The following is a 144179-nucleotide window of genomic DNA, read 5'->3' on the forward strand; positions in this document are numbered from 1 at the left end:
TTCTCGTTTTGGGGGACCCCAAGTCAGGTGCTCCTTTATCTTCTGCAAGGTCTTTTAGGTTCCTAAATGCCCGCCAATCAACGAGTTGTGAAAATAATGGAAAACCGGATATATTAGGGTGCTTGGTAGACAGATTTTAACCTCTTTGGTACGTCCCACCTTTTTACACAAAATACCCTTCCTGGCAATATATTCATCCAAATGCTCACCCGCCGAAAGCCGTTTCTTAACCAGCCCACAAGTGTGGTCCTGATCCTGATGGTCGGCAATGTAACTAAACAAATGAGGAATATCACTTAACACGACGCAATTGAGATTGCGTTCCGCAGCTCCTTGGGCGCCCACACTAGATGATTGTTCAGTAAACATATGGTTGACGTCCGCGAGCGCATTCTCAGTGTCTCTAAAGTTGCTTCCCCTCCAACTGAATCGCCGAAATGCGTACTGCCCATATGGCGATACGGCCAGTTCTACGCGGCCTGGCTACCACCCAGCTCAATGCTTGATTGTCGGTTTCTAGCTGAAATACTCTGTGCTCGAGATAAAGGCGACACTTCTCCAGCGCGAACAAGACGGCCGATGCCTCACATTCGTATACGGAATATTTAAGTTCGGCACTGGTTAACCGACGAAACGCGTACGCTAATGGCTACCTTTGACCCTCGGACTGCTGTAGGAGGACGGCCGAAATTCCCGCATTAGGTGTGTCGGTTTTTACAATAAGTTTTTTTGTTAAAGTCAGGCACTCCGAGAACGGGAGGATTGACTATAGCTGCCTTAATGTGCTCAAACGCGGCCTCTTGGGAAGGCCCCCATTCAAAACGCACCCCTTTTCGACGCAATTCATTTAAAGGAGCCGCCAACTGAGCAAAATTAGGTACAAAACGTCTAAAATAATTCGCCATGCCTATGAGCCTGGCAATCCCGCGTTCATCAGCGGGCGGCGGGAAAGCTCTCAATGGCTTAGTCCGCTCCTGGTCAATGCGAATGCTCTCGCCTGATATTAAGTGACCTAAGAAGGATACCTGCTGCCTGGCTAATGTCACCTTACTGGGTTTAACAGTCAAACTGGCACCTTGTAACCTAGCAAAGACTTGCTGTATATGTTCCAAATGCTCCTGAAATGAATGGCTATACATCACCAAGTCGTCCAAGTAATTATAAACACAGACTAATTTCAAGTCTCCAGGAATATTATCCAGCAAACGAGTGAGAACAGCTGCACCAGTAGCCAAACCAAAGGGATCCCTGTTAAACTCAAACAGATTCCAACCAGTACAAAATGCTATAACATGTTTACATTCATTGGCTAAGGAAATGAGATAATAGGCTCGATTCAGATCGAGCACAGTGAACCAATTACCCCGGCAAACCAAATAAAAGCGATATGAAGATCAGATAGATTCGAGGACAACCATGGTGTTCAGGCGCCGGTAGTCAACAACAAGCCGAAAATCTCACCCCTGATCATAAGGAACAAGGAATATGGGGGAAGCATAAGCAGATGTAGAAGGCCTAATAACACCTTGCTCGAGCATTTTACAGATCTTTCCTCTTAGTATCTTCATCTTAGGTGATGAGAAACGATATGGAGACTTCCTGACGGGAATATGGTCAGATAGACGAATATGGTATTCAAGAACATTAGTAACCCCCAGTCTGTCATAGAGAAGCTCGGGGAACCTCTGCAACAAATCCACTAGTTCAGAGACCTGCGGTGAAGACAGATGAGTAAGATCAAACTCATTAACCTTAGCATCAATAGACAGCATGCCAGCATTTTGATGCACATTACGCTTGGCACAATCACAGAACCCAAACTTCTGAGCAGAAGCGAACTTAAAGAAGAAGGTGTACCCAGAATAATCTAAGACAAAGCCAGTTTTACTGATAAAATCACATCCCAAAATCAAATCGACCGGCAATTTCTTAACCAAGGCCAAAGACAAGGGCCAGGAGAAATACCCAACCGAGATACTCCCTCGGACCCAACCATGCAGAGACAACACCTGCCCATTGGCAACCCGACATCTCTGCACCGAAGAAGGGACCGACTTAAGTCTCGTAAGATGACCAAATTCAAGAAACCTTTCCAAGCTTAACGACCAAAAGGAGCTACCAGAATCCAAAAGGGCACATATAGGTTGGCCGTATACGCGAGAGCAAATATACGGCAGGGCAGGTGATGATCAAGCAACAACACGGGCACACCAATGTTTAAAGGCTCTATCCTGAGGTTGCTGCCCAGCCCAGCGTCATTTATTGTCCGTGGGTGCGCGCGGTTGAACGCAAGAACGAACTAAATGACCTGTCTGACCGCATCTGAATCAATGCCACGGTTCCCTTTTACAAATCTCAGCCGATGTAGATAATCTGGAATTGTCCTTGAAAATGCCCGCGGGTTGAACCTTAACTTCACAGCATGGATCGTCCGCGAGCGGTAACGCAGATGTCGCTACAACGGCGGCACGAAGTTCTTCCCAGGTGGAGGGACGACCACTAAAAACAGTGTGCGACTTACCTGCCTCTCGCATTCCCCTCAGGACAATAGAAACTAACTCCCGTTCTGGCAAGTCGACTAACAAGGCCAAGCAGTCCGTCTTGACTCTGTCCACATATTGATGTAACTCCTCCTTATCTTGCTGCATCCTCCAAATATAGCGACACTCGAGCTGTTTGCAAACTCTCATGGTCGATCTTCCGTTAATTACAAGCTCCCTCAACCGCCACAAGGAAAACCCTTCTGCCATGGCTCTGGATACGAGGGTCCTCAATTCCCCTCTAGCTAACAGATACAACAGCGACAAAACTACTTGATGCGAAACGCCAAAGGCTTCAGCGTGTTGCTCAAGGCGAACCAACTACCATACTAACCTTTCAATTTGCTCGAGTATGACTATCATTACTTCTGTGATGTACCGAAAGAGCTGCACCAGTGGATTATGCAACTTAGCAAATGCTGCGTCTAATCTCTCAGGAGACATAAGTGCATCATTCGCAGGCTGGCTCGTGCGACCCCTAAAGACAGCAAGTCCTGCTACCCAGTTCTCTTTCCATCAAGCTCTAAACATGTAATCTTAAACTGCAATTATTGGATGAAGGACCCCAATTCAGTGGTTGATTCCTTAAATCCGCTGTCCGGTTCGTTAAATGTACTAACTGTGCCCACACACTGTCTAACTGACTGCCACTAGGTCGAGTGCCTTCCAAAAAGCTAATGGTGTCCTCAAGGCCCCTAACAGCCTTACACAAACTCTCAATGGCTGCTTCTTTCTCACCCACAACACCCGGCGTGACGTCAACCGGCTGAGGAACGGTAGCACACAAACGGGCGGCTAAGTCCGAGACACTACTGTCAATAACTGGCGCCTTATCGCCAGCTCATGAATGAGGTGATCCTTCCTCAACAGGCTGACCCTGGGCCATTGTCTGACCGCCATTACAATTGATCACCTGAAACATCCAAATAGCGAAGACAGATATCGTGTAACACTGACAGAGTTACAATTTGAACCAACAGTAACTGTAAATGCAATATTACAATCGTAACCACGCTCTGCTACCACTCAGACGTGGGACTTATGGAAAGCAGGAGAAGGTGTGGATGGAGCCCAATCAGTTACCGTTGCTCGCACAGTAAACACATACACTTTATTTTAGGAAATAATTTTTTTTAAAACAAGCATTTAAAAGAAATTGACTTCAATGCAAGCTATACTGATGGCTGAAGGCCTTATTAAGAGAGAATTCAAAATTATTTGTCGGCTGAAAGCCGCAAGCAATAGAAATAATTTAAACAAAATATTATTTTTGAACAATTGACACAATCAGACGAAATAAAAAAAAGGAAGTGATCCACAGACAGTGCTCCAAGGATCGTCCTGAGAAAAGTCCCTACAGCTGTGTAAGACGTGAAACAGGCAGCCGAGAATTATGCTCACCAAACAGGATGGTAACTAAAACTAGGGACAGTTTAAACGCCGATCAATCCTCTTACCAAATCCAAATCCAAAACCAATATAACGCTGGAATAGTTCAAGGGAGGGCGAAGTGACAGACATCACTGCGTCTTCAGAATCCGGTGTCTGAAACATCGAAATGCAGAAGGAACCACTACAACCGAAGTAGACAAAAGAAACCACAATCCACATCGCAACCAAGGAAGCTGTCGAACTATACATCATGAAGGACGGCATCAGCAAGAAGAGGAAAAGTACACTGCCGCAAAAATACGCTAATCTCCAGGGCAGGTAACTGGGGCGTTAGGGGCCACTAGACAGTAAAATATCGCTGGTTGCACTTCGCCAGATAATAACACCAAATTCAGAAACTAATAACAGGCAGTAGAAGGTGGCTCATAGATTCCACTAGCTCGACACACTCCACTTGCTGCTGTTCGTCTCACGGGGACCCTCGAGCAGCAACGCACAAACAGCATGATCACAAAATGGAGGTTTCACTACTGGATTAATGTTCGCTCAACTCAACGTGCTGGGTCCAGTGGACAACGAGGTTGTGGCCCTCACAACTACAGCCTCTCTATGCGGCAATGCCTGCGTGCCGCCAGCGGTCCTGGCATCCCCCCACACTGCTGGACCTCTCTGCTGCTCCGTCCTAACCGAACTGCCGACACACCAACCCGGAAAAACACTTCCCACCCTTCCAAAGATAATACAGGTACTAGATATCGATAAACGCTGCTGCTGCAACTCGTGGATAGTCAACGCTAGCTAACGTAGTGGCACCAGTAAACAGAAGGAGAAAAGGAGACGCCACTATCCCTATTACACAATGCCAACCTAGCAACAGCACCAATGCGAGCCGCACGCAGCTCAAAAGTACACACACACATGATTGAATAGCCCCTTAAGGAAAACATGTGAAGGACATCCTTCATCCAGCAGACAGGCATGGACCTGCATAAACAGCCTTTGTCTCAGGAAGTCTAACATCACAGTCTCAGTATTCCAGAACTTGGATTCTGATGTTACAGGGCCAGTGCCAGTATTTTAGATCTTGGATTCCAGTGCCATAGAGCCAGAGACAGTATTCCAGGTAAGCCATCTTGGAACCTGATGTCATAGAGCCTAGCCAAGTATTCCAGGTATTGCTGCACCAGTATTCCAGTTCAGCCATCTTGGATTCTGACCTCACACAGCTAGCGCCAGTGCCAGTATTCCAGCTCAGCCATCTTGGATTCAGACATAACAGAGCCTTTGCCAGTATTTCAGGTCAGCCAGCATGACAATGCGCCATCTTGGATTTTTTTAATTTCCTGCCATTTTATACTTAGGACAACACCCCTACTTCCATAGGTGTGAGGTAAATCGACGCCAAAAATTGAATTTCCCGCCAATTTTTGAATTTTCCAACATTTTACCCATAGGGCAACTGACCTTCGTCAGACAGAGGTGGGAGAGGGGTGGAAAAATCCCATGACTTATCGATGACGTCATCGCTAACCCACTCAGTGTCAGAATGCCCACAACATACACTATGTGATCAAAAGTATCTGGACACCCAAACTGCATACGTTTTTCATATTAGGTGCATTGTGCTGCTACCTACTGCCAGTTACTCCATATCAGCGACCTCAATAGTCATTAGACATCGTGAGAGAGCAGAATGGGGGGCTCCACAGAACTCAAGGACTTCGAACGTGATCAGGTGATTGGGTGTCACTTGTGTCATATATCCATACGCGAGATTTCCACACTCCTAAACATCCCTTGGTCCACTATTTCCGATGTGATGGTGAAGTGGAAACGTGAAGGGACACATGCAGCACAAAGGCGTACAAGCCGACCTTGTCTGTTGACTGACAGAGACCGCCGACAGTTGAAGAGGGTCGTAATGTGTAATAGGCTGACATCTATCCAGACCATCGCACAGAAATTCCGAATTGCATCAGGATCCACTGCAAGTACTATGACAGTTAGGCGGGAAGTGAGAAAAGCCACACATCACGCCGGCAAATGCCAAACGACGCCCTGCTTGTTGTAAGAAGTGTAAACATTGGACGATTGAACAGTGGAAAAACGTTGGGTGCACAATGTGGTGATCCGATGGCAGGGTTAGGGTATGGCGAATGCCCAGTTAACGTCACCTGCCAGCATGTCTAGTGCCAACAGTAAAATTAGGAGGCGGTGGTGTTATGGTGTGGTCGTATTTATCATGGAGGGGGCTCGCATCCCTTGTTGTTTTGGGCAGCACTATCACAGCACAGGCTTACATTGATTTTTTAAGTACATTCTTGCTTCCCACTGATGAAGAGGAGTTCGGGGATGGCGATTATATCTTTCAACACGATCGAGCACCTGTTCGTAATGCATTGCCTGTGGCGGAGTGGTTATACGACAATTATATCCCTGTAATGGACTGGCCTGCCCAGAGTCATGACCTGAATCCTATAGAATACCTATGGGATGTTTTCGAACGCCGACTTCGTGCCAGGCCTCACCGACCGACATCGATACCTCTCCTCAGTGCAGCGCTCCGTGAAGAATGGGCTGCCGTTTCCCAAGAAGCCTCCCAGCACCTGATTGAACGTATGCTTGCGAGAGTGGAAGCTGTCATCGAGGCTAAGGGAGGGCCAACACCGTACTGAATTCCAGCATTAACGATGGAGGGCGCCACGAAGTTGTAACTCATTTTCAGTCAGGTGTCCGGATACTTTGGACCACATAGTGTATCTACCGACTCTCGCATTTCATGTATACTGTTCTTCTGACCGAGCTGGCCAACCTTGTCTTGAGCGTAACAGCTTCAATGTGCCAGAGCTTACCTCCTGGTTACGGAAACTCCGCAAACTTTATCTGCATACATTTCATGAGAAACACCGGGAAAGTAAGGCGCTAAACTTATGTGAACTGATGTGAAGGATCCGAGTCAGAGTACCAGGCTGCTGCATAGTTTTGATATTTCGGAAAGCTTCACAGCACCACACATTCTACTTCAGTGTGATCCCAATACATAAAAAAAGTACTTGCTTCAGTAATCGATTCAAATAAAACAATTACGAACAAGATACATACAGCAGAGTACTCGGCCCTTTACACTTGAGACTTTAGTTTAATTGGTCTAACAGAATGAAATATGTTTCAAAAGTAAATTATTTTAATTTTTATCAAATTCACAAAAAGTTTTCTTAATGAAATTAGGAGCTTGCAGGGAAAGGCTTCGCAACTTAAATACAACACGCAACCGTAGCACAGCCAGTGTATGGTGCAGGGGACAGATGTGGATAAACCGTCTTATAGGAAGTAAGGCCGTCTAGAAGTTGGAAACATTGTGACAAAACCTCATCCGACCCAATGACATTCTTCCACTGTTCCGTAGTCCAGGTTTTGTGGCTTCAGCAACACGTTTTCCTGAGACGGGGATTCGCATCACCAGTGAGTGGTTTTGGAATTTCAAGTCGCCCTGCAATTTCCTGCTTATGGAGCAATTTGTGTTGTCTTAGTGGTGGGCAGGATTCGCGAGTGCAACATTCAGTTCTTCGGCGACTTTTACAGGTGTCATCCTTTAAGTTTTCTTCACAATCCTCTTCAATAACAACTGTCCATCACGATCACTGAACACGTACTTTCGTCCGCGTTGGGACAGCACATGATGGTTTTCTGCTTTCCCTGAAGCGGTATAAATCTTCGCTACGATGTCTCTTGAAACACCCAATCACAGCCATAGGTGGAAGCATAAGCGGCCAAAGATACTACTAGCTGGGGCATAACCACCTATGGCCAACTAACATACACCGACAAGCGACAAACGTCGGCAAGCCCCCGCAACAACGTTGACTGGATATACCAGCTGCTATTAAAACCGGCCGTAGTGGCCGCGCGGTTCTAGGCGCTACAGTCTGACACCGCGCGACCGCTACGGTCGCAGGTTCGAATCCTGCCACGGGCTTGGATGTGTGTGATGTCCTTAGGTTAGTTAGGTTTAAGTAGTTCTAAGTTCTAGGGGACTGATGACCTCAGAAGTTAAGTCCCATAGTGGTTCAAATGGCTCTGAGCACTATGGGACTTAACATCTGAGGTCATCAGTCCCCTAAAACTTAGAACTACTTAAACCTAACTAACCTAAGGACATAACAAACATCCATGCCCGAGGCAGGATTCGAACCTGCGACCGTAGCAGTCGCGCGGTTCCGGACCACAGCGCCTAGAACCGCATGGCCACCGCGGCCGGCTAAGTCCCATAGTGCTCAGAGCCATGTTAACCATTTTTCGCTATTAAAGCCGACCAACGAGCTACAACAGGGAAACCGACGAGCTCGCCCACAGACGCACAAACAAATCGCCAACATCACCCTACACTGTGCATCTGATATATGACCTATCGGACACAAAACGATGATGAATCTGCACAGGTTTGCTGTTGCTGACCGAGAGATCAACACCGGCACCCAGCAGCAGCCGCCGAGTAACAGCAACGCACAACATCATGATACCCGCTACTAACAAAGCCTACCCTTGCATGACCTGTCGCAGGCAGCAAGACATCAGCTACTGCTTTTACTACCTGACCTAACTATCGCAGAGGGTTTCTTCCCCTGACTCTTGCCTTGGCTTTTTTTTTTTTTTTACCCCCTCTGCCCTTCAGACCGCTACCCTTCGTTCGACTTTCGACCCAATCTATCTCCAGATGAGCCTGTATTAATGGTTAATCTTAACCAGACGTACGCAAACATCGCTGTACACATCCTGTGACACCTCACTTTATTGAAAACTAATCCTTACGCACAGATGGCAGTAGACCTTTTGAGTTGGCCATCATGCCGGTGTGGGCGTGGAGGAGCTCCACCTCTTGTTTAAAAAAGAATCACGAGACATCCAGCACTTCGGCTACCTTGGTTACGGAAGCACGCACCATAGGAGCACCAACAATTTTACCCACGTTTGAATTCACTTAGTTCCGACATAATGCACTCAATTACAGAAGACACGACAGGCGGTTGCATCGTTTTGAGCACATTGCACAGGTGCCGTTCGAGACAACAGTGCAACCTGCAGCTATGGCTAGCATCCGTATTTATGTTCAAGCGTGCATTTCTCGAGGCGTTTCCATAGTTTTGTCCAAAAAAATGGTTCAAATGGCTCTGAGCACTATGGGACTTAACATCTATGGTCATCAGTCCCCTAGAACTTAGAACTACTTAAACCTAACTAACCTAAGGACAGCACACAACGCCCAGTCATCACGAGGCAGAGAAAATCCCTCACCCCGCCGGGAATCGAACCCGGAAACCCGGGCGTGGGAAGCGAGAACGCTACAGAACGACCACGAGCTGCGGACTTTAGTACTGTTTCTTTCGTCAATAATGACTATGTATTTCTCTCTATCTTTTTACTGTGTCGAATATTCCACTTCACTTGGACTTTACGTTGCAAATGAAAACGCAGTGAAATGTTTACTATCAGTTCGCACAGGAACGTGAACAATTGCACACAGGTCAAATAAGTTGCGAAAGCGTCGGAAACGATATATAAATTACATGGTTAGCCTGCCCGATTGGTGAGTGGCTAAACCGTCGTGCTGCGGATTTGTAAATTCAAAAAAATGGCTCTGAGCACTATGCGACTTAACTTCTGAGGTCATCAGTCGCCTAGAACTCAGAACTAATTAAACCTAACTAACCTAAGGACATCACACACATCCATGCCCGAGGCAGGATTCGAACCTCGGCCCCAGACTGTAGCGCCTAGAAGCGCACGGCCACTCCGGCCGGCTTTGTAAATTCCACTTCAAGTCTGCTTTCAGATTTCCTATATATAAACATTTTTTCACAAATTCACCTACGTGTCAAAATTAGAAAATTGGGTATGAAGCAACTGCAAGCATGGTCTGCGTGAGAGATTCCCCGTAAACATTAGCAAGGAAAGGGATTAATTTTGCAGCATATTCAGGACTAGTCCTTGTTTTCTCTGAGAAGCCTTTATTTTATTTTTCAATACGAGGGATGCTTATTTCAGTATCTCTCACTCGTGAGTGTGTACAGAGGTCAAACACGTACATGGTAGTTGAAACCTCATATGTGAGAGCATATTAAATACACGATTTATTTTTCAAATTTTCGTCCGTTGTCTACAGTTTAAACGCGAGAATAGTCAACCAGAGATTGCATGCACGATTGGCATTCGTTCATTGAGTTGATGAAGAATCACTTCGTAGGGTTTTTTGACACACACAGCGCCAGGGAAAGGCTTAACCTGCAGTCGATGACGGGGTCGTTAGGGACAGAGCGCAAGGTAGGATTTAGGGAACGATGGGCGGGTGTTCAAATGGTTCAAATGGCTCTGAGCACTATGGGACTCAACTGCTGTGGTCATAAGGCCCCTAGAACTTAGAACTACTTAAACCTAACTAACCTAAGGACATCACACATATCCATGCCCGAGGCAGGATTCGAACCTGCGACCGTAGCGGTCGTGCGGTTCCAGACTGTAACTCCTTTAACCGCTCGGCCACTCCGGCCGGCGATGGGCGGGTGTTGAACTGTCCTCTTCCGAATATAGCTTCAGTGTCTTATAAATGTGCTACCTCTCTCGGTACAACGCCAAGATCTAACTGGAAGTAATAGGCTAGGCGCATAGTCCTTCCAACAGTTGCACGAGCTGTCATTATTAGGTATTTTGTATCAGTTTCCCTAAGTTTGCTTTACTAACGACAGTGTAACTCTGTTTTCGCAACATCCTGCGAATAACATAGTTAAAGCCAAGGTGGGTGTTTGCCATACGTTATTGCCTTACTTGGAACGTATGTAATTAGACCACGGTTTAAGATGTATCTAAATTTTGACCACAACTTTTTTATTCTCAGTTCGTAACTTAAAGTAGAATGTTCGTGACTGCCTGTCATTTCTGACACACATATTATATATACCCTCCTAGCTTTCTTGCCTTTGGAAACTATTTTCGCTGCAATAATGTCACCTCTGTCTCTTTGATAATGCTGCATTGGCCGTGTTCGATTGTAACGAATAGGTCAAAAATGTTTATATCGCGTTTCTGTTGTCGGACTAGTAGTTTGAGGCAGTAGTCTGGCAACTATATTCTTCGCAAGACTCTCATTAACGCTTGTAATGCAAGTGTAGTATTTTCAGTCGAGTCTGCGCAAATGTTATCGTGTGTCTCTTTCTTCTTCTTCTGCTTTTACGGCCTCATTGGACCACTTCAGTCAATCATTTCTGGTTCTCTTCTTTGGTATTTTCCCCTTCCGAGTGGCCCAGTATCTCTTCATTCGTTCCGATGCTTTTCGTCGTTCCTTATCTGTAAATACCCTTTTCATTGTATATCGTTTGTCAATTTTTGGTTTAAATCTTATTTCTGTGTCCCTCAACTTCTTTAAATTTGGCGTTTTGTTCTGCAAATCATCCAGAGTTATTTTCAGTTCTTCCATATCCTCTCTTATTTCCTTAAGCCATCCTCCTTGTTGTTTCAAATTCCAGAGTTTCTCAATAATTTTCCTTGATAATCTGGTTTCTGGTGTCCTCAGAATGTGACCACAAAAAGAGATCCTTTTCTTTCGTATAGTATCAGTGATGGGCTCCAGTTCTCTGTATACCACTTCATTTGGAACTATCCGCCATTGCCCAGCTTTTTGATATTTCTTATTTATGCATGTTCTAGCAATTCTTCTCTCTACTTTTAAAATTTTGTCAATTCTGTTTTTCTGGGTGACTTTAAAAAGAGTTTCACTTCCGTATGTAACCTCTGGTTGAACCACCGTCTTGTAATGTTTTAATTTTGTTTTAATTGATAGACATTTTTCATTGTACGTAGACCATGTTAGTTTTTGAGCTTTTATCATTTTATTAGTTCTTGCTCGCCATGCAGGTTTCTCGTCCAATTTATGTGTTATAATTTCACCCAGGTATTTAAATTGTTTCACTATTTTAATTTCCCTATTGTTCACTGTGATGTGATCTATTACAAGTGGATCCGTTACCATTATTTCAGTCTTTTCAAATGATATCTGGAGTCCTAATTTTTGTGCTATATTTTGTAAGCTTGTTATTTGTTTCGTGGCTTCCTGAATATTATTAGCTAGTAATGCTAGGTCATCAGCAAATCCCAAGCAATTTAGGTTTATTTTATCTTTCTTAGTTCCAATTTTAATATTCATAGGATTTTCCTTGTACCATTCTCTCATTACATATTCAAGAGCACAATTGAATAGCAATGGTGATAAACAATCTCCCTGTCTCAACCCTGTTTTAATCGTAAATGGTTCAGATATTTCTCCTTTAAATTTTACTTTGGATTTGGTGTTTGTTAAGGTTAACTGTATCATTTTTATTAATTTAGGATGAAGTCCAAAATTCCTTAATATTTTCATCATTGAAGATCTATGGATGCAATCATACGCCTTTTTGAAATCTACAAAGGTTATGACTAGTTGTTTTTGCCTTCTTTTGTAGACATCCATAACTAACTTCAAGGTGATTATCTGTTCTGGGCAGCTTCTCCAGGATCTAAATCCTCCTTGATATTCTCCCAGTTCCAGTTCTAATTGATCTTTACAGCGGTTGTATAGTATTCTTGACATGATCTTATACGTGCAGTCCAAAAGGGAAATTCCTCTATAGTTGTCTGGATTTGATTTTTCTCCTTTCTTATGTAATGGATGTATTATAGCAGTAGTCCAATTTTCTGGTAATTTCTCTTCATTCCAGATTTTTACTATGCATTGGTGTAATGCTATCTTTACTGGTTCTGCTGCATATTTCCAAAGTTCAGCAAACGTTTGATCTTCTCCACTTGCTTTGTAGTTTTTGAGTTCTTTCAAAGCTCTGTAGACCTCATTAATTGTAGGTGGATTTATATTTTCTGCTGGTGTTTTAATTGGCGTTTCTGTGTTTATCTGAAGAAGTTCTGGGGGATCTTCACAATTTAGTAACTTGTTAAATGTTTCTGCTAGAATTTCTGTATTTTTACTATTGCTATGGGCTAGGTTATTATCTTTATCTTTTAACATTAATGTTAAATATTGACACCGCCTTTCTTTCTTTCTTTTTTTTTCGGCTCAGAAGAAACATCTGAGACACACAAACTCATCTTACAGCCCCTAGATTTTCAATTAGTCCATCATCTATCGACATTCTATGTAGGTGTAATATGTAAGCGAGTGGCAATGTAGGACATCAAGGTTTAGTAAGAAAGGCTATCACAATCCTATTGAATTCCCATTGTTTTATTCTACCCTAATCTGACGGACAATAATTCCTTGTGCTTCTCTCTGTCTCTCTCTCACACACACACACTTGTTTCCTTCGTATTTAATATAGTTTTTTCTGACGTATTAACTAACTTTATGACATATGAATTTAGAAGTTACTCTTTTTGGTGTACTGAGAAAGTTTCGAATCATGTCGAGTGTTGTGAATTTTTGTAACTGCTTAAGACTACATGGTCTTATTTTCCGAACTTTTCACAACATCCATTTTCTAAAAATCGCATCGTGGTTCAGTTTACATGTAAAACTATAATCCCCCTCCCGATCATCGTTACCTACTGAGTGAAGACAGATAACAGATCAGAGGCAGTCAAGGTCCTGTGTCTACTCGTAGGATAAAGTACATTTGCCATTTAAAGTAAGCCAAGCACTAATGACTCTCCATAAATGGCCTTAAATCACTCCGGCGCAGTCTTAACTGCATGATATTTCACAATCGAATCACTCACGTTAAAAAAATATTTTTTTCTGTTAGTATCGAGAGGCCTATTCTATTACTTTCACAATACTCCGGAATTGTTTACAGATTAGTACAATTTGGTATTTATTCAAAAACATTTCATATACTGAAAGGCGAGAGAGTGCTTCCGGATATTTCCGTTATATCATCTCTTAATATCAGAAAGAAACGCAATACATTTTTCCTTTGAAACAGAATCATGTATAAATAGCACACTATCTTGCAAAGAGAGGTAGTTTCCCTCAGGGTAAACAACTACCGAATAAGGGCAATACTTAATTAGTCTATTTGTATAAACACTGCATTCTTCCTTCGTTCTCTATTTCTCCATTAAATAAGCTTGTGACGTACGAATCTAGAAGTTATTCTTTATGTTGTACTATGAATGTGAGTAGTATTTATCACAAATATCGAAAAACATGGCTTCCACGACTCCTGTATATTTTTACGTGGTAAATATTTCTAGAAGTTAAAAGATAAAGCATTAATTAAATCATATTCGTCCAAGACCAAGTAGCCACATATAATGATATTTATACAAGGATTCACTCAATACATCTCCTACGCGGGAGCACAATTATCATCTTTATTTCCGTAAATTCAGCTTAGGAAGAGCAGCAGTAGTAGACGCCATATTATTACACATTGCAGCTTTCTCTAGTACAACTACACAATAATTCGTGTATGATTATAAGTCGGTAATACACGTAGTTCACTCGTTTATCGTTTTTCGGGAACGATAAATGTATCTCAACCATGCGTATTACATTCTTCACTCTCCTGCTTGTTATTCTGGTGAAGATCGAATGCTTTGCTTACTACAGGCAGCCATGTGCACCTCATTTGAACGCAGACTCAATGAATTGACCAATCACGAATTGGCGGGAAAGCCTGCAGTGGAAAATCAGCCAATGAGCATGCTCCATTTTCAAACTTTAGTCTGTCTTTGTCCAGGTCCACAACAGACGTTTTGTTAGTTCAACATGAAAGTTATGTGAAAGTTGCGCCATAGTGTAAAATTGTTATTAAACACTCAAGAAACTGCGAAGGACTTCATGCCTGAAAATAGCTGCGATTTTGTCACGGATAAGGTGAGTTTTATCCTGTCTTCCTGCAAATCGTCTTTACGTGATATTTGTAAACAGTGTGTGATGTGTCTAATATCTGCCATTACCAGACAGCGTAAACGAATTTACAGTAAGTCGTTGGATAGCAATTTTAAGACTAAATAAGCTTATAAGTGTAGTGAGCATGAAGAGTTAAGAACCTGCCACTATCAACGTAAGTAGTACTTTGCAAAATTTGTGTCTAATACTATACTGGAAGTTTTTGTTGCGACTATGTTTAGATGACTTCAGTAGCGTTATCGAGTATAATGTGGTATTCTGCGCAACGAAGTGTTGTTAATCGTGTTTGATTTCCAGACATTTTGTGTCAGTAGAATAATTGTAGAAACGTTGTCTTAATCGATTGCTTTGGCGCCAATAGTTCAGAGATCACAGCGTTGTTGCGTCCCAGCATTCGTTTCTGTAATGTACGGGTGCCAAATAAAAGAACAAATCTCAGTTCGCATTCATAAGATTTCCTTGGTAATAGTTACTTATTGCACTTGATATTTTCCGTGAATTCGGTAAAAGGAATATTAGTTTTATTTGTTCCGAAAATAGAAAAATTTAATGATTTTGCGTATCGTATGATAAGGAACGTCCGGTTTTTCGTGCAGGTGATTGTGTAAATCTGGAAGAAATTTATATACGTTTTTGGTTGTAAATATAGAATGTTACATGAAAACTCGCTTTCAAGACACATTATTATTTGTTAGTTAGATCAGGGCAATCTAAATTGCGTGAAATGCCCGTACATAAGTCTGATAACATGTCAAATACGGGGACAGCTTTTTAAATTTCGCACTGTACACAGTTGCGGCCTAAAAGTGTAAATACGTCGCTTTGATTCAATCCATATGGATTATGATGCGTCAAAGGACGTATACTATATTTGAAATTGTGAAAATCCATTTTAATGGCGTATTTTCATTTCTGTAGTTAATGTTGAATGACTCTTTAGCATTGTAAACCTTTAAAATATGTTGAGGAGCAAGCGAGTTGTGACAAACATCTTACACTGTTACGCGGGTGGTCCCTATATTTTCTAGCGTGATGCAAGCCGATACAGTATCAAAAATCCCTAGTAATTTGTTGAGTGAAACCTGTCATCTGGAAGAAAGCAAAGAAAAAGGCAAATCTTTGGCTGTTTATTCACATATAATGCTACAGGCTTTTTGTACAGGTGGTTCCTGTCTTATTACATTCACAGTACAATATCATCTCATTGCTCGTATAATGATAGTTACTAACACTTTGTAAATAAACACACGGGGCGCCCATGATATTGTCTGGCTGTTCACTAAATTTGGTCATTGCACAGTGCTGTTAATGGAGTTCCTAGTCATAGTTGCTTTTAATAATTTTGCTTGTGTAAACATGAGTCAGTTTAATATAGTGGTCCAGTGTTTGTATCATGTCAGTATTGTGTCGGTATAATTATTATCCTGATATGTGTGCATTGTGCAAGTGATGGCCCCTTATCAGAAGTAGTGACTTAAGTATTACTGATTGTCTCAAAGTACTGTGTGCTGATCTTATTCTTCCATTCAGACATCAGATTGTATAGATACCCAGCCTTTGATTTGCATAGTTTTGTTTAATCTTAGTCCCAAATATCTTGCTGTAAATATTATTTTAAGATAATCTATGATTTCAAGAAAATGTAAGATTTGTAGGTTAGCAATGTAAAGTCAACTCGTCTTGATGAACTACAGTCATGCGCCTTCTTGTACTGATCCCATTTTGTCGTGTTGAGGTTCTTTTCAAACTAATTTTAAAAAACTTTTTGTAGAGTTCACCTCCCAGTTGATATGTCATGATATTTCTAACTCAACCCTCCACACTATGTTCAACGTTGTTCTGCTTATGCTGTATTTGTTGCTTTTGTAAATAATGTTCTTTCTGTTCAGTTTTTTTCAGTGTACCTTTTCTACTTTGTCAAATTATTGTTTCACCTTATGTTCATTATTTCTCAGCCTTTCCATATTTTTTGTACCATAGTAGGTAAATGCTGTGGAGGTAGTTGTATACAGACAGCAAATACTGGATAGAAATGTTGCTGGTAATTAAATCGTAGTCCACTGGAGTTTTCCAAACTCATTGCCAATACATGTTGAGTATATGCTTTGTAACATAAAGATGAGTTCCTTATGCACCTGAACTATAGTTAGTTGTGGACTTCAGTTTGGCTCCTCAGTTGATTGTCATATAAGGTGTTGCACATTTGCATAACTTATTTATTTGATACATACATTTGAAAATTCACTAGGGGTTATTATATGCTGTAGTAATGAGTTGGACCACTGAAATATTTAAGTGCTGAATTGTTGTTGAGTGTAGCTAATTTCATAATGTGTAGAACAGCCAACATGAATTTTAAATTATTAGACCCATGTAAATTTGCTGGGCCTTGTCTTGATGCTAAATGTATTCCAGAAATGATATAGAATGTGTTAACTTCCAAGTATGAAAAACGTTGATTGGAGGTTGTTTTGCAAATATTTATGGTTAAATTAGCGAAAATGAATTTTTGGTGGTAACTGTAGATGATACACTTTGACTAAACAGAGTGTTTCCTTGTGAAGAGAGCTGCATAGAACTCGTGCCTGAGCTGGCAGAAAACACTGTGCAGACTTAAAAATAGTTATCTATGTAAATGTTATACACATATCTTGGTTCATTTAGGTTGTGCTGCAGCATTTTAAGAGTTTGTTGTGCACTTGGTGTAAGTTATTGTTGCCTTACAGGTGAAAAGTGCATTTCATTCTCTCTCTCTCTCTCTCTCTCTCTCTCTCTCTCTCTCTCTCTCTCTCTCTCTCTGCCCCCTCCCTTGCCCCATTTTTTTTATTGTATTTAGAGGACAGCTAGATGAAGCTGAATAAAAGTTAAAGTGAAAAATGAGTGCTCATTCAACTTTAATTTTGGCAGTGCAAAGGTGTGAATCATATGTGTATGAGGGATTTCAGTGACCTGTTAATATACACTTGTAGTTAACTGTGAAGTGAAGCTAACTGCTAAATTACATATATCTTGAAGCTGCACTCTCAAACTTAATTCTTCTTTTTTTGAAAATAGTTTGGGAGGACACATACTTAAGTGTGTTTCCATAGTACCACTAAGTACAGTGATGGTTCACAATTTTAGAAGCAAGCTTAGATACTTTATAATTCTTAGTAGCAGCTACCCTTACTGTGACCTAAAGGGAAATCTATGGCCAGTGAAATAGTGAAATTGGTCAACTATGGGTACAGAGTGTAAGAGGGAGGGGGGGGGGGGGGAGAGAGAGAGAGAGAGAGAGAGAGAGAGAGAGAGAGAGAGAGAGAGACCCTTACTGACTTCACCCTCATGCTGAATTGGGGACTAGTGCAGTAGGGGATACAACCCGTCGGCTTTGGACATTGACGTCACAAGTCGCCAATCGAGAAGCGATTCTTCTTAGTGTTGTAGCTCCCTTCACTGGCTGATAAGTGTTTTTGGCTTTTTAAAAAAAAAAATCTCACGAGATAGAATAAACAGATCCACTTTATTAAGCAATCAGTAAAAAAACGAAACTGAAACATAACAGCAAAAGCGAAAATGGTAAACTGCTATCTGGCGACTTGTGACGTCATTGTCCAAAGCCGACGGGTTGTATCCCCTGCTGCACTAGACCCCTGAATTGATTTGCCTGTATTTAGAAATGGCACTTGCAGTGTACAGAAAACAAACAGAATGGTTGAGCTGGTTTTTATGACACTATTCCCAAATATGAGACCCACATTTGCAGTTATTTGTTACTTTTTGGTGCTAGACTGGTTCTTTTTAATGAATGTGGAGGAGACAGGTTGGTGTTGAGAGTAGGGCCATACTAAAAAGAAAGTAAAGGAGATGATGAAGCAAACTGAGAATGGTTGCAGTGGTCTCTTTCAGCCTCTGTTTTCTTTGTTTGTTGCGGTGTGATGTTTTTTATTGTTTTCACTTTTTGTGATAACATACTTCATTTGCAGTTTTGATTTCAAGGCATCATAATAAATGAAACTTTTAAACTGTGTTAACCTTTCATGCAATACTCTGGATTTTGAATTAGTTGTGTACTGATATGGATTATTGTAATAATATGCTGCTATTACTTGAAATAAGAGTAATTCATAAAATAGCAGTTAGAATGCAGTTTTCGGTGATTACTTCATTCAGAGTTTGTCTAATCTTGCCTGAACAAGAATACATACATTTTCATTTGAAAGTTTCATTTAATATGTTCATGACGATGAAATGCACTCACCGCCACACCTCGAAACAAACTATAAAACTTATCTTTCAAAATGAGAAGTATGTTTTCCTTTCAGGACCTATTAGTGTTTATTAATCCATACTGTGATCTTAATTAATTGTTTTCTGTCCTCGGGCAGGTGTGTTGATACATGTAGGGACGGTTGTATTTGGAAACTGCGCAAGTGTTTTTTGGAGTCCTCTTATTCAAAGCCATGGCACAAGGACTCCTTAGCAACAGGAAACGCAGCCGAGATAATTGTGGAACAGACAGTTGCGATTTTATGCCATTACCGAAAAGAGTTAACAGTACGCACTTTGGTGAAAATGTGTACAACAATTTAGTTTCTCAGCATGTTGCACATGCTAGTTTCGAGGGGGAAGACTGGAATGGATTACCAAGTCAGGGGAGTTCAACACACTCAGTGGCTCAGCCTCCCAATTACAGTTATGGTGCAAACCAAAGCAAGAGTAATAATGCAGTGATGAACACAGATATAGTACATAATGGTTACAGCAACCTGACTCCTACACCACCAAGTCAGCAGCATCCATGGATGTCAGCTCAAATTCTTAGTCAGTATACTCCTGATCTCACAGCTGCTGATAATCCATATTATTACGAAAATAACAAACTCCTCTTTGCTTTGTACATGGAGAGAGTTCAGAGGGGTGGTACTCCATTTTATTAATATGTGGCCCATTGCTTCAGAAAAAAAAAAAAAAATTCATTGATGTATTGAATGTTTGTTTACTCGCAGCATGTTAGCTTTAAAATGTATGGCATAGGTAAGCAGTTATTTGTGGATTACACGAGTGTTCTGGATACACACTAATTGTATGGTGCACAACTAAATATCTGTAAAATATATTGTGTGTGAAGTTTTATAGTATGGTCCTGAGTCAATCCACATCGTATTAGCTTTATGTGGATCACGCACAGCATACATTCATTTTGAGAGTCTGGACTTGATTATAAATTACTTGACCATATTTTCTGTATTACCACACATATACTTTATTTTTACAGTCATTATTTATGAGAAGCTGACTGAGTTGATCTGAGAAGCATATGTCTCGTATAACTGTGTTGTATATTTTTACAAGTTACATTCAGCATAACCTATTGTGTAATGTTAGAGTGATCATATAATTATTTTTTCTTTTAACATATTCACACAGGTGTGTGCATAACTGTCTGATGGTTGTTTGCATAGATAACAACATAATGCTATTTAAGGTCAACAAATGATTCCTTGCTGTAGTAAACTTGCCCCTGTTAAGTCGAATTGCTGTATTTATCTATTTATGTATGTATTTATTTGTGTGTATATTTATTTATATATATTTCTTTATTTATTAATATATATTTATTTATTTAAACATATATTTATTTATTTGTACAGGTGTACAATTCATTTTAGCCCATGTGTAAAACCTGAAACTGTATACATATTTTGATAAAAGAAATCCAAAGTTACTTGAAAGGTGCCATAATGTCTTATATACTTCTAACTGAAACAATGTTACTAGAATTAGCTATAAATGTAAGCTATATATGTAGACTGACACATTGCTGTGTTTGTTCCTTATTCAGTTAACATGACTAGTCAAGTAAATTGTCAGCATCACAACAGTCACCTGTTAAATTTCCTCATTTGTTACTAATGTGTTAAAAGCACAAACAGTATTATTTGATATAGCAATGTATGTTTAAATAAAGTGTTAACTGCATCAGAATTGTGTCTTTGATTTAAAAAAAAAAAGGTATGGTTTCTGTGATAATCACAAAGTATATTGATATATATATTTGACGTGTGGTGACAAATATGTGGGATTATTACAATGAATTTTGTCATTCTCCAGTTTGTATAAATTTTGGGAGATTAGGTGCAGTTGTTTTATTATAAAACACACTCGGGAGGGGAGGGGTTGTGTTCACATTGCACTGTGGCGTGATGTAAAGAAGCATTGTCAGTAGCAGTTTTTTGTTAATGAGTTCTAGGAGCTTGTAAATTTCTGTATGCACTAGAGTGAATGTATATCTACAATATCTTTTACTATCTTTGAAAATTATTGCATAATGTCTAAATAAAAAATACTAAAATATTTCAGTAGTTTTTTGCTGTGTCTATGTGCCTAGCTGGGTAGTTGAAACACACATTCTGTTTAAGGAATGCAGTTCTGCTGCATTCATACTTCATTTACAAGTAGCTGAGGATGTTGACAGCCACAAACATATATTTATTGTAGTTCACAATATCCCTAATTCTGAGTAAAATTAAGATATTTTCAGCTCCAGATTCCTTTCTGAAGCTAAAATATATTCCAGTGCAATAAGTAACAAATGGCATACAGAACCTACGTACTTGGACACATGAAAATTTTCATCTTACTCGATCTATTTATTTATTGGTTTCATAGATAATGTCCTCCGTTTCACATTTTGCTCTTGGTAAGTATGCAGTACTGCTAACATTTGTGACAATTCTTGTATGAGTGTTTGAGATACATAAGTCAAAGTACAAGGCACTTTCTTAAGTCTAGCATCAAACTGTATAGTGATAAGTATTCGAGTCTGGTGTAGGACAAATTGTGACTGTGCTTAAAGCAGAACAAGAAACACATTCCATTGACTGATGACCAGTTTAGTTTTCAGGCAACATTAGCACAAATCTCTCAATTCAATAACAGTGCACTGACAGTTTATTATGATAAAAAAAAAAAAACACCTGTGCGCTACCAATACGAAGACACTAGTTGTTTCATAACTGGAAGAAAATGTAATAATTTTGCGTTGTAGCTCTGGTTTTGAGAACGAATGTGGTGAGAATTTTATTTTCAGAATCTTAACTTTTCTGCACACTTTTCATGGAGTTATCCCTCATTCTGGATTAAAATTATTCTTTGAATTTTGAAATAACATAATGGTTCCTTGTGCAGCAGCAATCCTTAGCAATGTGTATGGATGTGCTCATACTGTTACCAGAATATGATAATTGTCTGTTAAATTTACAGCTGTCCTAATTTTCTTTGGAAAATTCATGTACCTGATATTTTCAAACAAACACTAGTACAAAGCCATCAAATTTAAGAAACTTGTAGTTACTTGGAGGAACTGTCTGAATAGTACATATTTATGCAACACTCAGATCATAGAAAAGGGGATAGCTCTGGGAATAATTGGAAAATGAGATTGCTCTGGAAATAATCAAGTATGATGGAGCAGAAGTGGCAAAGGAAATTCTGTTCCAGAGTGTGTAGGAGCAAATTAGTATCCCAGAGGATTGGAAGAACAATCATATATTGGCGTAAGAAGGGGAACAGTTATGACTGTGATAACTACAGGGCTATCTGTCTATCATTAGTAGTCCATGAAGTCTATATTCATATATTGGAGAGTCAACTGAGAAATTGGTGGAGAGGGTGTGGAGGAGCCTGCTGTTAAGCCAGGGCGACAGATGCAGGATCACAGCTACACTTTAAGAACAATTGTAGCAAAGATGATACCAGTGAAATTGATGAATTCTGTGGAGAGTGTGTATGAACAACTGGTGGGAGTGGTTTGTATTCATGGTGAAGGGTCAGGAACATTCCCAATGGAGAATGGACTCAAAAAGGTGAAGCCTGAGCCCCCCTTACACATTAAACGTCTTCCTATATGAAGTAACAAAAACACCTAAGTGCCGCGCGGGGCAGCCGAGCAGTCTGCAGCGCCTTGCCGCGGTTCAAACGGCTCCCCTTTGGGCATGGGTGCGTGTGTTTGTCATTAGTGTAAGTTAGTTTAAGTAATGTGCAAGCCTAGTGACCAATGACCTCACAGTTTGCTCCCATAGGAACTTACCTCCACCACACCTAAGAAGTGAACCCTCAGAACAAAGCTTGGAATATGGAGACTGACCAGTCTACCTGCAAATGTTTCACTAGACAGATGATACAGTGTTGGTGGGTGACATACCAGAAAGACGTCTGCAGGATGTAATGAAATGGTATGAAGAAGTGAATGGTAGCAAATGCGTAGCAAAGTAATGCGGGTATTAAAAAACAATAGACGGGAAGAACAACCCAGTATACTTTGTACTGGAAAGATTCTTGGAAAAGTAGACAGTTTTGAATACCTAGGTGCCATACTTAGTAGTAACGAGTAAAATAAAACAAGAGTTGCTAAATTGAACTAAGAAAGCAGTCTCAATGTACTATCGGGTGAATAACATAGTAGTAGCGAAGAAAGAAGTATGAGAACTAAAATGCAAATTTACAGTGCAGTTATGGCACCAATTACATGGAATGGTGTGAAAGCTCTGCAGTACCAGATAAACACACAAGTTGGATCACTGCCAAAGGAATGTTCATGAGAACAGTAAGAAATCCTAGAAGAGATTGAGAGAAATGAGACTGGCCAAAAGAAATCAATGTATGTGGTGACGGAGGGGTGTCAGATGAGCTAGTATGGGCTTGTTTAAAGAATGGGAAAGGAAATAAAAGCTAAACAAGTATTTGGAATATGTGCAGAGAAGAACAGAATGAGGAAGACCCTGCTTCACTTGGGAGGACTGGATTGAGAAACTGGGACAAAGGAATGCAAAAACAATTGTGGAAATGAAGAAATTGTGTGAAAATATTGTGGAAAGGAAGAAATGGATAGTGAGGGTACCCAAAGCTAGAAAGCATAAGGGAACTGAAGAAAAACTCTTCAATTTTCTTTCTTATATAAAATATGTTTAATTCCTTTCTGGCGTTATTGTTTCATATTCTGTGTATTCAGGAACAGTCTTTCACAGGCATAGTAAATCTCATATCAGATGCCTGGATTTTACTTGTTTGCAAATGACCTACAACACACTTCTCTAGAGCACTGTGGGGACATTTTGGGTCTTGTTTCTTAAGTAGCTATTTGTAGTTCCACATGTTTCCAAGCTTTGCGACTTTCTTATCTATATCGTTTTCATACTCATATGTAATATCACAAGCCAGATAATTGAAAGGCTGACCAGTTCTAATGGTATATTTTTCACTAATTTTTTTCATCTTGTGAGTCCTGTCTTAAAAAAACTATTACTCTTTAGTTTCCTTTGTGAATATAGACTATACAGTGTTTAAAGGCACAAATTGCACCATTTATATTACAGAAGTATGTTTCAGTGTGTCAGATTGTGTAAATTTGGATTCATTTGGTGAATAGTAGAGTACCGCAACAAAATTCCTTCATTTAGATGTGACTATGTTCTGTGCTTGGCGGCTATTCTAGTCATTTCACTCTCTAGCAGCATAGTCTTCCATATCATTGTCTTAGGCTTCACAGCTGGGTCATTCATTTGGTTGTTACTTCATATACATATTGTTTCCATGGCAGACTTTTACGTAGATTTTGTGCTTAGGCTTACATTATGCCCTGGGGTACAGTTACAGGGTGTCAGAGTGCAGCAGTTACTGTTGTGGTGAGCCTCTGTCCTCAGTATCATACTACGAGTGATTGCCTTCTGGAGCACATATTTAAATGTCTGCTGTGTACTTAAGAGTTTCTGTTGCTACTGTTTATTATATGTTAGGACCTCTGAAAGGCTAATCAGTTGCAAAGCAATTATTTGAAGATAGAATGCCTTAATTTGTCAAGTGGTGCCAAATTATGAACGATGAATATCTCCCATGGTTACAGCTGGGCGGTTTCTGGTGAAGATTCAAAACTGCCACCCAACTTAAAACCTACGAGCTATGCCAGGAAATCTACATTCACTTATGTCAAAACTACAAGACTTAAACTGCTTCTTTACTCTAATCTATCTTGTTTCGATGTTATATTTGGTGCCTCATAGAGTGTGAATATATGCCTAATATTAGAAAAAGGCAAGTACTCTGCTGTATGGTTCATAATTGTAATTTTTGGAGCTAGGTATTGAAGCCCCCCACCCCACCTTCTCTCTCTCTCTCTCTCTCTCTCTCTCTCTCTCTCTCTCTCTCTCTCTCTCTCTCTCTCTCTCTGTGTTCTGCAAATTAAATGAAGTTCTTACAACAAAATTCATCACAATTCTCATATGAATCTGAAGCTATTGCCAGATCAGCAGTGGAGTCGTAGTCATAGGTGAGGATGCTCCAGGTTAAATAATGGAGAAGGCGAAAACCATGATCTACTCTTTATTACTAGGTGGAGAGACATCAAGGGGCATTTGTAAACCACAGAGGCTGAGAATAGACTAGCTCATAGATTGACCTGTTGTGGAGCCATAGTGCTACCCAGTGTGATTTCTGATGCTGCTGGATTGCTACAAAATGTTCACATCATTTAGGTAATGACAGACAGTGGGACAAACGAGAAAACCAAAATATTTTTACACAAATATGGCCCATGTGGCATAAAATATGGATTTTGGTTGGATAGGCAGATGGTGACTACAAAGATTCATTGTAGATGCATGTAACGTAAAAAAGGTAGAAAACACTGAAAACTGAATATTATATTGCAGTACGAAAAGGTGTTTGCATTTTAAAAACAAAAATTTATGTCCTTGTTGCAGTAAGGGACCACACTGTGGAACTTGTTAAGTACACTTAACTCTCAGCACGATACCGGTTCTCACAGGAAGCTAACTGAGTATAATTTTACCTAAACTTGTAGACCTTTTTTCTTTTTCTTATCAACGTGAAATGTGGTGTTCATAGTGATTTAGTTTAGGTGCATATGATACGTATTATTATGGGATTGTTGAATATTAAATTAGTTTTTAAGTTATTAGTGGTCTTCATTTGGTCCTTTCTGCAAGAAGCCCACTTACATTGAACATTGTCAAAATACCGTCATTTTCTGATTTGATACCTTGCCATTTTTTTGTTTGTTTCTAGGTTACCTTTGTCTCTTGTCGAGACAAGTTTCGTTTCAAGATGTGCAAAAAAAGTAATTGTATGATACCTATGGCAGCTGTAATATCAAGAACATTTGTACTGAAGGTACGTTGCAGTTTATTTTTCCTCTACTCTTATAAAAAAATTTACAATATTGTTAATTACTTACATATTTTCAAATGCAAGACTTCATGTTCACATTTGCCATTACATAGGTTCTTAATGCGCATGTATTCTGCAGACTATTTTGGGGAAAAAAACTGTGAACCATTACAAATAAGTGCTAGAGCAGTTAAATATAGTAACATGTCAGAGAACATTATGTACAATGTTGTGTTACAAACTGTGATGTATTTGGATTCGAATGTTCATTATTACTGATTTTTTATAGTGGCCAACAAAGCATCCAAGGTTTTGGGAAATGGCTTTATATAGATGCACGAGAAGTGACACCACAGTGCATTCTGGAGTTTGCTGTAATGTTACTCTGTATTAAAATTCAGAAGAGGATGCGTAAAATTTCAGTCAAAAAAAGTGCGTAACAACACAAACAATAATAATGATGATAATAATAATAATAATTGTATTAATAATAATAATAATAAAGATGATGATAATAATCAGCATTTAGTGTTCTCCCATGAATTAAATTTTGAGTACTTAATTTATATTCTTTTGTTTGTAAAATAAAAGTTGTATTCCATACAACTCCCAGCTAACTTTCTGTTGAAAAGTTTGAACTTTACTAGAATGTATGAAAGTGATTGTGGTCATACATTCAGTTTCATAAGGTTACAATGAGTGTAAACTTCCAGTAACAACAGTCTTGTGTTGCGTTGTTGATTACTGAAGAAGTTGAAATAATACCTGATGATGTCAGTGCTACTGCATATTATATGACTTAAGCATGCAGTCACCTTATAATGTATCCACCTATGGGGAGAGAAGAAAAAGACTGACACTTTACCTGATGGTTGAGATTGTCAAGATAAAGGAAAAATATTTGTGAACTGTTGGCTCTATTTATCTGAACAAACTCAAATTGACTTAAAGTAATATTTTATTCAAACATTTCCATTCTGTAATTTTTTCGGTTTGTCATCTACTTAAGTAACGTGTGAAACACAACTGATGTTACATTCTGCTTTAAGGATTTACTAACAGTTTTGTACTTGCCAAAATATGCACAGAATGAATATTATCATTTAAAGTACATTTATTTGTACATTTTAAATTTTATGTGTGATTGAATCATTCGCAAAAATGAATTGATGCATTAGTGTATTAGGTATTAATAAGTATCAAATACAAAAATTTTATTTTGGAAACACACCAAATTTACACTGCGTGATGTAGATTTATGCAACTAAGTATCAAAGTAATGAGATGACAAATCACCCTCTGTCAAAGGAATAGTTGTACACATGCACAAGAATGGGTGCGGGGGAATCTGCATCATAACAAATAACATTGTTACAGCACCATTTTCGGTCATGTGGATTCAATGGAGTCAACTGAACCTACTGATACTGAATGCAAATTTCATTGTGTAACATAAGGATGATGTGGTGTTTGATGTCATACAATTGCAAACTGGAATGGAATGAAACACTGAAAGTTTTTTTGGTGATGTCAGACTGATCCGTAGCATAGCCAAAGGTCTAGATTAGGTTGCTCAGTGACAGTTTGGTCACGAGTTGGTGATGCCATTGAATGTGAATATGGAACCTTAGATGTGGTGACATACTTATTGGTATCGTAATCTGAGGTCCAGTTTAGATTGAAAGGTAACAGTTTAGTGGTGAGTTGGCAAGCTGTGTCGAACGCCTTTGTTAATTCAATTCAGTGTGTTGATTCAAAATGGCCTTATTTTACCAGTTACAAAGTGGGAGGCATTCATTCTACATATCTTCCAGCAACGCAGTGTCAATCTAACAAGGGAACCTCCCCATCGCACCCCCCTCAGATTTAGTTATATGTTGGCACAGTGGATAGGCCTTGAAAAACTGAACACAGATCAATAGAGAAAACAGGAAGAAGTCGTGTGGAACTATGAAAAAAATAAGCAAAATATACGAACTGAGTAGTCGATGCACAAGATATGCAACATCAAGGATATGTGAGCTCAGGAGGGCCGTGGTCGCGTGGTTAGCGTGAGTGGCTGCGGAACGAGAGGGCCTAGGTTCGAGCCTTCCCTCGAGTGAAAGGTTTAATTGTTTATTTTCAGACAATTATTATCTGACCGTCTGTGTCAATTATCAAAGTTCAGGCACTCGTACGTCATCAACTTCGCTCTCCAAAATTCCAGGACATGTTCAGATTTGCTTGGACATATGCAGGATTTGACGGTCTACACATGGAAAAATATGAAAACGTTAAAAACATATGATTTGACAGAGCACAGGGAAAACTGTGCGACTGTGAAACTGTTGCATTCATTTGTTGCAGTTTATGTGACAAACTCTTATGTTTTCATCACTTTTTTTGGAGTGATTATCACATCCACAAGAAAACCTAAATCGGGCAAGGTAGAAGAATCTTTTTACCTCTTCGCCAAGTGTACAAGTTGGGTGGGTCGACAACATATTCCTGTCATGTGACACACATGCCGTCACCAGTGTCGCATAGAATATATCGGACGTGTTTTCCTGTGGAGGAATCGGTTGACTTATGACCTTGCAATCAAGTGTTTTCGGTTCCCGTTGGAGATGCACGTCCTTTCGTCTACTAATTGCACGGTTTTGTGGTGCGGTCGCAAAACACAGACACTAAACTTATTACAGTGAACAGGGACGTCAATGAACTAACGGACAGTCATAACTTTGTGAATATAAAAAAAAAGTAAATTTTTCACTCGAGGGAAGATTTGAACCCAGGGCATCTCGTTCCACAGCTGCTCACGCTAACCACTGGACCACGGCGCTACTAAGCTTACATTATCATTGATGTTGGCTATCTTGCACATGGACTACTCAGTTTGTATATTTTGCTTATTTTATTCATAGTTCCACACAACTTCTTCCTGTTTTCTCGATTGATCTGTGTTCAGTTTTTCAAGGCCTATCCACTGTGCCAAGTTATAACTAAATCTGAGGGGGGTGCGATGGGGAGGTTCCCTTGTAAGTGAAAATGACAAGTATTTGAAGCAAAGGAGTGGTGTACCTGTCCTTCACTGCAGATGTACCCATCAGTCCAGTTGCATTGCTAGGAGGTTGAACAATCACTGCCTTAGTAATATTCTCGAAATAATGTGGGAGTGGGGATCGAAAGTTAAGTGTTCAAGGGATCATGTTCTCCTTCGATGACACGCATTATCACTGTGACCACAATGTGTGGATTTGTCAAGGAGTTGAAATGCAGGCACATCCGTTTGCAAATTTTTGCCCTGCTTTGAACCTTTTCTTGATTTCTTTTACTTCTTTTGCTTCTCAGAAGTAAAAGAAAAGAATTAGGGGAAATTTAGTGAATTCCAGGATGATAGTCTGCACAGCATTTCCCAAGTAACCAGGTTGTGTAAGCGTAGGCTTCCGTGGCCGTTGTCTTCTTCAATAAAATTCTTCAGGGTATCAGACCACATCGTCATAATTTTAAAATGCGCCAACGTTTCGGCCAGCGTTGCAGCTAGCCTTCATCAGGGCCTTACGTAAGGCCCTGATGAAGGCTAGCTGCAACGCTGGCCGAAACGTTGGCGCATTTTAAAATTATGACGATACGGTCTGATACCCTGAAGAATTTTATTGAAGTAACCAGGTTGTGAGTGTTTGTCAAGTAGGTTGAGAGAATACACACAGTTCATGGAACTCAGTGAAGGATACTTTGAGCAAACTGGAAAATTTCATGAACTTTGAAATATGAATTACTTACACAAAATATTCATAGTGATTTTCTTATAGTGGTGATGAAATCTGTTTGCCATTACATGCAGTACATGGAGGAAATTATGTGAACAGGAAACTTTTATTCCACAGATTAAGCATGATTTTTTCCTTCTTGAAAATGTCAGTTGAAGATATAACATTGCAACTTCCCAACAGATTAAAACTGTGTCAGAGTGGGACTCAACCTCGAGACCTTTGCCTTTCATGGTCAAGTGTTCTACTGACTGGGCTGCCTCAGCACAACTCACAGCCTTACTTTTGCCAGTACCTCATCTCCAAGGCTATGTCTAAGCCATGTCTCCACAGTACTACTTCCAGAAGTGCTATTCGTACAGGGTATGCCAGAGAACTGTCAAGTTTCAAACATAGGTGATCAGGTACTGGCGGACGTAAGGCTGTGAGGGTGGGACGTGAGTCATGTTTCAATAGCTCAGTTGCTGGAGCACTTGCTCAAAAAAGGTGGGTATTGTAACATTAATTAATTATTGGAGTACTCAAGCCGGACTAATGGTAAATGAACTTTGAAATTTTTTGTGAAATGTTAAGTGGTATTGTGCCTCATGAACACTGTGGGTTTCCAAATATCCAGTATATTGTGAAAAAATCCACAAAACTTTATAGAGAATGTAGGGTAATCGGGTTTTAAATGAAATATGAGAGTTCCTTAGCAAATGAGTGGGAAGGCAACTGTTGCTATATTATTATTATTATTATTAGTAGTAGTAGTAGTAGTAGTAGTAGTAGTGGTAGTAGTAGTAGTGACACAGAGACATTAAATCTCATTTAATTATCCAAAGCTCCTTTGTACCTTTCCCATACATCAAATCTATACATCTAGGAGGAATGTGTGGCCATTTATAAAAAAAAGTAATATGTTTCCAGATACCTCTTTCCAAATGATGTACCGTAAAAATGTCGTAACCATACTACTGTTAATACTGAAAGATCATTCAAATTATTTTCAATTAGTATCAAACAGTAGAAGGACAATTGCGTAACACTTTATTCAAGGTACAGCCTTAGTGTGTAAAAGTTAAAAATAATTGATACTATCTGTATGTTTTGTTAATCATCTTGATGTTGAAGCTCTTTTGTCTGTGTTTGCTTTAACAGTAACATATGTTTTTGAGTGGGGTCCACCTTTAGCAAAACATGATTTTATTTTTTGTCCCAGACATGTACCACTGCAGTTGCAGCATCATCAGTGTTTTTTTTTTTATTATTATGGCTGTTAAAGATAAGGAATGTTCTTTACTGTTTAATACATATAAATTAGTTTTCAAATCGTAATTACAGGTTTTTGAAGAGCACATAAAATTGTGTTTTCATACCTTCTTACCACATGGTGTGGTTTTCCTGCTGTATTACATTTTTACAGTTACTGTTTTTCATTGCAGTTTGTCACCTGCAACTATATACAACTTAATGTAGGCTAAACATTTATGCAAAAATTACAATTTCTGAACTGTTATGGCTATGTCTGAGATTAATAATTCATGTGAAAGGTTGTGTGTGTGTGTGTGTGTGTGTGTGTGTGTGTGTGTGTGTGTGTGTGTGTGTGTGTGTAGATGTACTCCATAATATGCTCCATCATGTCTATATAAATAGCAACATGTCTTCCATTTTCAGGCACTGGTAGTGCTTTGACGAGATGATGATTAGTCATTAATATTGTACTTCGTCGAAAGTAGTGTAGTGTGGTTGTATTTGCTGGATGAGCAAGAATGTAACCTGGGTAAGTTGTTGATGATTGTACTGTAGTTAATTATAAGAGGACTGGGCATTATTTTCTAATATATTTTTCTTTATTGCAGAAGTTACAAAAATGGATCCTTTTTTCAGTACACAGGATACAATGTCTTTATCTCTCCAAGAGATGCTTGACTGTGACTACAAATCAGATTTGGAAAGTGTTCTGGGGACAGACCTCAGCCTCTCGTTAAGTGGAGAATTTCCTCCGGTAGACTTAGAAGGAGCATTGGGTACTTCAGATGATATGGCAATGTGGCTTACTAATGGCTGCTTGTATAGTGAAAATAGTAACTCGTCCAGTTCAAATTTGAACCTGGATTTACTGGGTTGTGATACTACTGCAGTGAAGTTAAATCCAAGTACTGTGTTGCCAGTGACATTTGTGACTGTTCCTCAGGCACCACCTAAGACTGTTAGTGTTATTGTTAGTAAACCCTTGATGCCTTGTGAAGAAAAGCTGTCAGACAACTTAAACAGTTCAGTGCCAAGTTCTTCAGGAAATACTGTTATGTCCCAAACGGTTTCAGCTTCCACAACCAGAATAGAAACTCCAGTAAACCAGTTGTCAACAGCATTGAATGCTTCAACAGTGTGTCACAGTGTCAACAAAGTCATCACTAAGACCGATGCTTTTCAGTCAGTAATGACAACAAAAAGTGTCCCAAACATTATCAGCAGTACAAAGTTTACACAGAAGGATCATGTTCCTGCTCATCAGAGTAATGCGGATTTAATTGCAAGGTCCTTGCAACCACAGCCTAATAGTAGGAAACGTGACACCAAAAACTTTGATATGGAGTTTGATGAGAGACCTTATCCAAAGCCTGCATACTCTTACTCGTGTCTTATTGCCATGGCTTTAAAAAACAGCAGGACTGGGAGTTTACCTGTATCCGAAATCTATAATTTCATGTGGTGAGTAACAATGACAGTTTTATCAGCTGTAAATTTAAGCTTAGTGTGTAGCATTATGTACTTGTATGTAAAATTTGTAATTGAGATGTTTTGACTGCAAAGAACTCTAAAACTATGGTAGCAGGTCTTCAGGAAATGGCCTGAAAAATTGAACCATCAGACTTATTTTGCCTCCTTATTACCATATTCTTTGAGGAAAAAATTTGTTGTTTCTACAGTTCTGCTGCAGAAAATACACTACCTGTATTTAACAGATGCTGTATTAAGTTGAAGCACCTAAAGATTATGCATCAGTCATCGCCATTGGTGGTGCTGACATTTCTTAGTGTGAACCATCACAGCATCTACTAAGTGTGACTAACAACTTACTTTACAGGAGTAAGTTTTGTGGCCCATTTTTAACATAAAGTTCATAGTTGCACCATAGTCTCTCCATCTGTGTTGTATAGTTTGCTTTTGTCTTTCCCATTTATACCCAGCAGCATGAATGTTATTAGCTCCATTCTTTGTCTGGTGCCTTGCACTTATATTGAGATCCACTGAAATGTACAATGGGTGAAGGTTACAAACAATAGACTAAATAAAATGTTATTTATATTTTGGACAGGGCTTTGAGAATTATGTCAATGAGTAGACAGAAGTATAAATTTGGTTGAGATCCTCTGAATTAATTTTGTAGCACTTAATGAAGTTCAAAATGTGACAAATACCACAAAGAAGGAACATTGTTGTGGTGTCACAAGCAGTAAGGCATTTGCAGATAACTCATTTTCAGCCTCTACATTAACTATTTGGCTGCAGCATAAAATTTCAATTCAGTTTTTTGTATTAATTGCTCAGCTGTTTTAAGAAATTACTGCTTTCCAGCAATAATATCACATTTAGTTGTAGTTAAGTTTAAAGTGCTGTGATGTATTTTTGCCTTAGTCTTTACATTTTTCACTGTGTGATGTTGACAAGTTACTGCCCTTAGAAAGTTTGGTCACTGCATATTGAACTTGCTGCTGTACACCCTGTGACTGTACATTGAGTATATGCTATAAAATACACACAGTGAAATAGCCTTTTATACATTGATGTTTTGAATGTTCTTTAGATAATGCTTCAATGTGTCTGTGATTATTTGCCTCTGACTAATACCTCATATTCTACGTAATTGTTTTGGTGTTGCCATCAATGTTTATCATTTATTACATGGTATGCACTTGTAAGTGCCAGAAATAAAATCTCTTCTGACTTGTAATGCATGTTGACAGAAACAATATAATGTTTGTAAACTTAATTGTTGTAGTATGATGGATGTAGTAGTGTTGAGTGTAAAGAAATATTGTGTATCAGGTTGATATGATTGCATTATTGGTGCCCCTGACAGCTGTTAATTGTTTCTGGTAAATACGTTACTATTCCACTTATCATATACACCTTGCACCTAGTAAATTCAAATGAGAATTAAGGAAATGACCTGCATTTACTGTAGATAACATATACAACTCAGAAGTAGCTTCTCTAATGTGTCTTCAGTTGTGCACATTAAGATTTGATTATTTCCTGGATCAGTGTTACTTTGTTGAAGATCACTATCCTCTTGCCTAAGCATGTTTAGTACATTAATTCCTCTTGGTGAGAAAAAAAGAAACTTTTACTCTGTACATTTCCGTGGCAGTTGCTTATCCATCTATACCGACTTCAGTTGCTGACTTTAAAATTATGGTAGTTAAAGGTCTTGTGCCTTTGCATGCAGATTACAGTATAGAGTAAGGGTCTCTCTCTCTCTCTCTCTCTCTCTCTCTCTCTCTCTCTCTCTCTCTCTCTCTCTCTCTGTGTGTGTGTGTGTGTGTGTGTGTGTGTGTGTGTGTGTGTGTGTGTGTGTGTGTGTCAGATTGATGATGGAATGCCACACTACATTACCATTGCCAACGTCCAGCAGGTGGTTGCTCTCATTATTGAAGACTGGTGAGTTACGGTGGTGGCCATGGCCACAGAATTCGGACTGAGTGCCGGAATTGCAACAGACATTCAGTGCTCTCCATACGCTTGTGTCATTTTTTGACGAATGTCTGTTCCATGGACTACCTCAAAAAAGATTTGCATCCTTAAGGATGACCAATAATCTGCTAAGTGTCAGATATTCCTTTCTGCACTAATAACTGCAATAAACAAAATAACATTTTGCAGCCAGAGCAAATTAATCTGTGTTTTTAATCTGCTAATCCAAATTTTTTTTTTTTTTTTTTTTTTTTTACTCTGGATTATTTTCTAGCTGCTCTTCTTTCTCAAAAATTTTGTTCGTCTTCACAAGTTCATGTTTACATTAGAGCTGTGGCAGTTTTTTTCCCAGTTACCTTGTTTACATAGAGACATTTATGCAATTTTTCTTTCTCAGTGTACTTATTAATTATTGGAGTGCTGAATATCAACTATATTGTGAAAAATTCCACAAAACTTGATAGAGAATTAAGGCAATGGGGTTTAATGTGAAGTATAAGACTTCCTATGCGTCTGAGTGGGAAGGCAAATGTCAACTAACATATTATGGCAATATGCTGGCCAAGAGATCGGTGTCGAACTTTTCCACCCATAACATTTGAAAAACTAAAACATCACACAGTACAGCAAGCCGCCTGAAATTCAAATGTAATGCTAGGTGGAAGTTTAGTAGTTATGGTGGTGGAGGTTTGGTAATGGCAAGTGGTTGCTGTGGCTACAGGTCTTGTGAGATGGGCTGAAAACATGACATGCCTTGGCATGAGATTAACTCCACTACTTTTTTTATAGTTGTCATTCCTAAAATAATTTTGAACACAGTACAGTAAAGCTCTGTAGTGTTCAAGCTTTGATTTGATGGCAGTGAGACATGTACATTCATGAACAGCTAAGTTTGTAATACTCATCTTTAAAGCCAATACATAAATGATAATTATGTTAAAGAAGTGCTCATACTGCACACAGGCTGCAAAATCTTCCACATAAGATATGCTGTAAGTTATGTATTTATTTATTCTTGTCAAAAGCCTTGCATAAGAAATAGACAAAAGTAGAAAAGCAGACCAAATACATAAAATTAATACATACATAGGAAATATAGATACAATTTGATGCAAATAGAGCCATATAATAATAGTTACATATAAGCAAATTACAAATACTAAATAGAATCAGACCAAAAATTAGCGACCACAATGGCATTGTCCCTGGCCCACAGCAGGTCCTCCAGTCTGCAGGAAACTGGGAACCTAGGACAAGTTGTACAGGTGCTTGGGGTTTGTTCGGCTCCACATTCACATACAATTGATAGGTCCACAAGATAGTTCCATTTGGCCATATTATCCTTTGTTCTACCCACACCACTTCTTAGTCTGTTACGGGACTTCCACATTTTCCTTTGCCTGGGGGGGGGGGGGGGGGGGGTGCTCCGAAGGAGGGATCCAAGATGCAGTATCTGCATTCCTGGTTTTCCACAGGTTTTGTCGTGCCATTGATGGTGACATACTGTCTTTCATGGAAATTTTTAGAAAGCTCTTCCTAGATTTGAGCCTGCATGGGGGAGGTTGGTGTCCATGCAATAGGTGAGCAGCCTTTAATTCCACTTTGCTTCTCTCTGTATTCACGGCAGCTTCCCGTCTAATATCTGGTGGGGCTATCCTCTCCAGGCTGTAGAGTTTGTAGGTAGATGTTGCTCTCAGGCATCCTGATGTTATTCTACATGTCTCGTTGAGGGCAACATCCACATGCCTAGCATGTCCAGAACTGTACCAAACAGGGCAGGTGTATTCAGTATTAGAGTAACATAATGTGAGTGCGAGATGTTCTGAGTACTTTTGGTTGGGCACCACATCTGCTACTTGTGACTTTTCTGATGATGTCATTGTGGGGGGATACTTTTTGCTTTGTATTTAGGCAGTGCTACCTAAATGTTAGTGTATGGTCCAGTGTGACCCCAGATATTTTGGATTGTGACAGGGCTCCAGCTCCATGCTATTCTGTATGACGTTTAATTTTCTGTTGGCGTCTTTGTTTCATAGATGAAAAGCACATACTTGAGTTTTCTGTTTCAGGTTGTTATTTTGGTAGTATGCCGTGAGAGTGTGAAGTCCATTTGTTAGATGTCTCTCTATTGTTTTGAAACCTTTGACTTGAGATATTAGTGCCACATCGTTAGCATAGATGAAGCTTTTTGTGTTAAGAGGTTGTGGCTTATTGTTGGTATAGATGTTAAACAGGGCTGGTATCAGGATGCAACCTTGAGGCAGGCTGCTTTTTGTATTCTCTATCTACTTTTCTTGCCATCTAGTTTGACGTAGAATCTGTGGTTCTGAGGGAGAGTTCCTAGGAAACTGGTAAACTCATCTCTCATTAGTTGATGTTGTTTGTGCAAAATGATATTGTCCTGCACAGTATCATAAGCTGCAAAGAGATCCATGAATACTGCTTCTGTGACCAGACCCCACTCAAAACCATCCTCAGTATTCTGTGTCAGAATGAGTATTTGTGCTGTAAAATTTGTATCTGGTTTAAATCCAGCTAGTTGTGAAATCAGTTGTGGCTCGATGACAGCGCCGAGACGATGGAGCAACATTCTTTCGAGGATTTTATAAAGATGGCACAAAGAGATATAGGGCAGAAGTTCTTGGATCACAAGCTGGCTTGTGAGGTTTCAGTATGTCTTTGTCCTTCTGTGGGATTTTAGGAATATGTTGTCATGATAGGCTGTTATTATAGCACTTTTGTTTCTGGATGTTGATGGGCTATCCCTATGTTTTTTCTTTCTTTCTTCAGTTGTCTCGTTCAGCAGCACCTGGTGGGCAACTTCATTTGGGGTGATGTTGGGTCTTATTTTGGGGATAGTAGGGTCATTATTGAGTCATTTGAGCAATTCCAAGCTTTTCTGCTACTCTTAGACACCTCAATACTCTCTACCATTTCAGTCCATCAATTTTGAGAGACTTTTCCCAATTGCTGGGATAATGTCTGTCTTAATTTTACTGTATCTTTGTTGAACAGGTCTTCATCAAACAGTCTAAGGTGTTATTGCAGTTTTGACATTAATTCTTCAGTCATACCTGGAATATATGTTGTATGGCAGCCTCTGGGGATCGAAGCACAAGGGCACCTCTTCACTGCATCTAAATGGTCGTAGGAGTCTGGCATGGGTTCGATGTTTAGTATTGCCTCGTTCAGAGTTTCCATATAACTCGTCCAGTTGGCCTTCTTACAATTAAACCACCTGCGGAATGGGATCATTTGTGGTTTGATGGAGTCTGGCATTCGATGCTTAGTATTGCCTCATTCAGAGTTTCCATATAACTCGTCCAGTTGGCCTTCTTACAATTAAACCACCTGCGGAATGGGATCATTTGTGGTTTGATGGAGTCTGGCATTCGATGCTTAGTATTGCCTCATTCAGAGTTTCCATATAACTTGTCCAGTTGGCCTTCTTACAATTAAACCACCTGCAGAATGGGATCGTTTGTGGTTTGATGGCTGCAAACACCTGACAGCACATTGGCCTATGTTAGGTGCCAGGTACAGGTAATAATGCAGTCTTCATACAGTGATGGGGAAATGGTGTTGCTGACGAAAAGCAGGTCGTGGTTATATCCCCTTTTCCAGCTGCTCTTGTTAAGTGAAGATGGTAGCTTGCTGTCATGCAAGAGAGTTAATCTTCTGCAGTCAACCAACTCTTAGTACCTCCTCTCCATTTACATCACCCCCCTTGTAGCCCCATATGTTAATGTGGCTGTTGAAGACACTAACAACGAAGTGGGTGTCCTGATTTTGTAAATTTACTAGTGGACTGAAGTTAAATTTTTCAGCAGGAGACTTGTAGACAAGTGTTAAGTAAAACTGTTAAGATTGCAGTATCGTTTTCCTCTGTTAGATAAATTGAGAGCACTGCTACACAGTGTCTCACAAAAATGGCAGTACCATACTACCTGTTTGGTCTCTCAGTGGCAGTGTGCATGCCTGGTATTTCTAGTATTCATAGAGTGATATCTCTGTGTGTTTCTTATATGCACAGTACATCACAATTCATATCTTGACACACAATTTGTCAAAGTTTTTCTTAGCTGGCTGCCAGGCCTTCAATGTTTATGGTCATTATCGTCAATTTTGGTATTGAGAAAGATCCTGCGCTTTTTTTTTATCGCTCATCGCAACACTTCTGTAGTCGAAAGACCAACCAGTTGAGCATAATTTCAACCGTTGCCCAGGGTATGCCCAATTGTGTGTTAAAGTGTGAAACACTCACTGCCCTTGGAGGCTCTTTCTGTGTCCCCCATGCCTTGTTATGGGTGTCACAAATTTTCAGTGATAGTGGTGGAGGGTAGCTGCTCGTAGATACATATCTGTGCACATAGCTATATTATTCCTGTACTGCAGACAAGTTGGGATATAAGATTGTGTAAGTTGTAGAGAATGAAGATTAGTTGATAGCTAGGGAGGGATAGGAATGTGGTACCAGTGAGCCTGCCCTTGTACAGACAGCAGAAGTTGCACGTTGCAAACAAAATGGAGTTGTCATTTGAGATGATGGAAAATACGAATATAAATCTTGGAGAAAACACTGTGGGATAGAGCAATGGATAGATTGCTTACAGTAGAGGGGGGAGGAGGGAACGGAAGACTTGAAGACAGGGATGGATGTGCATGTAGGACAGGGGCTAGCAGAGACTGAGTCCAGGTAGATTATGAAATTGAAGGACTTGTAATGGCAGTTCCGATCTAGGACATTCAGAGAAGCTGATTGAGTGGGTTGGGGGTGGTGTTCCTTATGGTACAGGGTTTTAGAACAGCCTATTGTTTGTTCAGACTTGCTTTAGGATTCACAGCTACAAAGGAAATAGTGGGATGAGGCTTACATGGAAGGTGCGGCTCGCATGCAGCCGTTCTCTCACCCCCCCACTTCACCACTACTGCTGTATTTCCTAGTTGCATTGCCCGACAGTTTCAGGTTGCTTAATCTTGAAATATAGAGATTTCTTACATTTTGGGGTTATTATGTTATTTGTTATATCTGTTGCTGCTATTGTGTGTTGTTCGTCGTGCGATACTGAGGAATCTCACAAGGGAATCTCCCCATCGCACTCCCCTCAGATTTAGTTGTATGTTGGCACAGTGGATAGGCCTTGAAAAACTGAACACAGATCAATCGAGAAAACAGGAAGAAGTTGTGTGGAACTATGAAAAAAATAAGCAAAATATACAAACTGAGTAGTCCATGCACAAGATATGCAACATCAAGGATATGTGAGCTCAGGAGGGCCGTGGTCGCGTGGTTAGCGTGAGTGGCTGCGGAACGAGAGGGCCTAGGTTCAAGCCTTCCCTCGAGTGAAAAGTTTAATTGTTTATTTTCAGACAATTATTATCTGATCGTCCGTGTCAATTATCAAAGTTCAGGCACTCATACGTCATCAACTTCGCTCTCCAAAATTCCAGGACATGTTCAGATTTGCTTGGACATATGCAGGATTTGACGGTCTACACATGGAAAAATATGAAAACGTTAAAAACATATGATTTGACAGAGCACAGGGAAAACTGTGCGACTGTGAAACTGTTGCATTCATTTGTTGCAGTTTATGTGACAAACTCTTATGTTTTCATCACTTTTTTGGGAGTGATTATCACATCCACAAGATACCTAAATCGGGCAAGGTAGAAGAATCTTTTTACCCATTCGCCTAGTGTACAAGTTAGGTGGGTCGACAACATATTCCTGTCATGTGACGTCGATGCCGTCACCAGTGTCGTATAGAATATATCAGACGTGTTTTCCTGTGGAGGAATCGGTTGCGATCAAATGTTTTCGGTTCCCATTGGAGAGGCACGTCCTTTCGTCTACTAATCGCACGGTTTTGCGGTGCGGTTGCAAAACACAGACACTAAACTTATGACAGTGAACAGGGACGTCAATGAACGAACGGACAGATCATAACTTTGCGATAATAAAGGAAGTAAAATTTTCACTTGAGGGAAGACTTGAACCAACGACCTCTCGTTCCGCAGCTGCTCACGCTAACCACAGGACCACGGCGCTCCTGAGCTCACTTAATCCTTGTGTTGCCCATGTTGAACATGGACTAATCAGTTTGTATATTTTGCTTATTTTATTCATAGTTCCACACAACTCTTCTTCCTGTTTTCTCGATTGATCTGTGTTCAGTTTTTCAAGGCCTATCCACTGTGCCAACTTACAACTAAATCTGAGGGGGGGTGCGATGGGGGGGGAGGTTCCCTTGTCAGGAGCAGCTTTGTCAAATATTGTTGAAATGTTCAACGTTGTTCTCTTGACAAGGGCATTGCCATAATAATAATTAAAAAAATACTGTCTTCAGTTGAGACACTTGGCAACAAAGCTGTTAGGAAAGTCACCTCTGAAAACTGGATGAAAAGCATCAGTTATTCACAATGTGTCATGTAAAGCATGGCAGACTGAACCTGTTCAAAAAATTTTTTATAAAAACTGACACATCGTTAAATAATGACAGTTACAATGTCATATACATGGGTGACAGCGATGGAGTAATTTCAGTACAGCTTTTTCATGGTCATTAAAAGGAAGGTGCCCAGGTGGGATTGGCTGAATGTTTGGTGTTCGTAGTGTGGTGAGTGTAAGTAACAGCACGGCAGAATTATATTTTCATAATTTTTGTTAATAATGCTGTTATCAGCAACTGGGTCAAAATGAAGTTAACCTCAGGAACTCGTTCCATATGATAAGAAATAAACCTCAGTGTTTGCATTATAATTGTTTAAATACTAAGATAGTATATGTTGTCATCCCTACCATTCCTTCGTCAAAACTGAAAAGTTTCTTCTCTTTAATTAACAAGCTCAGTTATTTTTTTTGTTACAAATAAGTAGAAAGTTTGACCTGAAAAAGTAGTAACAGAGTAATTATAAACCCAGTGCTGTGTTTTTTGACATGTGAGCACAGCAATATGCATCACATTTAACTCAAATTATCCCCTTTTAGATATCTCCGACAGATTTCCAATTAGGAACACATGAAAAATCATAACATTGTCAGGAAAAGCATTTTGACGAACTTTGTCTCCCATTTAACATGGATATACATAGTATTTAATAAGCAATTCAAAATATCAACAAAGTTTTCAACTAAACATAGCACACAGTAAGTTGAGTAATTTTCAGTGTGGTTAATGCCAGTTGAATTTTTGTTTACAAATGTATTGTAGGACTGTTATGCTATAATTCAGTTATTTTTCTCCCCACAGCATTTGAGTGTACTTAATATTATATGTTGCAACGGTTTGATGTGAAATGTGTTCAAGAAAGTGTTAAATGTGAAGTCCACTTTGCCATTGTGTGATGTCTACATACTGTAGTCATATTGATAGGATTACAATGTGTCAACAGTCTTAGAGTTTTATTTTTCTCAAATTCTTCCCCTTCATTTTAAGGAGGAATTATCGCAAACTGTATCCAGGGTTATATAAGATAACAATTTTTAGAAGCTCTCAAATGCACTTAGAAACATATAATTCCATTTAATGAAATCACTGACTAAGTACATAAAGAATTTGCAGATATTAAGTGTAAATAGGAATAATACTGTTTCATTTTTATACTACCATTTTTCAGTGTGTCAAAACCAATTATGATGATGTCTGTTCCATTTAGAACTAATGTCTTCGACACTATTTATTTCTATTTTCAATCAACTTCTCATTTACAGTAGTGTGGTATTATTAATTATTATTCTTGTTAGAACAATTCTAGGAACATTAAATGAATGCTCTTGCAATTAGTCAGTGCCAGCGTAACAATTTTTTTCCTTCTCGAATGGGCAAGGGCGTATATTTTTTTGCCATAGTCAGACAATCTACTTATCTCTTGGGGGAAAGTCACATTTAATGATGGTAGTTCCAAGAGAGGACATCCCACATATACTTTGCTAGCCGAGTTGCTCCTTCTTGCATGCAGTTCATATAAAAATCAGCATCTGAGATCATCATAGACTTGATCTTCGATCGTAATGTTCTCACACAACAAATGACTTTGTCCACAAGTGAGGCTAGTTATATAGCATATTTATTGGACTTAACAAACTGGTAAAACAGCACATACAGCACAGAAGATTACTTTTCATGAAAGCCTAGGTTAAATTGCTGTTATTGTTTATACTTGGCTCTTGTATATAACAATTAGATCTCACCAGTTATGAAAAATCTTAATACTTTGAGTACTTGTGACAATTTTCTGGTGCAACAGTGTAATCTAGCTTTCAAAGTATTATACTTCATGTTCTGCATTACTTCTTGGAGTCTGTGATGCTTTTAAGGAAATTAAATTTAACAGAGGTCTTCAGCACTTAATTTTTCCGTGTTAAGATCGGGAAATGAAATAGCCAGTTACTTTTGTAAGCTCTATGCTCTAATAAATACACTTGTAAGCTCTATGCTCTAATAAATACACTGATGAGCCAGAACAGCATGACCACCTATCTAATACCCGGTACGTCCAACTACGCCACGGATACCATTGGCAACGTGGTGTGGTGTGGTGTGGAAGCAGTGAGGCCTTGGTATGCCCCTGGAGGGAGTTGGCAACACATCTGCTCACATAAGTCAACCAATTCTCACAAATTCTGGGATGGGGTGGATAATGAGCTCTGATACCATGTTCAGTCACATTCCAGATGTGCTCAATCATGTTCTGATCTGGCGGTTTGGGGGGAGGAGGGGGGGCAAGCACTTCAATTGTAACTTGCCACTGTGTTCCTCGGACCACTCCATCACGCTCCTGGCATTGTGACATAGTGCATTATCTTGTCGATAAAGCCACTCCCATCGGGGAAATTTGATTGTCGTGAAGGAGTGTACATTACTCCTTGGCCGTCATGGTGCCTTGTACAAGCCCAACTGGACCCATGGATTTCCACATGAATGTTCCCCAGAGCATACCGTATTTACTCGAATCTAAGCCGCACCTGAAATCTGAGACTCGAAATGCAAGGGGAGAGAAAAGTTTTAGGTCGCACCTCCAAATCGAAACAAAGTTGGTCCATTGTAATACGAGACACAATTTAGGTTGAATTAATGACGATACAGGTACAGTAGCTTGGTTCGAGTCATAAGCTTAGCAGTTAAGCTTTACCAGGTAGCCATTGCTATGCGTCAGGCACTCTGTCTGTATTTATACGGGTACCCTTCCTTTTTCACGCGCTTCGTCTGGCTTGACTTGATTGCTTATTTTTCTTTGATCTGATAAGTGCCGTTCTCTTTGTTATAGGTGTTTACGTCACTCTTAGCTGAAAATGCATTATTGTACTGTGTCGTGCATTGTTTGTTGCATTCTGATAATGAGTGTTTACGGCCGCTCGTGGCGTGGCTTGCTTTTGTGCACAGTACCGCTGCTTACAGTTAACAAAAAAAAAAAAAAAAAAAGAGGAATCATCTTATTAGCGAAACAGTGGCAAGAGACTGCAATTTGTTGTTACTTACACTGCTGCTTTCTTTGATAATGATCAACAAGAACCAAATAATACACTGTGTATGATAGATGATGTTCAGAACGAGAGTTTAGCGAAAAATTTTCTCAGTTTGAAAATCTTTGCAGTAGCCTTTTTAGTACATTACATTCTGCACAGAAATTAGAGTCATCTTAGATTTAAAAATCTAGTCAATTGCCGTGCTTTATTTGTGACTGTATCACTATTAGGCATAAGAATAATATGAATATAACATGACATGATATGTATATTCTTCCGCATTTGCTGTTGTCTCACTCTAGTTTCGTAGTTTATTAGGCTGACAGGATTTAAATGAGATAGCAGCAAACACGAAAGAATACATGGCAAAATGTTTATATTCATATTATTCTTATGGTGAAGAGAATACTGCATGTGATTCACAATTCATAAAAGTTCCTATTAGCAACCATCTCTTCTCACAGGTAGGAAAAAATTCAGAACGTAGAGTTGGCCATATTGACAAACATCCCAAGCAGTCTTGCCAGTCGGATTTTCGTAGTGCATTGAAATGCTGCTACATTCGAAGATGAACAATACAGAATTTGTATTTACTTCGTTGGATAATGTATGAAAATGCAGTGGTCGAAACTCGGGGTGGAGAAAAAAAAGCTCGTCTTCTTCTTCTTCTTCTTTTTTTTACTGATGCAGAGGTTTTGGTGCCAGTATTTATCTTTATGTCTGCAAAGCGTGCCTGTGTAGCACTAAATACATTTGACGTCAGAAGTTAGTTGTGGCGGCATCTACCAACATTTTTCAGAACTTCCGCTTACTTTGCACTAGATTCTAAGCCGCAGGCAGTTTTTTGGATTACAAAAAGCGGAGAAAAAGTGTGGCTTCGATTCAAGTAAACACGGTAATGGAGCCACCACCAGCAACTTTTCTCTGTCCAGCAGTACAGGTGTCAAATAGATGTTCCCCTGGAAGATGAAGGATTTGTACCCTCCCATTGGCATGATGAAAAAGGTATCAGGATTCACAGACCCTGCAACACTCTGCCACTGCGCCATTGTCCCGTGCCAATGGTCGTGTGCCCATTTCAGCCGTAGTGCCAGTGTCGCGGTGTTAACGCTGGCGCATGCATGGGTCGTCACCTGCGGAGGCCCATCGTTACTCATGTGCGACTCGGTTGTGGCTAAAATAAGACTAAAACAGTGTTTCAGTATTAAACAAGTTTCTGTCAAAACTAAAGCTTGTAGGAGGAGTTTAATGCGCATACCCTGTTGAAATAAACAGACGTGACTTAACATTATTTAATGTGTAATTAAAAAGTTAAAACAAGTATTGTGCTTGGGGCTCAATATCCACGGAAACTAATTTTTGGAAAATAAGTCGAATTTGGAGTTTTTTTTTTGGGGGGGGGGGGGCTATATTGAGAGGAGCACCTTTCTGTATTACATTATTTTGTAGTTCCCCATCCTCACCCCAATAAGACTGCTGACAGCCAGTGTAACGTGCCTTTTTAAACAGTTATTGTATAATGTACAAGCTATTTTAGCTCTGCAATTTTTGGTTTGTCTGCTATATCACTAAATGTCAGCTTTTGTAATCTGTATGAAACTTGTTACTTTCAGTGAACATTTTCCGTACTTCAAAACGGCACCAAATGGATGGAAGAACTCTGTACGGCACAACTTAAGCCTGAATAAATGTTTTGAGAAAATTGATAAACCATCAGGAAATGGAAGTCAACAACGTAAAGGTTGTCTTTGGGCAATGAATCCAGCTAAAATTGCCAAAATGGATGAAGAAGTTCAAAAATGGTCCAAGAAGGATCCAATGGCCATTAAAAATGCAATGATTTGTCCAGGTACTGAAACATTGGGACTTCTTTTACTAGATAATTATTGGTGTTAAATGTAAAAACACACACAAACTAGAGTAAATTTTTGCGCATATCACTGAGTGAAATTGTAAATGTGGTTTTTCAATAGTTCTTTGATAGTATTCTGTTCAGCTTTGCTGTAAGAATATGCTATGTGCAATTGTCAAACCTCTGTCGAGCCATTGGAGCTTGCTATATTTTCCTAAATGATTGAAGGAGAATGTGGTGAGAGTTCGTTTGAAAAGGCCACAGCCAATTTCCCCAATGTTCTCAAAGCTGTGCTCGATCTCTAATGATCTCATGGTTGACAGGGTGCTAAACCCCAATCCTACTTTAGTTGTATGTAAGCTTTTTGAGGAGGAGAAACAAGTTCTATTTATATTATATAATTGTGTGTTTTGTCAAGAGCTGCAAAGCACTCATTAATAGCACCTTGCACTTCCTAATTTGATGCAAATATCTTCATGTGAAAGCAAATTTTCAACTTGGTGACTAGGTAGCAAAATTGCTTGGAGTTAAATATTAAGAATATAATTGCTAAGAGACCCATTAAAAGTTCAGTTAATGCACATTAGGCATTGTCAGTTCTGTAGTGTGAGATAGTGTATTTACTTACTGAAAGAGCATTTCTTTGTGGGCTAGTATTGGCCACATTTTGTTCAACAAGGGTGTATACGACCCAGGAGATCCGGGAAAAACCCGGGAATTTTTTCATCCGGGAGAATACCGGTATCAACCCGGGATATTTTTAGAATTCCGGGAATTATTCATTGTTTTAGTTTTCAGTTAAATTTTTGTAATTTTGACTGGTAAAAACCGATACTCTAACAAAGGATATTATTGTATCCCGCTACTGCAGAATAATATTTCAACAATAAAACAGAGAAAAAAAAACGAAAATAACTTAAATTGCAAAGGAAATGCGCCATATACTACAATGACACACAGTGCTCATGCAAGCATCTGCCAACAGCAAAATGTGTCGAAGGGTTTTACATTAGATTCGTTTTAGCAGTTACGAGCAGGCTCATGCGCATTCGCAGTTGAGTCGTGTTTGAGCAGTAGATTCTCCCGCTTCTGGCTACAGGAATGTGGCTGTTGGCTGTGCAAGCAGTCGCAGCAAGCAGCTATATGCTACCGGGTTAAGGGGGCACCAAATTCATATTCTTGAGGAAAGAAAACTTTTTCACAAAGCGCCTAGCATCCAGCGCACGTTTGTCTATCGATTATTCATGTGATTTTGAAACGCTTCCCTGTAGGTTTTTGAACACATTTTAAGTTGATTTCTGAATGAATCATAAGTTAACTTTTGAATGCATGCATAGTGTACGTGATGTTTCTGTCAGGAGAATCCTTGTCGCATCTAGAAATAAACTTTCCGCAGACAAAAGGGGACGGGGCTATACGAGCTGAGGGAGTAAAGCCGAACGGATGAATTCCAATCGCTGTCTGATTATGTGGTTGATTGGGTTTGCGAATGATCAGCATTGTTATAATTACTAGCGAAATCCATAGATTCAGACTACCAGAATGGAAATAAACGACTGACAGAAATGACAGGTGAGAAAGATTACGATCTTCTCGGTGTATCCAAGAAAATGAAATTTTAACAGAAAATTTTTGGCCAGATCGCTACACTAGTAAGGACCAGTTGCACAGTCCCCGGCTAGAAGTGGCGTAACTTCTATTCTGGAAGTAATGCAGAAAACTAGTTGTTCGAACACGTAATACTGTAACGCCTAACCGGAAAGTGACTGCGGGTAACTAAACCTGTTAATCGGTGAACAAATTTTGACAATGGCAGGAATAGCTACAGAATTGGTGATGACAAGATTGTTAGAACGAGGAAGGAGAAGAAACAGGGACATCACATAAATTATGGAAGAATAAGACCATTCCAAATTTATATAAAAATTTCGTAATACCACTTTTCGATCTCATGCTTGAGAAACTGGTGCATATGAATGAAATGTGAAACTGTTTCCTAACATAAAGCTTTTTGCTTGTAGTAGGCCTAATAGGCATTTGTTATTGGAACTTCGTGGATTATATTCTGTTGTGTTATAAAAATGGCCATTTATGCCAAAACAGTCTCGTTTATTTGGTGTGTTGCCGGCCGGTGTGGCCGTGCAGTTTTAAGCGCTTCAGTTTGGAACCGCGTGACCGCTACGGTCGCAGGTTCGAATCGTGCCTCGGGCATGGATGTGTGTGATGTCCTTAGGTTAGTTAGGTTTAAGTAGTTCTAAGTTCTAGGGGACTGATGACCTCAGAATTTAAGTCCCATAGTGCTCAGAGCCCTTTGAACCATTTTTTATTTGGTGTGTTACAAAATTGCTGCCATATTAGAAAGGCCTATTTTGTTTTATCTAGCAGACAGTGACAAAATAGACATAATCAGATCGAGAAACCACATCAGTCTTGGGTATTATTTGTATTAACAGCTTTTTCAGTATTAGATAACAACATTTCGATTTTTCATGTAGCGAAACGTTTGATGAACTTTGGTGCAGAAAGGAAAGCACGCCATGTAAAGCTCTAGCAAGATTAGAGAGAAAAAATGCTAGGAGCTAAGGTTTGAAGAAATGTGCTTATCTCTTGTCAGTATTGGTTTTATACATCCTCTGTTTAATTTTATGTCACACAAAAGAGCAAGTTATTAACTAATAGGCAATAAAGAGTTCAGACTTTCTGAAGAGTTCTTGTTCTCTCAATTACAAATAATTCCATCCGCTATTAATTGTGAGTTTATTATTTTAAGAGGGGCCAGGCTATCAAACCGGCCAACTGGGAGGAGGAGAGGCACCACAGGACATTTAAATTTCCACTCTCCTGAATATAGTTTGGACGTGCGGTAGAAAAATGCTTCATGAAGAGGTGTGGCACTGCACTTTGGCATACTTAAGACCAAATAATATGTCTTACATTTCCTCGAATACATATGTTTTATGTTTCAGACTTCTCAGAAAGATGTGCGCTACAAGATGAACAATTTTGAAAAATCCAATTTTTTATTTATTTTTTTTTATTTTTTTGGACCCGGTTTGCGAATGTCGTAGATGGGTAGTCTCCACATGACCCGTGTTTACATTAAGTTATTTTGCTGTTTCCCCTTTGTTTACTCTCATGTCAAATGAAAACAAAACGGATATTTGTGGTCGGGAGGTATCAAGTGAATTAAAACACATTCACATAATTACGGATGGCTAAAATATGTCATTAGTTTCAAATTTTATTTTATTTCCACCTTTCTGACAGTCGAGCATTAATCGCCTTGCGGAACAGTGAAGTTATTTTTGTCTGTTTGCGAAAGAAATTTTACTTTTGTTAACCTTTTCCGCAGAGGCAGTCAGTGTATTTGAAATGAAATGTTTAATTCCACAGTGCTGGCTAGTTTCAACTGTTCGCTGCATTTCAAGTGTACATTTCCATTTTCTAGCATGTATGGCATTATGCCATAATAAAGAACCGAACATGATATAATGCAGTACTGGTGCTCCAAGAAAATGTACATCCCCAAAACCACACTGAAAAGCTTAATATCAGCTCGAGGCCTACTTCATTGGTAATCTCTACATACGAATGTGCATTTTAAATGTGCACATTTTAATATGGGTCACGAAATTCCGATGCTCTTGCACTATCCTCTAATGTCTTGTTTCTTTTATGACATAATGTATGATCTTTCAATGTTTTATACGTATGTTCATACGGGCTTCGTACATCATGATAGCTACCCAAGCGCGGTGTTGCCTGTTATCTGCGCTCTCTGGCAACTGCTGTAACAAATCTATTTCTAACAGGTCGCAGGAAAATATTACAAATAGTAGTTTGAAAAGCGTTACTTTCAAAGTAAATATCCTTTTACGTAAGTTGAACTACATGTGAGAATGTACCATGAATTTATTAAATCACAGAGCGTTTGACTCTCATTTAAAAATCAACTCTTTGATGACGAGCCATTTAGAAGAATTTCGAACCCTGAACAGACTTGCCAACTCTCCCGATTTAAGCGAGAGACTCCAGATTTTTCCTTCTTCCTCCTGATCTCCCGACAGTGAAAACCGATCTTCCAATTTTCAGAGCAGTTTCAATACTTTCCTTACTATTTGAAAATCCTGCGCCTTAGATATATTGGTGGATGACAAGGTATGGGTGCTACTTGTCTATGTTAACTTGGTAAATTCAAAAAGGCAAGTGCTTTGAGCAGAAATTTAGTTCAGAGTTTTTGAAGAAGGCTAAGTCAGCTACAGGTGTGCTGAATAAGTAACTACCGTAATCAGACAAATTCAGACTGATAAACTATTCAAATTATTTGCCAAGCCTAACATGTACATTCTGTATAAAATTGATTTAAATTTTGGAAAGATGTCTTGCGGATATAAGATGCCATGCAAATATGGGTTGCATTATGAAATGAAAACGTGTGATCATATAACAGTGATTTATTCATGCAAAAACTGTGCTAATGTCAGAACAGAAATCTAATATACGTTAATTTGTTTCCTCGGATCGTAATTTCGAACTGTAGTTCTCGTGAGAGTGCTTCATTTGAATGTGTGTGAATCCAAAGAAACCTGCAGAGCTCATCATTCATATTTTTCAGCATGTTGCCTGATAAATTAGACAGTCCGAAGGCTCAGGTATGTCCATTATTTAGTATTTACATGTAAATAATAAAGCAAATGTAATTGAATTGTTACAGTTATTGAATTATTGCAACTTTGTCAGGGATGTGTTGTAATTCACAATAGTACATTGCTAAAATTCTCCCGATTTTTCACTTTTGAAAGTTGGCATGTCTGCCTGAAGATTAGACATTTATCTCATTATTAAAAATTTTACTGGCATATTTGTGTGCTATATCTTAAAGTGTAACACGCGCAAAGAAGATCAACCGTATATACGAAAGCTTAGCTTCTCTTGCAGCTTGAGAACAATATTATATGTGAAAGGTTTGCTTTTGTTGTAGCAACACTATGTATATTAATTTAAACTATTAACTTTCCCTGTTTGTGTGTTCATGCTACTGAACAGTGATGTTGCTGCTGGCTGACTACATCACATGTCGTATGTTCTGAATATCTGCTGTCATCGGCTGGTGAGATCACGTGACATGAGCTACAAACGGCTTACAAAAGCGCATCGAAGTTTCGTTTTCTAAAGTACCGGGAAATTGTACGCCCGTGTATAAAACCATAACCATTTAAAGGATTGATAAGGGAAAATGTACTGTCACCCAGGAGAAAGTGTATTTTTAACCGGGAAATCCAGAATTTTTTTTCCTTGTCCACGTATACACCCTGTCAGCTCATGCTGTAGATACTCAAACAACAAAGCTTAACGTATTCTGGTCATCTGAGGTATGGTGATTTTGCTAAGGAAATTGTGGTCATCACTTAACCAGTTGACAATACTAATTCTTTCAGGGAACTCTCTCTGACCTCAGTATATTGTTTTGATTGCCTTTTGTTTCAAATCGTGGGTGCAGAATTCATCCAATTACAGATCTGTGCAGAAAGCCCTGCAGATTGTGATTAAACATTGCAGAAATTGCTTTGTGACAATTGCACACAACCTTTCTATTTCTAATTATATCTAAAGGAAGGTGAAGCACCTGCAGTCTTGAGTATTTCGTATACCGTATTTACCTGAATATAAGACGATTTCCATTTTCTTAAGAGGCTCCTTGAGGAAATTTTAATTTGTACATATTTTGACTAATCAAAATTGCAAAAACTGTTTTATTGACAGAAAGTAAGTAAATGTGCATGCTAAACTTACGCTATTTATTGTTTGTCTACATTTTGATGATGATGATGATCATCATCCATCCATCCATCCATCCATCCATCATCACTGCTATCACTATCTGGGATAGTAGTTTCAACTAATGAGAGGCAAGAAAGAAGGCAATGTATTTCTACATACGAGGAACAGTGAAATTTATAATCTTTGGTGTCACAAATATTTGGCTCTTTCTTCCAAATATGTTGCAATATCTGAGGTTGTGGTTATTTTGGGACCTTAGAACACAACTGTTTTGTCCATATACATAACTGATTTTGCATTTATATTGATGTGAGAATGTGATAGTATCTCTTTGTCTCTTGCTTACAAGCATATCATCTGCCTGCTCCTCTTTAATTGGCTGCATGGAACCAATAGCTGACACACCTGCTTTTGTTTCCTTCATACCTCATGACAAACATTGACAACTTTGGTACATGAAACACACAAGAATGCAACTGGCCCCTGTCTAGACTTTTACCATCTCCTGCAGAAATGTATACTATTGCTGAGTATTTGGGCAATTTTAAAGTCAGTTCAAATCTGAGTACAAGTGGATTCAGGAAAACTGCAGTTTAAACATGGTAGATTTTCATAAGAGAGTCTAGGTGCATGGTATACATTTCCATGGTTGGGAGCATGACAAAATTGCTGCCCACTCACCACTTCCATCCCCACATTTGTCCTAATTCTCAGCTAAGCTGGTGTCGTCGTTTCCCCTCCAGCCTTCCCAGATTCTTCAAAATAAATCTGCACGTGACCTTAGTTGCCAAACTTAACCTGTAATTATAAGATGATTTGTATATTAATCTTTAACACAAAGTAAAAACATTGACCTGAGTAGCAACAGCTTAAGCTGTGAATGTAAGACAGTTGGTAAATATGGTATTTTCACTTGGTAGGCTTGCATTATGTAAATTTCTCCCGTTATCTTTCCTGTGGTGATCAACTGAGCAATCAGATCAATTTTAATTAGCATTGGTTCTTCAATCATCATTTTTCAGTAGCCCAAAACTAAATGTTCTTCAGTGCTGGTACAGATTCCCCATGAAATTGTTCCACCTAAGTTTTTCTACCTCTCCAGAATTGTACCCGCTCTGGCGAAAATGTTCAACGACATGAAATTTGTTTTCTCGTGCTAATGGCCTTGCCGTAGTGATAACACTGGTTCCTGTCAGATTACCGAAGTTAAATGCTGTCAGGCTTGGCCTACACTTATTGGGTCACCGTCTGGGTCTGCCAAGTACTGTTGGCAAGCAGGGTGCACTAAGCCCTTGTGAGGCCAGTTGAGGAGCTATTTCATTGAGAAGTAACAATACCTGTCACAGAAACTGACAATGGCTGGCAGAACACTTTGCTGACCACATACCCACTGTCTGTATCTGTATCTGGTGACACCTAAGGGCTGAGGGTGAAACAGCAGCCAGTTAGTTCTGTTGGGCTTTCAAGGCCTGTTTGGACAGTGTTTGTTTTTATATTCTGCAGCAGCTGCTACATTGTCTATGTTAGGGTCTTCCACAATTTTAACAGGCTGATGCATCTGGTACACGCACTATTAATTTAACAGTGTGCGCATGTTATGTATTAAAAACACAAGGCCGTGATAAAAGCCATTTAGAATTAATGATTAGTCTCGCAAACAATAAGCCACATCTTCTCCATTTGAAAGTTATAAGGTAATTTCAGAGCACTAAAAGTGAGACGCCTTCCATTTTTCTAGACTTTATTGCCTTCCTCCTTTCCCTCCTCTACACCCCCCCTCCCCCTCCATCCAGAAAAACTAATTGAGTTTCAAGGCCATCAATGAGGTGTGACACATTCACATGAAAAGAGTTTGCCAGAGAGTCATCTTGCTGTGGGTAAAATATGAAGTTCCTTTGTGTGCAATACCAACTTTTAAAATATTGTATTTTCTTGATTATAAGACGAAGTTGTTTCCCAAATTTGTAATTCAAGAAATATAAGGCCATCTTACATTTGCACTTATGTCTATGTGGTGAACATTTTATGTTGTATATTAAATGAAATGTGTGTTTAGGTGTCTGTGGGTGTACCGTTGCTGGAAAAAATGCTAATCCTCAAAAGCTAGTGTGACTGCTGTTTACTGTTGGGTGTTACTGTGCTCCGTGCATCGATTCACTGTACGTGAGTCGTTGACTTCTCCTGGGTCATTCCATATCAAATCACCCAATAAGAAATAAATTTTACACCCACCTCCTTAGATTTTCATGAAATTTGGCTCAAATGGTTCTAATACCATTCTGACAACACCTGCAAATTTTTTTTGCTGTATCTCTTATAGTTTTTTTTATAAATTTTTAAAGTTTTTATGTTTTGCGTTTTCTGAACCTTCAGAAATGGTAAATTTAATTTGTATTCAAAACTTTAAAATTGCTTATCTTAAAAACTCTTTTAGATAACATCATGAATTTTTGCAGCAAGTTTATTTATTATACACATCTGAAGATAAAAATGATACTATTAAAATATATTAATATTTTCTATATATATATATATATATATATATATATATATATATATATATATATATATATATATATATATATATATATATATATATATATAGATTACATTGGAATTATGTACAAAGATAGTGTACTTACGAGACTTATGTATAACCCAACTGATTGCTTGAAACATTGAATTTTTTGAGTAATTTTGTCTTTTTAATAAACATTAATGCTGATTCAAACTGTTTTTCCACTTCATCCAAGAGCTTTCAGTTCTTTTGATACAGTCTTTTTTGAAGTAATACATTCTTTCAGTGCCGCTTGATTGAGGTGCGTTTACTACACAGACTGTGCTCCAAAGGCACTATGCAAGAATCTTCTCTTTCAGGCCAATAAAATGATGCAGCTGGTCCTGAAGGATGTAGAAATAGAATTTCTGCATCTTCTTCATCATTGAATATTGTTTTTACCAGTCCAAAGTACCAGTTACCATCATAATTTGCAGCCACATAGCTATTTATGGATGGTTCAACACGAACCCAATCAGAAGAAGAATGGAAAGAAAAGACTAAGGAGGGTTTTACACTATCTGTAATCCTTCTAATTTCAAGGTTGTTTGTTGGAAATGGTTTGAAGTTATCAAAACTTCTTGTTCCAGGAATGGTTCGGGTTGCTGAAAAACGTTTTTCTAGTTTTAACCGTAGCAAATCAGCTTCTTTTTTGTCAATAAAGTGAAAATGAATGTTTTCAATATTTTTTTTCACACAACTTGTACACATCGATTGCTGTCATTATTTGTTCTTTGTCTAAAAGCTGTAGACTGGCTTTCCTTAAAATTCTTTTAATAGTTCCTCCTAGGCCATCACAAATTGACTTCCCATGACTTGTTGCAAAAAAAAAAAGTGTGTTGGGCCTTCAAATTAAAGTCTCTCAAGTGTTCAGTCAAATTTTTAAAACTGTTTCTATTTTTGTACTGCCCAGCACAACCATCTGTAAAGTAGTGAACTGAGTCAATGTCAGTATGATGTAATGACAGCCACTTTGTAATTTCTTTTTGTACAAAGTTAACAAAACCAGTGTCATGTTCTTGGTCATGACTAATAAAACAGTGGTTGGAAACAAAAACATTGTTTTCCTCATTTCTTAGAAAAACTCCATCTGGGTGTAGAGTACAACCACCTCTATTCCAGTGGTAACTTTGGATCTCATTTTGTATAACAAATGAATAATTTTCACTGAAATCCATCACAGTAATTGCTGTTTTGGGTGGTGGGTCTTCTTTCAATCTTTTAAAGGCTGCTGATTGGGATTTTGCTATAAACGAGTGTGGGGTGAGCTTTTCCAATGACCTAACCAATAAAGAAATGTAGTCTTCAACACTGATAGACTGTTTGATCATTTGTGCCCTGTCTGTGTTAACCCACTGACTGATAACAATTTCTTCTTCTAAATCATAATCTTCACTTAGTTTTTCAGTTGAGTACTCAGTTAGTGCAGTATTTGCAGGACAGCTGTTGCAATGATGTAGCATGCAGTTTTGGTTTTCCGTGTTGCACACAAGCATCTTAATTAGGTCTTTATAAGATTCTTCAATTTTCACAGCATCCGGTAATAGTTTAACATTCTGGTGGATACGGCATACATGTACAGTGTGTGTGCCTGCAGCACCAGCAAGGATACACCATTTAGGTCTCAAGAAACAAAATTTTGAAAATCCTACTTCTACCTCGGGATTCTCCCATTTGAAAGAATAATAGAGTTCTCTCAAGTTTTTACCTTTTTTTGGACAAGGAGTTTCCAAAATACCCTTTTCAGATTTTAGCTTTCTAGCTTGTCGCACCATGTACTCATTTACATTTAATTTCTTTCATCACTTTATTTCGACTCCAAGAATCTGGAGCCAAGGTCAGAATCTGGATTTTTCTAGACCTCCCAACAGATGAAATCGTCTCTTTCATAAGAGAAATCATTACATCAAAATCCTTTGCTCTCTCAACCACACTTGTATCTTCTTCATCATTATCAGAACTTGGTGCATCATATTTTAATGCTTTTGAAACCGCCTTTTTTGCAGTCTTTTCAATACTGCTAACCTTCCTTTTAAAATAAGACCCTTTACTTTGTTCTTACAAGCCATGAAGCTTTATCGGTGTTAAACCTAAATTATCAAGAGCAATGTTTGTTTGTACGAGGGATTCATTTCTGGATTCCAATGATTCTAATTCAACCATGACTTCATCATCTGTTTCACTTTCATTGACTTCAACTCTTAATTTTTCCTCACAAAAGTTACGGTATGTTGAGCAAAGTTTTTGTCCAGGTTTTATGCAAATATTTTTTGTCAGTAATTGTTTAGAAAGATCCAAGCCTACACTTCTCAACGATTTTTTGATGGGCTTTTTGTGTTTTTTTAGTGGGTCTACACATGTTGTTTGATACTTTTCAAAAACATTTAAAGAGTAGTAGCTGTGGTGTGAACATATATTCTTAAATTCACACAGATTAATTCCAGATCGTAAGTGGATCAAATCTTTTTCTTCCTCACTCAATTCAGATACCGGTTGTAACTTTTTTGAAGGTGTGTAGGTTGTTTGGAAACAGTCAGATTTTTTAAATAACCCTACGCTACAGGTTTGAATATCTGACATACTGATTTCACTTTTGGTCTGATTACTGTTCTGGTTACTTTTATAGGATATTGGAAAAGAATCTCTGTAAACTAAGTAACAGTACTAACTGAAAGTTCAAATAAACTTAATAAAATTCTATCCAAGCACTATTTAACACTGTAATAATTTTTTACTTCAAAACACAGGAGTAACAAAACAAAATCCAAGCATACATTGTTACTCCAAGATGACAAAAACTTATTTTCAGTCTCTAAGTCACTTAGTACTTTTTATTTTTAAAATACGAGGGCAGTTCAATAAGTAATGCAACACATTTTTTTTCTCGGCCAATTTTGGTTGAAAAAACCGGAAATTTCTTGTGGAATATTTTCAAACATTCCCGCTTCGTCTCGTATAGTTTCATTGACTTCCGACAGGTGGCAGCGCTGTACGGAGCTGTTAAAATGGTGTCTGTAACGGATGTGCGTTGCAAACAACGGGCAGTGATCGAGTTTCTTTTGGCGGAAAACCAGGGCATCTCAGATATTCATAGACGCTTGCAGAATGTGTACGGTGATCTGGCAGTGGACAAAAGCACGGTGAGTCGTTGGGCAAAGCGTGTGTCATCATCGCCGCAAGGTCAAGCAAGACTGTCTGATCTCCCGCGTGCGGGCCGGCCGTGCACAGCTGTGACTCCTGCAATGGCGGAGCGTGCGAACACACTCGTTCGAGATGATCGACGGATCACCATCAAACAACTCAGTGCTCAACTTGACATCTCTGTTGGTAGTGCTGTCACAATTGTTCACCAGTTAGGATATTCAAAGGTTTGTTCCCACTGGGTCCCTCGTTGTCTAACCAAACACCATAAAGAGCAAAGGAGAACCATCTGTGCGGAATTGCTTGCTCGTCATGTGGCTGAGGGTGACAATTTCTTGTCAAAGATTGTTACAGGCGATGAAACATGGGTTCATCACTTCGAACCTGAAACAAAACAGCAATCAATAGAGTGGCGCCACACCCACTCCCCTACCAAGAAAAAGTTTAAAGCCATATCCTCAGCCGGTAAAGTCATGGTTACAGTCTTCTGGGACGCTGAAGGGGTTATTCTGTTCGATGTCCTTCCCCATGGTCAAACGATCAACTCTGAAGTGTATTGTGCTACTCTTCAGAAATTGAAGAAACGACTTCAGCGTGTTCGTAGGCACAAAAATCTGAACGAACTTCTCCTTCTTCATGACAACGCAAGACCTCACACAAGTCTTCGCACCCGAGAGGAGCTCACAAAACTTCAGTGGACTGTTCTTCCTCATGCACCCTACAGCCCCGATCTCGCACCGTTGGATTTCCATATGTTTGGCCCAATGAAGGACGCAATCCGTGGGAGGCACTACGCAGATGATGTTGAAGTTATTGATGCAGTACGACGTTGGCTCCGACATCGCCCAGTGGAATGGTACCGTGCAGGCATACAGGCCCTCATTTCAAGGTGGCGTAATGCCGTAGCATTGAATGGAGATTACGTTGAAAAATAGTGTTGTGTAGCTAAAAGATTGGGGAATAACCTGGTGTATTTCAATGCTGAATAAAACAACCCCTGTGTCAGAAAAAAAATGTGTTGCATTACTTATTGAACTGCCCTCGTATAACTAATATTATTTTAAAAATTAGATAACTATTAAACAGGTTAAAAAGCCAACATAATTTTTCTTTTATCTAAAGCCTATACAATTAAGAGTATTTTAAAACAAAATTGAGCTTTCTATCGGGTCTGAGACTCTAGATATTGCAGTTTTTGTAAAACTAAACATCCGTTAGCTTTTTTTTTTTTAAAAAAAAGTAAATTTTTTCATTTGGAAGATTTTAATATATCTTTATGGTAATATTTTTAACATTTAGATATAATACACAAACTTATTCCAAAATTTCATACTGATATCTTGAGTATTCTTTAATATACAAATTTTTTTACTTGTAAGGACACGTTTAAGTTAAGATTTCCGACTGCTGAAACAAGGCCAAATCTAAAAACTTTAAAAATTTATAAAAAAAAAACTATAAGAGATAGAGCAAAAAAATGTTACAAGTGCTTTCTGGATGATAAAAGAAGTAATTGTACCAAGTTTCATCAAAATCTGACATGGTTGGTGTCAAGGCCTGGGTGACTTGACATGGAATGACCCTCCTTGTTTTACAGATCAATATATATGGATCATCTATATTTACAGATGAAGCTTTGTTAGTTTGAGATCACATTCAGATTTAGTTAGAAGAATTTGGATGAGTTGGACGGGGAACAATGACACCAGTTAGGCTGAGAACTGGGACCAATGTGGGAGGGGAATGGTGAGCAGTAAATTTCATTGTGCTGCCAATCATCTGAATGTATGCCACATACCTTGGCTTTTTATGAACATATACTACATTTAAATTGTGGTTTGAATGCATTTGTAACCTGATTTGAATTCACTTTAAAATTGGACAGATACTCAATAATAGTACACATATCTCCAGAAGATGGTAAAAGCCTAGATATAGGCCAGTGGTATACTTCCACATTTCATGCAGTACTGTTGTCAACACTGTCTGTGAGGTATGATGGGAAAATGAAAGGGGTGGGGGAGTCAGCTGCTGGTTCTACACAGCCATTGAGAGAGCAGTGGGCAGACAACATGTTTGGAAGTAAGAGACAGACGGATTCTGTCACAGTATGATGTCAATTTAGATGCAAAATCCACTATGTCTTCAGAAGAAAACAGCTGTGTTCTTGGGTTACAGTGCAACCACAACTTGGGAAATTGCAACATGTTCAGCAGAAACAGCCAAATATGTGTTTCACTTATAGCAATATAAGCTATGCTATTGGATCCCAATGTAACCGCAACCTCATAACACATTACATATTCAGAAAAAAAATCTAATTTCTGTGACAACAGCAAAGAAGAGAATGTTTTGACATTCACCACTAGGAATTCATTGCTTCTTTCCTTGCCTCATATTGTTTATGCCCACTGGGCACGTGAAATAGATGCCTTGTCAACAAACCTATGAGAAGAGAAACACCACCATTACTGGTGCTGGCCCAGATCTAGACTTTAACCAGAAATAGTGATACCACAGATGACAGGCTTACACTGTAAGCATTGAAGGAAATGAAGATAAAAATGAATGTAAACCATTTCTTTTTGTCTATTTCTCCTTGTATCGCCAAAACTTCAGACTATCAATAAGTGACATAAATTTAGAATAGGCACAATAATAATCTTTTTAGGCAAGTGCTTTACATCAGGAAAACAGTTCGTAACTATAATTATTCGAACTATATTAAAAACAAAATTTTCTCAATGGCCTGATTAAATAAATAAATCATTTTGCAACCTGAGTTGTCTTATGCTCTGGTAAATATGGTATTTTTATAACCATGTGTGAGTAAAATATATTTGTTTATTTAATATACACTGTTTTCTCTTAATCCATTTTGATGGATTCTCTCTCTCTCTCTCTCTCTCTCTCTCTCTCTCTCTCTCTCTCTCTCTCTCTTTCTGTGTGCTTCTCAGCCATGTTGGCAGCTCATTGTTGACAGACTTTTCTCTAAACTCCTCTCTCTTGATTTGCTTGGCTGAGATGTCAGTACTGTTCAACAATTTACTGACTTACATCTTAAATAAACAGAACACAATACCCATACTATAACGATTAGAAAACTTTTGTTGATAGCTCGCACATGCAGTCATATTACAAAGCAGAATTGGCCAGTTTTGTCAGTTACCTAGCAACAACTTGTAATTATACACAAATGTATCGATATAAATACTAAGTGAATAGCTTTACTAATAAGTAGCTAGATGTTTCCAGTGGTTTGTATCCTCTTGTCAACATCAGTATTGGGATCTGCAACTACATACGAGTCGTCACCAAAAGACCTTCTCCACTCAGTAATGGCTGTCATATAAAAGATGGAACTTGGAGATTTTCTTCTCGACCAGGTCTCTCTGGATTCTCCTCAATGCTGTTAGCCTTTTTTCCCCCAGGTCAGTAGTATAGGAAGGGCGTAATCTCAAACTACAGAATATACTCTACCCAATTAGTGTGTTTCATGTGGCACAGAATTCTCATCTTACCTACTTCTCTGGAAGGTCTCTTGATTAGATTAGTCATATGATAGTAGCTCATTCCGTGTATTGTCACTCCACACTGTTGCGTCTCAGTGATTGAGGCATGAGAAGTGAAGTGTTGGCTGCTGTCTGACAAGACACCCTGTGGATTGCCGAATGTTTCTGCATAACGACACAAGCACCTCACATTGGGTTGTTTTTCTTTTAGGCTAAGCTAGGTGGTAGTTTGAGGTACTCTGATGAACACTCGCCACTGCATACGCAGATAGGGACATCAGACCATGTTCAAAGTAAAGACACTGGCTGTCAAATTTTAATTAGTAAATCGCTGAAGTATTTGTAACAAAGTTACTGAGTTTACTGGCCTCCAGGGAATTTCTAACCTCTCAAATTTTTTGAGGCTGAGGACTGGCTAAAACCAAAAGAAGAAGGCTCTGAGACATTTAGCGAGTCTTGAAACATACATCAGAACGACAGATTGGACTCCATAGGAGGGGGTGTGTTCACTCCAGTTGACAAAAATATTTTCTCCATTGAGGTTTAAATTATGAGTGACAGTGAATTTATCTAGTTGTGTGTAGCATGCGTAGGTGAAATTAGATTAATTGTTGGATGTTTTTACCAGATAACCGATTCCACTATAACAGTTTTAGAGTCATTCAAAGAAAGCCTATGGTCAGTATTACGTACACACCCAAATCATGCAGTACTAGTTGGAGGACTTCAGCCTATCGAGTATGGACTTGGATGTCTAGGGATTCATTGCAGAGGGTGCAGACAGATAGTCTTGCAAAGTATTTTTGAGCACAGTTTTCCGAAAACTGTCTGGGGCAGCTAGTTCGGCAGCCCACTCACTGTGGAAATATCTTAGACCTTGTAGCTACAAACAGGTCAGAGCTCATTCATGGCATCAATATAGAGACGGGGATTAGTGTTAATTATTTCATCATAGTGACTGTGGTTACATAAGTTAATAAATCAGTCAAGAAGACTAGGAGAGTGCTTCTGCTAGAAAGAGCAGATAAGCAGTTATTAGCATCTCACTTAGACAATAAATTGCAATTATTTGCTTCCTGTATGTTGGACATAGAGGAATTATGGACTAAATTTAAACAGATTGTAAATTGTGTTCTGGACAAGTATGTGGATTAAGAACAGAAAAGACCCATTGTGAGTCAGCAACGAAATTTGAAAACTGCGGAGGGAGCAAAGGGTGTGTTCCACTCAATTCAAAGGAGCAAGCACAAATGATAATGGGCGAAAATTAGTAGAGATTCATGCATCTGCGAAAAGATCTATGTGCAAAGCATACAACTACTACCATCGTCATACCTTAGCAAATGATCTGGCTGAGGACCCAAGAAAATTCTGGTTCTATGTAAAATCAATAGTGGGTCTAAGGCTTCCATTCAGTCACTCAGCCAGTTTAGTGTGACAGTTGAAGATAGCAAAATTGAAAAAGAAGTTTTAAATTCCTCATTTAAGAAGGCATTAAGGCAGGAGAATCATACTAATATGTCGTCATGTGACCATCGCACAGAGTCCCGTATGGACGACACAGTAATAAGCATTCCTGCCATAGAGAAACGACTGAAAGAGTTGGGAACAGATCTCTAGATCCAGATGGAATCACACTTTGGTTGGACAAATCGTACTCTGACATCAGCCCCTTACTTGGCTTGCATTTATCATGAATCTCTCATCCAATTCAAAGTTCCAAGCCACTTAAAAAAAGGTGAACATGATCCTATATATAAGAAGAGTAAAAGAATGAACCTTAAAATCAGTGCGCTGCAGAATTCTAGAACATATTTCAAGTTCGAATTAATAAATTTCCTAGAGACAGAAAAGCTTATGTCCACAAATCAGCATGGTTTTAGGTAGCATCACTCATGTGAAAGTCGGCTTGTCCTTTTTTCACATGATACACTATGAACTGAAGGTGAAGGGCAACAAGCAGATTCTATATTTCTAGATTTCTGAAAAGCATTTGGCATGGTACACACAGCAGACTGTTAGCAAGGTATGAGCATACAGGATAGGTTCCCAGGTATGCGAGTGGCTTGATGACTTCTTAAGTAATAGAACAGAGTATGCAGTCCTTGGTGATGAGTGTTCATCAGAGACAAGGAAATAATCAGGAGTGCCTCACGGAAGTGTGATAGGCTCGCTAATATTTTCTATGTTCATGAATGATCTGGCAAGTAGGATGGGCAGCAATCTGTCGTTTGCTAGTGATGTTGTGGTGTACGGGAAGGTATTGAAGATAAGTGACTGTGGGATGGTACAAGATATAAAATTTCTAGTTGGTGTGATGAATAGCTGCTGGCTCTAAATGTGGGAAAATGTAAGTTAATGCAGATGAGTAAGAAAATCAAACCCATAATGTTCAGATACAGCATTAGTAGTGTCTTGCTTGAAACAGTCATGGTGTTTACATATGTGGGCATAACATTGCAAAGTGGTTTGAAATGAAATGAGCATGTGAGGACTGTGGTAGTGAAGGTGAATGAGCTACTTTGGTTTATTGGGAGAATTTTAGGAAAGTGTGGTTTATCTGTGCTCAAATGTTTGGGATCTGCACCAGGTTGGATTAAGGGAAGACATCGAAAGGAGGAGGCTGCCAGATTTGGTAATGTTAGGTTCAGCCAACATGGAAGAGTTATAGAGATGCTTCAGGAACTCTAATGGGAATCCCTTGAGGAGGAAAGATGATGTCCTTTTTGAAGAGGAAATTTAAAGAACCTGCATTTGAAGCTGGCTGCAGAACAATCCTACTACTGCTGCTGTATATTTTGTGTAAGGACCACGAAGATGACAAGATACGAGAAATTAGGGCTCATACAGAGGCATGTAGTGAGCCGTTTTTCCCCTCTCACTATCTGCAAGTGGGACAGGAAACGAAATGACTAGTAGTTGTACAGGGTACCTTCCACCACACGCTATATAGTGGCTTGCGCAGTATGTATGTAGATGTAGTAGTATTACTGAAATGGTTCTTGTAGATTAAAATTGTATATATTTTGTGAATACATCAAGAATTGCAAATAAAGAATAGGCTGCTCTGCTGCCTACTTCGAGTCTTCCCAGGATGTACATGGAGATAAGTTCTGATGGAGCTGATGCAGTGACGCCTTACATCAGTCCTGGAAGTCTTTCTGATGCATATCGTGTCTTTCTGATGCATATCGTGTCTTTTGGTAGACAGCACACTTCACTAGCTGTTTGTATTCTTTAACCCTATGCTCTGTATGTGTTCACACACGCCATTGCTACTGTTCCAGGGTGCTCTGGTCTTTTGTCTGCTAAAAAGCACCAAGATCCTTACCAAAGGAAGGTAGCAATGCGCTTTATGCATAGCCTCCATTTCCAAGAAATTACGCACATGCACGCGTAGTTCTGCTATTGGAAATTTATGTGCGTGCACAAAGTTGAACACAAAAAAGGCATAGTGTGGATGCACCTTGCAAACTGTGGAGGGGAGTATTTCGAAGGAGACCATGCACAATAAGTAAAAGATAAAATTTTGTGGACAAAGTTCCAGAATCTTTTGAACAGACCTCGTATGTGATTCACAGAAGTTGGTATTTTTGGGAAAGATCCACAGGTTGTGAAGCTGCCATTAAAATTGAGCGTGTTGTGCTAAGCAAGTCTGCTTTTGGTCACATTTTGATGGTGGCCATTCATTCCAGTGGACAACTGGTTGTTGGTCTTGTCCACACAAAACACTGTTCAGAAATCATTGCAGAGCTGGTGTGTGGCAGGACTGCTTCTATATGTAGCCCTGTGTCTGGTAGGATAAGCCTATAACAGGACTGGAGTAGGATGTGTGCGAGTGTATCAGACAGGTCTTCCATGTGGGTATGACCCATTAAGGGGCTCCGGAAAGACTCAAAATCATGAAAAGTTCAATTTTTACTTTTTTGCGTTTTCTGAATCTGCAGACTATTACCTTTTAATAGATATATAATTTATTCAATTCCGAAGACTATAACTATTTTTAAATTTTTTTTGAAATGTGTTCTACATGGGCGTGACCCACTGTGGCGCTGTTAAACTGCTGTCAAATGGTGTTATTATTAACGTCCGTGTTCATCAGGTACATTTTAGTCTGCCTCATGCAATAATGGAGGTGATAAAACCTATTTTCAGAGACTTAGCAGCACCTGAACTGTTGAAAAAGTGTATTCACGGAAAAACTCAAAACCCCCAATGAAAGTGTAAATAGTGTTATATGGTCGAGAATCCCCAAGACTGTATTTGTTGGAATAGAAACACTTCACTTTGGTGTGTATGATGCTGTTGCGACTTTCAATGATGGCAACATTGTAAGGTGCAAGGTATTTAGAAATATGGGAATGAAGATAGGTTCTAACATGGTACGAGCGATGCTTGCTTTAGACAAGGAACGCCTTCGGGCTGCAGACAGAGCTGTAAAGAGTCTAGAAATACAAGCAAGAGTAAACAGGAGGAGGAACAAGAGGAAGCTGGAGGAGGAGTTTGCAGAGGATGAAGATAATCCATCCTATGGACCTGGAATGCGCTAAAAAGTTAATCCAATCTTTGTCGCTCGATTCCCAAAACTTTTATTTTCTCATACTAATTACATGTTTTCTAAGGATCTTCCAAACATATTTGTTTCAAACTTTCAGTAAATGTTACACAGTACCTTCTGCATAATTTAACACAGCCTTTTTCCAAAAAACTGTATATTTTTGAATATATAAATAAAAAATTGCAAAAGAATGTTGTGAATTTTCATTACAATTGAAAAAAAAAATCAGCTTTAATAACTGAACTAAAATTTTGTAAAATCCCTGTGTTAAGTTGTAGCCCACATTCCAATAAATAATCTGTAAAAAGTTCAACTTCCTACCTCAAATACTTTGTGAGGAAAGATGTAATTTATAAGCGTTATTTTAACATTGCAAGTATAGGGCGTTCCGGAGCCCCTTAAGCAAGAGATTGGAAGCAGGTTGGTGTAAGGATGGAATAGGATATTGCATAGGTTGAGTGAATGGAAGAATTCAACAGTGGGAAGGATTGTGGGTAGGATTTTCCTTAGTTCTGGACAAAATGATAAGTAGTCAAAGTCCTGGGGAAGGATATGGCCCAGTTGTTTCTGTCTGCGATGGGTGATAGGGTCGTGTGGATATGACATGGGACATTGGCCTATGGACTATATTTGTTATGTCTGTCTGTGAGGGCCTTAGTAAAATCTTCCACATATTGATCAAGATATTGCTTGTCACTGCAGATGTGACATTTCACAGATTCCTGGACTATATGGGAGTGACTATTTAGTTTGGAAACGCAGGCAGTTATCAAAATGCAGGAACTGTTGATGGTTAATGGGTTTGATATGAATAAGTTTCGGATGGAGCTGTTAGAGATGGAGGCCTATGTACAGGAAGGCGGCATGATGGACTGTGGAGGTCCAGGTGAATCAAATGAGAGAGAAGGTGCTCAGGCTGTGGAGGAATTTGAATAATGCATCTTGACCCTGGGTCCAAATCATGAAGGTATGATCAGTGAACTTAAACCAAATAAGGAATTTTGGATTCTGGGTGCCTAGGAAGGTTTCTTCTATATGGGCCATAAATAGATTTGTTATGCCATGGATTTGTTTGTATATCTTTCCCTGAGAGGAGTAGAATTTTTGTGTTGGGATTTAATTAGTTATGTGTGAAAAGAATTAAGTCTGAAGGACGATGGGGGATAGTGTGTTAGTGACAAGGTGATGGGTATGGGGAATGTTGTTTAGTTAGGTGGGGTGGGAATGTCTGATAGTCAGTTAAGGAAGTAGTTTCTCTCTTTGACGTGGGAAGCTAGGCTGTGGGCAGCTGGTTTTTTCAGTGAGAGCACATTAACCAGCTGCAATGAAAATAGTTTCATGCAAACAATAGGCAACCAATTTTGCAAAGTTCAGTTGACAGTAAAAAAAATTATGCCCTACTGTATTTACCCAAGTGCAGGACGATTCTGAATGTAAGACAACCCCCTTTTTCTTTTTAAGGGGCTCCTTGATAAAAAATTATTTTTTAACGTATTCTATCAAACTTACAAACTTTTATTGATGCAAGCGATCTGTCTAAGAAGTATACATTTCACCTATTCTAAATTTATGCCGTTTATTGTTTGTTGTTTACCTTAATTTTTATCTTCACTGCCTGTTGTTTGTATTATTGTCAGTCATCATTACAATGTCTCTTGCTTCCAAACATATCATCTGCCCCTCTCTGTCTTACTGGCTGCATCGAACAAGCAGTTGATACGCCCCTCCACTTGTTTCCATCATACCTCATGGGAAGAGTCTACAACATTGGTGCATGGAACACACAAGTACACCACTGGTCCCCACCTAGACCTTTAGTATCTCTTTCAGAAATGTGCGCTGTTGTTGAGAATTTGTCCAGTTTTAAGTCGGTTTGATTCAGAGTGCAAATGGATTCAGCAAACTACAGTTTAAACGTGGTAGATGTTCATAAAAAGCCAAAGAATGCAGTACACATTCCCACAGTTGGCTGCACGATGAAATTTCTTCCTACTCAGCACTCCCCACCTTGCCCTCACCATAATTCTCAGCCAAGCTGGGTCACTGTTTCGCCTCCATCTTTTCATAGTGCTGTTCTAGAGCAGCAGTGAAACATGGATGGCAGTATCATCTAGGGTGCAGGTCATATGTAACAACAGCAATTTGTGACACCATTTGTTCCAGCTTCAGCCTTCCACATCTCCTTTCCTTCCCTTTTAGCTCCAGAAGCATTCATAACAGTGCTGAATGTGCTCTGCTTACAATCCTATACACTACCTGTTGGACATCTATGGCCAAATACCACTAAAAATTTCCTCTTAGGGATTCAGTCTCAGTGCTTCTAGTATGTGTTTCCTACCACTCTTTTTTATACTTTACTGAAGACAGTGGCAAGTACCTACTGCTACAGTTACAAATTTGTAACAACAGTGGGAGCCCGAAATAACACGGTAGTTGGAGGCATGCTTTAGTACTGCGTTATAGCGTACCTGCGGTATAATGAGAGTGAGCCCTGTAATGACAAACTATGTGTAGAAAGTTAGGAAGAAAACATAAGGCAATATTATACATACTGCACTACACTATATTTAAATTTAAAGAATATTAGAAGTAAACAATTTGTGAAGCTTACCAAATAGGGTACAGCAATTAGACAAACATCACACAAAGGTTGACCAAATGACAACGTGAGTTTCAATGCGTTATATTAAGTGCACTATCGAATATAGTATCATGATTTACAACACTACCTGCAAACTGCAGTACATCATTATTCTGCTGCTTTAAAGCTTGATGCAGTTTCTTTAGTGCGTATTATTTTATGGTTGTCAGGTGCAACAACTCAATTTAGTTTGATTCAGTTTGTCACTATATCCAGGTAATTACTTTACTTATATTATCCAATATTCCACTTGTTCTGGGAACATCATCTGTACTTTCTTCTTCAGCTTCATCATCATCCTCATCCTTGACTACTTCACTACTGTCATTTCGAACAGCATCAATAATCAGCATAGGAATCACACAGCCAACCAGTTGCAAATAACTGTTTGGTAAATTGACCTAGGTTTCAATACTCCTAAGGATCTCTTCATCAGAATGAAATTTTAATATACCATAAAGGTACAGTGCGATAAAGCAGTGGTCAAAGGTTCGAGAAGACATTCTGAAGTCAAAACTTGAAGCATGTTCAAACCTTTGGCATATATGCCTTGCTACGAACTACATCAGACTCTGATGCCAAAGGCTTGAACATGTTTAATTTTAATTTTTGACTTGAGCATATCTGCTCAAAACTGTGACCATTGCTTTCTTACAAAGTAATGTTACAGTTTCTTAAAATTTTGTTCTGATGAAAACATCCTTAGAGGTGTCAAACCCTAGGTCGGTGTACCAAACAGTTATTTGCAACCAGTTTGCTGTGTGATTCCTATGCTGAAAATTATATACGAATGCTGAGAGACAGCCATGTTTAAAACTGTAAGCATCAATAATGTACATGTCATCTATGATCTCCAAAATTGGTTATTCATTTTCAACAACCACGCAACGATTCAAGTTTTCAAGATCACTATTGCTCTGTAGAACATCACATGCAGACTGGATGTCACTGCTGTTGAAATCTATGTCACTACAGTGTTCATCTGTTGCATTTTCTTCAGTGGAACACTTGTTCCAGCAATTCCTAATAGAGGTCAAACCAGTGCTTCGCTGCCCCAGGCCTATTGAATACGGAATAATCTTAAGATTTGCAGATTTCAAGAACATTTCTATTGCCTCATGTGAATTTACTGTTCAGGTGAGCAGTTCACAGCAATAATGAGCCTTAAATGCTCGTATGATGCCCTGATCAAGTGACTGAATTAATGGTGTCTTTTTTTTTTGGCAAAAATAAAGTTCTGGTTTTTCGACCTTCTGATTGCAGGTGGATGAGCTTGGACAGTGAGGAAGGATTAGTAGAGTGTCTGCTAGCTTAAATGACTGTAGGTACTTTCTCACTGACTGAACAAATTCTTCTTGAAACCTGATGGTGAAAATGTTGCATCAGCCAAGCATTCTTTGAACACCTGTAAGTGAATTATAATGAAGAGGTGTTTACATGTGTGAAATATCTTGAGCTTTTACTTTTACATAAACAAAGAGGGTTCAGTTTATGGCTGCCCGATTTATTCGCGGCAAAGAGGAGGGTTCTTCTGGCCTCTGGAAGCGATTGATAATAAAATGCCTTTTCTTCACAGTTATACACTTGATGATCATTTAAATTTTCATCCACCATTATTTTTTTGTAAAATTTCAAGAAACTGTAAAGCAGACTGACTGTCACAACAGCTTGCTTCTCCTTCAGTGGTTGTTTGATGAATTCCATGGCAACATTTCCATCTTGAAAACCATCCCTGAAAGCTAAAAAAAACTTTCTTGTCATGTACATCAAAGTGAAAATTTTTGGAGTGAGCATTAATAAAGTGGCACATCTTCACTTCTTTTTATTAAAAACAACCTGTAAAGACATTCATCTGGTTCACTGTCTTTTCATAGTTTAGTCCTTTCTCTGTCCATTCCGACATCACTCTCAACTGTGCTTACAAAACTTCTAAATTTATTCTCTTTTTTCAGCCATCCGCTGATTGTTCCTTCAGGTACACCACACTCATGTGATAAACTTCCTTTAGTTTCATTGTCCTCCATATGATAACTAATTTTTAGTTTATCACTCATAGAATATGCTTTCTGTTTCTGTGATGTCATAACAAGCCCCCAGAAATCTAGACAATAAGTGAATAATCTATGATCAACATGATGGTTGTGCTCATTTTGACTATTGCCAAACTCTGTGGCATAGTCACTTCGTTGACTATGTCACAATGTTAACCATGAGATGTGTATTCAGAGCTTCTGTCCAGCAACAATTGTGATAGGTTGATAAGACAAACCAAAGGTTGAGTTTAGTTATGTGTATCTATTTTGATTATTGCTTAGAGAGCTTGGAGGTTGCAGCAGTAAGTTATATTGCAGAAAGGCTACATGCAGACTGTAATAAGATCTTTTTTCCCTGCTGATATTTTATTTTGGGGGACATACTTATATTGTGTTACATCTGAATCCCCAGTGTATCAGACTGCAACATATCGGGCTTCTGCTGTATTATATAGACTAACATGTAGTTATATTTTAAGTATATTAATTTTATCAGCAATAAGCATTTCATTAGTTATAAAAAAGTGTTTGCAATTAGTTTAAATAAGATCTGTATATGTGCTAAATAATCACTAGTAGGAATTTGGAGCTTGCCACTGTATCCATAAAGTTTTATTTGAATTTTTCAATTCATAGGTAAAACTTGTAAACCCTAGGTGACATGCTTGTTGTTTTAAAATATTGTGTCTCATAAAAACGTTATTTTTTATGCAACTTATTAAGAATGTAAATAACATGGGAATAGTAATTTTGAATCACACGTTAATAAAATTGTGTTAGCAGGAAAATAAAGCGTTAACTTTGTGCCAAGGTGAAAGTGAATCTTGTGCTGGGTGTGAGCCAAACTTAAATAAAAAGGTTATACAGTTTGTTTTACATGTCTGTTTTCTCTTGTAATTTTTAAATTTCTTTGATCGTTCGACAGAAAACCTTGAACTTCTTGAGAGAGGCGAAATGAAGCAAGAATTCACCAATTTTTCAACTACTGGCATGTTGGGTGGTAGTGAAGAAAGTGATGATGAAGTTGAAAGTAATGGGCCTAACACTCCGGTGTCACCCAGTGTGTTACCAGAGCTCGATATTAACAGTATGGTTGTGCCTGGTGATTCATTCGATGAATCAAGTCTAGACTTTGATATTGAGGTGGGTAGTTTATTTATTCAGTGTTAAGTCCTTAGTTGCCTCTTTATTCATTATTATGTTTATTTCATGTACACTGCTGGCTATTAAATTTGCAACACCAGGAAAGGTAGCAAATAAGGAAATTTTACCTATTGTGCCTATAGGGTATATTACTAGGAATATACGGTTAAATTTGTTGGTGATTTGGGGGTATACAGGGAGCGAAATTTAGTACACATAGTTGCCACCTCATGCAGAAAAACAGCTCCAATCCCAATGGGCACCGAGTCGAATTGAGATTGGATGACAGATACGGGTACACCATTCTATGGTGTTTCACCTCTGTACCAGAGTTCATTAGTTGTAGTGGCTGGCAAGTGGTGGTGTCTCAGTAATGGCAACACATGACCGGATGTTTTCAGTGGGCGGGATATCTGGAGAACATGCTGGCTGAGACAGCAGTTGAACATCTTCTTTTCAGATCAGGATAGCACAGGTAATATGTGGTCTCGCATTATCTTTTCAAAATGAAATGTCAGAAGACATGGTGTGACCACCGTCCTTAAAATGCCAGAAATGTAACGGCTGCTGTGTGGATTACAAGCTATGTGAACTGGAGGCAAATGTGTTTTTTACCCAATGGCACCTCTCGTTGATACGCCAGGTGTGAGGCCCGTATGGTGGTGAAAAAAGTAATCTGTCAACATTCGTTCTCCTCACAGTTGCCACACATCAGTAGAGTCACCATAGTGTCCAGTGTTGTCATCAGGTGCGCCATTGACAGTGTACCTTTCACTACCACTGCATTAAAGGGAGCTGTAGCAACGGTTTGTGCCAACAGCTCGTGCTGCTCCAGATTTGTTGCTTCTTCCCAGTGTGTGCCTGCTTTGCTGCAGACGAACACATTTCCTGATTGAGGTACATGACGTGCCTGTTTGATCTTGCGTGGCCTGACAGACAATAAATCCTCCCTCTCAGATGCTAACCAGGTGGTACGGCTGAGATCCTGTGTGGCTTGAGTATGGCTCTCCTGAACCCACCGATTCTGTATTTGTGTGACGGTTGCAGGATCTCACCAACACGAGTAGCGATATTGCGAAACAATAATATTTATAGGCCGCATCCCTGCTGCTGTTGAATTCACACACATTCTGGTAGACATTGCTGCATCTTATATAAGATGTAACATGATCTTCTCACACACAGTCGCCATTTAAATTCGATATCTGAATGAAGAACCTGCTGTACTCCTACCTACTTCGTGTGGTTGTGGTGAAATGCTTATCATTTGCACATCCAAAAGTGTAGTAAACTTCATACCGATTTTAGGTTTGCTGTTGTGCGCGATTTTAATGCCTGAAAGTGTAATTTTATTATTTGTTTATGACAGCATAGATTTACACACAATTTTTTCAGTGATTATAGTTCTTAGGCATCACTACCAAATCTTTCTTGCAAAATCTTCTGATTTAATTTTTTGGCCTTTTCTGTGGAACTGGTTGCATGCTGTCTAATCAAAAATTCTTCAAGAATGATTTGGTACAACAACAATGAACCTGTGTTGTTGGGGTGGGGGGGGGGGCTTTGGGGCTTTCATAGTTGGAAAGTTCCTGTTGATTTTATTTTCTCAGTAAGATAGTGGCACCTGTTGTTGGCAAGTGGCGCAAGATTCTGCTCACTTGACTTCATTTGTTCCTTTACATGTGTGCAACATAGGTGGCAGTTGAGTCAAAAAGGGATCACTTTTATGTGTTTTTTAAGATTTTGTGGTAGGACTGAATGCAAATAATTGTATTTGCAATGTGTTTTTGGCAAGTTACACCTTTCAAAGCAACAGTTGACCTTTGGTTTAATAAATTCAGATGTTTTTGAAATGCACTTGAAGGAACTTTTTAGTTGGGACAAATGGCCACAGCATACTGGTTTACAAGTGTAGCCAATGATCAAAAAGGATTTCCACCAGTGCACTCTTGGCACCAGATTGGTGATGATTTATAACATTCTGTATTTGAATCGTTGGGTTGAAAGTATGTAATGTTATTGAATACCAAACACATTTGTTAGCGTCTGCATACAAAATTGTAAAGCATAAATGTACCAGAGGACTATGGATTTTGGAATACTGTATAATGGTTCAAATCCAGTTGGATTGTAAGGAATGATGACAGCTGAGATAATCACTTATTATTTGCAATTAGATTAATATTTACAAGTCAACCTACACATATTTGCCGTTTCACGTGGCGCACGTCCATGATCTAAGGACAGCAGACCAATCAAGAATCCATTCACCCACTGTCCTCACCGTCGCTGCAGTGAGTGTACCATTCTGTTTCCTATTGACCATTGTCCATCAGGTGAAATATCTCCAGAGAGTGCAGCATTATCTCTGGTGGCTCAGTCGAATGTAGCAACCAAATATAACAGCCACCAAAGAAATATTAATTTCTTCTCAACATAATACAAGTAACCTAAGTCCTTGTAAATCATGGGAAAGAACACAAGAAATACACGATCATTACTTTTTCAATCAGGTATTCTGTCCATAGGGTGTGTGACTGGTGCGTGGCAATCACCATCACATAAAGAAAACATACATTGAAACATAAAAAAATGATGAAATTCATTGAGACTGCTACAAGGTACACACATAACAAATAAAAGAAAATGTACAGGATAAAAAAACACGAATGCACTGTTCACTTTTGTATCACCTCACTCAGTAAAGGACATAGCTTGCAGATTGGTCTCTCGAAAAGCCCTTGTGGTGTCGAATAGTAGCCACTTGCAATATTCCATTGTGCCCAGGGCGCACTCTTATGATGGCCAGCTTCCAGCATAATGAGGCAGCTTATCTACCCATAATACAACCCATGCGCCGGGTTGCACTTTCTGACTGTGGACTGTCCACTTGGTCCACTGCTGCAGGTGATGTATGTAGTCAGATGACCAGTGCCACCAAAAGATGTGGATCCCTTGCTGCAGAAGTTCCCACCTTGTGAGCAAGCTCAGGTTGGCTGTACCTAGATCTGGCTTGAGGGGTGCTTTGATTGTGGTTCTAATCAGGAAGTGACATGGGGTTAGAACTTAGGGATCAGTAGGATAGCAAGGTAGTGGCATTAGAGGACAAGAGTTCAAGCAAACCCAATTTGGCAAGCCATCATTGTCAACTCTTCAAATGTTTGGCAACCCATCATTGTCAACTCTTCGAATGTTGAGTATATAATTCTCATTGTTCACAGCGTGTGGTTCTTGAAGGACTTTACTCCTGCTTCCCATATTCTGTCAGTGTGGTGTTGTAGGAAGAATGAAGCACCAGTTGATGCCTTCTTTGTGCATAAAATTTTTCTCCTGTGTGTGTGCTGATAATGACTGCTCACAGCAGCTTGTAACTGGTGGAATCTCCAACTAGCCCCAACAAAGTTTGACCCATTGTCACTGTACAATTTTTGGCACCTACCTTGTCGTGATACAAATCTTCTAATGGCTGACAGGAATGTTCCAGTAGTCATGTTGCTAACTGGCTCCAAATGCTCTGCTCGTTTTGCCAGGTGCACAAATAGAGCAACATAGCAATTTTCCTTTAATTTAAATCACCATGGGTCAGCTTTCACATGATCTGTCCTGTGTATTCACTGCCACAATTGAAGGAAGGCCTCACAGTTTCTGTATTTTTAAAGGCTGACAAGTCAAGCACTGTTGCAGAACATGCCGGATTGCTTTTGATCTGTTAGGTACCCAGTATAGCTTCCTGAGAGATGTAAGCAACAGGTGACACCCAGCTTGAGAAAGATGATGATGATCACCTTCCACTATTAGTCTTGTGAAATGATGGTGAACAGGCAGTATATCTCATGTCATTGAGGATAAGATGCAGTGATTTGAGCTTACTGTTATTATCTACCATCTTATTGGTCTCCAACTGGTGGATTTCCGTTGCATATGTGGCTTCTTGTGGTATTCTGATACAGTGTAACAAAGTGTCCTGCAATTCATTGCAAGACAATTCAGCAGTTACTGTTTTGTCCTTTGCAGTTATTGTTATCTGCTGCAATCATGACAACTTCGAGAATCGAGATGATACCGTCTGGGATTGCTCTGCTGTTGTGACAGAGGACTGTAGCTCCTTCTGGCATCTACTGAAATGTATAAAGGTTAGAGGTGTCTATTACAGATCATTCTTTAAGACAACCAGGTCCATCCCACTACAGGCTGTTTTTTTGCATGTTTGCAGGAGATACTCTTCCGTGACACTGGATGAACTGGGTTCTGCATTGTCGATATTTGGTTCCACACTGTGGCTGTTTTGATTTCCTCTCTACCTGACACACAGTACCCCATAATGTTTTCATATTGCCTCATAAACTTAGTGTAGCTTCCCTTAATCTTCATTTCTCCCACTTGTCTCTGCGTAACCTGAGAGAAGTGTTCACTGCAATGTGGAAAGAACTGCCTGATTGACTTCGCTGTCCATGGACAATGAATCTCCCTGTGGAATTTTTCTTTGTGTCTTGCACAAAGTGTGTCTCATACCATTCCTTCTCTTTCATCGTTATACCTTGATGTAATTCTTCTATCTCCCAGAACAGAACTTGTTTGAACATCAGTGTCTTTTTTTTTTTTTTTTTTTTACAAAGCACAATACAACTGGCCACCATGAAAAACTGATAAACTCTGCCTTTTGATACTGGCCTGAAATGACCCAACCTAGTTCTGTTTCTTGAAGCACGGGATGATCAATTCCTGTGGAGATAGTCCTTGCCTTCCTAATGTATGGAGAAAATTCTGCTCATAGCAAAATATCGATCTTGCCAGGTGACCAAAACTCTCTATCAGCAAGTTGAACATGTGACAAGTTCCATGTACGTGGTTTAATTAGTTGTTCCAGCAGGGTGTCATTTACCTTTGGCAAAACTGGACAGTCGACAGACAACACAAAGTTACTTACGCAAAAGCCCACCAGTGCCAAGACATGGTGTTTTGTTTCTCAGCAGGTTGCACCTATTTCCTGAGTTGGTACTCTGCTGTGCCACCTGTGAAGTCTGAGGCATTTTACGTGTTTTTGATATGAAGCATGATTGCGACCCAGAATCTAATACAGCACAAGTCTGCCATTTTCCATTGTCAGCTTGCAACTGTAGTCTTGCTGTCACAATAATTCGATGTACTTGACTGACATTTGCCATTGTGTTCATGTTGCATATCACTTGGACAATCCTTCCTTGTCATTTCTTGTGTGCATTGGGATTATGCATGTAGCAATGTGTGATATCATTTCCCACCAGTATGGCAGGTAACTGATCTGCAGTTAGAAGCCCTCTGATTGCTGAAGACAGTTGTAGCACAAGTTGTTGTGCATCCCAGCAGCTTTTTATTTGCTACGTGTGGCTTGTTTGAATTCGTAGCACATGTGCAATGTGTGAGCATGGCGTATACAACCTGGGAGATCCGGAAAAAATCCGGGAATTTTTTCGTGCAGGAGAAAACCAGGAAAAACCCGGGAAGTTTTTAGAATTCTGGGAATTTTTCATTGTATTTGTTTTCAGTTAAATTTTTGTAATTTTGACTAGTAAGAACTGATACTCTAACAAAGGATATTACTGTATCCCGCTACTGCAGAATAGTATTGCTGCAATAAAACATCAACAAGAGAAAAAACAAAACTTAAATTGCGAAGAAAATGCGCCATATACAACAATGACACACAGTGCTCATGCAAGCATCTGCCAACAGCAAAATGTGTCAAGGCTCTAGGAAGACTATGCAATGCTTCGTAACAACAAATTGCCTCTGATGAGCATGACGTCACAACTGTATACATTAGATTCGTTTCAACAGTTATGAGCAGGATCATACGCATGCACAGTTGACTAGTACCTCCTCCTGCTTCTGGTTACAGAAATGTGGATGTTGGCTGTGTAAGCAGTCGCAGCAAGCAGGTAGATGCTACTCGGAAAAATTTGACCGCCGCGCCCAAACTGTCAGATTCATGCATGTGCAGCAGGCCTGGATCTGGGAGGGGAAAAACTTTGTTTCACAAAGTGCCTAGCATCCACCACACATTGGTCTATAGGTTATTCATATGACTTTGAAGCACATCCCTCTCGATTTTTGAACACATTCTAAGTTGATTTCCGAATGAATCATAAGTTGCTTTATGAATGTGTGCATAGTGTACGTGATGTCTCTGTCTGGGAAATCCTCATCGCATCTAGAAACAAACTATCCTGCAGACAAGAGGGGCTATACGAGCTGAGCGGAGTAAAGCCGAACTGATGAATGCCAAGCTCTGTCTCATTATGTGGTTGATATGTTTTGCGAGCGAAATCCATAGATTCAGACTACCAGAGTGGAAATAAATGACTAACAGGAATAACAGGTAAGAAAGATTACATATTATCTTCTTGACGTATCCAAGAAAATGAAATTTTGACAGAAAATTTTTGGCCGGATCTCTGACTAGTAAGGGCCAATTGTACAGTCCCTGGCTAGCAGCCGCTTTAAGTTCTATTCTGAAGTAGCGTGGAAAACTCGTTGAACGAACATGTAACCATGCCTGACCGGAGATTAATTGCACGGAAAACGCGTTGAAGAACATGTAATAACACCTAACTGGAGAACAATCGTGTGATAACTAAACCAATGATTCTGGCAGATTTAGTGAAGTTAATCAGTGAATAAGCATTGGCAGGAATAGTTAAAGGAATTAGTGATGACAAGACTGTTTGTTAGAATGAGGAAGGAGAAGAAACGGGAACATCACACAAATTATGGAAGAATATGATAATTCCAAATTTGTACAAAAATTTCGTACTACTACTTTTCGATCTCATGCTTGAGAAACTGGAGCATATGAATGAAGTGAAATGTGAAACTATTTCCTAACATCAAGCATTTTGCTTGTAGTAGGTCTAATAGGCATTTGGTATTGGTACTTTGTGAATTATATTCTGTCGTGTTATAAAAATGACCATTTGTGCCAAAACAGTCTTGTTTATTTGGTGTTTGTTAGAATAGCTGCAGTATTAGAAAAGCCTATTTTGTTTTATGTAGCAGACAGTGACAAAAAGAGATGTAATCAGATCGAGAAACCACACCAATCTTGGGTCCTATTTGTATTAACAGGTTTTCAGTATTAGATTCAGTATTCGATTTTTCATATAGCAAAACGTTTAACGAACTTTGATGAAGTAATAGATTCTTTTGCAGAAGGGAAAGCACGCTATGTAAAGCTGTAGCAAGATTAGAGAAAAAAAAATCTAGGAGCTAATGATTGAAGAAATGTGTGCTGTCTTGCTTGTCTTAACTGGTTTTGTGTATCCTATATTTAATTTTATGTCACATAAAGCAGCAAGTTGTTACCTAATACGGAATACAAAATGCAAATTTTCTGAAGAAAAGGAGGGCAGGATGTCAAACCGGCTGACTGGAAGCAGGTGAGGCACCACAGGACATTTTAATGTCCACTGTCCTGAATGTAGTTCGATGGCATCCATTACAAAATATACACGCTTCAATTCCACAGAGCGAAATACAGTTACGTGCGATAGAACAATGCTGTGTGAAGAGGCTTGGTACTGCACTTTGGCACACTGAAGACCAAATAACATCTCTTACACTTCCTCGAATACATATGTTTTATGCATCAGACTTTTCAGAAAGATGTGGCGCCACTATCTAGTATTGCCCCGGTTTGGAAATATCGTAGATCCGGGGCTGATGCGCAGAGCAGTCTGAGTAATAGTGTGGAAGTGGGTTGTCTCCACCTGTGTTTATATATTTAATGGTTTCGCTGTTACCTCTTTGTTTACGTCTCTCACGTCAAATGGAAAACAAAATGGTTTCCAGTGCCTGTGAGCTATAAAGTGAATTAAAATACATTCACATAATTACAGAAGGCTAAAATATGTTATTAGTTTCAGATTTTATTTTATTTCTATCTTTCTGACAGTCAAGCATTAATTCCTTTGCAGAACAGTGAAGTTATTTCTGTCGGTTTGAAAGAAATTTTCTTTTATTAATCTTTTCCACTGAGGCAGTCAATATATTTGAAACAATGTGTTCAATTCCACACTATTGGCTAGTTTCAACTGTTTGCAGCATTTCCAGTGCACATTTTCATCTTATAGCACGTATGGCATTATGTCATAATAAAGAACCAAACATGAGATAACACAGTACTGGTACTCCAAGAAAATTTACATCCCAAAAACCACATTGAAAAGCTTAATATCAGGTCGAGGCCTACTGCACTGGAAATCTGGACATACAAATGTGCACTTTAAATGTGCACATTTTATTATGGGTCACGAAATTCCGATGCTCTTGGAGTATCCTCTGATGTCTTATTTCTTTTATGGCATAATGTAAGATCTTTTAATGTTTAACATGTATGAACATACGGGCCTCCTACGTCAGCGTAGCTGCGGAAGCAGGGTGGCGCCTGTTATCTGGCACACTCTTGCAACTGCTGAAACGAACCTATTTCTAACAGTTTGCAGGAAAATGTGAAATGCTTTGAGAAGCGCTATATTCAAAGTAAATTTCCTTTTACGCAAGTTGAACTATGAGCGAGAATGTACGATGAATTTCTTAAATCAGAGAATGTTCAACTCTTACTTAAAAATCAACTCCTTGATGACGAGCCACTTAGATGAATTTCGAATCCAGAAGATCTGACATTTATGTCGTTATTGAAATTTTACTGGTGCATTTATGTGATATATCTTAAAGTGTAATACGCGCATAAAAGACCAACATTATATGTGAAAGCTTAGCTTCTCTTGCAGCGTATTAACCTTTGAGACAAATATTATATGTGAAAGCTTTGCTTTTCTTGTAACAACTCTATGTATACTAATTTAAACCATTAACTTTTCCTGTTTGTGTGTCCGCGCTACTTAACACTGATGTTGCTATTGGCTGACTACATCACGTGTCCTAAGCTCTGAATATCCTCTGTCATCGGCTGGCAAGATCACGTGACATGAGCTATGAGTGGATTACAAAAGTCCATCGCAATCTCGATTTCAATGCTTTGGAAAGTAACATGCGGTGTTTGGTGGAATTCAAATTTATACTTTCGTAATACGAAAATATGCAGCGTACATGTTGCTGTACATCAAAGATCTTTCCAAAACATGTCTTTTTCCCTGAGTTTTGTTTTCTAAAGTGCCGGGAAAGTCTACGCAGATGTATAAAACCATAACCATTCAAAGTATTGATAAGTTATACAGTTCCAAGAGAAAATGTACTGTCAAATAACAGGGAAAAAGTATGTTTTCACCCGGGAGAAAGTGTATTTTTAACCAGGAAATCTGGGAATTTTTTTTCCTTGTCCACATATACGCCCTGGTGAGGGTGATTCAGGGTGTATACGACCCGCGACATCTGGGAAAAACCCTGGAATTTTTTCATCCGGGAAAAACCCGGGAATTTTCTAGAATTCCGGGAATTTTTCATTGTTTTAGTTTTCAGTTAAATTTTTGTAACTTTGACTGGTAAGAACGAATACTCTAACAAAGAATATTACTGTATGTCGCTACTGCAGGATAATTCTGCAGCAATAAAACATGAACGAAAGTAAAACTTAAGTTGCAAAGGTTATGCACCATATAAAAGAACAAAACACAGTGTTCATACAAGCGTCTGCCAACAGCAAAATGTATCAAAGGCCTTAGGAATACTATGCAGTGTTTCATAACAACAGATTGCCTCTGATGAACGTGACGTCATAACTGTTTACATTAGATTCTTTCGAGCGGTTGCAAGCGAGCTTATGCGCATATGCAGTTGAGTCGCTTATGAGTAGTACCTTCTCCCGCTTTTGGTTACAGAAGTGTGGCAGTTAGCTGTATAAGCAATAGCAGCAAGCAGCCAGATGCTATCCGAAAAAATTTTACAGGTGCGCCTAAGCTGCCAGATTCACGTATGCCCAACAGGGCCAGGGGAAAACTGGGGTATCTCCCCTGGGTGCAGTTTCAGGGGGGACGGGGGGGGGGGGGGGGGGCAAATTCATATTATTGAGTAAAAGGACCTTGTTTCACAAAGCGCCTAGCATCCAGGACACATTGGTCTATCGATTTCTCATACGATTTTGAACGCATCCCTGTTAGTTTTGGAACATTTTTGATCAAATTCTATATTGATTTCGGAATGAATCGTAAGTTGATTTTTGAATGCGTGCATAGTGTACGTGATGTCTCTGCCCGTTACATCTAGAAATAAACTTTCCTGCAAACAAAAGGGGACAGGTCTACGTGCAGTACACGCTGTCGACTACTTTGACATTGCTGTGCAATTTCGTACACACGTAAGGGTAAATGACAATGGCTGTTTATGTGTTGACTGGGTTTGCAAATGATCAGCGTTGTTATAATTACTAGCGAATTCCATAGTTTCATACTACCAGAGTGGAAATAAACGACTAACAGGAATAAAAGGTTATGTATTGTCTTCTCAGTGATCCAAGAAAATGAAATTTTGGTAGAAAATTTTTGGCCAGACCGCTACACTGCTAAGGGCCAGTTATACAGTCTCCGGCCAGCAGCCGCTAAAGTTCTATTCTGGAGGTAGCGAGGAAAATGCGTTGTACGAACACGTAATAACGAATAACTGGAGAATAAACGCGGGATAACTAAACCGGTGATTGTGGCAGGTTTTGTGAAGTTAACCAGAGAATAAATTTTGACACTGGCAGGAATAGTTACAGAATTAATGATGACAAGATTGTTTGTTAGAACCAGGAAGGAGAAGAAACGGGGACTCCCACAAATTGCGGAACAATATGACGATTCCAAATTTATATACACTCCTGGAAATGGAAAAAAGAACACATTGACACCGGTGTGTCAGACCCACCATACTTGCTCCGGACACTGCGAGAGGGCTGTACAAGCAATGATCACACGCACGGCACAGCGGACACACCAGGAACCGCGGTGTTGGCCGTCGAATGGCGCTAGCTGCGCAGCATTTGTGCACCGCCGCCGTCAGTGTCAGCCAGTTTGCCGTGGCATACGGAGCTCCATCGCAGTCTTTAACACTGGTAGCATGCCGCGACAGCGTGGACGTGAACCGTATGTGCAGTTGACGGACTTTGAGCGAGGGCGTATAGTGGGCATGTGGGAGGCCGGGTGGACGTACCGCCGAATTGCTCAACACGTGGGGCGTGAGGTCTCCACAGTACATCGATGTTGTCGCCAGTGGTCGGCGGAAGGTGCACGTGCCTGTCGACCTGGGACCGGACCGCAGCAACGCACGGATGCACGCCAAGATCGTAGGATCCTGTGCAGTGCCGTAGGGGACCGCACCGCCACTTCCCAGCAAATTAGGGACACTGTTGCTCCTGGGGTATCGGCGAGGACCATTCGCAACCGTCTCCATGAAGCTGGGCTACGGTCCCGCACACCGTTAGGCCGTCTTCCGCTCACGCCCCAACATCGTGCAGCCCGCCTCCAGTGGTGTCGCGACAGGCATGAATGGAGGGACGAATGGAGACGTGTCGTCTTCAGCGATGAGAGTCGCTTCTGCCTTGGTGCCAATGATGGTCGTATGCGTGTTTGGCGCTGTGCAGGTGAGCGCCACAATCAGGACTGCATACGACCGAGGCACACAGGGCCAACACCCGGCATCATGGTGTGGAGAGCGATCTCCTACACTGGCCGTACACCACTGGTGATCGTCGAGGGGACACTGAATAGTGCACGGTACATCAAAACCGTCATCGAACCCATCGTTCTACCATTCCTAGACCGGCAAGGGAACTTGCTGTTCCAACAGGACAATGCACGTCCGCATGTATCCCGTGCCACCCAACGTGCTCTAGAAGATGTAAGTCAACTACCCTGGCCAGCAAGATCTCCAGATCTGTCCCCCATTGAGCATGTTTGGGACTGGATGAAGCGTCGTCTCACGCGGTCTGCACGTCCAGCACGAACGCTGGTCCAACTGAGGCGCCAGGTGGAAATGGCATGGCAAGCCGTTCCACAGGACTACATCCAGCATCTCTACGATCGTCTCCATGGGAGAATAGCAGCCTGCATTGCTGCGAAAGGTGGATATACACTGTACTAGTGCCGACATTGTGCATGCTCTGTTGCCTGTGTCTATGTGCCTGTGGTTCTGTCAGTGTGATCATGTGATGTATCTGACCCCAGGAATGTGTCAATAAAGTTTCCCCTTCCTGGGACAATGAATTCACGGTGTTCTTATTTCAATTTCCAGGAGTGTAAAAATTTCGTACTACTACTTTTAGATCTCGTGCTTCAGAAGCTAGAGAGTATGAATGAAATGTGAAACTGTATCACGACATAAAACTTTTTGCTTGTAGTAGGCCTAATAGGCATTTGATATTGGTACTTCGTGAATTATTTTCTGTCATGTTATAAAAATGACCATTTGTGCCAAAACAGTCTCGTTTCTTTGATGTGTGTAACAATTGCTGGAATATTAGACAGGCCTATTTCGTTTTATCTAGCATACAGTGACAAAATACACGTAATCAAATCGAGAAGCCACACCAGTCTTTGGTACTATTTGTATTAACAGCCTTTCTAGTGTTAGACAACGACATTTCGTTTTTTCATGTAGCAAAACGTTGACGAACTTTGATGAGGTAATAGATTCTTTCCTAGAAAGGAAAGCACGCCATGTAAAGTTGTAGCAAGATTAGAGAGAAAAAGTGCTAGAACTTCAGGATTGTAGAAATGTGTACTGTCTAGTTTGTCTCCTATCTTTACTGGTTTTATGTATCCTGTATTTAATTTTATGTCACACAAAACAGCAAGTTATTAGCTAATAGGCAATAAAGAGTGCAAATTTTCTAAAGAATTCTTGTTCTTCCGGTTACAAATAATCCCATCCACTATTAATTTTGAGTTTATTATTTTAAGAGGGGCAGGATGTCAAACTGGCTGACTGGGGCAGGAGAGGCACCACAGGACATTTTAAATTTCCACTGGCCTGAATATAGTTTGATGGCACCCATTACAAAGTATTACACGTCTGAATTTCACAGAGCGAAATACAGAGACGTGCGATGGAAAAATGCTGTGTGAAGAGGCGTGGCACTGCACTTCGGCACACTTATGACCAAATAACATGTCTTACGTTCCGTGAAACATATATGATTTATGTAGCAGACTCTTCAGAAAGATGTGCACTACGAAATGAAGCTTTTTGAAATGTCAATTTTTTTTTAAATTTTTGGCGTCCTGCCTCAAACGCTCGAGGGAGGGTGAGCGCCACTAACTAATATTGTCCCAGTTCGGAAATATCGTAGATCTCGACCTAATGCACAGAGCAGTCTGAGTTGTTGTGGGGAGATGGTAGCTCCACGTGACCCATGTTTAAGTGATTTTGTTGTTTCGTCTTCATTTATTGCTCTCATTTCAAATGAAAACAAAACGGATTTCTGTGGCCGGCAGCTATCAAGTGATTTAAAATTCATTCAAAAAATTACTGAAGGCTAAAATACACTCCTGGAAATTGAAATAAGAACACCGTGAATTCATTGCCCCAGGAAGGGGAAACTTTATTGACACATTCCTGGGGTCAGATACATCACATGATCACACTGACAGAACCACAGGCACATAGACACAGGCAACAGAGCATGCACAATGTCGGCACTAGTACAGTGTATATCCACCTTTCGCAGCAATGCAGGCTGCTATTCTCCCATGGAGACGATCGTAGAGATGCTGGATGTAGTCCTGTGGAACGGCTTGCCATGCCATTTCCACCTGGCGCCTCAGTTGGACCAGCGTTCGTGCTGACCGTGCAGACCGCGTGAGACGACGCTTCATCCAGTCCCAAACATGCTCAATGGGGGACAGATCCGGAGATCTTGCTGGCCAGGGTAGTTGACTTACACCTTCTAGAGCACGTTGGGTGGCACGGGATACATGGGGACGTGCATTGTCCTGTTGGAACAGCAAGTTCCCTTGCCGGTCTAGGACTGGTAGAACGATGGGTTCGATGACGGTTTGGATGTACCGTGCACTATTCAGTGTCCCCTCGACGATCACCAGTGGTGTACGGCCAGTGTAGGAGATCGCTCCCCACACCATGATGCCGGGTGTTGGCCCTGTGTGCCTCGGTCGTATGCAGTCCTGATTGTGGCGCTCACCTGCACGGCGCCAAACACGCATACGACCATCATTGGTACCAAGGCAGAAGCGACTCTCATCGCTGAAGACGACACGTCTCCATTCGTCCCTCCATTCACGCCTGTCGCGACACCACTGGAGGCGGGCTGCACGATGTTGGGGCGTGAGCGGAAGACGGCCTAACGGTGTGCGGGACCGTAGCCCAGCTTCATGGAGACGGTTGCGAATGGTCCTCGCCGATACCCCAGGAGCAACAGTGTCCCTAATTTGCTGGGAAGTGGCGGTGCGGTCCCCTACGGCACTGCACAGGATCCTACGGTCTTGGCGTGCATCCGTGCGTCGCTGCGGTCCGGTCCCAGGTCGACGGGCACGTGCACCTTCCGCCGACCACTGGCGACAACATCGATGTACTGTGGAGACCTCACGCCCCACGTGTTGAGCAATTCGGCGGTACGTCCACCTGGCCTCCCACATGCCCACTATACGCCCTCGCTCAAAGTCCGTCAACTGCACATACGGTTCACGTCCACGCTGTCGCGGCATGCTACCAGTGTTAAAGACTGCGATGGAGCTCCGTATGCCACGGCAAACTGGCTGACACTGACGGCGGCGGTGCACAAATGCTGCGCAGCTAGCGCCATTCGACGGCCAACACCGCGGTTCCTGGTGTGTCCGCTGTGCCGTGCGTGTGATCATTGTTTGTACAGCCCTATCGCAGTGTCCGGAGCAAGTATGGTGGGTCTGACACACCGTTGTCAATGTGTTCTTTTTTCCATTTCCAGGAGTGTATGTTATTAGTTTCAGATTTTGTTTCCACCTTTCTGACAGTCAAACATTAATCGCCTTGCAGAACAATGAAGTTTTTTTGTCGGTTTGTTAAAGAAAACGACTGTTATTAATCTTTTCTGCTGAGGCCAATTTATTTCAAACGAAGTGTTTAATTCCACACTCTTGGCTACTTTCAACTGTTTGCTGTATTTCAAGTTCACGGTTTCATCTTCTAGCACGTATGGTATTATGCTATATTAAAGAACCAAACATGAGATAATACGGTACTGGTATTTCAAGGAAATTTTCATTTGAATCTGGACCTAAGAATGTGTACTTTAAGCCAAATTATGCATTTTAGCATAGTTCACAAAATTCCCATGCTCTTGGAGTATGTCTTGTTTCTTTTATGAACTAATGTAAGATCTTTTGATGTTTTACACGTATGAATGTACGGGCTTCCTGCGTCATCGTAGCTGTGCAAGCGGGGCGACGCCGGTCATCTGGTACAACTGCTGAAACAAATCTAACAGGTCGCGGGAAAATATTCCAAATGGATGTTTGAAAAGCGTTATTTTCTAGTAAAGTAAATTTCCTTTTACAGAAGATGAACTCTGTGCGCGAATGTCCGATGAATTTGTTAAATCACAGAGCATTTGACTCTCATTCAAAAATCAAATCTTTGAGGATGACCATTTAGAATATTTTCGCGCCCAGATCAGACATTTATGTCGTTAAAAATTTTACTGGAACATTTGTGTGATGTATCTTAAAGTGTAACACCCGCAAAAAAGATCAACATTATGTGTGAAAGCTTTGCTTCTCTTGCAGCTTATTAATCCAACACTATACATGAAAGCTTTTCTTTTCTTATAGCAACACTATGTATATTAATTTAAACCATTACCTATTCCTGTTTGTGTGTTCGCGCTGCTTAACAGTGATGTCGCTATTGGCTGACTACATCACATGTCCTATACTCTGAATATCCGCTGCCATCGGCTGGCGAGATGGCTTGACACGACTGGCTTACAAAAGTGCATCGCAATCACGATTTCAATCCTTCGGAAAGTAACATGTGGTGTTTGGTGGAATTCGTATTTATAGTTTTGTAATACGAAAATATGCAGTGTTCATGTTGCTGCACATCAGACATCTTTCCAAAACGTGTTTTTTTCCCCGAGTTTCATTTTCTAAAGTGCCGGGAAATTCTACGCCGGCATATAAAACCACAACCATTGAAAGGATTGATAAGTTTTACAGTTCTGAGGAAAGGTATACTGTTACTTAACACGGAAAAAGTGTGTTTTCATCTGGGAGAAAGTGTATTTTCATCCAGGAGAAAGTGCATTTTTAACCGGGAAATCCGGGAATTTTTTTTTCCTCGTCCACGTATACACCATGCTGATTGCACGTGACACATGCAACACTAGTAGTGACGTAAATCTGCCTTGAATACTGAAACTGCTTACCATTGTGACATTCTGTTGTTTATCGTCAGTTATGCCGTCATGTGATGGTACTGTACCCTTGACACTTTATGAAGACCTGCATTTATTTCCAAGAAAAGTGCAAGTTGCTTTAAAAGTTGGAAAGCTACTCAAACTCGGACTGGCTTCCAACTTTGATGGATGACACAACTGACACCCAATCAGCTGACCATGTTTGAAGTCCGTGAGTTTCGTAGAGTGCCCCATTCTGCTCTCTCACGTGTCTAATGACTACTGAGGTCGCTGATATGGAGTACCTGGCAGTAGGTGGCAGCACAGTGCACCTAATGTGAAAAACGTATGGTTTTGGGGGTGTCCGGATACTTTCGATCACATAGTGTAGCACTACTTTACGGAAGACACTTGTCCCAGCTTTCTCTCCTCCTGCAACATTAATTTGTTACCCAAGCCACTAGGCTAGACCATTCTACCATCCACAGTATTCCACAGTATTACCATTGTTGATAGTTCAGCAGCAGTAGTAATAATTTTGTATTAATCACAAATTTGTTTGGAGCGTGAAATTAGGAGGAAATGTTTTCTCACCTGCATACTGCATTTTGGTTCATTCCCAGATGATTATCCCGGATTTTAGTGACATTTTGTGTGAAAATTTGCATATGTTTGCAACAAGCATCACTAAAGTTTTACTCTTGCAAATTCAGTACTTCAGGAGATATAGTCATTTATTTGACCCCATAGCGCAGCTATCGAACAGTGCATTCATGAAGACGTAATATGTCAGGCAATATTTTCTTGAAAGAAGCAAAGCCAGGCCATTTCATACACCTTTTTGCACTCTTTTAAGCAAAATAATAAAGATTTCCTGAACAATTTTAATATGAATCATTTGAAACAAAGTTGACAAAAAAAAGATACTCAAAAAAATGTGAATAACTTTTTATATCTCCGGAAGCAGTCTCGGGGTAAACCTGAAACTTTGCACGTATAAACATACCAATACAACGTCTTGTAAAATAAAATTTCATTCTCCTACTGTTTTCCAATAGTGCACAAGTTCAGGGCATCATTGGCAGTTTTTCAAAAAAATGCCAAAAGTGTCCATTTTTGGCCCACTGTTTCCAAAAAAAATTTGCTTCTAACTCTTCAAAACCATTTAAATTAGAAGTACTATGTTCTAAACTACCTAAAAAGTAGATTTGGTTTTGCAGTGCGAGTGTATAAGGCCCTAAAATATGATGACAAGGTGAAGGTGCACTGAAAGTGAACCCGTATTCCGCTGTTACTCAAATCAAATCTGACAACTTTTATTATGTTCTAAAGTTGTTTAGTACTCTCTGGGGAAGACAGTATCAAAAATATTGATGACAAGGAAACTTTAAAAAAAAGGGGGTCTTTGTGTCAAGACACATCGTGACGTATTTCGATCTGGTTTTCTTCTTTAATACAGATTGAAAATGGTTATAAATTTCACATTTTAACTGTGCATTACCAAGACAGAGGAGAATATGGTAGTAAAACTTGCGTAACAGCTACAGCACTTCTCATATACTGTATTTACCCAAATACTAGCCGACCCTCCATTTTTTGAAGAGGCTTCTTGAGAAAAAAAATTATTTTTCGTGTGTTATATCTAATCAAAATTACAAACTGCTTTACTGACAAAGTATAACATAAACATTTTAGCTAGTCTAAATTTGTACCATTTATCGATTGTCAACATGTTGATAGTATGAGGAGAAACAAAAAAGAAATTGTTTACATTTATTTTTATCTTCACTACCTTTTGAATTTACTAAGCGTGTCATCTGTGGTATCAATATTTTTAATCATCATCATCATCATCATCCTAATAGCACAGCTGTGAAATTTGTATCTTAGTTGTCACAAATATTTTCCTGTTTCTTCTGAATATGATGTGATTTCTGAAGTTCTGGTTATGGTGTGACTTGAGATCACAGATGTTTTTTGCCAAATACACTGCGGATTTCATTTCATTACTCACATGAGACAGTTACAATGTTTCTTGCATCCAACACATCGTCTGCCCACTGCTCGATGGGCTGTCTAGAACTAGCAGCTGGCACACCCGCTTTCATTCCTGCCATATCTTACAGTGAGATCTATAACATTGCTGCTGGAAACACATAAGTATGCCACTGACCACCATCCAGATTTTTTACAGTTTCCTGCAGAAATATATACTATTGGGTATTCGTCCAGTTTTAAAGTCGGTTCAAATAGATTCAAGCAAATTGATTTAAACATGGTAGATATTTAAAAAAGGCCATAGTACGTGGTATAGGTTCCCTTGGTTGGCAGCACAATGAAATTTGCTACCCACTCACCTCTTACTTTCCCTCTTACCTTAGTTCTCTGCCAAGGCAGTGTCACTGTTCGCCTGCTAAACTTTCAGAAACTATGAAACGCGTGCGGCATTATCCGGCATTATCTTCTACAATGCGTGTTTTATGTAACACAAATTAATACATAATTAAAACTTCGCTATCATGATTCAGTCCAATTCTGAAACTCTTGCTCGTCCCACAATTTAGTCGGTACTATCTCCACGACGGGTCTTGCCACTGTAATTTATTCTCGCAATAACTATTACAGTCAGTTTAATATGATTTATTCCATTTTTTTAAACCTTAATTCTATATTAAATTTTTCTTCTTCTTTCATCTACATGTCACCGTCTTGTTCTAAAGCTGATTAAAAAGCGGGTGGCCTTTTTACCCTGTATTATAATACATGAACAGCAATCCAATTTCTCATTTTCAACTTACTTGGTAAATCATTGCAGTATCTCATAACTAAATAAATTATTGACATGGGATTCCCAATCAAGTAATGTTTTTTGAAGGACAACGTTTTTGCCTTTCAGTGTTATATTTACTTAAAAATCAGCATAAATATATGTATACAATAGCCACACATGTATGAGAACTTTTATTGTAAACCTGTTCAAATATGGCAAGAGTTTGTGAGATGATAGAATTTAATGCTAAGTCCTGCATCTTACAAAATTTTCAAATTTTAATCAGAGCAATAGAGTGTTGTAGTGACAAGTTAATAGTTTCTCGTGTGTTTTTTGTACGAGCGACATGTCGTTCAAATATCACTATTGTTCAGGGAGGTCGATGCTGTATTGAACGCTACTGTGTATTGGGAAATCTCGAGCCTGTTCGGGCTGGGTGTCTTGTGCACAAACTGACCTTCCAAGTTCTTCAAAATAAATCTACATGTGCCCTCAGTAGCCAAAGTTTCATCAGTAAATGTTAGACAGCCACTGTATCAATCTACTAAAAGAAGTAAAACTGTTGAAGTTAGGAGCAGTAGTTTAATCTGGGGATATAAGATGACCCTGTATTTTCCTAATTATGAATTTGGGCTAAACCTCATCTTATAATCGGATAAATACAGTAGTGTAAATTTTGGTGACATTCATAGCAGTCTTCCTGGCTTTTTTTGGAATGGATTCATGTTATATAAAATTATTAGTATGTCTTTTAATTGTTGTAATGCTATTGATCTGCTAGTTTAATTGCAATTTAAGGTGGTGTGTAACTCTGTGTTGGCGTAGTTTGCGGTTTAAGTGCAACATTAGCTTACTGATGAAAAAATGTATAAATTGTTGCTCTAGTCCATGGTGGCTTAAGCACTGTTGGTTCCTTTGAAGGTGCGTTTACAATTGTGCACCCTGCGGCTAGTTGCCGTGCATTTGTAGCTTGCATCACACGGAAGTGGAGGTGCCCAATGTGCACACAGGTGTGAATGGACTTGCTCACATGCACATGTTGGGAAGAGGCATGCAACCTACACATGTGCCTCTATTTGTGTGTGGGGCAAGCAGTCACATGGCAACTTGGTGCAAGGCGCATGGCTGTAAAAACACATTTAAAATGAGAAAACCAGTGTCCCCATTGCAATAGGGGCCACACCTGATGGCTGTGCAACAGCAGCCTCAGGTGGGTTTCCTTATCACAGGTTCCCCAGCCTCATAAGGGTTTCTTTACACTGAATCCCAAGCCTGATGATACATTTCTGTAGGTGTCTTGAGGCCAAAGGTATAAGTGGTCTCTTGAAGGGTCTTAAGCTTATGTTTATTTGAAGCTATGTGAATTTTTAACTTGTTTCATTTATTTGCCGTAAAATGTCATTTTCATTTATTTGCCGTAAAATGTCATGAGGAAAACTCTACTGCCAGCCAGAGGATGTCACTGATGAGAATGTTTGGGAAGAAATTTTGATAAGACAGAACCCAAAACTACACTTCTCAAATGTGTCTACCACAGATTATTATTAGAGCCACAAAAAATAGAGAAAACTATTCTCTCTATTGGTTTCTGTATCAAACTTTATTCTTTACAAAATGAATTTTGTAGAGATGTCTAAAAAAACAAAGACTACCTATATTTGTAGTTTTTCTCACAAAAACCTCATTTCCCAGTCACGAGGACTTCTGATGTTACCTTCCGCAGAGAGTACTGAACAATTCTAGAACATAAGTGGGCCCATTTTCAATAACTACCATCTTGCTGTTCTTTAGAGCTTTATATGCTTGCATTGCAAAATCAGATCTAGTTTTTAGGTGTTTTAGAATATAGTCTTTCTAATGAAAATGGTTTAAAAGTGTTTCCCGAAGATTTATTTTTGCAAAAGTGGACCAAAAATGGCTGTTTCTGACATTTTTAGAAAATCATCCAGTTTGCCCTTAATTTTTAAACTATTGGGAAGCAATTGGAGAATGAAGTTTTATGTTCTAAGACCTTATATTGGTAAGTTCATACATGCAAAGTTTCATGTTTATACTCCAATTACTTTCAGAAGTAGAGAAAGATAAACTTCACATTGTTTTAAGCATCTGTTTTTGTCAGCGGACTTTGCATCAAATGATCCATATTATAATTGATCAGGAATTATTATTATTATTATTATTATTATTATTTCGCATAAGAGAGAGCGAAAAGGTGTATGAGATAGCCTAGTTTTGTTTCTTTTTAGAAAATATTGCTGGCCATATTACGTCTGAAAGTTACCGAAAATTCACAGATGCACTGTTGGTAACTGCACTATGGGGTCAAACAAATGACTGAATCTCCAGAAGTATTGAATTGGCAAAAGTAAAACTTTAGTGATGTTCATTGGAACCATAAGTTTTAACAAAATCCGTAATGGTCATGCAGGAAATTTTTCCGAAATTAGACAATGTGGAATGGAATGGCCCTTTTGTATTTTTGTCAATCGAAAATAGAGCTTAGATTTAATGCTAAGATTGTGACATTTGGTAAGGTGACTAGATTATTGCGATTGCTGGTGCTGTGCCAGATGTAATGTTTATGTTTACCACATCTGTGAGTATTATTTATGAGACCCTTGTGCATAGATGTTGTGGTGGTTCATTGTGATTGTTTTGACTCTGGATTCCGCAGTTTTCTATGAGTTTCTGTATCCGATACATTCTAAACAGTGAGAACTAGCTCGTCACATAGTTTCTAGGTTGTGAAGTGTGAGTGAAAATGAATAATGTAAATAATTTCTAAGGTATAGACTTTTTCCATCTAACTGATGAGGAGAAGCTTGCAGGAAAGAGACTAGTAATTCCATTATCATTTTAAATATTGTGCGAAATATTAATGCTGGAAATCAGCGGTTTAAGAGAACATTTAGACGGACATTTATAAAAGCAGGGGTTATGTGGTCGTAAAGTTAAAAATGCATTATTCTGCATCCCATGCATGTTGTTTGGTGGGGAACCCTCGTGGACGAAATTCAAAGTTGCAGCCATAAATAATCTTGAGTACCAAAGTGAATAAGCATGAATCTTAAGCTGTTCACATACGAAATTGTTTAAGACTGGCACTTTTTGGAACTGTCAGTGTAGATGTACAGTTGGATAGTGCATATGGAAGAAAAATCTTGGAGTGTAACGAAGGACTTTGGCGTAATGTGTATGTGATGAATATTTTAATAAATTGTGTTTGTTTCTGTGGTTCCTTTGATTGCCGTAAGGGGTCGTGATGAAACTGAACAGTCATCAAACCCTGATGTGTTTTTAGAGGACTGGACTGATTAAAATTAATGCTGAATTGGATCAGCATTAGGATAAGGCAACTGTTCTCAAAGGAACATGTAAAACATCTCAAAATGGTTTTTGCAAATTATGTTGGAGTTACGTCATGAAGAAATTTCCAAGCAAACTAGGGAATTCAAAATTTTAGCTGTTATAGCAGATGAAACTAGAAATATATCAAATGTATTACAGATGGCAGTTGTAACTGTGACACATTGAGAGGTAAACCAGTAGAAAGGTTCTGGAGTTTGTCTACCTTTCCAAACATGACACTGATGTTATTATGCAAACAGTATACTGTTGCAATCGACCGCGACTGTAAACAAATGAGAACTTAGACTGCCTGAGGATTGAGAAGTGGTGCAGGGGAATAATTCCCTCTTGCAGGGTTGCCATCCTACAACCGCATTCTTTGCGTCCATGAAAGTAGAACTGACATAACGGTCATAGGGATCACTGATTTCTTTTGTTGTGACGAGAGTCGCATTCAAATCCCTTTACCAACCAGAATTAGTCTCTTCACTCATTTCAAAAGAAGAAGAGAACAAGCAATTTGCAATACAAAGCAAATTGGGGTACACAAATCATTTGGTAGTGCCTACAGCACAATTGTTGGCTGTGGTTGGCACTGGCAGTTCAGATCCAGCCTCTACCATTATGTTATGCTGCCACAAATAAAAACACTCCCCAATACAGTGTCTGCATTCTAGCTGGAGGTTTGCTAGAAGAATTATACAAACAAAAAATAAATGAAACACCCCAAAAATTATCTGCATAGGTGGGGCATCCCTTATTGCTGATTCACTATCTTTTGTGAAAAGATTCTATCCTAATGCAGAACATGTTCGATGCTACACCGATCAAGTTAATCTTATAATGAGCAAAGTGGTATCAATCAACCGCAACATAATTTTTTTTTTTTCAGCGAATATGTGCCTTCTTCTCAAACAGTCCACAGCGGACTGCAATCCTTGATGAGGTGGTAAGAAAGCATCTGCTTCGATCGTTTCCTAGTAGGTGGAATTTTCAATCTCAATCTGTAAAGACAGTTCATGACTGCAAGAAAGGTACAATTGAGTGTATGAATTGCGTATTGGAAGGGTACTCTACGATGAGTGAAACTACAGTTTGTCAGGCTCCAGGTCATAAAATTTTTTTCCAGTTGTTGCTTTAATTATTGATTTGAAGCCATTGGTAAAGTCATGCTATTAGTCGAAGCGCTCTTCAGTCAGCTGCAGCATAGAGACATTAAATGTGTGCTCTGCCCATAAGATCATTTCAGCATTTAAAATAAATATTATTAAGATCTAAGAAGAAATTGACATCACCAGTGGTAATGAATCTACTGATTGGTTAATGAAGGAAAAGAAACTGGACAAGACTGAGTGGAAAAAAGAAGAAAAGGTGGTGTGTGATGTGATAATTTCTGAGGCTAAAGGTGGTTTTAGTTTCTCGACCATCTTGTAGCTTCATCATTGTTTCTTCTAGAAAAGTTTCCTTTGTACTTTTCTTAATTTCCTGAAGATATCTTAAATGAAGTGTGTTCAGGTGTGTGTTTTTTGATAAGCTGAAACTACATCATGAACTAACACAAGGATTTAGACTACTCTCTGGGGCTGTTAGTCTAGCAGAGTTTATAATAAGCAGTAGCCCAGAGAAGACATTTCCTCATAGATATGGATCAAAACAGAAAGGTGCGTTTTAACTTTGAAAAATAAAATCATTGTTACACGAATCTATAAGCCATGGAATAATGTTAGCTTTCCCATTGAAAAGCGATCTTGTGATTGAGATACCAGACTTCAGTCAGTGGATAACTTACTACTTCGTATCAGTGAAAAGCAGGAGGGCAAATTTTCAGTACAAGTGAGGTAAAAATAAGTGTACTTATATAATTTGTCTCTTATTTCTAGTCTTTTAAATGACAGGTGTATTTTAGGTCTACAAGAAATGTAGCTCATCAAGTAATATTATTGTTTTACTAGATATTCGATAACTCCCAGCATGCTCTTTGCCACAAACATTTTTAATCATAGATATATCTCTCATCGTTTTATGGGATTGTAAATTGGAGTTAAAAAATTGTATTTTGTAACCTTTGTACACCATGAATTCTAATGGTGTTTAGAATATAAGGTGCCAAGGTAAAGAATTTTCTTCCATGCAAGCATCTCATATAAAAATGCAACATTAAAACTTTGGTGCAACTATCTCCAGCTGCTACTGATCCTCTGGGGAGGGAGAGAGACGAACGTCTTGAGTGAAGATGCCACTATGAGAAAGAACATTGTAGGCTCATTTGACTGTTAGAAATGTTTTGGTGAATGTTTTTGAGGGAAGTCTCAATTTCTAATTATCATTTGTCAACTACTTCAATTCACAAACATGTCGGATGCAAACATTACTGTGAAGATGACAAATTAGTGACTGAAAAAAACAAAGACAGGGAAGAGCGAAATCATAGCAAGCAAGTATGAAAAACAAGTTTTAAAAAGAAAAAAGTAAATACTGAACATGGTGAGCAGGTACTGAAGGAAATGAAAGACGAAGATAAGACAAAAGATCGATTGTTGATGGATTATTGGATGATGTAGACAAATACTTCAAAGAAGTAAGTCCCAAGCAGTGTTGGAGATTGTTACAAAAGTGAGGGAGTCAAGAAAATTAAAAACATAGGAAAGGAAAGAAGCAAAAACAAGGTGATACATAATGACCTAATTTTGTAAAGAAAGCTAGATGACGTGCTACATTACATTTAGAAATTAAAAGTTGTAAACTTTTTGTATTACTCTGAAAATGGTACTGTGCAGCTTCACTTTAAAGCATTTTCTAGTTTTTGATCTATTTGTGCTGAATAGAAACATGTCAGTATTACTATAATAAAGTGCAATGATTTCCCTTATTAATTCTCATTATTATTGTATGTAAATTGTAATAGTTTTATATGTTGATTACAATTAAAATAATAAATAATTGTGAGATGACTGGCATCAAGGATAGTGGAGGCCAGATTTAAAAAAGAAAAATCCTGCTCCTTGTTCATTCATAGTGATAAATGTGAGTCGGTGGTTAGTCATTTTATTGTGTCCAAATCAGAAAGTCAGTTTTTTTAGGCAGGATAGTCAATAAGTCAGTAACTTTAGTGTCAGGTTTGGCTTCCAGTGGTCAATTTACTGTTTTTGTTGTTGTTGAAGAAGGCAAGATTGCAACTTCAGATTTGTACTTAGGAGTTTATCGTCCAGTCTTTTTTTGAATGCACCAAGAATTATGATAACAAACTAACTCACTGTCCAGAAAAATCTAAATCTCTGGTTCTGATATTTCCTGTCAAGCTCTGTGATTTCTTCCTTTTCCTGAAATCATTTCCGACCATCTTATTTGTCTCTCCAAAGTAGCTGTTTGTGCATAAGACTAGTGCTGAAAAAGACGTGAAATAAGTATAACACAAAGATTTTCATCAACAGATGCATAAGTGCATGTACTTTAGGAAGGTGTGAAGACATGTGTTTCTAAAGATAAGTAAAGTAAGTCTTAAAACAATCTTAGTGCCCATTGTACAACAGCTGCATGTGTCATCTCTCATCATATTTTCTGAAGAGTTTTTCTAAATGTATTCATACTAGATATTTCATGTATTATTCAAAACATGCTACATGTCCATGAAGATGTAGTCATTCCATATAGAAGTCAAATGTCTAGTACTTCAGGTAGAAACATTAAAAAAGTGAAGGTGGAACATTGTCATGGCTTTGGACACTAATTAGTTACCTTCATCCTCACTGCATGTGGATTTCTTATCCCTGGGGTCTGAGTGACCTGACCTTCATTTTAAACATACTGCAACATATCCCACTCCACTCCATGTGGAAAGAACTAATAGTTCCAAAGCTAGGATAGTGTTGACACTTCTACTTATATATGTATCTGTGTATAATATTGAGCATCTCACCTCCTGATGGGAAATATTGGCCAGCAGTTCCGTTTCACAATATTGTTGTTTACTCAGTAGAATTTTGCTTTGATGTATTCATTCCATCTAGATAACCTATTCAGTTTAATTTTTCTCATAGTAAGTAAGATAGTCATTGGTATTTAGTTTCATACAAGTGACATTGGTTACAGGTAGCCGAAGGAATGTATGAAGAATTTGAACGCGATGACAAATTAAATATTGGAATTACAATAGCACCTGATAATATCGAGATTGCACCTTCACCAAAACGAAGTCGTAGCACTGTCCAAGGTAACTACATTTACCGGCAGCTATCTGATAGTGGCTCCTCGAGGCAGAAGGAACCACAATTCCTGAGGACTGCTTCAGCTGCATTAGTCAAACTTGAAAACCCATGAAGAGAACAGTTTCATAGTGTCGTACTGTAATGTTTCCCATGCCAGTGTTACTATCTTGCAGGTCTGACACAAATTGTGAAGTTTTGATACTTGTACAGCACTGAATACATATTTATAACAACAGTAGCACATACAATGTGGTGTGTTTTACAAACATATATTTTTGTTTATTATTCTCTTAGGTATGTTAAATCGTGCTCTTAAAATATTCAGTTACAATGTTGCAGCATTTGCTTTTTTGTAAGGTATTTAATAATGTTGAGAATCCAATTCTGAGCAACTGTGTGATAATTCTGGTGTTATAAGAGAATTTACAGCCTCTTTAATGGCAGGTGAGTATAATCTTTATTGGACAAAGTTGTACTAAAAGTACATCAGATGTACATAGTTTTATATACATATATTTTTTATTTTTAAATGTGACATAAATGTTACTTTTTTAAAGCATATTGATGTAAATGTGTTTTGGTGCAACATATACTATGAGCAAGGTTTACTGGCCAGGGAAATTACATTCTCGTGGCTGAACAATTTACAATTTATATGAATAGTTGTAAGATTTTTCCTTTCAAATGATTTTTGTAAATAGTGAAACTGACAGTATTTACACATGTCTACTGAATAGTTTTACAGTAAAGTTGTGCAACTTTATTCAGAGGCCTCTGTGGTGTCCAGTCTAGAAATCATAGGGGTGCATGCTTGAGTAGAAACGTTCTTAGAAGTGAAATTGCAGCTGCACGAGTATGTTTGAGTATTTGTAAGTAATATTGGAAATGTTCTGTAGTAATATATTTTACAGTGTTCTGCCTTCCAGTAAAAATGTACAAATTTTATAGATTAGTATCCATAAATAGTTACTTGTATCTTGTGCTATGATGGTGACTTTCATATTTTCAATATGTAGATAGGTTGTGAAGCAGTATCTCTTTCATTATCATACAAAAGCTATCTGACAATTATTTGTGGCAGTACAAAATATGTACCTATAAGCAAAACGAATTTTAGAGTAGCAGTTGAATTTTGTTTTTTGAATTGTAAGTATTAGACATAATTAGTGTGCCTATACGTGTGTGGTTATATCATCAAAACATCACTTAAAGAATTCCTGTGTTTTATGGTTTTAGTGAGAAATCCTGTGTGTGTTATGGTTTTCTTGAATTTCCAACTGTTAAGTTCCAAGTTGGCTGAATGGTACTAAAAAAGTGATGATGGGAAATAAACATGATGAGTTTTTAAAGTTTTACAACTAATATGCTAAGTGAAGTTGTGTGTGTAGTGTTTGTATGCTGGATATTAATCTAAATTCAGTCTGCCTTTGAAATCATTCTCTTGTTTATGATAATGTTATAAAAGTGGTGTTGCGAAAAATGCGGCTCATGGAGTTTAGTGCCAGGAAAACATAAATTAAGTATTTTAAAAGCTCATCCATTATAAAGATGATTGATTACCTGTTTCCTGATGATCACTCTGTATTAAAAGCTTTCATTAATTTAATATGTCCTTGTATTCAACAAAGTTTCCAGCTTCATCATGCTGTTAATGACTTATGTGATGATTCAAGATAGTGACAAAATGCATAGCTTTTGCTATTTCACTTGTTGGTATAAACTTGGGTTAAGGAACCGTATAGCAGGAAATTGGGGTCTAGGGATACACACCTATAAAAGTAAACAAATGGAAATATCTGTGTAATCTACCATAAGTAGCTAACCAGTATGTTTAAATGACCCATGGTGAGTTCAGAAAGAAGGTTGAATTCACACATAATATAGTAAAACATTGTTTTATGGTCTCCAAAAGGGCTCATAAAATGGGAACAGTGTATGTGGGAAAATGGTAGGTGTGGATTTTTCAGAAACCACCTGTATGGATAGCTGTCTTTTACAAAATTATTATTCTGCAGAAAACCCTTAACCCTTTCACTGCTGCTGATGAGCTCTTTGCATTCTGTGCTGAGGCTGCTTTTGTTATGCCTGTACTGCTTGCCAAAGGCTCATGCCTGTGCTGAGAGACAGCACTCCAACCGATATGAGATATTTATCATCCAATTTTTTGAAAACTAATTGATGAAAGAAATTGATTTTTACACATCTTACTGTCTGATATCTTCACTCCATAAAGGTCTGAATTTCTTGTCATTACCCATCATAGTTACTGTGCTACATAAGAGTAGGTGAAACATCCTGCAAAATTTTAAAGGTTTTTGTAGGTGTAAAAATATGGTTGATTTTACCTCATACATTGCAATGAATGAAATGTAGATATCTAAATTTTATTTAAAATTGAGAGTAGAACAAAACCTCATTTCGTTATTGACTTATTGGGTTTTATATCCGAAGGACAGGTTGGGTTTTATATCCGAAGGACAGTCGTGCGTGACACCCCCATTCGTGTCCTTGCGCATCATGAATTATGTAGTCATAGTAACTGTCGTATCGCGCAAGTGATTCAGAATATCAAAACTAGGTTTTCTGCATGTGAAACCATGCAGTGAGGCATGTGTTGTATGATAAATACTTAAAACTCTTTATGCACCAATATATATGGAAGTAACTCGGCTTTAACAGTGAGAGGTCGGCAATTCGGGACGCATTTAGACATCCATAGCACTGTAGGTAGACCCAAGTATTGCACCTATACACATCCACAACACCTGGGGAACAGTGTAGCAGGGTGTGTATACACACCCACAGCAGCAAAAGGGATAATCTTTAATTGCAGTGTAGCAATTTTTTGGATGAGAATTCAATCGAAACACTAGTTTTATTGTTTCTACTTGCTAGCATGCATATATGTGTCCAGCATACATACCCGTCTACTATCCACCTCTAGCACATCTGTTGCCCTGAAACATTATGTTGCTGAAGAAAAGTGCCTGAAACTAAAATTATTGTAGTGAGAATTCGACATAACATTTAATAGAGCACTATCACTAAAAATCATAAAAAAGTGATACAAATGCAGCAAACTACTTGTAAAGAAAGTAACTTGTAGTTAAGATGCATTTTAGCAGCAGTATGTTTTCTTCCTGAAGAAGCACAAGTAATTATCTTATTCATAGTGAAATAGCAGTTGTTCTTGCACCTTCTTATGGGTTAAACTGTGGAATAATTTTTGGAGTAGTGACTGTGGTAATATTTGTAATTATAGTCTAATTTTATGAGGAAGGAATTTAATCTAATAAGGAACAATGGAGGGAGATAAAATGTGTCATGACTTTGGTAAAAAAAGTTTGATAGAGGAAGCTACTAAACAAAATGTTTCTAGTAATAATGCAAGTGGTATAGACGATGATATATGAAGAACTAAAAACCCTCTTCTGATAGTAGGGAGTTTAAATATAACAAAGAACTGTCAGTACATTAAAGAATATGAATATAAGTGTATGAAATTGTAATACATCCTGGTAATTTTCATGATGCCCGTGTTCCCATCTCCATGGGATTGACATCAAATTGAAATTACAGTTCTGCACATTTACTTGTCCCTGTGATAAACAATGGTAAAGCAAGTAAGCTTCAGACCAGTATTCTCAGCACCAGAACCCTAGTGAAACAAATGAAATGTTTAACCAGTTATTAGACCAAATGGTATATTAGAAAAAGGGGGGAAGGGGTTGATGAAGGATGTGAAAGAATGATTTTGTTATAATCTTGAAATGTTTATTGCAGTCTGGCTTTCAGCTTCCATTGAATTGGAAAATAAAACAATTATGTATTGTTTGCTGGTAGTCAGTTTTACAAAGTCTGTGTAAATATTGTGATAATACTTTTGCCAAGAAATTCACACAATTTGATGCAACTTTTTGCAGAATGTAGTAGTTAATGAATTCCTGCATGATTGGATTAACAATCTTCGATAAGCATTAGTAGTAAATTTTTGTTTGCTTCATAGATACAGACATTTGAGAACGTTTGTACAATTTTTCATAAAACTGAGATGTCTAAAAGTAATATTACAATGAGAAAAAGTCTATATTCATTTGTGATGGTTAGTCGGAGATAGAAACTAAAATCTGTGTGAGGAGGATAGCAGAAATTGAAATATTTTGAAATATGTAAAAAGCAACCAATAGCAGCATATAGGACCCTGAAATTAAGTGGACAATGAGAATGTCAAAAGTAAAGAAGGCTCTAATGGTATTTACTGCAGACATTTTCCAAAATTAAAGCTGGTCTGTAAAATAGATACAAATATCTTATAAAAATTAGCAGTCTGGGAAGTTTTGGTTAGTAGATTTTTTATTATCTTGGTTTAAATGCCATCTCAATGGCCAATTCACATTGTATATTATGAAATGAATATTCCTGTCAATGGAGGTGTCTTCACTATAAATGGAATGTGAACATCATGCAAGGTCGTATCTTGTCATGCTACTATTGAAAAGATGTGACACTGTGAAGAATCATATACCTATGGAATGCAGGCATATAGTCTCAGCATTAAGGAACTAGGTAATTGGTACTCGAAATTAACAATAACCAAAGCAAAATCATAATGGATCATTGTGACAAAGATCATATGGTAAACCTACACACTGTTGAAATTTGAAGGAATAGAGAGTGCCATTCACACATTTCAAAAACCTGTACGTTTTTACATACTAGCAGAACAGTAGTCAAACAGAATACAAATTGACTTTTTCCTTATTCTTTGTGTCTTGATTTCTTTCAAATTGCCAACAGATGTTAGGAAAACTGTTTCTTTTAATGAAACTGTTTTACTGTTGAAATAATTCAAAATCTTTTCAGAATTACTGTTCATGTTTTGATCTTTTCTTCATCCATATATTGTAAGATCACTTTTAAGAGAGAACTCACACAGAAAGAATCTAAAGCCCTCATGCTACATTTGCAATGTGTCTCAAAAACATAGAAAAGTACAGCAAGAATACATCAGTGTCAGACATGTTGTAGACATTCGTGCTCCAGTAGGTAAGTCAGATGATGCCGCCTTCTTGACAACAACAAAACTTTTGTCCAGGTAATCCATGCCATTCCATAGAAGTTGAGATGAATGCATATTCAGTCTGAAAAGAGCTTAAGACATACGTATAGGTCCTCAGGATTTTTATTTTTCACTCATAAATTGTACATTTCATAGAAAGAACTCTGCAAACAGCTGTATCTTGACCCAATTCTGTTAAGCCACTAGCAGTTTAGTGGCTATTAGCCATGAAACTGGTTGTGCCTTAATAAAATTGCGAACAGCTGTAGCTTGAATCAGAGTTCTTGCTTTAAAATGTACTGCCACAGCTGCATATGCCCCAACCACAGAGTCGTTTGTTTTCTCATAAATTATAGAAAATTGTTGAAGTATATAATTCCCACATACTCCTATCTCAAATCCCCTCCTTGAAATCAGATTAAATAAACTGAATCTTCTGGGTCACTATATTGCCACATCTAAAACATGCTGTTTTTGGTGACTGGAAATTAGCGCAACTATTTGACATTTTGTTTGTTCTTGTTCTGTGGGCTGTATAAAAGCTTGCTACTCTATCCCCTTCTTTATGTACCTTGTAACAATCAATAAACAGAATCGCAGTGACAATCAATAAACAGAATCGCAGTGAGGTGGGAGGTGTGATATGTTTATGTTCATTGCCTTTCTACTATTTGTTAAATTTTGTGCTACCAGTTCACTGGTGCTGAAGCAGAATACTTGTTTTTTCCATCTACACATGATTTTTACTCTGAGTGGAGTATATGTCACAGTTAACATTTTTCCACGAGTCATATCTATGGTTAGATTAACCCTTTTGCTGCTACAGGTGTCCTTTCTATATTCCGTGTTTATAGTGCGTTTGTTGTTGCTACTCTGCTTGCCTGATGCTGCTACCTGTGCTGAGAGATGAAATACTTATCATCCAATTTTAAGAAAACTGTTGTTGTTGTTGTGGTCTTCAGTCCTGAGACTGGTTTGATGCAGCTCTCCATGCTACTCTATCCTGTGCAAGCTTTTTCATCTCCCAGTACCTACTGCAACCTACATCCTTCTGAATCTGCTTAGTGTATTCATCTCTTGGTCTCCCTCTACGATTTTTACCCTCCACGCTGCCCTCCAATACTAAATTGGTGATCCCTTGATGCCTCAGAACATGTCCTACCAACCGATCCCTTCTTCTGGTCAAGTTGTGCCACAAACTTCTCTTCTCCCCAATCCTATTCAATACTTCCTCATTAGTTGTGTGATCTAAAGAAAACTATAACATGAAAAAATTTTAGTTTTGCACTTCGTCCTGTTTGATGTCTTTGTTCAATAAAAGACTGAATTTCTTTTCACTATTCATCATAGTTAGTGTGCTGCAGAAAATTAAGTAAAGCTTTGCACAAAATTTTAAAGAGTTTGCATAGGTAAAAACACATCACATAAATTTTGTGTATGGTTGATTTTAGCCCCCATACATTGCTGGTTATGAAATGTAAATAAGATTTTTTAAAAATTTTATTTAAAATTGAGAGCAGAGTGATATTTAATTCTCAGTTTATTAGTTTTTATATCAGGTGGACAGTCATGTGTCATTCTCCCATTTCTGTCCCTGTGCATCAGGAAGCATGTGATAATAACAATCATCATATTTCATGAATGGTTGAAGATATCGAAACAAGATTTCTTGCAAATAATAGCATGCAAAGAGGCACCTATGTTGTATGATAAATACTCGAACTTGCTTTATTCACTTGTCCACAGCAGTGAAAGGGTCAGCAAAACTGGATGTGTGAACATGTCAGGAGCACTTAAGGAAAACTGAGGGGCCATGTTTAAAAACATCCACAGCATCGGGGAACAGCAGAGCATGACGAGTTAGTTCCTACACATCAGTTGAAGGGCTAAAAGTCAAAATTATGATCCAATTGCTTACTAAATTCAAAGGATATGTTTTACGTCTTGATTTGTGTGTGTGACACATTGCTTGTTTTTATGTACATTATACTTTGTGGCTTGTTAATCAGTGTCTGTTTCCCTGGTTGGCCACCAATTTGTTACATGTATTAAGTTTCAACAGCATGCCGTAACATATCCCCTGTGACATTTTACAGAAATCATCTTCAACAGCATGTTTATTTCTTTAACTGAAATTATATCATTGCTGTGCTATTGTTAAAAGTTGCAATTCTGTTGACAGTCATCGCTACTAGTGTGTGTTAACAAATTCTGTATTCTTAAGCTATAGTCATCAAAGCATCTACAAAATTTATTCTTACACCCTGTAGCATTTTACACAATTTTACATAATTACTTGATCAGATACAAAAATATTTGTTCTAAGTCATACTGCCACTAATGTCATAAAATACATTTTTTGTCAAGTTGACAGCTTTGAGGCAAAGTTTCCATTGACATGTATAGGTTCATAGGGAACAGAACCTAAAGGCAATAAATTGACTGTGGCCACATTTATTGTATTAGGCTCATGTAAAAAGAAACAAGCCAGAAGATGTAAAATGAAAACTGCAGAAGGGATCATAAGCCATTACCTATGGAAGAAAATCTGTTCTGTAATAGTGCTGAGGCCTCATACTCGCTGCCAGAGGAACTGGGTACACACCCACATGACAACAGAACGAGCGCATTCACACGTCGACAATCCACTGCTCTCAGTAGTATTAAAAACAAAGAAATAGGACTTCAAAAGAAGAGCAAAGGGGTGTAGTGTGTTTCCTCACAGCTGAAGTAGTGTGAGGAACAGAAATTCATTGAGGAATGGCGCAAGTATGTGGAAAGCACTGATTTCTGTTGCAATTTCGACACCCAGTCTGACCTTCTAGGGCAATGGCTGCCATTATGACTCACTAGTCTTCAATAGTGAGGACATCCTGCTGCTGGGCAACAGTATCAGTAATGCATTGTGGTGGTGTAGATCGTGTATCATCGGCCAATGACATCTATCCTTCCTTGAATCGCTTGTGCTGCACCTTGACCCTTGCAACCAACATGCAGTGCTCTTCATACACCTGTGCCATCCTTTGACGAATTTCCATTCCTCATCCTCCTTCCACTGTCAAGAAATGAACTACACTCCTTTGTTCTTCTTCTGAAGCCTTCCATTTATCTGTTTTCAGCACAACTGATTGTAGTAGACAGTCTGTGCATGCAAATGCTCACTCTGTAATCATTGGATGTGTGCCCATGTCCCTCTAACAGTGGGTTTTGGATGCCACCACTTTTATAGGGACCATGCCCTATTCTGTAGGCAATGGCATTGCAAATCACTTCAAAATCTTATGATTGAATTCAGTAGATTCATATCACATAGCAGTGATGTGTTGCGATACGAAGAAAAGTGTTAGTTAAACAATATTTTAGCATTAATAGAAGTTATTAGTTGACTAATCCATTGGCAGGAATAAAATGAAGATACTTATCCAGGGAATGTTGTTACTCAACTCTAAGAATTAGACCTTCATGAAGAGAAGTAAAAAATATTTCTGCACGCAAATGTGGAGGAGACAACTCAACTAGCAGGACATAAAGTGGAAGCACTAAACCAGTTCTTACGCATGACACCTTACGAAAGAATGTGCTTCACTGCAAATATATGGGGTGACCACAGTGTGTCAGAAAGCCTTGCAGATGAAAGTAACTGGTAGGCTGCATGCATGAGGCATTGAAATTACATAATGAAATGGAAATAGCTATTTGAGCACAATAAAATAAAAGTAAAGAATCAGTAACAAAAAATAAACAAAATCTCCCAACAAAATGCCGAATATAAGTATTTTATCATCTAATATAATACACCAGTCAAATACAATTGGGGACATTCACAAAGAAACAAGCCGGGGGTTGCAAAATGAAACCCACTTACACCAGTCTTAAGCTTCATTGTTGTTGGAGTGATTATTAATTTGTATTTAACCAACTGTTCCCCCAGTTGTTTTAGTGTTTTACAGTTATGTAGTGATCAGTTACATCTGCTGATATATGTTATGTATTTAGTGTTTTATGCCTCAATTGAAACTGGAAACTCTTGACAGAAACCTATGAAATAAACTTTTTCGTCTTGTTGCTTTGATGTTACACATTCTGCAGACACTGTATAGATAACACAATTTAGAATGTGCAACAAGGCACACATTGTAAAAATTTCATCACATGGTGTTACACCAGATACTTCTGTTGTGTTCTTTGTGTTTTCTTGACGTTATACCACCTGTGTTGTCACTGCATGCAAAGCAACTGTCCATGGCTTTGTAGGAAGAATCATTGTGGCATTAACTTGGTTGTATTTGACAACTGTACTGTCAAAATTAACACCTCTTCATATTACTTAATTCTTCCATTGAGTCTGAAAACCTCCTACAAATAATCTGATGAGGCCTGCCTTTGTAGGCCCACCAAATCATGTGAAATATGTCTGACTGGAGCAAACCCGCTTGTGCAACTCTGAAATTACCATTGTGATAAAATTTTTTGACTTGTGACGAAAGCAGGTTGTGTATATCTCTAGCTATTATTGTAAACTTCAGAGTAGTATCATACATTTAATGATCTGTGGAGGAATTAGCAAAATGATGAGGAATAAATTATGATGCTAGCTGTTAAATAAAATTACAAAATCTGCTATGAAATGCGAGCATAATTTTGTTACTTTATTGCCACGGTGAATGCTGTAGTAATCTACTGTATGAAGTAAGGCTAAGTTCTGCTCTATCTTCAAAATCGAGTTTAACTTCTAGTATTTTTTCCCCTCTGGAGACCTTTAGGAACCCTAGTAAGTCATTTCTTGATGATTTTTTTTCTAGTCTGCAGTCAACTGACTGTACGAAAATGCTTTGTAACTCAACTTTGCACAGAGCTGTATACAAAGTGCATATGGTAGTTTCAGATGTCTTAATTTTTTCAGTTATTTCTTAATATTTGTATGTATTACCACATATTTAAATATGACAGCATATAAATTCTGCAGATAGTACTTTTCACCCACCTAGATGTTTTGTCAGTTGGACCAGTGCAGATACAGCTGTGGCTGTTCAATACTTCCAAAACTCAAAAAATTTCTGGCATGTCATCCCTATCTCAGAATGCCCCCTGTAGTAAAAAAGTGTGAAGTGTGTTTACTGAAAGAATTAGTCTTCAGTTTTTGGGTAAATATTTGCTTGTAATTTTAATAGACTAGAGCCATTTTGAGTGGCTCGTGTTGAATGAAAGGAAATGTGAGGGTTTATTGTGAATTCCAATTTCCTGAAAATTGACTTGCTTTTGGAAGTATGAAGTTGGAGAAAGATAATAAATTGTTCGATTTGCCAGTTACACATTGACCTTCCTGTCACCTATATTTCTTAGTTATAACTTGTATTGCAGTGGATATTGATGTGCTGATCACTGTGAAGTCAATTTTAACCAGTTTGAACATCAAAATTTTCCATGGTAATAGCAGGACTTGGACAGTGACCAGTTTTTATGACAAAATACCATAATCAATTCTGAGGACTAATACAAAATTAATTCTCCTTCAGGGTAATGCTGCAGTTTCTTAACTGGAAGTCACTTTTATTACAGGCATTTTGTCTAATTCTTACAGTGCTATCATGAATGTAACAAATGCCAAAAGGTTTTTATTTTTATGCTGTGTTCTAACATTGGTCATTATAAAGGGTCTATAATAGTGGGATGTGGATGGCATTTATTGCAGTAAATGGTCATATAATATAACATTTAACCATTTTCAGTTTTCAGTCAAAAATTGTTGCTGAACTGAACACTATTACAGGCAGCCTGATAACCTCTTGGAAGTAACAATAATGTGAAAGGGATAGAGCACTACTCACTACATAGAGGAGTCCTTGAGTTGCGGACAGGCACAGTGAAAAAAAGACTGTTACACGTTTAAGCTTTTAGCCAAAAAAGTTCATTTTCCTGGAATAGAAAACACCCACACACGTGGCTACTATCTCCAGGCACTGAGGACAGAAGCTGTGTGTGTGTGTGTGTGTGTGTGTGTGTGTGTGTGTGTGTGTGTGTGTGTGTGGTTTCCAAAATTTCATAAATTTTCAGCAGTCTTCCTTACAGTGCCTGTCTGAAACTGAACACGTTCTCTATGTAGTGAGTAGTGATCTATCCTTTTCATATTGTTGTTATTCTATCCTGGACTTAACACTATTTGACCCTCTAGCAAATAGTTTGATATAGAAGGGTAATTCTCACATCACAGAGCTGGACATAGAATGGTATGAATTAAGGTTTGTCTAGTCTGAAATAACATTGGGCAGTTGATGTATAGTATGTGATAATGAAGACTGATTTTGAACTTGAAGGCTCCTGTAATACCATTCGTCCATACTACGAGATACAATTCCCACCAGGAGAAACAAAAACTAGCTCTTTCTACAGTTTACATAAAGGGTTGTTGCAGGAAGATGCTGATAACAAACTTATCATGGCTTTTTTCAATAACTGTTTTCATATTTTTGTTACAGTTATGCCCTCTCATCTACATTAGTGTTCGATTACACCATAATCGTGATAAAACCTGTAGAATAATGCATCCTGTATATACCAGTTTCTTAATACCCATTGCTCTAGTCATTTTGGGCAAGACTGCTGCTCATCTGTGGACTTCAAAATGAGTTGTACTCATAATTACATGTTTTTAATTATTGGATGTGGTATATCGTATCTGCAATTTGTAAAATTATTTTCTTGTTTTTGGGCCACAGCCATTTTCAGTAAGGATGACTTCACTGAACAGTGACATACACAGAATATCAGCACTAGCTGCTCTATCGAATTTTTAGTTGAGATTTTATTTTTTATATGGAAAATTTTTGTGACTCATTTAGTCACATAGGCCATCCCCCATAGTAACAAATACATAAATCACAAGTGACTTTAATTGACTATTTAACCTACAACTGGCATAGAAAATAACATTTATATTATTCCATCATTTTGATGCTTTTCTACGCTGTACATGATATTGTTTATCTTTTAACAGTTCTCTTAAATTTCTGTAGTTGTGTTTGGTAGAAGTAGCTTCGTCAGATACAGTTCTGTCTCTACTTTGCTTCTGATGGCTCTGCTCTGTCTGTTTTTATACTTCTTCATCATCTTCCCCATTTGCTACTACTTCCAAAAAAAGGTACAGCTCAAAATAGAGGTGAGGATAGTTTCCATTTTTTAATCTAATTTAGTCTTTTGAAGATGAGTTGTAGACATGCCATTTAAAGCAGCATAGTTTTTATTTTCATTGGTCGCTTGAGCTTTAGTAGCAATGAATGTTCTGGAAATGATAGTTATACTGCCACTAATTTATTGGTCACATAGTGGAATCTAAACATGTACATCCTTTTTTATTTTTCTTACAAAGGCATTGGGATAGTTTCCTGATGTTAACAGTTGTCTTAACAGCTGTCAATAAGTTTGAGTACTGGAGTGAAGGACATTTGTCATGTAGTTTCAGCTGTTTGCTCCAGTGTCTATCCTTCAGTTAGGTCATGCTGCTATTGTTCATAATTCTCTGGGGAATGCATGCTGCACCATGTTAAATAATTCTACAGTGTTCACAGGAAAAAAAAACAGTCCTTTTTGTTGCTCACAAGAAAGCATTTCCTTATATCATTAGGGACCAGAACAGCAAATTAGTTTCTCTGTACAGTACAATATAAGCACAGATACAATTCAAAGGAAATATGTATTGCTACATACACATTATTACAAAAGGTTGTTAAAATTCTTCACTTCACAGTGTAGTTGTAGTTGCTTCCAGATGATGAATTCACAATTTAGTGGTTACAAAATTTAAGACACCAGTTTTAAGTTTCTCCATTATTTTGACACCCATTTATGTAAATAGGGAAACCATTGTAAACACACAATTAACTTAGATGCAGTAGTAGATCTCTCACTTTCAGGTTGGTTACATTTATTTTACAGCTGTTTTGTAGCGTAATTTACAATAGTTAGTATGTATAATAGGTTTTTACTATAGGTGTAATGCTGTGGTTACCGTGTCACTACTAATGCACTGCAAATAAAAGTAACCTCATTATTTGACATGTTTATTCAATAGCAATGCATATTTTGTATTGTGGTCCCCATTTATGTATACAGATCTAGTTTTAGAATACATGCAGTATGTTATACACAATCACCTTGAAGTTTTATGAAGATTGGCACTGAAATTATTTTTTAATGTCAAACATAATTAAAAATGTGTGCTGCTATTTTATTGGTATACTTGGGATGTGTGTTCTGATTAGGTGGTGGTATTAGTTCACGGTAGTGTATTAGTTGCTTTGTATGAGATGGATGAATTTGAGTGTAGAGTGATGCTATGTAAAAGGGAACATTTCCACCATGTCTAGAATTTAGTCCGATTTAATGTAGTCATCTTCGTGTAGATACAAAGTTCATGCAGGTGTAACTTTTCATCGTTATAGATGCATTTAGACCTGCTTTCATACTCATTGGTTACATAGCTGAAAAGTAGGAAGTATGGAAAGGCAATGATTGCACACCAGTTGCAGAACCATTTTTGTCTCTCCACCAGACATTAGTATTTGACAGTTCATCATGTGTTTGTGGTAGTTCATTATGTAGAGAAGTCAGCTTTGACAATAACTGTGCCCCTTATCCAAAAAATTCCTATTGCGCCCCCATAGGGCAAATTCTGGACACACTATTTTACAGCATATGACATATTTGCACTGCTAATTTGTTTGAGTCTAATGAAATATGTGACGCAAAGATTAAATTTGAAATCTGATGGACTTGAAAAATATGGCTTTAAGGTTTGAAGATTTGGTTAGTGGAGCATGTATGTTCCTTAGTTGATCAATTTCTTAGAAAAATCCTCCTATAAGCATATGTGCGAAAAATTAAAAAGCTGATACAAAACAAGAATCAGAAATTGAAGAATTTTCCATATCCATGTGGCAAATGTAGTCACAACTGATCAGCCTCACTGGGACTGCATAGGGCCGAAATGAAAAAGAAAAGATCTTCAGTTTCTTCTTGTGAGTGTCTGTCTTTGCCATTTTTCTACATTTCACAACACAGATTTGAGTTGTATCATAGCATTGCCAAGGTATTGGTAGTAGCTGTAGTTTGTGTTCCCTTGCTGTTTTATAATGTATACATTAGTATAAATCATATGTTGAAAATTATTATATATTTTGGGATATTATATTCTGTGTAAAGCTTTAAGAATTCATTGCTCAGGATGAATTTTAAATTCAATTCTATGTATTGCATCTCTATTTTGAGGTATTTTGTGGCTAGACGAAACCTTACAGATACTTCATAAATGATCTAACATTTGAGGAATTTTTATCCCATTTGTATGCATTGTTGGATGAAATTAGGTATATTTATCAGCACTTAAAATAGACTGCATAGTGGTTTGATGATTGCATGATCTGTATAACATTATGTATTGCCATAGACATCTGATGGAAAACAGTGTGTGCCAGGAATTAATGTCACCATCCTGTTGGTGAATGACGCAGAAGGTGTTAGAGTACATTGACTAGAACTGAAACATGAGTTTTCACACTCTCTCTGTATTCAAGAGCAAGTTAGAAAAGTGTACACAGTGTCTGTGATTCAGAAGTGTCTAAGTTTGTCCTTAATTAATGTAGAAATTGTTGGCATTCTTCTTGGGATCTTTGACTGACATTCAGCCATGTCTGAAGTACCTGATAACAGTGCCAACATACAGCATATATAGAAGCAGCTGTGGAATCCTCAATGATTAGGTTTTAATTGTTTGTTTGAACATTGCCCAACAGTTGTGGTAAAAGAAAGTCATATTGATTTAATCGGAAATAAAAAGGCAAGTGTTGTGAAGAGTGACATTAGTAAATAGAGACTGGTGAAATACAGTTTGTTTATGGCTGGTAGTATTTCTAAATGTACAAATTTTCCCTCACAGATGCCATTACAATCTTCTGCATTGCCTCACAGCTTAAGAAAGCACGAGGTGTGAAAATGTTATCTGCTTACCAATTTTTATTTCCAAATTCCTAGTTATGGTGTTCTGAACTTCAAACTACAATTTGTGTCTCAGCACATGCAGTGATAATCAAACCTTCACAATCATAAGTGAAAGAAAAATTAATTTCCCAGGACGCAATTCTTCCAATTTATTACGAGCTCAGTGTTTCTTCCTGTGTGTCAGACTTGCTCTTTGTCCCTGTTTGCCTATTAACATATTCTTCTCTCATCCACATATTATGTACAATAAGTACTTGATGCCACTTTCATCCAACTGCCTTTCCCCTGAGCATTGCCATTCACTGTGCTACCTCTCCTGAGAATTTTCGATGCTTCATCAGTGTCTCCATTTATTAGTGCCAGATATCTTCCAGTCTCTAATGACATCATTGCCTTTTTCTCACCGTGTTAAAAGTTCCAACATTCCTTGTTAGCAAGACACAATATTAAATACTGTAGTACAGAGAGGATGTCAGCAGTCAAGATTTTCCCTGAATTCGGTACTACGAGGAAGAACTTGACTGATTTGGATGCTCAAAACAGGAGTTCTGTTTGGTGTACTCTAACTTCCAGATTCTTCATCAGTGACTGGTGACTTAGCATTGTGAAATAGTCTCTCTCTCTCTCTCTCTCTCTCTCTCTCTCTCTCTCTCTCTCTCTCTCTCTCTCTGTGTGTGTGTGTGTGTGTGTGTGTGTGTGTGTGTGTGTGTTTTCCCAATGTTATAGATGTGTAATGTTTTTTGTTTTCCCACTTAATCAAATGTAAATATGCAAGTTTGAGCATCCAGTGCTGCACTTGATTGACCACAGATCAAAACAGTTTTAAAATTACTGAGTAAAATTGTTTGTACTGTATCATGCATGCCCTTTTTTCCTATTTAATGCATAAATCAGTGAAAGTTCAGAACATACTGTGTAAAGAGAACTTCCCATCCAAGCCAGAATTTATGTTACAAATTTTGCCAAAATGGATGTGGTCCACACACACACACACACACACACACACACACACACACAGGTTACATTATTTCCAAATTTTCTGCATTTCTTAAGGTGTGAGAACAAGATAAGTATTTTGATGAAAACTTTGATAATTTTTGGCTGATTAATGTATTCTGTATTTGTATACTGAGAGCTCAGTGCCATTTGCATTGTTTATAGTAGTACAATTTTGTATAAACAGTTTGTGATTATGGTAAGTACAAAAGAATGACTAGGTGTTTAATTTGTTCTGTTTGCATCCTTGTGCATTCAAGTCATAGTTTCCTAAGACTGTGTAAGTTAAGAAATTTGCAGTATAGTGTTTATAGAACAATTCTTGTATCTACAATTGTGCCCATTTTCCCTTTGGAGGAATGTGGCATTTATTACTGTGCAAAATTTGATGCAGCTGTGTACAGAAACTGTGTAAGTCTGTCTGCTAGATGTTGATAATCTAAATGTAAATAAATTCAGTGGTGAAACTGGTTATAAGTTGTGTACTTAGTTGTAAGTAGTAAACCATAGTGAATGTTTAATTTTTATATGGGAGTTACTGTACATATTGCTAACATGTGCCTGCAGCAGTTTTGTTATTCTGATACCATTGGTACCTGGTATGTCGGTGGTCACGTTTAAATGTCTCCTTGGGAGAATAACAAAAATGTGTTTGGCTGTGTCCTAGCCTTTGGCAGAAAGTTTGTTTAATTTGTCATTGTACGATAGCTACAATACTGCAATTAGTGAAATTACCCCACATAAAAAATTATAAAATACAACAGAACGATTGGATTATTGTTCCAAAAGCATTTCAAGTGTTAGATACAGAGTGTATATATTATTTGATTTGTATAATTTTTTATTTATTTGTGTTATGTGTGTACCACAAAATGGAATATTGAGGTATCCCAGGTTCTTTGTTTTGTTTTTATTTTGTTATTACCAGAGTTTTGGAGAAAGAATCTGACGTAGTCAGTTCATAATGATGATGATAGTGTAACAAACAGTATAACAAGAATGGCATCATATTTCATTGAACACTGGTTGTACTTAATATAGGTATCTTTTTTATGAACAGTCATTTGTATAAAAATTGTTTTTACTGCTCAAAATATTACTGACATGTAAACAGTACCACACAGAAGACTTCATATTTATTACCTTCCATACATTTCATTTCAGGAAAGTACTTGTGTGCTAAATTGTCCATAATCTTTACCCTGTTTATGCTGATAACAGCATTTCTGTGAGTTTTACTTTCAGTTGTCGCAATAAATTGCTGTCAGAAGTAGAAAACTAGCAATATAAGGATCACAATACTTTGCTATAAAAATTGCTTGTAAGAGGTACATTGATAAGTGTAGTAACATTTTACCTACATTTTTTTAGTATGGTTAGAGGTTTTGAGTTACGTAATTTGCATAGAAAGAACATTGTACAAAATAAAGGTAGAATTGAGTAAATATGGAAAAAAGACTACTTAACAGGTGCCAGAATTTCAAGATGATTAGCGCTAGGCAGCAAAGCTCTTGAAGCGTTGCATCTGCCCTCAGACATTGGGGAAAAAGGGAAGAGGAAACACACGGGATTTGAATATGAAGATGTTGTTGTTGTTGTGGTCTTCAGTCCTGAGACTGGTTTGATGCAGCTCTCCATGCTACTCTATCCTGTGCAAGCTTCTTCATCTCCCAGTACCTACTGCAACCTACATCCTTCTGAATCTGCTTAGTGTATTCATCTCTTGGTCTCCCCCTATGATTTTTACCCTCCACGCTGCCCTCAAATACTAAATTGGTGATCCCTTGATGCCTCAGAACATGTCCTACCAACCGATCCCTTCTTCTGGTCAAGTTGTGCCACAAACTTCTCTTCTCCCCAATCCTATTCAATACTTCCTCATTAGTTATGTGATCTACCCATCTAATCTTCAGCATTCTTCTGTAGCACCACATTTCAAAAGCTTCTATTCTCTTCTTGTCCAAACTATTTACCGTCCATGTTTCACTTCCATACATGGCTACACTCCATACAAATACTTTCAGAAATAACTTCCTGACACTTAAATCTATACTCGATGTTAACAAATTTCTCTTCTTCAGAAACGCTTTCCTTGCCATTGCCAGTCTACATTTTATATCCTCTCTACTTCGTCCATCATCAGTTATTTTGCTCCCCAAATAGCAAAACTCCTTTACTACTTTAAGTGTCTCATTTCCTAATCTAATACCCTCAGCGTCACCCGACTTAACTCGACTACATTCCATTATCCTCGTTTTGCTTTTGTTGATGTTCATCTTATATCCTCCCTTCAAGACACCATCCATTCCGTTCAACTGCTCTTCCAAGTCCTTTGCTGTCTCAGACAGAATTACAATGTCATCGGCGAACCTCAAAGTTTTTATTTCTTCTCCGTGGATTTTAATACCTACTCCAAATTTTTCTTTTGTTTCCTTTACTGCTTGCTCAATATAGAGATTGAATAACATCGGGGAGAGGCTACAACCCTGTCTTACTCCCTTCCCAACCACTGCTTCCCTTTCATGTCCCTCAACTCTTATAACTGCCATCTGGTTTCTGTACAAGTTGTAAATAGCCTTTCGCTCCCTGTATTTTACCCCTGCCACCTTTAGAATTTGAAAGAGAGTATTCCAGTCAACATTGTCAAAAGCTTTCTCTAAGTCTACAAATGCTAGAAACGTAGGTTTGCCTTTCCTTAATCTTTCTTCTAAGATAAGTCGTAAGGTCAGTATTGCCTCACGTGTTCCAGTATTTCTACGGAATCCAAACTGATCTTCCCCGAGGTCAGCTTCTACTAGTTTTTCCATTCGTCTGTAAAGAATTCGTGTTAGTACTTTGCAGCTGTGGCTTATTGAACTGATTGTTCGGTAATTTTCACATCTGTCAACACCTGCTTTCTTTGGGATTGGAATTATTATATTCTTCTTGAAGTCTGAGGGTATTTCGCCTGTTTCATACATCTTGCTCACCAGATGGTAGAGTTTTGTCAGGACTGGCTCTCCCAAGGCCGTCAGTAGTTCCAATGGAATGTTGTCTACTCCAGGGGCCTTGTTTCGACTCAGGTCCTTCAGTGCTCTGTCAAACTCTTCACGCAGTATCGTATCTCCCATTTCATCTTCATCTACATCCTCTTCCATTTCCATAATATTGTCCTCAAGTGCATCGCCCTTGTATAGACCCTCTATATACTCCTTCCACCTTTCTGCTTTCCCTTCTTTGCTTAGAACTGGGTTTCCATCTGAGCTCTTGATGTTCATACATGTGGTTCTCTTATCTCCAAAGGTCTCTTTAATTTTCCTGTAGGCAGTATCTATCTTACCCCTAGTGAGAGAAGCCTCTACATCCTTACATTTGTCCTCTAGCCATCCCTGCTTAGCCATTTTGCACTTCCTGTCGATCTCATTTTTGAGACGTTTGTATTCCTTTTTGCCTGCTTCATTTACTGCATTTTTATATTTTCTCCTTTCATCAATTAAATTCAATATTTCTTCTGTTACCCAAGGATTTCTACTAACCCTCTTCTTTTTACCTACTTGATCGTCTGCTGCCTTCACTACTTCATCCCTCAGAGCTACCCATTCTTCTTCTACTGTATTTCTTTCCCCCATTCCTTTCAATTGTTCCCTTATGCTCTCCCTGAAACTCTGTACAACCTCTGGTTCTTTCAGTTTATCCAGGTCCCATCTCCTTACATTTCCACCTTTTTGCAGTTTCTTCAGTTTTAATCTACAGGTCATAACCAATAGATTGTGGTCAGAGTCCACATCTGCCCCTGGAAATGTCTTACAATTTAAAACCTGGTTCCTAAATCTCTGTCTTACCATTATATAATCTATCTGATACCTTTTAGTATCTCCAGGGTTCTTCCATGTATACAACCTTCTATCATGATTCTTAAACCAAGTGTTAGCTATGATTAAGTTGTGCTCTGTGCAAAATTCTATCAGGCGGCTTCCTCTTTCATTTCTTAGCCCCAATCCATATTCACCTACTACATTTCCTTCTCTCCCTTTTCCTACACTCGAATTCCAGTCACCCATGACTATTAAATTTTCGTCTCCCTTCACTATCTGAATAATTTCTTTTATTTCATCATACATTTCTTCAATTTCTTCGTCATCAGCAGAGCTAGTTGGCATATAAACTTGTACTACTGTAATAGGTGTGGGCTTCGTATCTATCTTGGCCACAATAATGCGTTCACTATGCTGTTTGTAGTAGCTTACCCGAATTCCTATTTTCCTATTCATTATTAAACCTACTCCTGCATTACCCCTATTTGACTTTGTGTTTATAACCCTGTAGTCACCTGACCAGAAGTCTTGTTCCTCCTGCCACCGAACTTCACTAATTCCCACAATATCTAACTTTAACCTATCCATTTCCCTTTTTAAATTTTCTAACCTACCTGCCCGATTAAGGGATCTGACATTCCACGCTCCGATCCGTAGAACGCCAGTTTTCTTTCTCCTGATAACGACATCCTCTTGAGTAGTCCCCGCCCGGAGATCCGAATGGGGGACTATTTTACCTCCGGAATATTTTACCCAAGAGGACGCCATCATCATTTAATCATACAGTAAAGCTGCATGCCCTCGGGAAAAATTACGGCCGTAGTTTCCCCTTGCTTTCAGCCGTTCGCAGTACCAGCACAGCAAGGCCGTTTTGGTTATTGTTACAAGGCCAGATCAGTCAATCATCCAGACTGTTGCCCTTGCAACTACTGAAAAGGCTGCTGCCCCTCTTCAGGAACCACACGTTTGTCTGGCCTCTCAACAGATACCCCTCCGTTGTGGTTGTACCTACGGTACGGCTATCTGTATCGCTGAGGCACGCAAGCCTCCCCACCAACGGCAAGGTCAGTGGTTCATGAGGGGGTGAATATGAAGATATTGAAAGAAAAAAAAGCTCAAGGATAGTAAAAGAACATTTCAAACGATAAGAGAAATGGAGAGTTATAAAAATTTAAAAATACAATAAATTAGGGTTGGAGGCAAGTCTCGCAGCTGTATAATAGTCCAACAACAGGAGTGAGATGAGCCTACGTGAATGGTAAGAACTTTGTCAATGCATAGTTTCACCTATGAAGGTGCAAAACAGTGGTACTAGTACTAGGATTGAAATCAACTGCATCAAGGTAACACTAAAGATTACGTTAACAATACTGCATGTTGTTGTTGTCTTCAGTCCAAAGACAGGTCTGATGCAGTTATCTATGCTACTCTATCCTGTGCAAGTCTCATCATCTCTGAGTAACCACTGCAACCTACATCCTTCTGGATCTGCTTACTGTCCGGTACTAAATTGGTGATCCCTTCATGCCTCAGAATATATCCTGCCAACCGATCCCTTAACCTAGTCAAGATTTACCACAAGTTCCTCTTCTTCCCAGTTCTATTCAGTACTTCCTCATTAGTTACACGATTTACCCATCTGATATTAAGCATTCCTCTATAGCGCCTCACTTCAAAAGCTTCTGTCCTCTTCTTGTCTAAACTGTTTATCGTCCATATTTCACATCTGTACATGCTTCCCTTTCCTGCCCCTCAACTCTTATAATTGCCATCTGATTTCTGTACAAATTGTAAATAGCCTTTTGCCCCCTGTATTTGACCACTGCCGCCTTTAGAATTTGAAAGAGATTATTCCCGTCAACATTGTTAAAAGCTTTCTTTAAATCTACTAATGCTATAAACATTGGTTTGCCTTTTCTTAAGATATGCTCTGAGGTAAGTGGTAGGGTCAGTATTGACTCGCGTGTTCCTACATTTTCCGAAATCCAAACTCATCTTCCCCGAGGTCGGCTTCTACCAGTTTTTCCATTCATCTGTAAAGAAATTGGTGTTAGTATTTTGAAACCATGACTTATTAAACTGATAGTTCAGTAATTTTCACACCTGTCAGCACCTGATTTCTTTGGAATTTGTATTATTATATTCTTCTTGAAATCTTTGGGTATTTCACATGTCTCATACATCTTGCTCACAAAATGGAAGAGTTTTATCATGGCTGGCTCACCCAAGGCTGTCAGTAGTTCTATCACAATGTGGTCTATTCCGAGCCTTGTTTTGACTTACGTCTTTCAGTACCCTGTCATATTCTTCATGCAATATTATATCCCCCATCTCATCTTCATCCTCTTCCATTTCCATAATATTGCCCTCAAGTACATCTCCTTTGTATAGACCCTCTGCATATTCCGTCCACCTTTCTGCTTTCCCTTCTTTACTTAGGACTGGTTTTCCATCTGGGCTCTTGATATTCATGCAAGTGGTTTTCTTTTCTCCAAAGGTCTCTTTAATTTTCCTGTAGGCAGCATTGATCTTACTCCTAGTGATATAGGCTTCTACGTCCTTACATTTGTCCTCTAGCCATTCCTGCTTAGCCATTCCTGCTTAGCCATTTTGCACTTCCTGTCGATCTCATTTTTGAGACATTTATATTGCCTTTTGCCTGATTCATTTACTGCATTTTTATATTTTCTCCTTTCATCAATTAAATTCAGCCTCTCTTGTGTTGCCCAAGGATTTCTACTAGCCCATGTATTTTTACGTACTTGATCCTCTGCTGCCTGTAGTATTTCATCTCTCAAAGCTACCCATTCTTCTTCTACTGTGTTCCTTTCCTCTATTCTTGTGAATCATTCCCTAATGCTCTGTGCAAACTCTCAACAACTTCAAGTTCTTTCAGTTTATCCAGGTCTCATCTACTTAAATTACTACCTTTTTGCAGCTTCTTCACTTTAATCTAAAATTCATAACAATTAAATTATGGTCAGAGTCCACATCTGCCCCTGGAAGTGTCTTACAATTTAAAACCTGGTCTGTAAATCTCTGTCTAACCATTATATAATCTGTCTGAAACCTTCCGGTGTCTCCAGATCTCTTCAATGTATACAACCTTCTTTCAGGATTCATAAACCAAGTATTCTTCTTTCTTCCTCTTTTAGTGTTCATCCATGAGGTTGGTTGGCAGCAGAGTGCCATTCCTCTCTTCTGTCTGCCTTCCTCTTCATTTCCACATATGTGTTACATCCAACGTCATTCGTTATCTGTTGCATGTATGATATCCTTGGTCACCCCCGTCGATTCCTTCCCTCAATAGCTGCTCCTACTATTGTTCCAGTGATGATGTTGTGTCGTAGAATGTGCTCTATGGATTTCTCTCTTCTTGTTTGGATGTGCCTCCACAGAGATCTGGTTTCCTGTACTCTTCTAAGCACCTCTTCATTTGTTACTTTGTTTCTCCAGCTGATCTTTATCATCCTTCTATAGCATCACATCTCCTCTCTTCCCTTCCAATATTAAGCTCTGTGCAGAATTCTACCAGGCGGCTTCCTCTTTTATTCTTTTCCCCCGGTTTGTATTCACCTATGCCTTTTTCTTCTCTTCCTTTTCCTACTATCGAACTTCAGTTCCTCATGACTAATTTTTGTCTCCCTTAACTGTCTGAATAAGTTCTTCTATCTCATCAACATTACTTCAATCTTTTCATCAGCTGCAGAGCTAGTTGGCATATAAACTTGTACTACTGTGGTGGTGTGGGCTTCGTGTCTATCTTGGCTACAATAATGTGTTCACTATGCTGTTCATAGTAGCTTATCAGCATTCCTATTTTTTATTCTTTATTAAACCTTCTCCTGCATTACCCATATTTCATTTTGTATTCATAACACTATACTCACTTGACAAGAAGTCCTGTTCGTTTGACCACCGAACTTCACTAATTCCCACAACTTTAACCTATCCATTTCCTTTTTTAAATTTTCTAGCCTACCTGTCCAATTAAAGGATCTGACATTCCATGCTCTGATCCATAGAACGCCAGTTGTGTTTCTCCTGATAATAATGTCCTTCTAAGTAGTCTCTTCCGCCCCCGACCCAAAGATATGAATGGTGGACTATTTACCTACGAAATATTTTACGCAAGAGGATGCCATCATCATGTAATTATACAATAGAGCTGCACGCCCTCAGGAAAAATTACAGCTGTAGTTTCCCCTTGCTTTCAGCTGTTGCAGTACCAGCACAGCAAAACCTTGTTACACCCAGTTCAGTCAATGATCCAGACTGTTGCCCCTGCAACTACTGTAAAGGCTGCTGCCCCTCATCAGGAACAACGTGTTTGACTGGACTTCAACAGTTACCCTTCCATTGTGGTTGCACCTACGGTATGGCTATCTGTATCACTGAGGCATGCAAGCCTTCCCACAAATGGTAAGGTCGATGGTTCATGGGGGAGGGGGGGGGGGCTAAGTATTGCTTAGCAGGATTTTTTTTCCTACCCTTGTTTGGTCAATATTGCATAGCAGGAATTTTTTTGTACCTTTGTTTGGTCAAAAGTATCTTATTACCACCTATGCATTTGATACAAAAGTTTACTTACAAGGGAACCTCCCCATCGCACCCCCCTCAGATTTAGTTATAAGTTGGCACAGTGGATAGGCCTTGAAAAACTGAACACAGATCAATCCAGAAAACAGGAAGAAGTTGTGTGGAACTGTGAAAAAAATAAGCAAAATATACAAACTGAGTAGCCCATGCGCAAGATAGGCAACAACAAGGAACAGTAAGCTCACGGTTGCTGTGGTCTAGTGGTTAGCATGAGCAGCTGCGGAACGAGAGGTCGTTGGTTCAAGCCTTATGTTTTCATCACTTTTTTAGGAGTGATTATTACATCCACAAGAAAACCTAAATCGGGCAAGGTAGAAGAACCTTTTTACCCATTCGCCAAGTGTACAAGCTTGGTGAGTCGACAACATATTCCTGTCATGTGACGCACATGCCATCACCAGTGTCGTATAGAATATATCAGACGTGTTTTCCTGTGCAGGAATCGCTGACCTATGACCTTGCGATCAAATGTTTTCAGTTCCCATTGGAGAGGCACATCCTTTCGTCTCCTAATCACACGGGTTTGCGGTGTGGTCGCAAAACACAGACACTAAACTTATTACAGTGAACAGAGACGTCAATGAACGAATGGACAGATCATAACTTTGCGAAAATAAAGAAAGTAAACTTTTCACCCGAGGGAAGACTTGAACCAAGGACCTCTCATTCCGCAGCTGCTCACGCTAAACCACGAGACCAGGGCGCTCCTTAGCTCACCCTATCCTTCATGTTGCCTATCTTGCACATGGACTACTCAGTTTGTATATTTTGCTTATTTTTTCATAGTTCCACACAACTTCTTCCTGTTTTCTTGGTTGATCTGTGTTTAGTTTTTCAAGGCCTATCGAATGTGCCAACTTATAACTAAATCTGAGGGGTGTGCGATGGGGAGGTTCCCTTGTTAGAATAGTGTCTCATCTCAGTAAGATTCTTCAGAAGGTAACTGTATGTTGCTGATGATATTAATTTGGCAATGTCTTCAATAAGGTAAGAACCACTTTTTTATGTTATTTCTGTTTGAAGAGTGCACATGCAGTTTGTTGTCAAGTTTTACTTTAAAACTGGGAATATACAAGATGTTAATTGCTGTGGTAAGAGGTTTCTGATCATCTCAGTTTTTGAGTTATAGTTGAACATTATTTTCTGATAACTCCCTCCCCCCATCACAGAAAAATTTAGAACATTAAATGCTTTAGTTTCAAGTAGGAAACATGTACTTTCTTGGTATATTAATTACTAACATTGATGTATAATTTCAGTATTTTCACAACATTATGTAAGTTGTTCAGGCTTAATGGTTGCGATACAATTTAAATCTGGTATGATTACTTTAACAGTTTTTATGAATGAGAATGTCCAGTTCATCGTTAAGAAATGTCTTGAGTAAAGGTACATAATGGTGTTCAGATAATGTCAGTGCATCTGCTGAGACACTTACTCATAAGCAGCAGTTTTCTAATACAGTAAAACATATTGGCAGGATACATTGTTAAAATGTGGAGACAGCTTTTCATCAGAAGCTAAAAATTTCTCTCTTCATGGCAGATTCTTGGTCAATGCCTTCATGGAAAAATGTTTACTGTTGCCTATGGAATCGATTGTATCCAGTCGCGCACATCTTTGTCCAAAGTGAATAAATGCCCACAAATGTCTTTGTTTATGGCTTCAAAAACATGGAACACATGGGGAGAGATCAGGACTGTATGGAGGCTGTGTAATGGCTTCTCAGTGAAACTTCTGCAGCATACTCAAGGCAACGTGTGGGTGTGTCCACATGTTGTTCTTTTTTTCACTGGGAAGCTCGTACAGTTTCTCCATATAGTCCCTACATCTCCCCATGTGATTTCCAAGTTTTTGGAGCCCGCAGGAAAGAAATTTGTGGCTATCTATTTGCTTCAGAAGAAGAGGTGAACATCTAGGTACAATCAGCTTTCTGTTTGCAACCTCATACATTTTTCCTTAAGACATTGACAATCTTGTCTGACAGTGGAATACATGGATTAACAGGTGTGAGAGTTACTTTTTAAATAACAAACAGTTTACTTTCTTTTTCCATAGATCTCATTCACATCTGATTACCTTTTATAATTCAGTTTGGACAACAGGAGGGTTAGAAAGGTAGAAATGTGTCCCACCTTTGTTGGTTTTGCTGATACTTGAATCAACACAGCAGAACTGTTGTGATTTAACTACTCCTTGATAAATTTCAATGCAGCGTCTCATTCAGCATACAGGATAGAAAAGGTAAGGGACATGCACTGGCATTCAAAACTAAATATGTAATAAAAGTGTAAAAACTGTGTGGAAAATTTAAATTGTGTTGGCATATTTACACTGACAGACAGTTAGTGGTTAAGATGTGTTAAGTCTGACTTTTTGAGGATTTATCAGTAAACACCCACTTTATCTTACTAACATAGGGCCCTTAATGTAATTCAGTCTTGAAAAAGGTAACTTACGTCCTTCATTATACTGATTATTGAGGATTTCTCATCAGTATGCAACCGTTACCAGCAAATTGCTGACCAAAAGCAGAGCAGCATGTTTCATCACTGATTTGTTTAACCGAAAAAGTGTGAAGTTTGTCCAATCAATGTGTTTGAGCTGCAAGAGGCCCTGTGTGCTATAGAAGGGTTTACTGTTAAATGTTAGAAGGCTTACACTTTAAGACGACGTCAGCAACAAGCTACTTCCATATACTTGTTGGAAAATGTCAATGAGTGTAAAATGTGAATTTGTATAAGTGCTTAAAATCATTCTGTGGGGCATCTTTTGCAAATTGATTAGAAAATGGGCAAAATACCAACCAATGACAGAAGCTCGAGTGCCCATCATCCTGCCGCCCCCCCCCCCCCCTCCCCCCGGTAATCACACTTCCATTACTACTACTAGCTTATGGAGAATAAATGTAGATTTTGTCCAGGTGACCATGTCTCAATGCTATGGCATGCATCTGGGATCCTATAGAGGAGGGAGGATCCAGTTGGCGCAGATTGTGAAGCAACGATCGAACTAAATCAAGTTGTGCTCAACATCGTGTTCCACCACTGGGTGGTAAACTCTGCTCAAGGCCACAGTTTGGTGGTGGCCATTCATAGTGGTTGACAGATGGTTGGTGTTCATACTCGCATTAAATGCTATACACAAATTGCCGTATAGCTGCTATATCACATAGCTGTTTTCATAGGTGGCTCTGCTTCTGATGGGATAGGAATATGAGATTTACCTGTTGCCCTCCATGCAGGGTACCGTGTGAGAAAGGGCAAGCTTACCACGACTGATGCATTCAAAACCTGTGCTGATTTGTGGACAGAAGCTTTTCTGTCTGAAGGACGTTTGTTATATTCCAACTCGGAATATGTTCAAGAATTCTGCAGCAAACTGAGGTTAAGGATAGTGGTCTGTAATTATGTGTGTGTGTTCCTTTACGCTTGTTATATAAAGGGGATACCTGCACTTTTTTGCAGTCTCTTGGGGCGTCTTGTTGGACAAGAGATTTATAATTAATGCAAGCTAAGTAAGGTGCGAATGCCACAGAGTACTCTCCATAAAACGAAATTGGAATTCCATCCGGACATGGTAACTTTTTTTCAACTCTTTCAGTTCATTGTCCATATCAAGGATGCTTATTGGTATGCTCTCTGTGCTGTGATAATTATGGTACTTTGTATGAGCCTCCTGCGTGAATGATTTCTTAAACGCAAAATTTAAAACTTCCGTATGTCCTTTTGCTATCTTCTGTTTCACCATCAGACTGGTCGACGAGTGACTGGATAGAAGCTGTCAACCCGCTTACCAATTTTACACAGTACCAGAATTTTCTCAGATTTTTGGTAAGACCTTTCACTAAGGTATTACAGTGGAAGTCATTGTATGCTTTGTGCATCTATACTCTTGTAAGAGATACACGGATTTCTTTTTAATTCTGCAGCTCAACATTTGTGCATTCTTTTTTGAACTGAAAGTACAACAAACCCTGCTTCCTTAACACTTTCTGAATTTTATTATTAAGCCACAATGGGTCTTTTCCATCCTTAATCCATTTACTCACCACATACTCTTCCATTGTATGATTTGCAATCAGTTTCAACTCTGCCCATAATTCCTCTATGTCTATCATATTGGAACTAAACAATGCCCATTCATTGTTGAAGTGTGTTGCTCACAATTGTTTGCCTGCTCTTTCTAGCATAAATACTCTCCTAGCCTTCTTAATGGATTTATTAACTTTAGTAACCATAATTGCTGTTACACCAGTATCACTAATCCATGTCTCTATGCAGACTCAGTTAGTAAGGTCAGGTCTGTTTGTAGCTACAGGGTGTAAAATATTTCCTTTGCATGTGGGCTGCCAAAATACCTGCTCAAGACAGTTTTTGGACTGCCGGTCTATACCACGTGCAATGAATCCACATAGGTCCCCATCTAGACTCAGTAGATTAAAGTAGCCTCCAGCTAATATATTTGATCTGGATATTTTCACACTACTGAGTGTAGACTTTTCTTTGAGTAATTTGAAACTTTAATCTGTCTTTCCAGTATACATTCCATGCCTCATTAAATATTTCAGATTTTTGTACTTTGAGTTTCAGCCAGCTCTTGGTTCCAAGAATAATTTGAGTGCAACAACTTTCTTGGAGGGCACTAAGTTCATGAATCCTGTTACAAATACTTTGACAATGTATTGTTAAAATTTTGTCTTTATTTTGTACGCAGTCTGATTTCGGTCTCTGCCTATCAGATGCCAAGCATTCATCAGAGGACCTCAAACTACCGTCTAGCCTAAAAAAGTTCCATGTCCATTCCCCAAGCACTTGCTACCCAAGTAGCCACATCCGTTGTGTCTATTCTGCTCCAAACCAAAAAGGATGTGATGTCTGTGGAAAGGGGTTTGGCAGTCCACACCCACTTAGAATGTGAAGGAGAAGAAGAATAATTCACAACTTTTAACATTTGTTAACATTCAGGTTCCATTGCAACAGAGTAGTTTCAAATTTAGTCATTGCCCTACAGTAGCAATTACTTGATAATGTAGAAAAATTTTATTGGGAACTTTATTATGGTGAACACAAATTCAAATTGCTGTGGTATGATTTGGTATAGAGGGCATAGAGAAAGCAGTAATATGGCATTGAACTTTAGATTTTCCTGCTTGAGGTCATGTGTGGAGATTATGGGAAAGCGTATAACTTTTTTTATTGCAAATAATCCTATATCTATGATGTAATTTATTGCTTGCAAATATTTTATTTTATTTATCAAGTAAAGAGTTCACTCCATGGAACACAGAAAGCAAATGAATTAAAATTATTGATATTAACTGAGGAAGCAGTAATACTAGGGAAGTACACAAAATGCTAAAGTATTAGCAAAATCATACATGTAAAAAAAGGTGATGACTTGATGGGCAATACTTATACTCATGAGGATCAGAATTGTCAACGCACAAACTGATGTTGACAGGGATGCACTGGAGTGTTACCCTGATCAATGACAACTCAGTCACGCTACTCTACAGAAAATTGGTTGATAACCTATAGGTGTTCTGAATGGGAGTTAAGGTCAGGTGACCTAGCAGATGTGTTTGATACAAGCACCATCTTGCAAACCATTCTGACATAATTAAGATACAGTTCACTTGTAAGGAATCAAATTTATACGCACAATAGGGTGGTGGGTTCTTGTGTCTCTTGCCTATGAAACGCAATGGTGGACATTTAAGGTAACCTATTTTGTCCTATGTTAAAATCAACTCAAAAATACCTCCAGTACCTACCTAAATGGAGCCCTACTGGCAAGCAGAATGCATCGCCACGTGTAGTTATTTCTTTCTTCATACTCTGCCATTTTAAGGTACAATTACTCATCAGTTCAGATGCCTTTTTGTGTACTTTGAGTGTCGAGTTACTGTGACTGTGAATTAAGGTAAAGGTGATGCCTGTGGATGGTAGGGCTACTTGCCTGTTATTTTCCAGTATTCAGTTGATAAGTGATTTCCTGTTACTTTTGCCCATCTGTTTGCTTTTACAAGTCAAAATAGCTAGTGGCAGCTCATGTCATCAATATATGGCTGGCCCCCAAAATTGTGGTACTTGTAATGAAACCGTGCCACAGTGGCATGTGATAGGTTCGGGATTTGCGTGGCCTTTGAGACAGAACGATCCATGTTTGGGCACCCCAATCTGACTGAGACAAAATGCACTGATATTGTGCATCTGTCGTGAGTATCAAGCTACTATAAACTATATGTTGTGCACCTGTCCACTTGAAATGCTCTTTTTCCCCAGCATAGTTATTACTTAATATCTCAAATTGGTCAGCATTATTATTTCTGTCGGCAACCAAAGAAATGTTTTTTACGAAAGGGAGTTGAAAATGGAGAAACGTTAACACAGTCGAAAATGGAGAAACGTTAACACAGTCTTAACATATCTTCTGAACTGACTACATCAGACTGAGAACAAGAAGTTAAACTCTATTTATAACACATGTTAACCACTTTCTGTAAAGTTTTCATTTGGTGGTTCCAGTCATGCTACTTTACTTTGCAAAAAGGGATTTAACCAATGATTATGGAGGTTTTTTTGAGCTGTTGGGTCCATGATAGTGCCTGAAAACGCGCAATAGACAAGTGAAATATTTGGGTTTGTAATGTTGTGATATTGTAGTGCTAAAATAATCAAAAATGATGTGCATAAAAGTGAAAGAATGAAAGTAGTTCAATTAAGATGATCTAGAATAACTGTTGTCCAATGCATGCTCGGAAAACTGAAATTACATAGAAAGAAATGTTTAAAAATTCCACAGACTGAGTTTGGTAGTACTTCATTTTTTTTATTCATTGCAAGATAACTTCGAAGGTATTAGTGTGGTAGTCAGTAGATTATTCTTTTCTTCATTTTTTTATTCATTACAACAAGATAACTTCGAAGGTATTAGTGTGGTAGTCCGTAGATTATTCTTTTCTTTATTGATTAGCTCTATCAGGTTAATTGAACAATGTGATTCGGGTGTGGCGAACTATGTTTCTGTGACACACTTTTAAGGTTTTGGGTTTAAATGAAAACAAAAATGTGATTTCCGTACCACTGTTTTTTTTTTTTTTTTTTTAAATCTAAAAGCTTCCTCATTTAAGTGAAAATAATGGACGTTTAAGATACCATTCTCTTTCATTCCACACTCATATAGCGGCGATCCAAACAATTGGCCCGCATTGTACGTAAATGTTTCGTCAAGTAACCTTGCTTTTTCTTACGTTTTACCTTAAGGGCCACGGCATTCACGTAAAATGACCATACTATATAGCTTGTTCAACTTTCCTTTAAGCAATGACCCATAGTACAGTTCAGGATTCGGAAGTTCTCGTGGTCCTTGCCAATCTACATGAGCCTATACTAAGTGGCTTTGCACCAGCCATTAAACAAAAATTTTCGCAGAAGCAAAAAGAATGATCATGTCGAAAGTCTGCTTAAAAGAACACTAGAGGCTAAAACTAGGGCATGCAAGAGGTTTTTATGGGTCAATTAGATTCTTCAGAAAAGCATCCATACTACAGACGTACACCATTAAAGATAAAAATGTCAGTAGAGTTCTGAAAAGAACAAAAGGTATGGAAATTTTGAAGTAATATTTTGAGGAATTTTTAAACGTAGAAGATGGAAGAACGGAAATGGAGGAACAGCATAAAGATCATAACGCAGAGCCCTTACACTGAGGTGACGAAAGTTATGGACACATATACAGATAGCGGTAGTATCGCGTACACAAGGTGTAAAAGGGCAATGCACTGGTGGAACTGTCATATGTACTCAGATGATTCATGTGATTATGTGTGCACGACGGGAATTAACAGCCTTTGAATGGTAGTTGGAACGAGACGCATGGGACATTCCATTTCGGAAGTCGTCAGGACTTCAATGTACCAAGATCCACAGTATCAAGAATACTTAATTTCAGGCATTATCTCTCTCAATGCAGTGGCCAACGACCTTCACTTAACTATCGCGAGCAGCGGCGTTTGTGTAGAGTTATTAGTGCTAAAAGACAACACTGCGTGAAATAGCTGTAGAAATCAATGTGGGACTTACCACGAATTTATCCCTTAGGACATCACGGCGAGATTTGGTATTAATGGACAACCGATGCGAGTGCCTTCGGTAGCAGCACGACATCGACTGCAGTGCGTCTCCTGGGCTCGTGACCATATCTGTTGCACCCTAGACGACTGTAAAACCCTGACATGGTCAGATGCGTGCTAATTTCAGTTGCTAAGAGCCGATGGTTGGGTTCGAGTGTGGCGCAGACCCCAAAAGCCATGGACCCAAGTTGTTAACAAGCACTGTGCAAGCTTGTGCTGACTCAATAATGGTGTGGGCCATCTTGACATGGAATGGACTGGGTTCTCTAGTCCAACTGAACCGGTCGTTTACTGAAAATGGTTATGTTCAGCTACTTGGAGACCATTTGCAGCCATACATGGACTTAATGTTCCCAAACTACAGTGTCATGTAACTGGGCCACTATTGTTTATGAGTGGTTTGAACAAACATCTGGACAATTGGAGTGAATGACCTGACCACCCAGATAGCCATGCATTAATCCCATTCCACATTTATGGGACATAATAGAGAGGTCAGTTCGTACATAACATCCTGCCCTTGCAACAATTTCGCAATTATAGACAGCTATAGAGGCAGCGTGGCTCAATATTTTTACAGGGGACTTCCAACGACTTGTTGAGTCCATACCATGTCGAGTTGCTGCACTTCACCAAGCAAAAGGTGGTCCAGCACGATATTAGGAAGTATCCTGACTTTTGCCACCTCAGTGTAGTTGCACTGCCAACATTGAAAGAGACAATAGACACAATAAAAACAGTACAAAACAACCTATCTCCAGAGAAACATGAAACAACAGCTGCCCAAGTAGGTGTTTTAGCTACTGTCGCGGCTAATCGGCACATCACTAGCAGACAAATTGCGCGAGAATCGGGAATCTCAAAAACGTCGGTGCTGAGAATGGTACATCAACATCGATTGCACCTGTACCATATTTCAATGCACTTGGAATTGCATGGCGACGACTTTGAACGTCGGGTACAGTTCTGCCACAGGGCGCTAGAGAAATTACGGGACAATGACAGATTTAACGACGAAGCGTCATTCACCAACAGTGGTAACGTAAACCGGCATAATATGCACTATTGGGCAACGGAAAATCCACGATGGCTGCGATAAGTGGAACATCAGCGACCTTGGCCGGTTAATGTATGGTGCGGCATTATGGGAGGAAGGATAATTGGCTCCCATTTTATCGATGGCAATCTGAATGGTGCAATGTATGCTGATTTCCTACGTAATGTTCTACCGATGTTACTACAAGATGTTTCACTGCATGACAGAATGACGATGTACTTCCAACATGATGGATGTCCAGCACATAGCTTACGTGCAGTTGAAGCGGTATTGAATAGCATACTTCATGACAGGTGGATTGGTCGTCGAAGCACCATACCATGGCCCGCACATTCACCGGATCTCACGTCCCCAGATTTCTTTCTGGGGGAACGTTGAAGGATACTTGCTATCGTGATCCACCGGCAACGCCTAACAACATGCGTCAGCGCATTGTCAATGCATGTGCGAACATTACAGAAGGCGAACTACTCGCTGTTGAGAGGAATGTCATTACACGTATTGCCAAATGTATTGATGTTGACGGACATCATTTTGAGCATTTATTGCATTAATGTGGTATTTACAGGTAATCACGCTGTAACAGCATGCGTTCTCAGAAATGACAAGTTCATAAAGGTACATGTATCACATTGGAACAACCGAAATAAAATGTTCAAACTTACCTACGTTCTGTATTTTAATTTAAAAAACCTACCTGTTACCAACTGTTCGTCTAAAATTGTGAGCCATATGTTTGTGATTATTAGAGCGCCATCTATCACAAAGTGAAAAAAGGGGTCCAACTAAAACATTCATATTTCTTTACATACTACACGAATATATAATAAAAATGGGGGTTCCTATTTAAAAAAAATGCAGTTGATATCCGTTTGACCTATGGCAGCGCCATATAGCGGGCCAACCATAGCGCCATCTGGTTTCCCCCTTCAAGCTAGACAAGTTTCGTTCTTTGTAGTTTTTTCGTTTGACGCTTATTTCGTGAGACATTTGGCTCGATCACGATCAATGGACCACCTTGTATAAAGAGTTTATTAAGTCTTTACATAAACACTGTGTGCGCCATTATTTATGAATCATTTCCTAATCGATTGTAGGCATCTAATTATCTTTGTTCAACTGGCTTGTTAATACAGACAGTTTCATGTTTTTAAGTTTAGAGTTACTGCCATTTCTTATCAGCTAATAATCTTGTATTTAGTTTCTTTAGTTGAGATCAGTGTTTTGGTTCTCAAATAATGTAATGGGGAAGCAATTGTAATTATTCACATCATCTAACCTTCTAAGGCTGTTTCAGTTAGTGCTACATATACCCTAGATTGATTGTAATGTAATCTCACTTATACTTTCATCCATAAGAATTCCGTAATTCTCTTACTGTATTATTATTGCCAGGCATACTAAATAACGTCTACCATCTTCCAGGAAAATTCGTAGTCCAGTAACTTGTATACCAGAAATCTAGGCTGTTTCTGATTTTCTTTTATGCATATTAATTCTTATATTAACCCTTGTTATATTCCTTTTAAAACTAAGATACTGTTGCTATATCACTGTTTTATCATAATGTGACCTGAAGTAGCATACTCAAGAGGAAGCCACCAGTACTGGAGCAACAAGGATGTCACCCCACCCTCCATTGTCGCCAAATTTATTCAAGATGACGGATCCAAGATGGTGGCGATAGATATGGTAATGTTGCAATGGCGTCATGGCGGAAAGCTCAAAATTTGGCAGGAAGATAGGTCAAATGGACTACCTTCACTAACCTAACCCCCCATCCCCCTCCCCTCCCCCAGAAAATGGCAGGATGTTCAAATTCCATCAGGACAATGCAACACACCATGGCTACCTCCACTAACCTAAGAAAGTGGGGGGACATAGGTCACTTAGGCTACCTTCACTAACCTTAGTTATCCGACCGCCACCTTGTCCAAGGAACTGGTGGGAAATTGACTCAGCCATGCTGGATAGGATGTAAATAAGTCTTTAGTTTGCACACAGTGTTTATTTAAACAATTTGAGGCCATAGCTCCATCTAGTGTCTTCACCATGAGGTCTAGAGTTCAACTGACCTAGTACCACCAAGAGAGGGTGCTGTCATACCCTCCATGATGTAATCCGATTTGGCGGTCTGGAGGGAAAAATAGCATTAAAAGCACTCGGCCTGTGCTGGGCTGCTGGATAGGGTCGACGTAAGTCTCTATTTTGCAGGCAGTCCCTATTTAAACAATCTGAGGCAGTAACTCCATCCACTGTATTCATCATGAGGTCAGGAGTCCAACTGACCTAGTACACAGTACTGCCACCAAAGTGTGCTTTCATCCCATGTCGGTCTGGAGGGAGAAAATGGCGGGAAAATGACTCAGCCTGTGCCGGGTTGCTGGAAAGAGGGAAGAGTGTACTTATATTCGATCAATTTATTTAGGGATGGATTTGACATAGTATATTTATTACACTGATACAAAACTCTCGCCCTGACATCACAATACACAGCATACAGACACACAAACAACTCGTAAATTACTAAATAATGCGGTACACTAATGTGCAGACATGCTCACTAATCATAGACTGTCGAAATAATGTTTCCAGGGCTCTCGGGTGTCCAGCCGGATGCGATCGTTGAAGTTCCACTATATTTTAGCGAATAACATTCCCACCATCTTCAGGTGGTTCTGATGGAACCATCTGATGATGGCGGAAAGGTTATTCGCCGAAATATCGTGGGATTTCAACGATCGCATCTAGCTGGACACGAGAGAGCCTTGGAAACGACACATATGCCTGGAAAGCCTCCGATCACTTGTCCAAATAATGCATACAATTTATTTAGGGATGGATGTCATGTAGTTTATTTATTACACTGGTACAAAGCACTCACCCTCGCATGCTTGAGGTCGCAGTAAATAGTCAACAGACCTGCAAACTACTCATAAATCACCGAAATAATGCAGTACATTGATGTGCAAAGACGCAAACAACTCCTCAATTGTCAAAATAATGCGTCTAAAACGTTCTGCAGACATGCTTGTTGATCGTCAACTGTTGAAATCATGCATTGCAAAGGCTACAAACCTGTTCGCAAAATAATGCAGTGCACAAAAACTCATTGCATGTAAAAAAATGCTTTCGAACTATTGTCAACCACGACATACAGTGAACTGTTCCAACGTGAGCGTGCGCTTTGCTGGGTCAGCTGGACACAGACCAGTGCTGTCACACCACTGCTGATGGCAGGTGAAAGTCACGTCTGCAGTTAAGAGTTCTTCGAATATTATACTGACGTCACATGTCCATTTAAATTACCGCCAAGTCACCCTCTGGGCCGCACGCCATGGTCACCATTATTGGCGCGATCCCTCTGTCTCCATGCAGTCCAACGAAGACCTAAGTGCTGAGTGACTCACCCTTGCAGACGCTGCAGAAATCCGTTCCAGAATAGCACAGGCTGCGTTGTTCCTAGTGATCCTAATGGGACATGTGAGCTGCATCTAGCCGTGCATGCATGCTTACCTGCCCAGCATGGCTGATGCATCACCGCAAGATGTTCGTGCAGTGACCAGGACCAGTTTATGAAAACAGCCCAGAATAACTCCGATTGCATTCTTCCCAATGGTCCTAACGAGACATCATGTGTTTCCTTCCTCAAAATTGTAACGTCCTGTTGTCAACATACGTCTCAGTAACGTTAAACGTTCTCACTGCTAAAAGCCTTCATCATGTGTGTGTGCACTCGCAAAAACACCATCAATCATAAAAGCATTCTTGTTGTTTGGAAAGCGAGTGCTGTCTAAGCACAGACTGGGGGGGAATCAGAAAAATCATGCAAACAGAAATCGAAGCACTGTCCTACAAAAGAGAAAAATGGCGGGAATTTTTGGTACCCTACAGCTACTGGTCTGGAGATGTCCTAATGCCAATGTGGCAGATGAGTGCCGGCAACCCTGCCAGAGATGGATGGTCTACCTCAACTTGTCTTTGAACTCTTGCTTTCTCAGAATTTTCCATAGATACCTTGCCTCCATCTTGTTCGAATCAGCTGGTAGACGCTCCTATGCCCCAGCATGAAGGGCATCATGTGAATGAATGGAGCTTTCTGATTGGCCTTTATTGAATTTACCCTCCAAATTATGGATGCTGCTTGTGTGGAAGCACAGTCCGATTTTTTTTTCTTTCTGCAGATGAGATTTTCAACAGCAAAAACTATTTTGTACAGATCACCATATTGCCCTGACGTTTAAGCTCTTAAAGTGGCCTACAGGTCGTCAAATATGCACATACACAGACATACAGAAAACAGAGCAGACTCTCTGTAAATGTGGAATATGTGGGGTGGAGGTGACTGGATACAGTTGAGTACAGTGGTATGCTGTACTTCCGGAGCACTACATTTGCGCTAGGTGTTGGCAGCTGTACTACGTTTACAGGCAATTTTAGAACATGGAACTAGAGGTTATGTCATGATCGCATCGGTAGAACTGACATAAAACATCGATAGCATTGCGAAAAATACATATATGTTGATGGAATGTACACCGAAATGCGGGGAAATTGTGTGTCTTCTGGTTAGCGCAGAACAATTTGTACATGGGAACAAGTATGCGACAGCAAGAGGAATCCGAGAAAACTTCGACATGGAAGCAAGGGGAACCATGGAAACAGTCACTTTTTTTATGTCGCGCCTCATTCTACTGTACGTTTATTGAGGTAATAGTGATACATGCGAGTTGACTACTGTATTTGACGCCGTTCAGAAAGACAGAGAACCATCTGCTTCGAAACTTACTTGCATCTGCGTTAAAGGATGTCATAGAGTGGATGGATTGATTTGTTGAGATGGATTTGTAACGAGATACGATTTAATGGTAGATTGGTGATGCATTCTAGAGAGAGAGAGAGAGAGAAGTTGCTGCAGGTCATTTGACCATTTTTTCTTGCTGTTCTGTCAGGACACATCAGTTGTGTGACACAGCCTGCATTCGACTCATCTATAACTGTGTGTTCTGTGTGGGTCTTAGAGCAGTGTCTACTTGTGATCGTTAACAGTAAAACTCTCGGTCATCAGAGGACTTCCATGTCATGTGTGATGAAACATGACACATTCCTCTGAACGAACGGAGGTTTATGCGGTGTACTCCATTCCCCTGTCGCATCTGGTGGGGGGGGGGGGGGGGGGTAGATACTAAGTTTCATAACTATGATGATTATAAGTTAGTGATAGGTGTTTTCGAAACACTGCAATCCCTTTGTATACATCTGCTTCACAGATGTGCTGTTTACAGAGTTAGTGGCGGCATGACTTGTAATTTCATATGTCGGACGCTGCTGCTATTCGTTTATCTGTTTCCTTGTAAGAGATATTCTCCATTGCTAACGATCATTTTATGTATGACTGATGTGGGCATAGTATAATTTCTGAACTGAGATCGGATATGAACAGTGGACGCTATACATCTCTGGAAAGCTATATTGTGCATGTATCACACAGAGCCACTGTTTTATGGAAGTAGTTTTTTCGTTTTATTGTTAGTTACCATAGTTTATCGTAGAGCAGCCTGCAAGAAGGACGTATGTCATGTGCCGAAAATATATTTCTTACACTGGAATATTAACAGCGGTGCATTCCACGTGACTGATAGGTCGGAAACTGACGCGATCTAACAGTATAGGCTGTTTTAAGTGTAGAACTGTGTAGCCTTAGGAGTGTGTGTGTTAATGTTCTCTCTTACCACTAATACCCTCCTGGTACTGATCCCAGTCCCAATAACAATACTTTAAAATTGATTGCGTAGTTGATTTAAGTAAAATGTTGGGAATTCCATCTGTCTGGAGCTCCATCATGCGTAAAAATCACCCGTTTCTTGTTCTTCTTGACTGTCTGCTATTACATCACAACACTTTCAAATCTGTTACTATACATCGATAAGGAGTGGTAACCTCCTCGACATGGGATCATCTGGGGGGAAATCTTGTCCACTTGGATGGGAGAGAACTCAGCAAGGTCCATTCATTCACAAGACGTGGAATGTACCGGTCTACTTCTGGTCAACTGCAGATTAAATCGGTAATGGTGCTGCAGTGCGGGCTGGTCAAAGACAGTGCGAGGTGGTCTTAAAGTCTCTAAAATTTTATCCTAAGAATTCGAGAATGCTGTGTGACTCACATTGGCGTAGAGATAGATCGTAAATTATGCACTATGCTTGAGGTGCTAGAAATATGTAGAGCACTGTCTGGTATACTTTGATGATGTATGTGTTCGAGAATTAACAATGAGGATGTACTGCAGAGTCATCTATCTACATTCTCAGTGATACTTTCAAAGTAGAGAAGGGGCTGTTTAGCTGTGATACTGAAATTGGGAAACATGCTGTTGCATCATTGGTCGTGTAGAAATTACTGTAAAATTACTACAACTGTTCACACTATCAACTGTAATGCATAATTATTACAGTACATCAATGGTGTCTTTTCTACTGCATCTGTCCACTGGTACGTTGTTGGTTACCACATAATGATTGACTGACATCACTTGTTTGAGATGGAGAAAGAGTTTTGGTGGAGGAGCAACGTCTTCTGAAGTGGATAGCACTGAAACAGTGATCGCATACATGATTGCAATATGAGGAATCAGTCGAAACGGTACGCAGGGCCATCAACTATTCCGTCACTGTGACAAATGAGTTTATATGTAGAGGTCGTCAGTCACCTTTGGACAGAAGTTTGGAAACGCTCCACAACACTGCAAAACTCTTCCAATTTCCTTATGTTGTAACTGTCTTTTATTTAAAATCATCCAGTGTGTGTGGTGTGTTATGGTAGCAGCAGTAACAACGTGATTTACACCATGCAACGTCTAGTTTTCTGCAAGAGGCAATGGATCTAAACATGTTAATGTCAGTTTAAAATCTGACACAGGCCTCGAAGTTGTGGCAGAAAAACAAAATATATGGCAGTGTACAAAGTATGTTACAGTAGAAACAACGACACAGCGTCACAGGGAGTGTCTCTTGCGACTTACAGTATAGTCTGTGGCATGTAGTCATCCTCCTAAAGTACAGGTGATGAAACTTTAAACTGACCTGTGCAGTTGATCAACACCTGTATATTTAATAGGATTGCCACATGTGCTCGGTGCTGGCACGCATACGGTATTTGTTTTCAATATTTGGGAGGAGAGAGTTGCAGTAAAAATCTTATTGAAGTCTCTATCGGATGAAGTTTGTGGAGCTTTCTGTTGAATGGTGCAGGATAACGATGACTGAATGTTGGGGTGATAGATGTGAATGGGCCCTGAAAGACGCGAATCTGCTTCAGAGTGCACCACAATGCAGGAGCAAAATCCTCGTCCTTCTACCAGTTCCCGTACCGTCTACCTCATGTTACAGGACTGGGTTTGGTTTGGTGCTGACCTTACACGTCATGCACTGTTGGCTGGGCTATGACAACATGTTCCCGTTTCCATCGAATGGTCAAAACACAGTCCTGTTGCACCAACTCAGCTTAGCCTGTTTCTACACAAGTTGCAGAAAGTGGTGCTTCCTCTGACTTCTACTCAGTTCCGGCCTAAATTTGAACAATCACATACGCAAAGCTGCTGGGATGGTAGTGCAGAGTCTGAGGGGCAGTTGCAAGATGCATAGGGACTTTCTAAAATTTTACTATAGCAGATAGGTTCGAAATGGTGACTCATTTAGAGAAATGAGAGTGCCAGAAATATGATTCACTAATGGCTGTAATCATCAAAGGATTTCTACATTTGATACAATGCAGGTATGCAGTTGAATGGAAAGACTTGATTCCAAATCATAGACATCATTTCTACCGAAAGCGTTGCACTAGAGATCTGAAACCTCAATCAGCACACCGTCTACTACTGTTTGTGATCCTTCTCAATCAACCATCGCCTATAACCCAGTCGAAATATCACCAAACCTCTGACATGGCATCGAGACAGAATGTGTTACAAATACTGGAGGAATATCTAGCGCCGGCGGCGTGTGGGATTTGCAAATACAGGTTTCATACCACGCTCCTTAGCCGAATCTTTTTCAAAATTCGGTAATCTTATCACGAGGTTGCACCATCGATGAAGTGGAACTGCACTGTTGGTCTGATACTATACATTCCAGCTATCACCAACTATATTCAGTGTCATGGTATTTGTCTGGAAAAAAGAAATTGGTTCAAATGGCTCTGAGCACTATGAGACATAACATCTGAGGTCATCAGTCCCCTAGAACGTAGAACTACATAAACCTAACTAACCTAAGGACATCACACACATCCATGCCTGAGGCAGGATTCGAACCTGCGACCGCAGCAGTTGCGCAGTTCCAGACTAAAGCGCCTAGAATCGCTCGGTCACAACGGCCGGCTCTGGAAAAAACTACTTCATTCAGAGAGAATGTCATACGTAGATTTATAAAGCCAGTATAGGTTTTAACATGGATACTTGTATGCACCTGTAGAACCAACACCGCTCGTGATGGTAATATGATTGTGTTTTTTAACTTCTGACGGATTGTAAGACGATCACGGCTCTCTTTCTGAGACACGGTGGTACCACTCGCAAGAAAACTTATGAGACATGTCCAACCATCGTTGATTTTCTGTCAGTATTATTTCTTATCGCCAGTAATCAGTTATTGCCTTGAGAATCAGGCTTACAAAGTATGTGTTTGTGTTCCAACATGTGCAAGGGAAATGACTATGTCCAGTCGTAAGGAAGGTATGGATTTGACGTGGTATACTGTGATAGCAAAGAGAAGAGTATGTCAAGTCATAAGAACGGTACAGATATTTCTATTTCCGGAGTCACAGCTGTCAGCAGGGTGTATTTCTGATACTTCACTCATTGTCGAACGTCGTTCAACTGAGACCGCAAACATAACATTTAATTATAAGTATAGCGATCAAATATAAATGTGACCGATTTCCTATGATGATTCTGCCTATGTGTGCTTGGCATGCAGCCCTGGTGGCCTGTGGAGGGAATGATTCACGTTTCCCGTTAATGGCAGGAGCCGTCCAAATGGAGAGGCCTGTTGTGGTGCAGGAATGTAGTTGACTTAACCGTGTCGTCCTGTAGACGGCCAAATAGCGAACTAATAGTTAGTATGTGTTGGGCAGCTTTCGTGATTGTGTGGAAATTTGAGAAGATTCAATATGGACGTGTGTTTACACTGGACTATTATTCCCCCCCCCCCCTCCCCCCCCCCCCATGTAAACTGTCCGGTTGACTGCTTCTACACATTTCGCACCTTTATTTAGTTGAGTGAATATCGATTGTGGTGTGTGCATCTAGCAGTTGAAACACATGTGGAAAACACATTTTCTGGCTCTCTAGACATGAGGAACACCTTAGTTGACATTGTAAATTATAGTGATGAATTGGAATCAGTTACATCACCGACATCAGTATACACGAGTGCAAATATCAGTTTCCTCAGTTTTTTTTCGAGTTTTCATGTAAAGGTCGTAGCAGATGGGATAAGTTACTAGTTACTCAGTAGTTTACAGCATGCTCCACCTCGCTAAAGTTTCGGGTTTCTAGAGAAATAATTTCCAGTGTATATCTCCAGAATTACGTTGCGTGAGTGATCGGTAGGATACTGCTATACGTACTTGATATCGAGAAGTATCACGTAAATGGTATAATATTCTGGCAAACAATGTGAAAATACATGTTTTCTTTTAAACTGAGAGTCTGGAGATGTGTGTAGAAAAGCAAGCAAGCAAGAAAGCAAGCAAGCAAGCAAGCAGGTCGGGACCAGAGGTAGTAACGCCTTTGTGAAGAGGGGAGCTGACCCCAAATTTGTAGAACAGTTCTGAGAGTGACTTCGGTCCACTGAGGGTGCTCTGGTCATGCGTCGGGAGTGATTGACTGACAAATCTTGCAGGAAATATCTACTGCAGCGAGGAGTATACCTACGGTGCATGTGCTTATACCGTCTGTCTTTGCGGTATTTGTACGAGTCTCTGGCGGTCGATAGCTATATGCATGGTGTAAAAGGGGCGATTTTGTATGGCAAAGGATACGAATTGTATGTTTACTACATCGACATGGTACGCGGTGATATATTGTTGGGTTGGAGATCAGTTTCATGCTCTAATATTCGAGCTTCCGTCCTCACTGCCAGAGCAGTGTAATTGAGTAAGAGTCTTTCCATATTTGACGATCTGTTGGCCACTTTGCAGGGTTTAATTGTCAGGATGCTCCATTTATTCACAAGACGCCCTTCGTATTTGGCATAGAAGCGTCTACAAACTGATTTGAACAAGATGGAGGCAAGATATCTATGGAAAGTTCTGAGAAAGCAAGTATTCAAAGACAAGTTGAAGCAGACCATCCATCTCTGGCGGGGATGCCGTCAGTCATCCACCACTGTGGTGTCAGGACATTTCCAGGCCAGTAGCTGTACAATACCAAAAATTCCCGCCATTTGCCTCTTCTGTAGGACAGTGCTTCGATTTCTGTTTCTGTAATTGTTCTGATTTCACGCCGTCTGTGCTTAGACAGTGCTCTCTTTCCAAACAACAAGTATGCTTTTATGATTAATGGTGTTTTCGCGAGCATACACAGACATGATGAAGGCTTTTACCAGTGAGAACGTTTAAAGTTTCTGAGACATATGTTGAGAGCAGGATGTCACAATTTTGAGGAAGGAAACACGTGATCCCTCATTAGGACCATTGGGAAGAATGCAATTGGAGTTACTCTGGGCTGTTTTATAAACAGATCCTGGTCACTGCACGAACATCTTGCGGTGATGCATCAGCCACGCTGGGCAGGTAAGCATGCATGGATGTCTAGACGCAGCTCACGTGTCCTGTTGGGATCACTAGAAACAATGCAGCCTGTGCTATTCTGGAACAGATTTCTGCAGCATCTGCAAGGGTGAGTCACTCAGCACTTAGGTCTTCACTGGACCACATGGAGACAGAGGGATTGCGCGGCCCAGAGGGTAACTTGGCGGTTATTTAAATAGACATGTGATGTCAGTATAGCACTTGAAGCACTCTACCTGTAGGCGTGGCTTTCACCTGGTGTTGGCATTGTCATGACGGTGTTGGCTTGTGTCTGGCTAGCCCTGCAACGTGCTTGCGTGCGTTGCAACAGTTCACTGTATGTCGCGGTTGACAATAGTTCGAAAGCATTTTTTTACATGCAATGTGTGTTTGTGCACTCCATTATTTTGCGAGCAGGTCTGTAGCCTTTGCAATGGATGAGTTCAACAGTTAACAATTACCAAGTGTGTCTGCAGAACGTTTTACATGCGTTATTTTAACAATTGAGGAGTTGTTTGTGTCTCTGCACATCAATGTACTGCATTATTTCTGTGATTTACGAGTAGTTTGCAGGTGTGTAGACTATTTACTGTGACCTCAAGCATGCGAGGGTGAGTGTTTTGTACCAGTGTAATAAATAAACTACATAACATCCATCCCTAAATAAACTGTGCCCCCGAGCACGTCAGGGCGAGTGTTTTCTATCAGTGTTAATGTCAAATCTGTTCCTAAATAAATTGTTCGAAAATAAGTAAAGTACACTCCTCTCTCTGTCCAGCAACCTGGCACAGGCTGAGTCATTTTCCCGCCATTTTCCAGTCCAAATCGCCATCTTGAATTACATCACGGGGGACATGACAACATCCACTGGTGGCAGTACTGTGTACTAGGTAAGTTGGACTCCAGACCTCATGGTGAAGACACTACCTGGAGTTACTGGCTCAAATTGTTTAAATAAACACTGCATGTGAAATAAAGACTTACGTCCATCCTATACAGCACAAGCTCAGTCAATTTCCCGCCACTTCCTAGGAAGAAGTGGCGGTTGGACGACTTAGATTAGTGGAGGTAGCCCGACATTTCCTTTGGTTGGTGGAGGTAGCCGTGATGTGTTGCATTGTCCTGCTGGAATTTGAACTTCCCACCATTTTCTGGTGTCGAGGAGGGGAGGTGGAGGGGGTTAGGTTAATGGAGGTAGTCCAATTGACCTATCTTCCCACCAAAATTTGAACTTTCCACCAAGACGCCATTGCGACATTGCCATATCTATCGCCGCCATCTTGGATCCGCCATGTTGAATAAATTTGGCAACAATGTAGAGTGGGGTGACGTCCTTGTTACTCCACTACTGGCACCCCTGTATCATTATCCAATGAAAAAAGAGAGTAGCATACAAAACCATTATTCTTACTCACTGAGATCATAATTCTCCCACAATACTTTTTACTTAAGTTTCGGCCATTCATATCTGTATATTCTCTTACCCTAACTATCCTTCCATTTACTTCTATATTAAAATAATAATCGTCATTGTTTACACCTTTCATCAGTAAATTGAATCTCACGAGCATAATACCATTATCCCTAGTGTTTGCTACTTGTCCCTGGACATTTATCATACCTACTGTTTATGCTTTTTTTCAGCACCAGTTAGTGAATCTATAGGTACAGTAACTCCCTCATCCTCATTATCCTTTCAGTCAGAACCTCGTATTTTATACCCCAGCGCTCACAAGGATATAAACTGCTATTTGGAATTTTTTACACACCAGAAGTTTCCATTATTTGGCATGAACATTATTCACAGCTGTGATTAAGTTAGTCCTTGTTTTAGAGAATATTGGTATGCACTTTAACACAGGGTGGTCTATTACTTCTTGTGTCCTTAGCTTGTCCTCAGCTTCTAATTTTTTTTATCTTTTTCCTTTGAAGATGGAATACTTTATAGTCTGATCTACCTCCTTCTTTTCTTTTGACAACGAGAAGTATCAAGATGTTAGCATCTTCCAGTGTGTTTAACCAATT

The 144179-nt window shown here is 39.1% G+C and overlaps 1 protein-coding gene across 3 annotated transcripts; it reads left to right on the forward strand.

Moving 5' to 3' along the window:
* The first annotated feature begins 14631 nt into the window (after window positions 1-14631).
* LOC126470631 (forkhead box protein A2-B) lies at window positions 14632-97976 on the forward strand. Of its 3 annotated transcripts, none has more exons than XM_050098606.1 (8): window positions 14632-14787; window positions 25888-25992; window positions 26279-26421; window positions 31395-31500; window positions 31580-32432; window positions 45501-45736; window positions 70888-71105; window positions 97613-97976. In XM_050098606.1, exons 5-8 carry the CDS (start codon window positions 31591-31593, stop codon window positions 97838-97840), a joined length of 1524 nt encoding a protein of 507 aa, XP_049954563.1. In that variant the 5' UTR covers window positions 14632-14787; window positions 25888-25992; window positions 26279-26421; window positions 31395-31500; window positions 31580-31590; the 3' UTR covers window positions 97841-97976. The 3 variants fall into 3 exon arrangements, with proteins under 3 accessions (XP_049954563.1, XP_049954565.1, XP_049954564.1); XM_050098608.1 differs by having other exon boundaries at window positions 97617-97804; XM_050098607.1 differs by lacking the exon at window positions 26279-26421.
* Window positions 97977-144179: the final 46203 nt, after the last annotated feature.

Source organism: Schistocerca serialis, chromosome 3 (genome assembly GCF_023864345.2).
Source record: "Schistocerca serialis cubense isolate TAMUIC-IGC-003099 chromosome 3, iqSchSeri2.2, whole genome shotgun sequence".
Lineage (NCBI taxonomy): Eukaryota > Metazoa > Arthropoda > Insecta > Orthoptera > Acrididae > Schistocerca > Schistocerca serialis.

Coding starts and splice junctions, on each gene's coding strand:
- LOC126470631 (XM_050098606.1), top strand. CDS start 31,591: ATGGATCCTTTTTTCAGTACACAGGATACAATGTCTTTATCTCTCCAA. Junction 32,433..45,500: donor GAAATCTATAATTTCATGTG/GTGAGTAACAAT, acceptor TGTTACTTTCAG/TGAACATTTTCCGTACTTCA. Junction 45,737..70,887: donor AAATGCAATGATTTGTCCAG/GTACTGAAACAT, acceptor ATCGTTCGACAG/AAAACCTTGAACTTCTTGAG.